The sequence below is a fragment of the Saccostrea echinata genome, unplaced genomic scaffold (assembly GCF_033153115.1).
Source record: "Saccostrea echinata isolate AGI-Se365-2 ecotype Australia unplaced genomic scaffold, CSIRO_AGI_Sech_v1 ptg000051l, whole genome shotgun sequence".
Classification (NCBI taxonomy): Eukaryota; Metazoa; Mollusca; class Bivalvia; order Ostreida; family Ostreidae; genus Saccostrea; species Saccostrea echinata.
Genome location: NW_026889800.1, coordinates 5,128,318 through 5,269,296, shown reverse-complemented (window position 1 = coordinate 5,269,296; position 140,979 = coordinate 5,128,318). Strand labels below are relative to the sequence as shown.

Below are 140,979 nucleotides of genomic sequence, written 5' to 3'. Positions count from 1 at the left end.
ATTGAAAATTTCGGTGCTATTTTTATGCTTCTTTGCAGATAAATCATTTTCAGAGAACTATAAAGGCCCCTTAATATACAAAGTATTATGCAGATCTTGACTTTGCATACTATGAGTCGCATTTTAAACTCAAAAGTAAGTCCATCAGAAAAAAGAGAACTTTAAGCAACAAGATTTTAGTATATCGTTTAGGGATGTCAAAATATTTATTTTCCTCTGTCGATTATTCGATTGCATAATTCGAACGAAAGTCGAATATTCGGAACATTTTCTGAAAATAAAATTTTATTTCAAACTTCCCTGAATAACTAACTCAAAACCCTTTTTTACCTACATTTATACAGAGAATTTCATCAAAAGCCTATGTTGCACACAGACGTTTACAGGCACCTGGATAAAGTGTTTATATGAAATATATTTAGACCGATAATTTCTCCTTCATAAATCGGTCTGTTCAGTCAATTTTTAGACTTATTTTTAAACTCAAATGTAAGTCCATCAAAAAACAAAAAACAAAACTTAAAACAACACGATTTTTCGTACAACATAACATTTAAAAGCATAAAATTGATTTTTGTAGCATAATAGCGTTTGTTTGTTTGTTTGTTGTTTAACGTCCCTCTCGAGAATTTTTCACTCATATGGAGAAGCCACCACTTGTCGGTGGAGAGCTGCAATTTTGACCTATGCTCGGCACTGAGGACCATTGAGCAGTGCGGGATCGTTTTCGTGCCAGCACCTACTGCGACACGGGACCTCGGTTTATATGGTCTCATTCAAAGGACCTTTCTCCACGTCCCACTGTGGGATTCGAGCCCGCGATTTAAGAATCAACTCATTACTCCGCGACTCTAGAGCAGACGCTCTTACCACTGCGCCACGCGGGCGACAAAAAAAAAAAAATAGCGTTCACAATTTAATGACCAAAAAGCGAAAGAAATGCACCAGAAGCAGAAGGGAAGACAGGTCTTGGATAAGAGATGGGTATCCTCAATATTATAGAAAGAATGGCAATTTCTATTTTTTGCTTTGGAAAACCCTATGAGAAACTATCGAAATAAAATGTTCATTGTCATAAATCAATTTAATAAAAATAATACTACAGTAATTTATGTGCCAAAAATAAATCATATTTCATATTCAAATGTTTTTAATAATCCCAACAATTAAAATGAATTTGAATTACCATACCTATACTGGATTCCTAAACTTCATTAAAATTCGCTCCCTGATCGGAAGGTCGTGTGCTTGAATAATGGTCGCGACTGACCTAAGTCGATAAAAAAAAAAATAGGTAGCAACTGTTCCTTCGCCAAGCGCTCAGCAAATTAAAGTGAAAGTTGCGGATCTTTCGGATGAAACCTTAAAAACCGAGGCCCCATGTCACGGTAGGCGTTGGCACGATAAAGAACCCTCACTGCTCAATGGCCTTGACTGCCGAGTAAAGGTCTACATTTGAAGCCCTTCACCGGTATATGGTGAGGTCTCTATATGAGTGAAAAATTCTCGAACGGGACAAACAATTTATCATTAAAATTCTTTCAAAGACGCATAACGGGTTCCAGTAAATGTTCTCCAAAACCTCTTTATTTACTCCTCACTAAAATACTACACCAGTAAAGGAAAAACATCAGGAGTACTGCATGTACAACAATATATTTGAGAAGTGGTGTAAATCAGACGTTTACTTATATCCTCCAAGGAACTTTTAAAAATTTTGAAATCAAATTTTTTTTACCAAAAAACGTACAAATTTTCAACCTTTATACAAACATTCCCCACGATTAATTAAAGCCCAGGCTTTTTGACATCATACATAGACAGCTGATTTTTCAATGAAAATGGAACTCGTAAATATACTTACATTGTCATTGGTCATTTGCAAAATTATTTTGTTACAAAGCATTCTGATTGTACGCACAAGTACTCTGAAGTTGATATTATAAAGATGCTTGAGTTTCTGATTGACAATATCTATGTAGTTTTTGGAGATCAGGTCTTCCAACATTTTTTTTGGAAATTCCCATGGGTACCAATTGCGCCCCCTTATTAGCAGACCTATTTCTGTATTTATATGAAGGAGAATTTATGCAAAAACTTCTACATGAGAAGAAGAAAACATTTGCTGTGGCCTTCAACTCGACATTTCGTTATATCGACGACGTATTATGAATTAACAATAGTTACTTTCATTCATATGTCGACTCGATACATCCCAGTGAGCTTGAAATAAAAGATACCACAGATTCTGACACATCTGTTTCATATGTAAGAAAAAGACGTTAATGGTAACCTAACAACAAAGCTTTATGATAAACATGATGACTTCAACTTTTCAATCGTCAACTTCCCTTACTTATGTAGCAATATACCCCTATCACCTGCATATGGGGTTTATTTCTCTCAGTTGATTCGATACGCAAGAGATGTTCTACGTATGGACAATTTCTAAAACGAGGCAGACTATTGATAAACAAGTTGATGAAACGGGGATATCAACAGTCTCGTTTGAAGTCATCATTTCGCAAGTTTTATGGTCGATACAATGACCTTGTCAGCAAATACAACCTATCATTAAGTCAAATAATGACTGATGTTTTTTTTTTATATACTACAGTAATTGTTAGGCCATTACTTATACACTGAACTGTCTACGAATTTTTCCGGTTTTTTCCCCTGATCATGACAAAGAGCACACGGCGGGTGTGCCTGGTTGGCAGAGGTTGCTCACTCCTCGATGGCACCTGATCCCACCTCTAAATTTTGAAGTCCGTGTTTGCTCTGCTCCAAATTTGCATCGTCTTATTGGACTTTCGAGATTGAATACTGTTCGTTATCTTCATATTTCATACACCTTTTCTATCATCAACTTTCCTTATTCCATCAACTACACATTGTATTTATATTTTCCACTTAATTCACATAAGAGCATGTTCTACATAATGATCAATATCTACTTTTATATCAAGGCAGGCTACTGCCAAAAATTTGACGAGTTCAAGTTACAGTATATCTACAATTTCGTTTAAAGTCAATTTAAAGTCTTCGATTATAACATCGATTTTGTTTGCAGATACAACCTTTCATTGGGTTGAAAGTAGACCGACAACCTTTTACAAATTTATATGTCATTGTTTTAATACTGTTTACGGTTTACGCTGTTTACCTGATCAAACAATGGGCATAAAGTTGGTGTTATAGTCGCAGGGATTGCTTTGTTCTCCATGGTCCTCCCATCACTGGAATATTTTAGGGTCCTTATTATATTATTCACCAAATTGTGAGCTCCTCACATTTTCATTTAGGGTAACCCTTATAACAATTGACTATAGTTAATTTATAGTAAAAGTATAGTACTATAGTTATCATCCGAGGGGAAGACTGACTGTAAGGAAGCCTCACAATGCAATACTGTATTTCATAAACTTCATTACACAATATTAGCGATAGCAGGCCTTGTGACTAAACAAAAGATTCCACTTCTCAATGTTCAAATTTGTGCTTTCTTTATAATCCAACCTTATATTTCTAAGAAAAAAATAACAGCCTATTGTTAGCATTTAATCAGGTAGCCTTGAGAAAGATCGGGTCATACTTGTGTTAAATAAGACCTATAACTGCTATATCAGCGAGGAATTCTGTGAAATGTTTATTTTTACCTTTCCTGTCAATGAGTGTTTTGTATACATTGACATTTTATAAACTACCTAGGGGGCTATGATATTACTTCCATCTGTCCAACTGTCTGACATTCTTATTAGCTTTCGTAACTATTTGTATGTCCAATTATTGGTTTCTAGACCTTTTTAATTAAAAATTCAATTATTGGATTGACATGTGTTTAGGAAAAAGTTTATTGTAGAATAGATTCAATTAATTCTGAGTAGAACTGGACTTGAAAGTGAAAGTAAATTAATTTAAACATAATTCTGGCAGTAAATGATAATGAATTTCTTTTTTTACTTTAGAAGAATAAATCTCGAATTTAAAAATAATAATAATGAATAAAAATTGTTCAAAAAGGGTTCCGGGAGGGGGGGGGGGGATTAAGTGGGTGTAGGAATCAGTCTAATATGACAAAAGCCCGGCCTCGATCGTTACAACAAAAACACCATTTTATAGGATGGGACCATTTCAAAATACATGTAATAGAGTATATTGATATATATGATTATAATTGTTGCTTTGCTGTTGAATTATGTGATTCAATGTAATAAGTTAATACAGGTAATTTGATTTTTTTTATCCAAATATTGTATGATAGAAACGTGTATGATAAAAAATAATTATTGATTTATCATTCCCAGTTAGACAGATTATTATACAAGTTTTATGTATGAAAAGCATTTAAAATTATTTTTTATTGAATTTCTTTGGAAAGAATGAATAAATGTATTGCTTGTGTACTGAAAACCCTTGAATGCAAGGGTTCTCAAAAATTCTACTGATTTTGCTGTGGGCTTTGTCGTATAAATCTTCATGTTTCTTGCACATCTCGTTTTGCCCTTGATTAGTTTTTACAAAGATATAAAAAGAAAATAGTTAAAATCGCTTCAAACAGGAAAATTCTCGATCAAATCGAATTACAGGGCATAAGATTTAAATAAGTCCCTACTCTCTCGAACGTATACATGTGTATGGTTGCAAACATCCATGATTCTATGATAAAAATGTGCATGATAACAGGTGATTTTTTCTTTATTTTAATAATGTACTGTGTAGCTTTAGTGTTTATATATGTGTAAGAATTGTATATGTTCTTTTTTCTGTCTAGTGAATCAGAGCTTTATATATCGTAGTTTGTGCCATCCTCACAATGTCAAGGTATTTTGGAAAGATACCTCCAAACATTGAAAAGGTACATCCAAAATTCACATTTCTGAGTAACAGCATTATTGCAACCACTACTGAAATAACGACCACTATTGAAAAAATTATTTCAATACTAGTTGAAAGTGCATTTCAAAACCAAACACATGTTGTAACCACTATTGAAATAACGTTCACTAATGAAAAAATTATTTCAATAGTGGTTGAGAGTGCATTTCAAAACTAAACACATGTTGTAACAACTATTGAAATAACGTTCACTATTGAAATAATTGTTTCAATAGTGGTTGAAAATGCATTTCACAACTGACCACAGGTTGCAATCACTATGAAATAACGTTCACTTTTGAAACAATGATATCAAAGGAGGTTTTAAATGCTTTTCAAAACTTAAACCAGGTTGCAACCACTATTGAAATAATGTTCACATTTGAAATAAAGATTTCAATAGTGATTGAAATAATGATTTCAATAGTGATTGAAATAATGAGTTTATTTCAATAGTGGTCGCATGTATGAAACCGCTATTTAATAATATCCGCTACTGAAATAATTATTTAATAAGTGATCCTTATTTCAATAGTGGTTGCAATAATACTACCGATATTGAAATAATATCTACTATTGACATTGATTTTTCAAAGCGGTTTTATACGTGTAACCACTAATTATTCTGCTTATTCTACTGGTATTAAAATTACATTAGGTCAATGATCAAATTTTTGAGATATGTAGTTTGGAATAATTTTCGTTCATATTTTTGAAATCCTTTAATCCATGCCATTCAATTATTTGAAATGATACATGAGCTTTAACACACATAATGTTAGCAGAATGATGTTTAAAAACACATAAAATCTTTACTTTGTGAATAATATTGCAAGAAAAAAATGTGACAAAAATGAAAAATTTTCAAATTAAGTCCGAATTTCCTCTGCATCACCATATATTTACTTATGTTCTTGCATATTTTCTTTAAGTAATAAAATATTAATTTTTTTAAAATTGATATTGAGTTATAACATGGTTATTTTGTCCATTTAAAACAATTTTTGATTTTACTTATTGTACTTTATAGCATTCCGTTTTTGTCATTTAAAACCCTGAGTAAACGTCATCCTTAAAATGTAATTAAATTACAATTACTTTTACCTTTACAATTACCAGTACCATTACTTTAAATAAGAAAAGTAATTAATTAAATTACAATTACTTTGTTAAAGTAATGAATTACAAAACACATTACATTTTATACAAAAAATAACACAAATTTTATGACCACACAATTTATTTGTAAATTAACTTTGTCAAATTGTGGTATTTGGTATTTTGGATCCAATTTTTTCGACAAAGTCCATGTACATTTAGTTACGGAAGCGTATTAGTGCCATTTTGACACTTTTTATTTTTTAATTTCTACACTTTAATCTGTAAGATTTACACTTTAATGTGTAAAATTTACACTTTAATCTGTAAATTTTACAGATTAATCTGTAAAATTTACACTTTAATCTGTAAATTTTACAGATTAAAGTGTAAAATTTACACATTAATCTGTAAAATTTACACATTAATCTGTAAAATTTACACTTTAATGTGTAAAATTAACACTTTAATGTGTAAAATTTACACATTAATGTGTAAAATTTACACATTAATGTGTAAATTTTACACTTTAATCTGTAAAATTTACACTTTAATCTGTAAATTTTACACTTTAATCTGTAAATTTTACACTTTAATTTAAAAAAACGTGTACTGTAATCTGTAATAATCGAACGGTCGTTTCATTGTGTTATACCTATGACATTTGAAAAATAGTATAAAACTGGGATGTTCACAAGTGTTTGCATTAAAGTTTATACATGTATATATGATAAGTAAGAATGGGCGATGTGCTCATGGGCCTAGTAATTTTCCCCAGCAAAATATCGGGAATCTGCTTTCAATCCAGTATATTTCTTTAGTACTATAGTAAAGAGCGACGAACAGTAAAAAATACATATCTCAAATATTTCTGTCTTCTCAATTACAGTTCAGATTGATATACATGTACAGGGTGTTTCAGAAAACATGCAACCATTTTGATTGATTAAATCTTACTGGTGTTTCAACCAAAACCATGCACCAACATATCAAATTAATAGTCACAATATCAAGATTTATTCTTATGAAAATAAAGTTGATATGGCAAATAGATAATGAATCACAAAAGAAAAAAGAAACTTGTAAAATTTCACTTTGTTACAAAAAATGTTCTAAATGGCGTCATTTTTGCTGAATGAATAAATCTATCCGATGCAAGAAAGTTCTCATTAATTGCAGAGAGTCTCATGGTAATGAATCAGGTCTCATTTTTCGAACCATTTTGAGTTCATTTGTTTTTTGTTTTTTTTTTTTTTTTTTGTTTTGTTTTTTTTTTTTTGTTGGGGGGGGGGGGGGGGTATTGACCTTTAAATATCCCCACAGATAAAAATCAAGGGGTGTTAAGTCAGGTGTGGAGACTGATTTGAAAGAGTTGAATGGTCCTCCAACAACAAGTCCAAGGTTTGAGATTCAAAACATATTTCAGCATCTGATCTTCACTTGACTTGCTCAATTTGTTCCCAAACTCAGTTATTTTACAAAAGGATTTCATGTGAGTCTCTAGAACAATGCCTCTTTTGCAACATTCTAAATGTTTTCATGTGTGCTAATTGTCTTTTTCTTCAATTTTTTCCTTAAAATTTCTTAGATCATGCATTAACTCTTCCATTAGCTGCAAAATTTTACAGATTTTATTATACAACTTCCACTTTATATTATTATTAGTAAGTTCTTAGCATTCTGTAAACCTTATTTTCATTGTCCTAATCGCAGGAACTGGTGACATGCTCTGATAAAGCAGTATCGGAATTCCTGATGATTGTTTTTTTTTTATTAAATTCCATATTAAGAATGAGATTATCAGGGTTTTTTTCAATGATGTCAAATATGACGTCATAATTAATTCAAATGGTAATTTTTTCAAAATTTTTGTTATTAAAAAAAAAACTTTGGCCTTTTCAGCATAATTTTATATAAAACTTTCATATGTTTCTTTTTGCATATAAATAAAGTGAGGAAAGTAAATGGTTGCATGTTTTCTGAAACACCCTGTACAAGTTTATGAGTCTATGATCATGACGTAAAATATAACAGTTAAAATTACGGTCATTTTAGAGCGTAACAATAAGGAAACATCATTGAATCAAAGGATATTAATTTCTATCTGTTCCAAAATTAATATAAACTCATATACTTTAATTATTTATCCATGTTTATACTTTAATAATTAATATTTTAATTGTTTATTTAAAAATTCGCAATTCAATAAGTAATTTAATTGTTGCCCGTAATACATGTAGAATGTAATTTAATTAATGCTATCAATAATTGAACTGCTGAGCGCATCAAATGAATTTGTGTATAATGATATCAATATCATATTTATTGAGAAGATATAAATGTATTTGATTTGCTCTTCACATCCACTAAATTCATAATTCTCTAAAATATTCTATTAAAGTTTCATATTAGTCATACATTAATATGAATGAAGTTGCAAAATTGATCATGTAAATTAAACAGAAAAAAAGTTTAAATTTTACAGATTAAAGTGTACATTTTACACATTAAAGTGTAAGATTTACAGATTAAAGTGTAAATTTTACAGATTAAAGTGTAAATTTTACACATTAAAGTGTAAATTTTACAGATTAATGTGTAAATTTTACACTTTAATCTGTAAAATTTACAGATTAAAGTGTAAAAATAACAGATTAAAGTGTAAATTTTACAGATTAAAGTGTAAAATTTACAGATTAAAGTGTAAAATTTACAGATTAAAGTGTAAAATTTACAGATTAAAGTGTAAAATTTACAGATTAAAGTGTAAATTTTACACATTAAAGTGTGGAAAATGAAAAATAAAAAAGTGTCCAAGTGGCACTAATACGCTTCCGTATTTAGTTTAACAATCCACAGTTGACAAAGTAAGCGGGTCAGATCACTTTCAATGTTGTTTTGTTAGGACTCTGATGTAAGAGCTTTTCTTTTTTAAATAGAAAATTTAGATTTTGTATTATATATATATTTTTTTTACAATTTAAAATTAACTGATAATGCTGTAATTGTTTAACAGTTATGTTTTTGATATTTAAATAAATTTGCACTAGTAATTACTGACATACCGGTAATCAATAAAGATATAATTCAACACAATTTAGAGTTGTAATTACCGGTGCATACAGCTGTAGATATAGGTAAATTGGTTAATCGTGAAGTTAAAGATGACTCTTAATCTACCAGAAATGGATTGGCAATATTTGGCCTTAAAGTTTCCCTTTGTGATCTTCTAGTAGATCATACTGATCTATTGTCTTGCTTACTGAGTCCATTTCACCAGAATAATTTTTGTGAAAAAGAACAATCAAATCGAAAAATATATATTTTCTATGTCACTAAAAAATGGCCATAGCTGGGTAGTTAGAGTATCTTTTGAGGCTATCTTTCAACCTATTGATTGAGTTATGTCTAAGACACGATGTAGTTACGATATCGACAGGTTACTTTTTTATAATTTGCTAAAATATTTCTTAACAGCCTTCCCCGCAGTCTCGCATTTTAACGCATATACCATTTCCTATTTCTAACGCAAAATCACGTATATACAGTTTCCCCGCAATCACGCATTTTTCACGCACTTTCAAAAGTACATTTTATCTTCAATTTAATGTCAATTCTCTTCTATTTTATACTTGCTAGAATCTCATAAAATAAGAAAAGCTATAATCCAATTAAAATATTACGTCTTACGTCTTAATTATTAACGCTAAACTTTAGAGAAACTGGTACCGTGCTATAATGTTCTTGCGGAGAAAAGGTATTGTCATATTTCTATGACGTGAACATTAAGTGTATGTTTCGTCACAGTTCAGTAAGTTGTAAAGAGTTAATACTGTGTGTATATTAGAATACTTTCTGTTTTACAGGAATCCATGATTTTTTTATTGTCAATATCGTATCGATATTGAATGATAATTATGCATTGGATTATGGTCATTACCTTTAACATGTGAGTTACTTGAATACTATCACTTTATGAAGTTTTTCCTATAGTGTCGATATCATCGGTATCGCTTCGACATCGAATTATGTTTGATCAACCCTGGTTAGTGCTGTCCTTGCCATTGTGCATGTGTGTCCATGGTTAAATACTTTACATTTACGAAGATTCTACTTGCCATCGATATCGTCGATATCGACGATATCATATTGATATCGAATCATTTTCGTCATCACTTTTTTGGCTGTGTTTCTTTATGCAATACTGTGCGTATGTACATTCTGATTATGAAGTTTGCCCTATTGTCGATATCGACGATATCGTATCGATATCGAATCATGATTGGTAAAAACAGAATGTTTTTACAACTTTCACCCTAACCGTAAACCTTGCTCTAACCCTTACCCCTGACAATTACAACACCTAACCCTTTGGTGGTCATCCTTTTTTATTTACATATTCATGCCAATAACGAATTAGTATCACATCGCATGTGGCCTTGTTTAATTGTATTATACCTCAATTTGAAAATAAATTGTACAAATCAGGATCAATATCGATACGATATTATAATGACATTACATAGCACTAAGTCTTATATGTGGTATCCAGTATTTCCAATTTCATAGTACTGATCAGGATCAATATCGATACGATATCGACATAATATTGTCGATATCGACTTCGAATTAGTTCTTGGACATGCATGTGATGATTTCTTTTTTTTTAAATCTGGCTCTCTTCAATTGATTTTATAACTGTCAGGAAGTTTTCTATTAAAACGGTTTTTAGCATGAAATATGAAGATAACGAACAGTATTCAATCTCGAAAGTCCAATGAAACGATACAAATTTGGAGCAGAGCAAACACGGTCCTCAGAATTTAGAGGTGGGATCAGGTGCCATGAAGGAGTGAGCATCCCCTCCCAACCGGTCACACCCGCCGGGTGCTCCTTGTCATGATCGGGGGGGGGGGGGGGGAAAGGAAAAATCCGTAGACAGTTCAGTGTATAAGTAATGGCCTAACAATTAGTATGAAAAACATCAGTCATTATTTGACTTAATGGTTGTATTTGCTGACAAGGTCATTGTATCGACCATAAAACTTGCGAAATGATGACTTTAAACAAGACTGTTGATATTCTTGTTTCATCAACTTGTTTGTCAAAAGTTTGCCTCGTTTTAGTAATTGTTCATACGTTAAGCATGCTCTTGTGTATCGAATCAACTGAGAGACATAAACCCCATATGCAAGTGATAAGGTATATTGCTACATAAGTAAGGGAAGTTGGCGATTGAAAAGTTGAAGTCATCACGTTTATCATAAAGCTTTGTTATTAGGTTACCATTAACGTCTTTTCTAGTAAAATAGCTAAATATGAAACAGATGTGTCAGACTCTGTGGTATCTTTTATTTCAAGCTCACTGGGATATATCGAGTCGACATATGAATGAAAGTAACTATTGTTAATTCATAATACGTCGTCGATATATCAGTCACTATTTAATAACATTTTTAAAAAAAATTGTTGAGATAAGATTTAAATTTCAAGTAGGTAATATTATCAATTTTTAAAAAAAAAAAAATTATCAGTGACCTTGATTTGTTTCAGATTAAATAATAAAAAGGAGATTTAAATGCAAAAATTTATGTTGAAATGTAATTGAAACGTTATGGATATTACTGACATTTTTTAAAGGACTTATCGCATGTTTCTAAATTATTTGAAACTAAAAGCGTATTACGTTCCTTATGACCACAATTTATAAATTCTGTGTTTTTACTGTGGATAAATCGCGGTAATTAACCAATTATTGACTCAAATGAAAACCCTTGAATTAAAAATCTAAGTTAATTAGATAGCGATCACGTGACCCTGTGACGTCAAAGGCGACAATGGCTGATCAGCTCTTCATTAATCTTACTAAAATATACGCGATACAACCTGAATTTTCTGCGTTGTGGACGACCAAATCACTTATTTTATCGATATGAAATAGAATATTCAACCTTATATGTTAGAATTGTCAGCAAGAAAAAATCTGAAAAATCTGTTAACATTGTAAAAATACCAGCGACGATAGCGAGGGAGACGCAGCGAAGACGAAGAAACTCGCCATAACAATGCAATTTGATTTGTCATCTTATCACATGTATTAACTTATTTGATTCACATATTAAACATTATATAACTTTGTTATTCTTTGTTCTGTATATTATATTAATTTATGCAAGTCTTCATACGTTTTTTTAAAGTATGGTGATCTTGAAAAATAAATTCCCTATCACGAAACATTGCCGTAATTAGAGCTACAGGTTCTAAATGTTTTGAATAAAAAACGAAAATATCTTAAAAGCCTTGTACCTTAGAACTAATTAATGTGTCTATAGTAATTGAAAAGCATATAAGGAATTAATTTTTTCAGCATTTTTCGTAATTTAGCTGCATTTGCCATCGATAGCTCCGTTAATAGTGTTCATATTCTCATCTCTCTATCACCGAATTGTCGCCTATGACGTCAGAGCAGTATTTCGCCGAAATCCGACTGAAATATGCATATTGCTGTATTTGAATTTCAACTCTCAATATCTCTTAAAATATGCTTTCAACAACGTTTATTGTATTCAGTATTTTAATAAATAAGGTTATAGATAATATTTTTCATAAAATTACGATTTTTGTAAGATCATGCGATAAGTCCTTTAAGCAATACATTACATTATAATAACTTGTAATTGACAATGGGTCCATTACACATTACATCCCATAACTTTGAATAAAAATAATGATTACGATGCATTATCATTACACATTACCATTACCCCAGATCTGGCAGGTATTCCATAATATTTAAACTGTAATAAGTAGCTTTCATAGTTCTAAATTGCCTGCAAAATTTTTAGGTGCACTGAAAAATTATAAGAATCCATGGTGTGAATTTGTTCAGAAATAAATAAATGAATGTGGATTAACGTATGAAATGCTTGAAATTAAATATTAAAAAAAATCTTTGTTAAAATGTAAAAGGTGAAGAAAACGAACAGTGATCAATAATAAATCCAGTAAACAAAACCAATCATGAACAGGCATAAAACACGGACCCCCTGGAAACACGAGAGATGGGATCAGATATCTAGTAACTAAGTAGGGTATCCACTTTTCTATAAGATCAGGTTAAGCAAGAATGGTATAGTGAAGTATAAATATCTCCTATATGTTTAAAGAGCTAGGGTCACTTTATGCATAAAATGGCCCTGTAGATACACCAATTTATTGACTAACAATTTATGTTCCTTTTCAAACATTAACATTAAGTAGAGACTAGGTTCTTTTATTTCCTATATAAAAGTTTTCTCTGAGAGTTCAGCTTTAAAAAACAGGCTTTGTGAAATTGCAATGTTCTTGAATTTTAAAGAAAACAGGTTTTTTGAGTACTTTCAGCGAAGAATCAAAATATGAGCGCACCCATCGATTCAAAAAATTATACATGCTTTGTAATCTTCAGAAGCAGTTCTATCAATATATAATTAGACATTTTAGATCAAAGGTTGCACTCTATACGAATTATTGAAGAAAAAAAAAGCTTCCAAGTTTGACAATTTTTTGTAGACATTTTTAGGATATAGGGAAAATGACGTCGTAATACGTTAAATAACCAGAAAATTTTCACCGATACACAGTTACCAAGGGTTTAAATGATATTCTATGTGTCAACTTAATTTAAGAAGTTTAATTTTTTTCAGAATTTTACAAAGCCAAAAAAGATCCTAGGTGAATTTTGTATATTGAATAAGTCACCTAAACTATCCTAGAAATAAACTAACAGTTAAAACATGTGGTTTAATATAGAAAATGTAAACTGAGTAATTGAAATGCAAAACCAACAACTTGATGAAACAAGGATATCAACAGCCTCAATTACTTCCATTCCTATGTCGACTCAATATATCCCAGTGATCTTGAAATGAAAGATACCACAGAGTCTGACACATCTGTTTTATATTTGCATATTTTACTGGAAAATGAACGGTAACCTAACTACAAAGCTTTATTATGAACGTGATGACTTCAATTTTACAATCGTCAACTTCCCTTAATCATGTAGCAATATACCTTCATCACCTGCATATGGAGTTTTTGTCTCCCAGTTGATTCGATACGCAAGAGCATGCTTTACGAATGAACAATTTCTAAAACAAGGTAAGTTATTGACAAACAAGTTGATGAAACAAGGATATTAACAGTATCGTTTGAAGTCATCATTTCGCAAGTTTTATGGTCGATACAATTATCTTGTCAGCAAATACAATCTATCATTAGGTTAAATGCTGACTGACATTTTTCATACTTATTGTTATGCCATTATTTACATACTGAATTGTCGACAGATTTTTCTGTATTTTCCGACATGACAAGGAGCACACGGTGGTTGTGACGGGTCGACAGGGATGCTCACTTCTCCAGGGCACCTGATCCCACCCCTGATGTTTATGGAGGTCTGTGAGTTTTAGATTTTTTTTCCTTTTTTCAGTTTCAATCTATGGCAAACAGTTGTAGTAGACATGCACTTTTGTAGATACCGTGTTGGTAAATATATGCTAACATACCGTAAAAAATGTCTCCTGTTTGTGTTATGAGTCTAAAATTTTAGATGCTTTTAATCATGTTAATATTCGCACAAGAGAATGATAGTGACAGGGTATTAACATATACACCTGTAGCTGACCCTCCACCTTTCCTCATTTTATCCCTCTTGTCTGATAGAATAACATTTAATCATGTATGTTTTCATTTCAATTATCTCATAGTTGCTTTTGAAAGATCTTTGGGCATAATTGTGACCAGAATACCAGCTACTGTAATGCAAAGTTGATATTGTTTCTTTCATTGGTTTGTTTGTTTGTTTGCTTTTTTAATGTCTCTCATGCATGGCAGAATTTGTGATTTTACAGTTACCATTAGTCAAAAAGAACCAAAATTTACAAAGGACTGGTCTTGATGTTTGGTATAAGGATGTTATACTTTCATGTATATCATGTCGTATTTATAACAAGAGGCCTTAAATCGTAGAATCTTCTAATTTATGAAGTAGTTATAATACCCGAGGACCATTAAATCGATGAGCGACTTTTATTCAAATCTTAAAATACGTATGATGAGATATTCTATCCAATCCTGGAGATTTGTTATACTTTAATTTGTTTATTGTCTCAGAAATTTCTATAGACTAATTCATTGAAATACAATTTAGATTCTAGCTTAGGTACATGTTCCTTTAAAAGGTTATGCGCGAGTTTAAAAAAGGCTGCACTAGTGTTCAACATATTAAAATGCTGTATCCAGTCATTGTAGGATGTTAAAGAACGTACCTTTGTCTTCTGTACTCTGGTTTGACATTTTTAAAATTAATTCTTAGTACATTTTTTGGATTACCGGTATTAGCATGTTATTCTAAATTTTTGAAGCATGCTGGGTTATTTTTTTTTTTTTTTTTTTTCATTTTATTAAAAAATTTGGAGTTTTGCATTATTTTTACTAAGTTTGAAGACGAAATCCTCTAACTACAGGGTCTTGGGAGTATTTAGTAAAAACTTTTGCACATTTCTTTCTTTTTGAATGTGATAAAGTAAAAGGCATTTCAGTGAATATGCATTTGATTTTCAACTGAACAGTCCACAAACACACACCTTCGATACGACCATCATATAGTTTAAATATATTAAGAGTTGCGTCTCTTTGAACACATCATATGAACATTTCAGTACTATCCTTCGAAAATCTCATGGTCTCGATGCCAAAACAACATTATATGTTTTAGGAAAAGTGAGTATGATTTATTCTAATGTTAATGCAATCACGCTTTATTATTGCTAATATCGTTAGCTTTCCGCTTTGAGAAGATGGAAACAATTTTCATAAATACACCGGAAATTGTGTCATAATTTGGCTATGAATCATTCCATCGGAAGATTTTTAAAATTTATCAGGTGATGCATGTTTATGTGAGGATGTATTTCCTAGTGCTGTAGTTTATAGTTTACCTATAAATGATTTGCTGGTTATTTACCAGGTAACCGCATGCTTACTTTATATACAATTTTATGAAGATCAAATGTGCAAGAAATAGACTTTAATGGTCTAATGGATTACTGAGATATTTTGTTTCAAGAATGAAGAGCAACTCTCTCTCTCTCTCTCTCTCTCTCTCTCTCTCTCTCATACATTTATCCAGCTTCACTTATTTGTCATTTGTATTGAAATCGGCATGTATTCATATTTTCATTTAATTTTCATGTAAATGAGACAAAACATCGTGTCAGGATATCGTTACCCTAAATAATTGCAAAATTGCTGTTGGACATGTGATAAAGAGACTTTTTCCCCAAACATATTTGTGACAGAGTAAAATTTGTAATTATTTTTATCAATTTTTTATGATGAATTAATTTATTTTTTCATTATTTATAAAATTATTTGCAACACATGAGTTTGTTGAATATGAATATATTCAGAGTACATTTAGTTACGTGTAGTTACTTTCTAAATAAGTATGTCACTCAGGTGGATATTTTTAACTTTTATACACTGTAGCTTTATTTAGAGGGAATACCCTTTCCTCGTATTCCATTGGTCAGTTATGGTCAATTGTAAAGACTTTGATCATGTGATAATTTTGGTGGGAATTTTTCTATTGTGTGTTATGTAGTTCCTGTGCTGAAGTCTTTGTTGAGAATGTCAGTCAGAATTATTGAAATTTTTATGCTTTGGAACTTATTCTCTTAAACTGGTCATTTGATTTGTATGTACCTATATGGTCTTTATATTTAATACATAAATATCTGTTTCTGTAATGGTAGAAATATTTAGATACCTACTATATTGAAATGGCTGATTATATTAAAAGTAAATATAAATGTAACATTTATTTTGAAAGAAAGACAGGATTTGTACTATAATTATAGATGTAGCACTCAGTGAACTGAAAAGCTGAAGTCAGTGTAATTTATTTTCACCTTTAGAGATAGTTCTCATGATCAGAGGATGTAAACTACAGTTATATTGATCTACGACTTTTACACCTAATGTGAGGTAAGCTTAATTTCTAGAGTATTATGTTTGAAATTTATATCATGATACATCATAATACTGATGAAACATACACGTAAATATTTTCTTTATATATTCATGTGAAATAAGGTTTTACATGATAGTATGCAGTGAAAATTATATCAGTATATTATCAGTATATTATAATATTTTGTTTGTTCATATAATGAGCAGATATAGATAATTTTGATAGACGCAAATATTTTTGAGTCTTGTATATTGAAGGGAATTAAGTTGTATTTTCATATCGACGATGTGCAGTGTCATTTTGTAAATTTTGAATTTACCGGGTGGCAGTAAATACAAAATTTACAACATGTCATGTTGTAAATTTTTTATTTACTGCCACCCGGTAAATTCAAAATTTACATGACAGCAGTCATAGCGTCTTTCGCTATTGCCAGTATAAATGTTTTGTCCGTATGTTTTGTTCTACAAGGGGCCTCAACAAGCTTCCACCAAAAAAAAAACTTCCTTTTCACTTGTATACTAAAGATTTAGTAATATTTCATTTTTTTGTCTTCATCTTAAGTCTTAAGACGTCATTTACTAAATGTAAATCAAATTGGACTGCTCTCTGGGGCGCCGTAACATCAAATGTCATTTCTCGTTTGATGTGTTTACCACTTTCCCATTTCAAATGCTTGGGAAACTGTCAAATTTTGAAATTTTCCAAATGACAATTTAATTGATATTGAATTTAAAATATATTAATTTTTAACCCCAACCTAGGGAAGAGTCTAATATGTATTGAATAAAACAAGTATCTGCCCATATTTTACTCTCTAGATAGAGTCTCGCATATTTGCTTTCATCCCTTTAGCTTCACTGCCCCCCCCCCCCACCGGGCCACCCACATCCCGAGGCTCACCCCGAATAAGGCTGTCACGAAGCGTTTTCATATGAATGAATGAAAGAAAATATTCTACTTAATTCACTATATGTATACGATAAGTAACATGAAAGATTTCAATTTGATGTCATCAGAAAAATTCGGCGAACTTTAGCTATATCATTTTCGGACCATCTTCTAAAGGAACTAATTTTAACAAAAGAAATGAAAGGTAGTATGCGTATAAGAGAATGTGTGCGATTCTATGTTTGAGAGTTGGGAGGGGATACCATCCTGGAACCCCCCTTTCAAAAATTGTTGGATCCGCCCCTGCGCTCCTACAAGATACTTCCTATTTTAAGAAAAAGTACCACCTATTTCAAATATTTATATTTACACTCAGTGTAATTTTCTTTATGAAATCCATTAGAAATCTACAACGTTCAAATCTATAACACGAAACCTTGTAACCCCGCGGTAGAATACACGGTAGGAACTGATATGCCTTTTTAATACTCTAGGAGCACCAAAATGTATATTGTTTTGACTCAATTTAATTAAAAAAAAAAAAAAACAACTACCCTGTAAAATTAATACAAACTGTAATAAATGAAATACAACTGTATATTTAAAATTAATTTGTCATTTTTTTTTTTTTTTTTTTTTTTTTGCAATGTTCATTTGCGTTATTTAACATTCCAACGTCACAAACGGCAAGCACACCAGTTCTGAAAGGCGCTAAATTGATAATAAAGATTAACGAAATAAACAACTATGAAGAGAGAAAATTAGAGAATGTAAATATAAGCAATGAATTTTTTTTTTTTTTTTTTTTTTTTTTTTTTTTTTTTTTTGGATGTCGTCGATCCTGTAACACACCGGCCGTGCCAACAAATTATCATATTATTCACGGTATTCAATTTGTCGGCACAGCGAGGTGTGTTATATTTCAATAAAAATGAAACTCGTAAATGTACTTACCTTGTCATTGGTCATTTGCAACATTATTTTGTTAAAAAACATTCTGATTGTACACACAAGTACTCTGAAGTTGACATTAAAAAGATGCTTGAGTTTCTGATTGACAATATCTATGTGGTTTTTGGCGACCAAGGTCTTCCAACAATCTATTGGAATTCCCATGGGTACCAATTGCGCCCCGTTATTAGCAGACATTTTTTTTGTATTCATATGAAGTAGAATTTGTCCAAAATCTTGTACGTGAAAAGAAGAAAACACTTGATGTGGCCTTCAACTCGACATTTAGATATATCGACGACGTATTGTCAATTAACAATGGCTATTTCCATTCTTATGTCGATACGATATATCCGGGTGAGCTTGAGATAAAAGATACCACAGATTCTGACACATCTGTTTCATATTTGGATTTTTTACTAGAAAAAGACGTTAATGGTAATCTAACAACCAAGCTTTATGATAAACGTGATGACTTTAACTTTTCAATCGTCAACTTCCCTTACTTATGCAGCAATATACCTTCATCACCTGCATACGGGGTATATATCGCTCAGTTGATTCGATACGCAAGAGCATGCTCTACGTATGTACAATTTCTAAAACGAGGTAAATTATTGACAAACAAGTTGATGAAACAAGAATATCAGTTGTCCCGTTTAAAGTCATCATTTCGTAAGTTCAATGACCTTGAAAACAATGGCCTTGTCAGCAAATACAATTTATCATTAAGTCAAATGCTGACTGACGTTTTTCATACTAATTGTTAGGCCATTATTTACACACTGAATTGTGGACGGATTTTTCCGTTATTTCCCGATCATGACAAGGAGCACCCGGCGGATGTGACCGATCGGCGGGAGATGCTCACTGCTCCACTCTTCCATGGCGCCTGATCCCACCTCTGATGTTTGGAGGTCCATGTTTGCTCTGCTTCTATTTTGTTTAATGGACTTTTGAGTTTGAATGCAGTTCGTTATCTCCATATATTTCATAGGACCGACGACATCCAAAAACAAGTTTCATCGGTAGGGGACTAATAAATATCAGATGCATCTTGTGTATAAAAATCTCAGATAGGAAAGTTTGTGTTCTTTGTTTCCCGAAGTGAAAGTATTTCATATTTGACAAAAGTCCATCATAATTAAGGCAATTCGGTAAAATGCTTTACTTTGACACCCCCTTAATTATGGCCTTCGTGCATATTTCGAATCAAATTCAGTGCTGATTTGATTTTTATTTCAAATAAGGAGCCAAATTCGGCTGAAACCATACCTTATCCGACAGAGCTTTCAATTAAGCATTGATTTCTTATTAGTCCCCTACCGGTGAAACCGGAGGGGACTATAGGTTTCCTCTGAGTCTGTCCGTCCGTCTGTCTGTCTGTCTAGCTGTCCCTCTGTCTGTCAGTCTGTCCCATTTGGTTTTTCGCACTTTTTTTCTAAACGCTGGCAGATATTGGACTGATTTTTGGAATGTGAGTGTATCTTGATGAGTTACAGATCAAGTTTGCATTTCGTTTAGCTTCAATGATTTTTAACGGAATTATGGCATTTTCAATTTTTTTACGGGAACCAGATTACACTTGCCGGTAGGGGACTAGTATTGCTAATGCAATACTCTCAGAATGTTTGTTAGTCTTGTGCATGGAATTTATTAATTTGGTAGATAGGCAAGCTTGTGCTCTGTGTTTTTGAAACAAAATGTGCTTTAAAATTCATGAAAATTTGCACAAACATCCAAAAATTTTGAAATTTCCATATTTTGTGATCTTCCTGTAATCTTTGTGTATCCATTACTTAAAATCAATACCATTTTGTATCAGAGATGACCACATGTTTTTAGTGAACTACTGCGTCTTTCTTAGAGACCAAAAGAGAGTCTTCGCCTATTTTGTCCTTTACTTCTGTGGTCAGCTTTATTATTTTATGAACAACTACTGTCGGTTAAAATTTTTAAAATAATTCACTTAATGTTCCTTTAATCATGACCCCTGGGACCTTAAATTTTATTTAGTTCAAACGAAAAATACCTTTTTGTCAGCGAAATCCCCCCTTTTTTCTCGAAATGTGCGTTTCGTTTACAACTTTCGTTTCTCTCCCCACCCTGGAAGGCCTCAGAAATTACGCCATACTGACGTGGTAGTCTTAGCCTATATATACCTGTGAATTCTGAGGCGCGCGCCAGTACCATTTTGTCTCCGAAAATGAACATAACAGGTAGGAATTGTTTTCATTCCATAATGGTATATAGCTTTAGTGTAAATGTCTAAAATCGTAGATTTTAATGTTCCTCTCTAATACTCGAAGGTATAGCGTTTATGTAGACATTTCTGAACATTACGTAGATTTTAATGTTCCTCTCTAATACTCGAAGGTATAGCGTTTATGTAGACATTTCTGAACATTACGTAGATTTATGTTCCTCTCTAATACTCGAAGGTATAGCGTTTATGTAGACATTTCTGAACATTACCAAATATTTTTTTTAAATGTATAAAATCAAAATTCTTCAGAATTTACAATGTATATATATTTGGCATTGTGGCGATGTCAATAAAGTATTACAAAGTACAAGATAAAATTACAATACGTGTCACAATGTCGATTGTTTTATAAGCTACTGTTTCAATCTGCATATTAATGAATACTTTTTTTTTTACAGTATAGAAAGTTTCAAGAACTGATCTAATCATTAATTTGAAATTCTTGGCAAGTACTGGGGAAAAATCTATAACACTGAAGGAATAAATTTAAAAAAAAAAAAAAAAAAAAAAAAAACGCCCAAACGATGACCAGCGTAAATTGTAAGGCCTTCGACAAATTCAGAAATGTCAATGTATTTTAAAAAATAGACAACGCTAACTTATACTGAACTTGCAATTAATTTTGATTTTCAATTATCCTAGGCTTATAAAATCTTAAATATATCAGTCGAATCAGTCACTGATGCATAATTTTATGTATCAGTCGAAAACGATATATATATATAAACAGCTTATAGAGACAAAAAGGTTACATTATCGATAACATACATGTATAGTGCATATAAGAATGCAGAAATAGGAGGAATGTGACTTGATCCAAGCTTTAGAAAGAAAAAAATGGAAAGGGGGGGGGTCCATACCACAAGTGCCTGTGATTTTGTGATCTTCCTGTAATCTTTGTGTATCCCATTACTTAAAATCAATACCATTTTGTATCAGAGATGACCACATGTTTTTAGTGAACTACTGCATCTTTCTTAGAGACCAAAGGAGAGTCTTCGCCTATTTTGTCCTTTACTTCTGTGGTCAGCTTTATTATTTTATGAACAACTACAGTCGTTAAAATTTTTAAAATAAATCAATTAATGTTCCTTTAATCATGACCTCTGGGATCTTAAATTTTATTTAGTTCAAACGAAAAATACAGTTTTGTCAGCGAAGCCCCCCCCCCCCCCCTTCAACCTTTTTTTTCCTCGAAATGTACTTTTCTTTTACAACTTTCGTTTCTCTCCCCACCAGGGGAGGCCTCAGAAATTACGTCATACTGACTTGATAGGCTTAGCCTATATATACCTGTGAATTCTGGGGCGCGCGCCAGTACCATTTGTCTCCGAAAATGAACAAGATACAAGATATTTTCTTTACCAATCAAGGGCCCCGAGAGGCATTTCCACATATAATTGCACAATTTAAACATAACATAATCCACAATATACATTGTTTTGTATATATATATATATATATATATATATATATATATATATATATATATATATATATATATATATATATATATATATATAAACAGTTATATAACATTGTTTTCAGTGTTAATAATCATAGACAATACCAGTGCCAAGTGTCCAAATTATTGTCATTGAACCCAAGACAATACAAATATGTTATGCTAGAACATGTTCATACATGTATTTATACATTTGTATGGGTTTTTTTCCCTTTAAAATTGTAATATATTTAAGGAAAAAAATACAAAAAAGCAAAATTGGAGAAAAGGCACGGATGTACATGATGACAGATGTATTTATACATTGGTTCTTTTATCATTTTCAGAAATAAATTTTCCAAGTAAGCATAAAATTTCTTTATTTTCATTATTCAAAACCCATACAAGTTTTTCAGCAGGTGTCAAAGAAGAGAAATTTGGGTTGATTTTTGAGATTGTTTCCATTAATTGCAACCTTTCATTCTTATATTTTGGACATATAAGCAAAAAATGCTGTTCATCTTCAACCTCCTGCATATTACATTGAGAACACTTTCTAGATTCAGGGGGGAAGTCCTGCATATCTTCCCCTTTCAATATTTAATTAATGTGCAGAAATGCGTAGTTTAGTTACAATTTTCCTCTGATCATAGTTATTGATAATGTTGAGATAGTGTTCTCTTCCAAAGTTGTTTTTAAAAGTGGAATAAGGTCTTAGTTTGCCATTATTTTGCTCTTTATTTTCTTTATACCATAGGTTTATAAAATACTGTCTTATAATACATGATGACTTCTTTTTAAATGAATAAATGCTTGGTTTTGATAAGTCAATATTTTTTAAATCAGATAACTGACCCAAAATTGTCTGGATGGATGGATGCAATCCATGATGGTTTATTGTGTAGAAAGAGGCTTTTTGAGACTGAATACGCTTCCTTGAGTAGGACAAAAGATGGATGTAATGTTTCAAGTCGAAACCAATAACTTAGCATAGCTTTAATAATTCTATAATACAGTGGAAATCTACCTAGCTCAGATAGAACTGCAAAGTTAGTTGACTTTCTATGCACACCAAGAATAGCCTTGCAGTATTTAATGTGCATTGTTTCACATTTTAATTTGTTTAATATTTTGTCCATTGTAATATCTTTGTTTTTAAATTTGGAAGCAAAGGGGTTAAAAGTCCCCCAAATTTCACAACCATACAGAAGAATTGGAGCAATGGTATGATCAAATAAATGAAGACTAATATTGACATTATGACAATTGGACATAATTTCTCTCTACAATTTTGAACATGCTTTCAAGGACTTTTTATAAAGTTCATTTTGTGCAAAGCTAAAAGAACCTGAGTTACAAAAGTAAATACCAAGATATTTGTATTGTTGAACACATTCAATCAGCTTATTTTGAAAAGAAAATTTTTCTGATATTTTTTTCCAGCTCTGTTAAAAATCACAATTTTTGTCTTGGATAAGTTAACACTAAGACACCAGTCATTACAATATTTTTTCCAATAAATCAAGTTTTGATTGCAATTTGAAGTGCTTGATAGGAAGATTAAATCATCAGCATACATTAAACAGTGAATTATGTGATCATTAAGAGTAACAGAATCTAAAGAGTTATCCATGTATTTGGGCAAATCATTTACAAATATTTTAAATAGATTTGGACTTAAGTTATCCCCTTGCTTAACACCTTGTGGGATTTGAAAAAAATCAGTGATTCGATGATGGATTTTTATACATGAAATACTTCTTTGGTACATTTCTTTGACAATATTGTAAAACTTCTGTCCAACTTCTATTTGAAGAAGTTTAATTCTAATCCCAGTATGTATAACAGTATCAAACATAACAGGTAGAAATTGTTTTCATTCCATAATGGCATATAGCTATAGTGTAAATGTTTAAAATCGTAGTTGATTTTAATGTTCCTCTCTAATACTCGAAGGTATAGCGTTTATGTGGACATTTCTGAACATTACCAAATATTTTCTTTAAAATGTATAAAATCAAAATTCTTCACAATTCACAATGTATATATATTTGGCATTGTGGTGATGTCAATAAAGTATTACAAAGTACAAGATAAAATTACAATACGTGTCACAATGTGTCGATTGTTTTATAAGCTACTGTTTCAACCTGCATATTAATAAATACTTATTATTTTTTTTACAATATATAAAATTTTAAGGACTGATCTAATCATTAATTTGAAATTCTCCGCAAGTACTGGGGAAAAATCTATAACACTGAAGGAATAAATTAAAAAAAAAAAAAAACTCCCAAATGATGAATAGCGTAAATTGTAAGGCTTTCGACAAATTCAGAAATGTCAATGTATTTTGAAAAATATTTACATTTGCTGTGTTTTTCTACTAAGTCAACTGTGAAATTGATTTGAAACCCATTTTTGTGTATACTCACGCATATATATATATATATATATATATAAATATATATATATATATATATATATATATATATATATATATATATATATATATATATATATATATATATATATATATAAAAACTTAAAAACATTCCTTAAATATAGACAACGGTAACTTATACTGAACTTGCAATTAATTTTTATTTTCTATTATCTTTGTAATATCTTAAATATATAAGATGGGCACGGATTCATGAACTTACACCACTTACATCTACGATAAAAGAAAAATCCCTGAATATTTAATGACACATTATAGTTTATTTCTCTTATGTAAGAACTTTTTGATAAACAATTAAAACACCGACGTCCTATTCTGCAAGATTCTGGAATTTCAGTTTTTCAGCTTTTCTGTACAAGTAACATTTAATTGTGTTATTGAATGTACAACTTTATTGCCGAGTTGTATTTTTGTGAATGTGTGGGTTTCTCTGTATGTCTGAATACATAGATCGAAACAAAAATCGAAAACCACTTATCAATTTTTTTTAAAAAAATATTGTAATTCTATGTATATTTTTATGTATATAGAAAAACGATTTTTTTTTAAAAAGTGTTAATTTCAGCGATATTCGATTTTTGTTTCAATTAATGTATTCAGATACATATAGAAATACACACAATACACAAAATAAATCATAAATCCTAAGACGAAAGTATCAGTTACAATGAACAGGGCTGATGTCATCACTTGATTAGTTGAAAGAGGATATTTAAAAATTTATGACAACAATAAAAAATTGTTGTATTTACTTTTTTAGTTTTGGTAGCAAATTTAACTCTTCGGAATGGGAAACCTGTGTTATCTTGAAGAATTGATAAATACAGGCTTATTAGTGAATAAACATGCTTGGAAGAGATTGTCTTTTTTGAATTAATGAAGCTCAAGGTCCTTAACAGTCACCTGAGTATAATGAAACCTTTTTAATTGTCATTTTAGGTGAATAATCAAGGGGAAATAACTTCTCTCAATGTAGAATATTTCCCTACATGTTCAAGAATGCCCTGCTCTAACACCAACACCTAGCCTTTTGTGGTTATGAATTTCACAAATCTGATTATACACCCTTGCTCATTACAACTTTATAACGATTTGCATCCTGGGTGCCCAGGAAGAGAGAAGATTTTTTTTAAAAGAATTAAGTATTTTCACTATATAATCAGTAGAGCACTGTCCTAACACCATAACCCCTATCGCAGGGGCCCCGTATCTCATAATTTAAATAGAGATACACTTGCTCATCATAACTATGCACTTTTTTGTCTATTAAATACTCGGGAGCAGAGGAGAAGATTTTCAAAGAATAAATACATTTTGACAATATGGCCAATAGAGCAAGAACCACTAACCCTGGGCCATTGGGGCCATGAATTTCATGTAAACGTTGATTTTAATAACAACGAAATCCGGGTTCATTTCAATAGTCTATTATTATTTCTTCAGAATATGCAGTAATGTTCTGTAAATAAAATATTTAACAAATAATTCACAGACAAACACACATACATAAACATAAAATAAAACACTGAATTTTCTAGCGAAGGGAAATAATTCCAATTTCATCATAACTTTATATCATCATAAAATATCATTTCATGCTTTATATTAAGCAAATTCATTATCATAAAATAATTTACTTTTCACTATAAACATTTCTATTCATATCCAGATGAAATTCTATTTCCAACACAAATAGACATAACAATATACACAGACATCACTAAACACAAATCTTACCAAATATATGGTATATGAACCTGACCTATTAATATGGTTTCTTCCTCAGTCAGCCATAAATTTAATAAATTATGCACAAATTAAGTTTGACTGATTAGTAGCAAAATATGTATTTAAAACTTCACTTAAATCTCATTCACATATAACTTTCACACATGCTCATAATTAATGATGTTAAAATATTAATAAACTGTCCTGTTTAGTAATTTATATTGCCCATAGTCCATTTAGGATAGATAGTCAAATTTTCAGGAATTCAGTCTAGAGTCAGTGAATACACTGCTCGCTCACAAAAGGAACTTTTTTGAATGTGTGTAAAAATACTACAATAGTGAGCTTCTCACAAGAGAAGTCAATCAAAAAACTTGGATTCATCCATGCAAGAATAGCAGGCTTGGGGTGAATTACATTGTAAAGTAATGTATTACATTACCATTACTTCAAGAACTTGGGCATTAAATTACCATTACTCTTATTTCTTAAAGTAATGTATTATATTACCATTACTTTAGTAAAGTAATGCATTACCATTACCATTACTTTTGGAGGTTTTCAAAAATAAAAACACAAAACTTTACAACTATTTTCATAAACATGCATCCCACCCCTTCAAATATAAACATGATGAATGATAATTCAATTTTGATTTTCAAGTCTTTGTATTTATTAAATTGTAAATAATTTACATATCTTTTTATTATTCATAGGAAGTTCAAATTGTTCAACTGCCAATAAGATAAATCATGTACAATATGCACTTTTGTTTAACACTTTTGGGACAATTTACTCCTTCCCCAAAAACTAAAACTAAACTTCATAAGACATTAAAGATTATTTGGATCTAGTAATTTAAATTATGACAATGCATTGAAAAACTTGTAAAAAGGTTGGACAATATGTACATTTTGCTCTGTTAAAAGTAGAATGCCTGTCTTCTACAATTCCTATGCCTTTTGGTGCAATGCCTTTTAGTGCAATGAATTTGTTATAGTCAGCTCAAGCCATATCAGTTCATTTAATGTTTCATAAACACAGAAGAAAGAGGGTATACTTCTCATAACAATACATTGTTTTGTAACTTTAGAGGCATTGTGTGTTTTGATGATCGACTGGATCTCTATTCAAAAGGTGGCAATTATCAGTTTACAATGTAAATTAATTAGTGTGCCTAATACCACAATTATTTTTTAAAGGATATTTAAAAAAAAACTCTTTGAAATATTCTTTGAAATTATATTTAATCTGAAATAAGTATGAAAATTTAAATGTGTGGTACACTTTCAACAGAATAAAAAGTGTACTTAAATAGATACAGAGAGTTTATTTAAACAGGTTAACTTTTTTCAGTCATTTCTATCATTTAACAAATATTTAAACAATAATTTCTTCGTCCATTTTTAATTTTTAGAAAAAAGGTATACAAAAAATAATGCTTTGTAATGCTATGTTATGTCAGCATACTCTGGATTTGAGAAAGTAATGCATTACATTACCATTACATATAATTCAATTCTTTTGGCATTACACATTACTAGCATTTCTTCGAGTTCAAGTAATGCATTGCAATGCATTACCAATTACATTTAGCATTACCTCAAGCCTGATGAATAGCATGCTTGAATTAATGAGAAACACTATGGAAAAGCCTCAGTGTAATAAATATATACAAGCACTAATATTAAAGTATGGAAATACATTATGGACAAAAATTAAAACAATAAGTCAATGCTGTATTTTTATTAGATAATATCTTTATTGATAAAAACACGCAGTCACATTCACAATTTAAGTAGAGGTGCCCTTGCTCATCATAACCATGTACTTAGTCCACTTAGTATACAGAGGGAGAGAAGTAAGTGCCTTTTCATTAAATGCTGAATTGAGCCCCACAGTAACAACAGAACCCCTGACCCAAGGGCCATGAATTTCACAATGCAGACAGAGGTATCCTTGTTCATCATAATGATGCTCTTATTTATTCTTCTAAGTATACAGGGGAAGAGGAAAAGATTTATTTAAAAGAATTGATGCATTTTCACTAAATGACGAGTTGAGCCCTGTACTAACACCAGAACTCATAACCCTGGGGTCATGAATTTTATAATTTAAGTAGAGGCACCTTTGCTCATCATAACCATACACTTAGTTTAATTACATGCATGTAATACTCAGGAGCAGAGAATAAGATTTTCAAAAAATTAAAGCATTTCACTATAAGATCAATAAAAGCCCCTGACCCTGGGACCATGAACTTCACAACTTTGGTAAAGGACTCATTCATTGCTTGTTATATTCATGCTAACAGATTGACTACTTGATGATCCAATTGTAAAGAAGAAAAATTTTGAAGATTGCATTATTTTTTTCTGGTTTTGGTCCCATTCATCAGGACCCAGGGGGAAGGGACCATGAAATGCACAGTTTTTGTTCCCTTTTACCCATAAATATATTGCTATGTACATGTACCAAAAATGGTTGGAATTGGTTCAGCTTTTGAGAGATGATCGAAGCTGAAATTGTTCAAATGTTAACGGATGCCTTATGACACCTGATGGTGAGCAAAACAGTTTGCAACAGGTCACCTGAGTGACTCTGGTGACCTAAAATGCTCCATTTCCAAATGCCTTTGCAACCATACTGACCAAAAGATGGGTAAGAAGTAAATTTAATGAGTTCAAATAACTATCAATAGTGGCGGATCCAGGATTCTTGAAAAGGAGGGTACATGTTAAGGGTCTGGGGGACATAATAAATACAATATCTAACAAGAAAATTGATTTCCGAGTCTTTATATGTATATTTTGGGGAAACAAATTAGGGGGATGGGGCTAAATCTGCCAGTGAACAAGCAGGATTATACCAATACTGTCAGAAGTTATACTAGTACTCGTACATTTCCAAATTATGCAACTTTAACTGGATTCAGGCAGTAGGGTTTCCACTTTCTGGAGGCCTTCCTGCACAAATAAAAAGTTATTCTATCCATTTAACACCTGCGTTTCTTCAGAAAAAATAAGTTTCTGCCACTGTCCATTTAGTTCTTGGATATAAAACTTGCCTTTGTTGATTTACTTTACTGATGGTCAAAGTCTTCCGATTGTATTCCCTTCTTTAGCCTTCCCATTTCAATCCATGATGAACAGATCTAGTAATATACTACAGCTACTAATAAATACTTCTACAGATATCCTGTTATTGTTTTACCTGAGACGTTATTTATGTCTCTGGTTTTCAGCAGTCTGAAAATGTAACAATCATTCTCCTCATCAGATCTAGTCTTGGCCTCCTCCTTTTCTGGTTGTTTTCCACACCTGACCCTCTTCCTCTCCCCCATTTTATGTCTCTTTGCCCAAAACAGATTCGGAAACACTTTTATCATGCTTTTTTTTTTCATATCTTTGGTCATGATTTGATCAACACACTAGGCAATATATAAAGCATTATTTCTATTTTCCTTTTTATTGTAAAGTCAGTCAAAATCTGACTTTAGAATTAAAATTCAGAATTTCAAAAATGAGAACTATGGAACTTCATGCAATACCCCATGGAAATTTACTTTTTCTCAAAACAAACAAATTACTAGTAATCTAGTATATATCTGTGTTTATTTTGATCACAATAAATGATTAAAACTTTTACCCGTACTGGTATTACTTTCTGTGTACATCTGCATGATAAATAAATGCACAAAATTATCAAAAAAAGGTAGACAAATCTGTGATCATTTTTTTAACTGAACTAACACATTTTGATAATTGTCTGTCATCAATCATACAAATTCAGTTCTTATCATTATACATATTTACTTGTACATGTATAAAACTTTAAACATTCAAGTTATGTAAATCATAAAAAAATAAACTATTATAACAGTAAAACCTATGTTTTGGCTTAAAACAATGACATCATAACTGTCATTAGAGATGTATTTTTTTCATCTCTATTAATAAAAACAAGTAATTATCTACTAGTATATCTATTAATAAAAACAAGCAATTTATATAATTCCAGGAAAAAACTATAAAATATATATATACATAATAATGCCCTTCATCAACATTGCTTAAATTTCAAGCAAGAATCAAATTAGTTTCCTTTGAACTTAGATGTGATTTGAAAGACGCATTTTAGAGGCATTTAATTACAGTGTATAAAGAAGCAGGTGGCCTTCTATGGCCTTTTCTGTAAATTTATTGTCCTCTACATAAATGTCTGCATCTACAGGGGCTCATGCACGTAACTTTTATAAACTAGAAATATGTCCATAGGACATGAGTGCCCCCAGCCAGGGTTCATTAATAATGCAGCATGAAAAATTATCTAAGTGTATGAAGTTTGATGAAAATATCTTGAATAGTTTCTTTAAAAGTGAGATTTATACACAATAAATAGTAAAGTCAAGAGTCATCTGGAGGGTCAAGGTAAAACAAATTTTAACACAGTTGATAAATTCTCACCAAATAAGTATCAGTGCATAAGCTTAAATAAAAATATCTTGAATAGTTTCTTTGAAACTGAGCTAAATGCAAATTTAAGAAAAGTGAGGTCAAATTCAAAGGGAAGGCCAAGGTCAAAAAAAATTTGATGCAGTTGAATAACACTCACCAAAGTTTATCAGCAAATGAAGTTTGATAAAAAATATATATCTTGAATTGTTTTTTTTTTTTTTTTAACTGAACTAGTTGCAAATTTAAGAAAAGTGAGGTAAAGGTCAAAGGGAAGGTCAAAGTCAAAACTTTTTTATGGTTGAATAGCTCTCACTAATATGTATCAACATATGAAGTATGATAATTTTCTTTGAAACTAAACTAAGCACAAATTTAAGAAAAGTGAAGTCATGGTCAATGTAAAGGTCAAGGTTAAAAAAATGTTCATGCAGTCGAAGAGCTCTAATCAATATGTATCAGCAAAGAAGGTTTCTTATAATATCCTGAATAGATTCTTTGAAACTAAGCTAAAAAAAGGAAAGGTCAAGGTCAAAAATGTTAATGCAGTTAAATAGCTCTCATCAATATGTATAATCAAATAATGTTTGATTAAAATATCTTAAATACTTTCTTTGAAATGCTAAATGCAAAGTATGACAGATAGAAGGACGGAAGAAGGACATGATAAACACTATATGTATATTCCCCAGTCATACTCATGGTTGGGCATAAAAAGTTTTTCTTCTCCTTCCTCTTTTTTTCTACATAGGTTTGAAAACAAGAGGTTCATAAGCCTTGATGGTCACCTGAGTATCACGAGTATATTGGGCTATGTTTAAACATAGTTTTTCTACATTTACTGTATACAAAAAGTACATTAGGCAATTAAAAAGTTGAGTTCTACAGAGAAAAACATAAATTCTGGAACTGAAAAAAAAATGTAAAGAAATCTAGTATTTGTACTTAAAGATTTATTAAGTTATTTTAATATTAATATTATTTATTATTATAATTAAGTGTATAAGAAGTTTTTACACAAAGGTCGTAGAACCTTTTTTTTTGTAAACAATATCTCATTTGCCTACAAGTAGATGATTCTTTCATCATATTCATAGTTTACAAAAGTATAATAACTAGTAGTTGGAACCAACAACTGTGATTTTTAAATTACCCAAAACAAACATGATCTATTAGAGAATAAAAAACAGATACAGAACAAAAACACGGAAGATTTTGACATGTGCTCATGAATTAAAACCAAAACAATTCCATTAACAAATATTCACTTGTATAAAGTTTAACACTAAGTATTCACATTAGTAATTTTTTACCTTTAAGATCCATTTCTAATAAAGTAAAAATCTTCTAATGGACTATCCCTGATGAACAGTGATGAACAGTGAAAACAGGGTTTTCTTCCCTTTTTTATAAATGAAAGAGAAGGAAGATGGATATTTCAAACAGCATGCAAGTGGTACAAATCTTATTTCATATAATATGCCCTCTTGTACAGAAGCCCATTTAGGACCTACCAAAAATATTTTTGATTTCCATATAACAAATTGTCAAATATGTAATAATGAATCTAAAAAGTTATATCAATTTTTTTTAATTTTTGAAAACAAATTTAATCTGTAATAAAAAAAATTGTTGAATATATTTGTTATAACGAATTAAAAAATTTGTTAAAACAAACTAAACTTGTTTTAACAAATTCTAAAATTTGTTATAATGAATTAAATTCGTTTAAAAAAATCAATTCATAACATCAAATTCATATGTATTTTTCTATAGGCACTAATTGTCGAATTTGATTAAATGGATTAAATTTGTTATAAAAATTTTTAGAATTGGTTTTTAATAATTTAATCTGTTATAATAAATTTTTGGTTTTGGTATAATGAATTTAAAAAAAATTGTTGTAAGAGATTTAATTATTACAAATTCAAAACAATTATTCTAATGAATTGAATTCATTAATTATTCGTTAATACATGTATTCAACAGTTCCTAATATCGAATTCAAACATATTTTTTGATAGGTCCTACATGGGCTTCCATACTCTTGAAACAGAAATAAAAGATTTTTCTTTAGAGATACTTGAAAGTGTTAGGTAATCCTGCATCGAGTTGGAATAATTTTTTTTTCAATTTAGGGAAAATTTCAAATTAATGGTGATTAATTTTTCTCAGTAATGACTACAACACTATCGAATGTCCGTTTATTTAAATACTGTAAAAAAGCCAGAAATTTTACCAACATTTATTCTTGCTATCATGTATGATTAAGCTTTATACATGATTGTCTTCATTACTCAATTAAGGATCTTTATTACCATGCACTCCTAATATTTGGGAATCTTGAATTCTTCCTTTGTCACTAGTTTTTATGTTGTAAAACTGATTTACAATCCCAATTTGGAGCAAACACTATTTTTCTCCAATACCTGAATATAACAGATGATGACAGCTTGATTTACATTTGTTAGCTACTGTACAAATGTAGGACTTTCTGCTCCCACTATATGTAACCTAAGCTCTTGGTGTTAAGACGAATGATTCTTCGTTTACAGTTTTCTTTCATTATCAATGATTTAATGTTAAGTTGAATCATTCACAGTTCTACCCTTATCATTTAATCATTCAAAGTTCTATCACCGTCACTGATTTCTACCATGCCTTCTAGTATATGTCTTTATAATGTACTCTGAATAACAATTTTTTTAGTGCATTCTAATTAATATCATCAGTGAAGCACTTTGATTTGCTCTTTTTAAGCTGATTATGCTCGGCATTATGATTTCTCTGCTGATTTTCTGATGATGGTGCTGAAATTTGATTTCACTGCTGTTCCTTATGCTGTGGTGGCTACAACACTGAGCTTACAACAGCGAGTGTTAATTTTTAACATTTTTTTAACTCCATTTGTTGGGAAACAGAGCTTCAGTTCTCACGTCATCCATACGAGCCCGCATTCCATGTGGCGCCACCTGTTGGGGTGTATGTATCTGATGGTGCCGTCTCTTGAACTCTGAAATTGTTTTTGAAAGATATTAATTTCTAGATTGCAATCCTTGTTCATGTAGCTTTCTCTGTTTTCATTTATCTTGATTTTAAAATGTTGTTTAAATCTTATCCAATGTTATATAAAACTTGACAATGTTGAGATGATGACCATATCAAAAGTTCCTGCTTTTGGCAAAGATTGATTGATTGTTGTTTAACTTCCCTCTCGAGAATTTTTCACTCATATGGAGATGCCACCACTTGCTGGTGGAGAGCTGCAAATGTTTGACCTATACTCGGCACTCAGGGCCATTGAGCAGTGAGGGATCTTTTTTGTACCAGCACCTACTGCGTTTATACAGTCTCATCCAAAAGACCGGTCTCCACGTCCCGCAGTAGGATTCGAACCCATAAGGATTAACTCCTTACTCCGTGACTCTAGAGCAAACGCTCTAACCATAACTGCGCCACACGGGCAACAGAACATTAGGAAGTAAGACCCTTGGATAAGGACACTCTTTGGGTGAAGTTTGAGTCAGATAGGACCAATGGGAGAAAAAAATGCCCAAGAAAAGAATGTTACAGAGCTCTGCTTTAACTTTGACAGACAAACCTAGAAACTTGGCACTTTGAAGTGAAAGTTGCAGGTCCTTCGGATGAGATCTTAAAAAACGAGGCCCCATATCACAGCAGGCTTTGGCACGATAAAGATCCCTCACTGCTCAATAAAGGTCTAAATTTGAAGCCCATATAATGACATCTCTATATGAGTGAAAATTCTCCAATGGGTCGTAAACCGACAATCAATCAATCTTGACCTTTGATCTAGAAAATTGGATCAAGGTCACTGCAAACCCTCCAACCACATGTACTCTAAAGGTGAAATTTCAGGCTAACTGGGCCAGGGAGAAATAAAATATGCTCTGGACAATGATTTTACACAAAGGTTTTCGGACCTTGATCTTTCATCTATAAAATTGGATTAAGGTCACTGAAAACCTAGTAAAAATCAATGTAAAAACATTCTCTGTTTTCATAATATTGTTATTCATAATTTTTCTCAGAGAATGACGATGACTTCATGGGGTGTCACAACAGCATCAAAACAGAAAATTTTAAAAGACGGCGCAGTTTGTATCCAGATAACTGTGGTTAATAAGCAAACACCATATATATTGTATGTGATTAATTGGAGATAAAGTGGATAAATTATTATTAATCAGGTTTACTAATTTTATTGTCACATTTCTCTTCACTGGGGACAAGCACCCGTACCCTTATGCAGGCCAGAATTTCCTCTGATATTCTTTACATCACAGAATGCAAATATAAGTAATAAACAATGATTATTCAGTGAACATGGCATTATGAATAGCAATAGCTCTGCTGGCACATTTTCTGGCATATGCCAGCAGAGCAATTGCTATTCATAACGCAATGTTCAGTGAACAACGTTGTTTATTTCTTAAATGTGTACATATGACAGGGTTCGACACTGTCGTTAGTCCATTAGTCTCAAACAAGTCTAATACATTTTCACCTGGACTAATAAAATCTGTGGCTAATTAGTCAGAACAGACCAATAAAAATCTCTAGAAAACAATTTAAATAAATTACTGGTGTCCAATTTTTAACAACTTTTACTGGAAAACCCTGCAAGTATTTTTAGCTTTCTAGCTTCTTGGCATGTAGTTAAGTAATTCCGAGTCATTTTACAATTGATTAATATGAAGTTCAACGTTTTAGCAATCATGATTTTGTATGACACAAAAAAACAAAGATGTCAGATGTTTTGGATGTAATGTAGAGAAAAAGAATGATCAGGAATATGATCATACTTCCTGATTGCGAGATTTCAATGAATCTGTGGAATAAAACACTTGACATAAATGCTTTGTTTTGTTTTTTTCAAAAAAGTGTTAAGTACATTTTAATGTTTTTTTAAAAATTAGTTGTTACAAAACATTGGGGGTTTTTTATGGACTCGATCATAATTCATATGCTGACTAGTAAAAGAAGCACTAGTCTGACTAAAGTCCTGCAAATGTTAGTTTCAAACCCTGTATAAAATATTATATCTAAGTTACAGGATGCTATCCTCATTTATTCAATACAATATCACATGGAAAGTTTGTTACAGGGTAATTAACCTCTTGCAAAAAAAGGTATGTCTACAATTCCTTAAAATTTTGAAATATAAACTAATTTACTAATGAAGCTGCCATCAGCTTGCATAAAATTTCATAATTTACCCATAAGCCAACATTCTGTCTGATTCCTCTAGAGACTTTTGGTTTTTCTCCACCTCTTCTTTAACTTCAAAGCTTTTAATATTCAGATCATCCATTCTGGAAGGAAAAGCCCAAAATAATTTAACATAGGGCTCTTTGAAATACATTGTGTTCCAATATTCTTCTACACTTCTTCTACACTTCTTCTGCACTTCTACAACTGCTCAGCCAAAATGTAATAAAATGTATAAAGAATTCCGGGTTCATATAGCCAAGGGTGATCTCCTGGAGGACAACCGCAATGTAACTAAACATTTTTAAAAAAAAAACTTTTTATATACACAGCGTAAAAATGAGATTTTTTTTTTTCATTTCACTATATATTCCATATAAACTTTACATATTTTTACACAACAGAGGTTGTCCTCCAGGAAAACACCCTTGGCTACATGAATCGTTTTTTTTTTTCTTTCTATATACGGTGTGTTATGGTATGTCATCGAAAGGATATCGTACAGTTAGTCTAATGCAAGTTGAAAGAAAAAAGTATCTACCTAATATGTGAATTTCCAATTTTGCAGAAGAAAACAGAAATTAAAAAAGCACTGTGTAAAACAACAAGAGGCCCATGGGCCACAACGCTCACCTGAGTCACTTTGGCCCTGCTGTTCTTATGAGATTTTCCCCCTGTAATACTTTGATTCCCTATTGTGGCCACACCCTACCCCCAGTGGCCATGATTTGAACAATTTAGAGTCTACACTACCACAGAAAGCTTTCACTTCAGTTTCACCTTTTCTGGCCCAGTGGTACTTGAGAAGAAGATTTAAAGATTTTTCCTATGTATTTCAATGTAAAATTTTGATTCCCTATTGTGGTCCCACCCTACCCCTAGGGGCATGAATTGAAGAATTTAAAATCTACAAAACCTCAGAAGCTTACTTGTGACTTTTACTTTTTCTGGCCCATGGTTATTGAGAAGAAGATTTTAAAAGATTTTTCTTATGTATTTCAAAATAAAACTTTGATTCCTTAATGTGGTCCCACCATAACCCCCAGGGCCAAGCTTTGAACTATTTAGAATCTACCCTACCACACTACCTCAGGAAACTTCCACATAAGTTTCAGTTTTTCTGGCCCAGTGGCTCTTGAGATTTTTAAAAGATTTTTCCTATTGATGTTAATGTAAAACTTTGATTCCCTATTATGGCCCCACCCTACCCCCAGGGGCATGAATTGAACAATTTAGAATCTACCCTATCTCAGGAGGTTTCCACATCAGTTTTACCTTTTTCTGGCCCAGTGGTTCTGATGAGAAAATTTTTATTGATTTTTTTCCAATACAGGTAACTCTTGATGGCTCGAACTTCGATCTCTCGAATTTCTTGATTGCTCAAAGTGAGTCTCCGGTTCCAAATTTTCCCCCTATATAACTAAGCAAATTTACTCTTGATTTCTTGAACTCTCAATCTCTCGAAACTCTTGATCCCTCGAAGTCAAAATGCATTCTCGCCATGCATATTCTATTGAAATTTACCCTCTATACCTCGAAGTGGCTATGTGTACACAAGCGTTACATAATTAACACCTTTACCTGGACATTTAAATGGCCCGAGGCAGAAGAGGGACGGGATGTTTATTCAGGTGTCACTTATACTGCAAGGTGATAAATGATTGATTATTAATCATATTTTGCCTGTCTGCTAGCTCTTACAATAATTAACATCAACTGTTTTACAATAATCTAGAGATGCAGTAAAAAGTAGAAATTGATTACAAGACGCGACACTAATTTTAAATCGGTATCAAAGTTAAATGAATAATAAAAATGCAGAAACTATGCATAGCAGCATCGATTTCAATATGACAACTATTGAAGAATAAATACTTACAGAACTGCATTCGATGATCATGTTTGGTATCAACATGTACAAATACTGTACGTGTACATAAATTGGCATTTTCAATATTTAGCACAATCACTGGGTGTGGAGGTGTTGGCTTAATCATGACTTAGCGCTACACATGTCTGTGCCGTGTATTGTATATATAAATAATTTCTTAGCAGTATTCATAAATTAGCGCATCATTGTCTGCGCCAAAGCCGCTAAAATATGAAGCCCGCTTTTTTAAGTATACATACAGTAGTCAATGCTACATACAATGCTATAAAATGTTGTTTTCATGTAACGAATGCGTAGTATGATGTTTGTACTACATAGAAAAAATAAATAAATATGACATGATGATATACATTTTTTGCTTTATTCAGTATAAGAAATATTCACCTATAAATACAAAGAAGTATCATTGTTTTATAAAAACCACCTGTGAAAGGTCAGCACAGCATGGAAATGAATAAAATCATTACATCCAGTAAGATTAATTTTAAACCCTGTCAACCAACACGGAAAATTCCAGACTCTTGAAAACTCAAACTCTTGATCTCTTAAAATTTTTCCTCAGTCCCGCGGACTTCGAGGTATCTCGAGTTACTTGTATATATTTCAATGTAAAACTTTGGTTCTCTATTGTGGCCCCATCCTATGCCCAGTGCACCGGGGGCCATGATTTGAGCAATTTAGAAACTAAGCTTTCACATAAGTTTCACCTTTTCTGGCCCAGAGGTTTTGGAAAAGAAGATTTTTTAATGACCCCATCATATTTTTGTCTTTTCTTGAGTATCTCCCCTTGGAAAGGGGCTTGGCCCTTCATTTTATCAATTTAAAATCCCCTTCACCCAAGGATGCTTTGTACTAACTTTGGTTACAATTGGCCCAGTGGTTCTTGAGGAGAAGTTGAAAATGTGAAAAGTTTATAAACGGACAGACAGATGAATAGGTAATCAGAAAATCTCCCTTGAGCTTTCAGCTAAGGTGAGCTAAAAAAAATGTATTCTGAACTAGAGCTGTACGATGTAATTATTTTAATTTTTTTAAATCAAGGAAAAATGGAAGTTTAAATCTACATACTTCTTTGAAAGTCTGGCTCCTAAACTGCTAGAGGACATACTGGACTGAACCCCACTTGCTCCTAAACCACTGTCTCTGAATGCTGGGTCTTGTGACATTGGGCGGGGACTCAGTGGCTTCCCTGACAATGCCTGCCACTGAACAGGGAGGGAAAACCCTTTGATATGTGTTCTCATTCCCTCCTTGGCTTGTTCAGCTAACGACAAACATTCTCTGTCCATCTGAGGATAGACAAGTTCTTCTTTACAGAAATCAACAGTTCAAGTTAATTTTCTAATTGTACCAGTCAATGCACCGAGTGAAAAATGATTTGTGTGTGTATATATATATTTTTTTTACATCCCTCAAAGTCAAATAAGATGAAAAAATGCAAATCAGTCTTTAAAGTAATGTGAAATAATGATTATTTATAGTGATACATGACTTGAATACTGTGTATAAATCTGTATCATTTTTACCTTGTCGATGCGATTACTGAGCTTCTCACGACAATCACTGACAGAGGCGATATTCTGCTCCACCTTCTTTGTTCTCTGAACATTCTTCAGCAGCAATCTAAAAGTGTTACATGTAGTAACATAAAAAAAATTATTAACATTATATGCATTGAAAAAGTCTAGTAAAGTTTTTATCTTAGTTGATCCTAATATTTCTTGAAGTTATTTCCCTTTGACCATAACTTACCCAATCTGTTTGCCAAATACACTGTACGTTCTGGAGAGATTCCTCAGGCAGTGGCCTTGTAGTAGGGAGACCAGCTGTACGCACAGGTCCTGTATCCGGATTCTGTAACAGGGTCAAAGTTCAGGTAATTACAGGTAATTAATTAGGTCAGAGTAAGCTAGGTATTCAAGTAACGCAACAGATCAAACTTATTTTTAATCTCAACAATCATTCATGTGTAGCAATATATTCATTATTGTACAAATTAATTATCCCTTATGAAGTCAACATGGTGAAACTAGGACCCAAGACCTGGGCCATGAGATGACCTGACCCGACCGAGGCTTTGTAGTGGCTGAGGTCATGTCAGGTCAGCAAGTGGGCCTGGCCAATTAGAGGATTTTTGGGTTATTCGTTTCCTCATAGGCCAATCAAATTCGAGTATTCTCAATAGAGTTATAATAATCCCCCCGTCTACATTACAGGTGTTTAAGGTGCTACCTGTCTGCCTCGTGGACGTATTCCTCCTCGGAACACAGTGTCTTCTGTTTTCTGTCTTTGGTGAAGGCTGTCGATATCTCCTCTATCTTCCTACACAGATGTTCAGCTTTCTGCGTGCTGGGAATGGTAAGTTGTATTCAAATTAAATTTTTTAACAAATAAAACTTGAGAATTATTCTCAACTAGTTTGAAACATTGTTTTCTTTCTAACATTCAAGGATTTTTTTTTTTATTTTAAACAATATAACAAACTGTCACTTTGTTTCACATCCTTTCTATAATTTCTCCAGCATTGAAAAGGTCTACATACTTCTTAAAATCAAACCAATACTAACTATTGTAGATGTTACCACATTGTTTTTTATTATTGACAAAGTTCTTGGATTTTTTTTTTTGATGCCTTTAATGGCTTCATTTATACTTCTACTGTGGTTCATGGTTTTTAACAGAATCAATTAGGCAACACTGATTCTGACAGTCTTTTTTTTTTCTTTGTTATTAATCGCAGTCATCCACAGTAAAATCAACATAATAATATATGACTCATCAAGATCAATCTTCATGAGTCATTTATGAGTCAAATTCTACAATGTACAGTACACGTCTATTTCATGATTCACCCGACAATGTATTAATTTGGTTCAGATGTCACATTTGAATAATTTGCTAGAATAATATCCGTGTGTTTCCAGTTATTTGAGGGGAATCATAGTAACTGTACTATAAATAGAATTCTTATAACTCTACTCATTTTTCAATATCTCTGAGTAAATCGATATATTTTGTCGATTCCCTGAGAATCACCATAAAAAGTTTCGCCTCAGGAAATAGGCTTATTCTTGGGGAACTGGAATCTTGCTGACTCCCTGTATACTATAACTGTCTCAAAAATCACTCATCTTAACTTGCAGACCAGGTTCTCCGAGCTCCTAACTTTGAATAAGTACAAACCAGTTTTCTTCCTCCATACAGCCTACACAGTGACTAATGGCTTCCTTCTCCTGCTCGTAGATCTTGTTCATCAGAACGTCCATGTACACCTTACATTCCTCTGATCGATTCTCAGCCTACAATTCAAAAACGGACAATATAATCAGAATTCTGCAAACAAATCAAAATCTGTTTTAAATCTGAATATGTTTTCACAATGGACGTAAATGAAATTTGAGAAATCTAGCAATAGTGAGATTCAGTTTTATGTTAAGATTATACAAGAATAGATATGGGTTACCCCATATCCAAGATATTCGACTTTTAATTTATTCGAATTTTCATTGTGCTCAGATGATTTCTAATAAAAAACAAGTATTTACTGACAAATTGATACTCAAGCTGTAGAAAGTCAACTATAAAAGTGCCATATATATCCTAAAGTGACATAATATTTAGGCTACTGAGTTTCAACATCTTTTGTTGAATAAAAATATGCATGTACTAGGAAACAAACTGCATGTACATATAACGTTACATGCATGAAGTGACTTTATCACAAAGTTGCACATGCCTAAAAAATAGATTTAATTTCACATAGAACATAGACTAAATATAATTAATAGTATAATTTAAAAAACTTATTTAATTAACACCTCACTCATTTTCAGGAATATTTAATCCAAACAGCATGTTACAGGCCTATAGCAACGTTTTCAAAGTGAAGGGGGGGGGGGGGGGGCTCCAAAAAAATCCTGCGGACTATGGGCCTGTGCTACATATGTACCATCTAAATTTCCAATTATAGAATCTTCTGTAAACAAGTCCAAGACGTTATGGATTATCAAAGATCAGCCCAATTTTTTAAATAGCAAAACTATAGATCTATCAAGTATAAATTTAATTTATTTTTTAATTTTGTGCTATTAAAGTACAATCACTCAAAGTAAAGGCAGATGTTAAAGATGGGACAACCTGTCACCTTTTAGAGTAATCAGTGAACTCGTCCAGAGACGGCCTTTGTTAAACGCAAAGGAAAGCGCGAGGTCGGTTGCGGCTGTGGAGCATCACTGAATATTCCTTCGTCATTGAATAGAATCCGACATTAGATTTTGAATATGCAGATGTTTTGAAGATAAACTTCATTTTTGTTTCTAGAAATGTTTTTATTTATAAAAATAGTATATTTCGTGTTTTTAAAGTGAGTAGATCGATGACCTCGCATCGTTTTAAACAGACAACTCAGCCCCTCTAGCCCAGTCTAGGGCTTGAGTAAAAAAAATTGCACTTGTTATGAAACTGGTGTATAGTTCTAAACTTCTTCATGTCTGTAGAAAATCTACATGTATATGATCTTAGCGTCACTAGCGAACGGTGCACACACCTGTGCTTGCAAGACCAAACAGCCTAGGTCTACACACGTGCGAAGATCCTTTCCGACGAGTTCGGAATATCACGTTGCTGTGCAGAGAAGTTACGATAGCAGCTGTTTAACCAAAATAACCATTCCGTTATTTAAAAAAAAGAGAGAAAAAAAAACACAGTTAATGATTAACATTCTCACTCAAAAGAAATATACGGCAATTAACGAACAATAATCATGACAGTAATATAATTGGTGAAAAGAGTTATCATTATCAATCGAAGTATGACCTATATATTTTCGTGAAAAAGACTGAGGAGGCAGCGAGCGTAGGAATATGAAAACTTTTTATTTGCTCCGGGGAAAAAGTGATTTTCTTAAAATCTTTTTACATTAATTTTGTTTACTTAAAGGTATTAAATATACATCATTATTCTTAACATTTGGTGTAATGTTGTATCTGCTGATCATGAATGGAACTATTTTCTTCGGAGCAATTGTGTGAAGAGTACCTGACTTTAGTAATATATCTTGAATAGATAATATGCACTGATCGAATATATTAAAAAGACCATTAAAGATTAACTACTAGAGATGTGATAAAACACACATGCCTTGTTCAAATTCTAACAAGATTCCCATGACCCACAATGCTCACTTACATCACTATGGATGGCCCTTCTGTTCTTTTTCATCAGATTTTTTCCCTAATGTATATTCCTATGTAAACTTTGATCACCTATTGTGGTCCCACCCTACCCCCTGGGGTCATTACCTAAAAAACTTCAATCTACATTACTGAGCAGGGGTTGAAATTTTCCTGGAAAGCCCACTAGCCTAGGGGTTACTGATTAGTAAAAAATTACTACCCCATACCTCAAACTAACCAGCCCAATAATTTTGCATACAAAATGAAAACAAAACAAGTTAAAGTTTCAAACGCTTTGGTGACAGAAACTCTCAGTCAAAAGAGACAATCAGTCTACATATAAATGAGAAAGTAAACTGACAATAATTTTTTTTTCTGTTCTGCTAGTCTGATGGACTATTGTTATATTTAAATTAGCTAGCCCGAGTCTTAAAATGACTAGCCCAGGATTATGTGAGGATGCTTCCATATCAATATGACTAATCATAGCTCTGCTGTTCTTGAAAAAAGATTTTTATAAAGATTTTTTCCTTATCTATTCCTTTGTAAAAATTTGATCTCCTATAGTTGCCTCGCTCTAACCCCAGGGGTCATGATTTGAAAAAAAATTGAATCTACACTGTGTAATAAAGCTTTAATAATTCACATAAGTTTCATCTTTTCTGGCCCAGTGGTTCTTGACAAGAAGATTTTTAAAAAAAAAAGTCACCATACATTGTATTTTCAAAAATTCTTCATTATCTCCCTTTAAAAGAGGGTGTAGCCCTGTGTTTTGAATAAACTTGAATTCCCTTTAGCCAAGGACGCTTTGTGGCAAGTTTGATTGAAATTGCCCCATTGGTTCTTGAGAAGAAGTCAAAAATGTCAAAAGTTTACAGACAGACAGTTGTACAGACGGATGCCATAAAAAATGTGATCAGAAAAACTCGAGCTTTCAGCTCAGGTGAGCTAATAAAAATGGTATTTGTCTTAGCTCCATTGCAGGGTCATCTCCCCCTCCTACACATGGCTAACTTTTCCTGACCCAATTTCTCTGCCAGGTCTTCTCCTCACCTTTTTCAGCACCTCTCTTGGATTAATATCTGACACTATGTTCTGTATCCTCTGGTATTTATCCCTAACAATGGCTGCCATTTCCTGATTCTCCCTTAGCAGAGGAAGAAGAACGTCCAGGTGTCCGATGAAGGAAGTGTATGTCGCGTAGTACATGTTCTGTCTCTTACTGTGTTCCTCAAGTAACCGCATCATGTCTGGAATCGCATTGTTAATGTGGCTGGTCAAACGGAATATGTAGTCTCTGATAAAATATTAAAAATCGAATTTATTTTTTTATCCATTGATTTGCAAGCTTGTATGCTTTTGCTTTTCCTCTTTTTAATCATTTATAATCTTCTTTTTTTTTTTGTTTAAGTAATAATTATTGTCCCTTTGATCCACCACTGTTGATCCCCACCCAATATTACTGCAAGTCTTTGTTTGGAGTATTTAACTTAAATACATGATATTTATTATTGTGAAAGATATATACTTCTTTTAGTACTTCATGCATTTAGGCAAGATAAAGCAATTAAGTATAAATTGCAACAATATTTCTGTTCCAAATCAAAAATGATCGAAATCTAGAAGTTGGGGGGAAGCCATCAATTCCGGATGGCCACTTCCGCCCTGGAAGTGCTCCTGGAATTGCGCCTCTGTTTTGTCATCAAAACTACATTGTGTTACAGTACAAAGGATATTGTTTTAGAATACTATTGGATAATGAACGTAAGTTTGTTTCTACTCAAATAATATTTCTGAATTAATGAAGCAAAAAATACACCAAAAGCTTATGGTATCTGAACAAATGGGGAATTCAATTTGTAGGTAGTTTACTGACATGTCACAAAAAACCGATAGCTGCCATTTGAGATTACATTTTTTTTCCCAACAGTTGGTTAGTTTTTAAAAAACACAAATAATGGCACTGAAAGAAATTAGATGATAAGACTATTATAACAAGTGGGCTTTTTACCATTGTTAGCGGAAGTGCATATCTCATTGAGATAAAGGCCCTTTCATCAGTCAAGGATTTCAAGAAAATAAAAACCTCCATTGTTATCAAAAAACATTTTTTTCAGAGGCAATTCTGTCTGTTTTATGAATAACCCTGTTACACATTGATAAGCACAAGATCCTTTTTGTCTCTGACCTAGACAGCTAACAAAGAAAACTCTCAATTACATCAACTGAGCACCAAAGGTCAATTATAAATCTGAGTAATATGCTTCAGACATGTACTGAGTAGTTTGTGAACTTAATTATCGACAACAATATTTAATTTTATCTGATGCAACAAAAATCACATAAAAGCATGTATACTATGATAACAATAATACAATCTTTTCTTTTTGCTAAAATTTTGTTGCTGATTAATATCGTGACAATCAGCTATTGGATTCAGTTGACTGTGCAATATGTCACATTGGTTTTATTTTCCCACAACAAACATGACAAATATAATTTCTTTTTCTAAACACGGCCAGGTTTTTTAGAACTCTGGGTCAGTTGGGTTACCTCAGCGATATTTCCGCCAGCTGCATGAGTTCTTGTTCCTGTATAGACAGAGTCACGTACTGTACAGTTAGGTGAGCAATGGCGCTCGTCTTGTGTGCCACGTAGGCATCCTTGTCGTAGGAAATAGGGTTACTGCTGAAGAATTGAGGAATGGGTGCTACAAAGAAAACAAACCATTCCTAATGCCAATAGTAATTCAAGCCTGAATGCAGAAAAAGTATGTCCTTAATAATTCAATTGATCAGACTATTTAAATATTTACACTGAATGCATAAAACTGTACACATGGAGAAATTGTAGTGTAATAATTACTTAACTACTGCATTATCTACAATATATAACTAAGCTCCAGACATAATAATTTACAAAAAATCTGACTGCAGCAATTCCTACATTTACACAGTCGTGTAATTATATCAGATAGTAAGTTTTCAATCCCCCAGCAGATGGCAAATGTACACACTTTTCTGAGTAGTGTCAAGTATATTCATATGTTAAATCATATTTCATATAATGTAAACAATGCATAAAATATGTCTGATCTATCTCTCTCCAAAATCAAAACACTTGTATTCATTTTCCATTGAAAAGGAATATTGTTATGCTAGAGAATAAATTAGTCAGAATATCTATTGATCATTACATTACACATTACATATCAAGTTCATTTAAATTCCAGAATTAATTCAAGTTTTTTTGTTTTTTTTTACTATTATTATATTAATTCTATTAAAGTGCCATGCATGCAGCTGCTGTTGATAAATGATTCACATCAAATATTAAACAAGCTTCAACCATTAGTTTTTACTACTAGGTATAAAATGACTTGGCCCTGACATGTCAAGTTCACATCTAACATATGCCTACATACAGGTGGGGTGTAGCCCCTTCATTTGCTGAACATTTGGCAGATGATACTTTGTTATGCTGTGTAAATCAACAGTTTATAAATATGACATTCACCATGAACAAGGTTGAAAGTACTGCAGATTATCTAGGAAAAAATTCAGTATTCACAAGATTTGCCAATTTTTGATTATAATATCAATATTTGTATCCCCAACCCTATAAAGAATGAGGCACATTTCCAATTTGCACCTACTGGCCAGTCATGCTTGTTTCATGTTGGTTTCAAACAAAAAAAAAATCTGGTTTGTTTGATAGGTCTATCAAACTTTACTCATAGGTTGTACAGGATAGCAATGACCACTTCCCCTGGTTATAGTTTTAGAGATCTGGGATAGGTTGAACAGGATATCAATGACCACTACCCCTGTTTATAGTTTTAGAGATCTGGGATAGGTTGGACAGGATATCAATGACCACTACCCCTGGTTATAGTTTTAGAGATCTGGGATAGGTTGGACAGGATAACAATGACCAATACCCCTGGTTATAGTTTTAGAGATCTGGGATAGGTTGGACAGGAAAACAATGACCAATACCCCTGGTTATAGTTTTAGAGATCTGGGATAGGTTGGACAGGATATCAATGACCACTTCCCCTGCTTATAGTTTTAGAGATCTGGGATAGGTTGGACAGGATAACAATGACCACTACCCCTGGTTATAGTTTTAGAGATCTGGGATAGGTTGGACAGGAAAACAATGACCACTACCCCTGGTTATAGTTTTAGAGATCTGGGATAGGTTGGACAGGAAAACAATGACCACTACCCCTGGTTATAGATTTAGAGATCTTGGATAGGTTGGACAGGATATCAATGACCACTTCCCCTGGTTATAGTTTTAGAGATCAGGGATAGGTTGGACAGGAAAACAATGACCACTACCCCTGGTTATAGTTTTAGAGATCTGGGATAGGTTGGACAGGAAAACAATGACCACTACCCCTGGTTATAGTTTTAGAGATCTGGGATAGGTTGGACAGGAAAACAATGACCACTGCCCCTGGTTATAGTTTAAGATATCTGGGATAGGTTGGACAGGATATCAATGACCACTACCCCTGGTTATAGTTTTAGAGATCTGGGATAGGTTGGACAGGAAAACAATGACCACTACCCTTGTTTAGTTTTAGGAATCTTGGATAGGTTGGACAGGATAACAATGACCATTACCCCTGGGTAGGTTTAGGGATCTCTGTTTCAAATCACAACATGTGAATCTACAAACATAATATGAACAGACAAACAGACATTTGAACAGGGGGATAAAAATAAACTCCCAAATGTGTACAATGCAGTGGTGAAAGGGGGGTATATAATTTTTTGAACCCTCTGATTAATAATCATGAACCTCATAACACAAGTTTGATGGTGTATATGCATGGTATTTTTTTCATATTAAAGATTTTCTGCTATTAACATTCAAATCCAAGATTCCAAAATTCTGGTTTTCTTTTTCTTGAATTTTTTTTCATCAAATTTTATAAAAATAAATCTTATTTATATAATGATGGGTTATGGAAGGGGGTACACTGTGAACTTTATTTATATTTGTGAGGTTCAATAATTGCATGCAATCAATGTTTTACTGCTTTGTCATGTTTTGATGGAACCTAATTTTGATGTGCGTAAGGGTGACCAATGAAATCTGAAAACATTTACCATCCAAAACAATGACCATAATTCCATTATTTTTTTTTTTTATTTTTTTTTTTTTTATTTTTTTATTATCATTATTATTATTTTTTTTTTTTTGATCATTTAAAAATCAATTCTCCTTTAAACATGTAACTAGTGGAATTGCAGACATGTTCCCCCTGTTTTTAATACTTTTTAATCTAACAGTAGGATTTTGAGAGTCAGCTTCAGCACATGTAGCCCATTGCCTCTGCTGTAGTAATGCTTTTGCTGTAACTCATATCAAGATATCCAAGTACACATGTACAGAAAACATTTGACCATGAAACCATGGAGTCATTAAAACACTCCTTATTCAGATGAAGTGTTAGATAACATTTATCTGATTACGACAGGGTGTAGGAGTTCTAAGGTACTTTTAAAAAAAAACACTTTAAAGAATCAGACATCGAAGCCACAGTAAATTTAGGCGGGAAACAAGTACACCCAGCAATAATTAATGACAACAGAAATTTCTTGAACATTGACAAAGTTCTAAATTTACTCAATGCTATATCTATATATATACATATAAATTGATTCTTTGACATTAGTATGTATGCATGTCCACCCTCTATATGAACTTATAAATAATACGATCCGGCCCACATAAAGATGGTATTTATAAACATGTGGAATGTTGAGAAACCTGTCAGATAGCTAACTCAATATTTATCTACATATTTGTCATAAAGTACTGCACTAGCATTCTCCAAAAAAAATTACTCATTTTAAAAGAATTACTGTAAACCAACTTTTATTCGCGACGACTTTATTTCGCGATTTACCGGGGATAAACTAGTTTGCGACGATTAATTTTCGCGATCAAGCCTTTTTTTGATCTGTTGTTAATAGAAAGAGAGACTTTAAGGACCAGTTCACGGCGAGAAATATGCGCGATGACGAGGCTCTCGCGAACCTCGCAAAAATTTCTCGCACACAAATAAAAGTTGGTTTACAGTATTCCATTCATATAATTTTCAAGAATTTTTTTCACAAAGTACAACAGTTTTTAAGAAGAGTTTTGAAAAGCTTATAGGTAGACTTTACCTATTCATCAGTCCTCAAAACAGATAAGCATATGCAAATGTTGTCTACATCTAAACAATATATATAATTATCCCTAATAAAATCATGATAATGGAATATGCCATGATTTGAACAAACAAGAGGCCCATGGGCCTTAACGGTTACCTGAGTATAATACAACAATTTCGAAGTTAAATACACTGATAGATGAAGCAATGTGCCCTAAAGCAAGAGAAGTAGGAAGATCAGGATCAACAAAATAATTAGTCTAGTATTCAGTATCAACTCATGAATTAAGTTCTAATCTGTCCCCCACTTAACACTATCACCATGCAGACTATTGACAAACTATTAGTGCTTCTGTACTATTTTTAAACCCATATTAAGACCTCTAGCACTGACCTCTCTTATGGTCTTTGAAGAACTTTTAATAAGATAAGTTATTTTTGTCTCATTTTTATTTATCTATTAATTACAGGTCTACCTGATTATTAAAACTAAGAAAGTACTTTTTCATTATACGATAAACATTCTTGCATAATTATCTTATTCTATTAACCTTTCAATTACATTATTTACAGTGATTAATTATCAAAGGTGAATGGAAAAGGGGAATAACTTCTCTCAGTAGAATACAAATTAATAGAGCCCTGCCCAGGACCAGAATGCTTAGACAAATGGTCCAGATGTTTAAAAATCTGGTAGAAATACACTTACTCATATCATTTAAACTTTTCCTCAGTTTGCTTCCGATATACCCAGAAGCAGAGAAGAATTTCACAGGTACAATGCATTTTCACTACAGATTCAACAAAGCCTTACCCTAACACAAGAACCCAAGACCAAGGGTCAAGAAATTTACAAATTTGGAAGAGTTACCCTCATCATCATAACTATGGACTTCAAAGAATTAACATTTTTCCTCTATATTATCAAACCCCCCCCCCCTCCTTATGCCAGAACCCCTGACCCTAGGACCACAAGATTTAAAAATTCTGTTCAAAGCTCCCATTTTCATCATAGCTAGGCAATTTATTTATCAACTCAACACTAAGGAGCAGACAGGATTAATTAATGATTAATTAATAGAATTAATGCTTTTTCACTATATAATCAATAGAGCCCCCCCCCCCTCCTCAAGAACCCCAAAAACTGAGGCCATATATTTAAAAATTTTGGAAGAGGCATCCTTGTCTATCATAATCATGCACTTAGTTTGTTTAAATAATCTCCAGTAGCAGAGAATAAGATTTTCAAAGAATCAATGCATTTTCACTATATAATCAATAGAGCCCCACCCTAACACCAGAACCCCTGACCCTGGGGCCATGAAATTCACAATTTTTGAAAAGGCATCCTTATGCATCATAACCATGCACTTAGTTTGTTTAAATAGTTTCCAGTAGCAGAGAAGAAGATTTTCAAAGAATCAATGCATTTTCACTATATAATCAATAGAGCCCCGCCCTAACACCAGAACCCCTGACCCTGGGGCCATGAATTTCACAATTTTGGAAGAGGCAATCTTTCTCATCATAACTATGTACTTAGTAACTTTATTTAATACCCAGGAGCAGAGAAGAAGATTTTCAAAGAATTAAAGCATTTTCACTATATAATCAATAGAGCCCCACCCTAACACCAGAACCCCTGACCCAGGGGCCATGGCTTTCACAATTCTGGAAGAGGCCCACCTCCTCATCATAACTATGTACTTAGTTTATCACCTTTGATAAGTACATAGGTATGATGAGCAAAAGTGCCTTTTCAAAATTGTGAAATTCATGGCCCCAGGGTCAGGGGTTCTGGTGTTAGGGCATGGCTCTATAGATTACTGTAGATTCCTTATTTTACGCGATTGATTATGTAGTGAAAAAGCATTAATTCATTGAAAATCTTCCTCTCTGCTTCTGGATATTTAATAAAGTAACTAAGTACATAGTTATAATGAGCAAGAGTGCCTCTTCCAAAATTGTGAAATTCATGGCCCCAGGGTCAGGGGTTCTGGTGTTGGGGCGGGGCTCTATCAACTATATAGTGAAAATGCATTATTTCTTTGAAAATCTTCTCCTCTGCTCCTGGGTATTAATCTATAGAGCCCCGCCCTAACACCAGAACCCCTGACCCTGGGGCCATGAATTTCACAATTTTGGAAGATGCAATCTTGCTCATCATAACTATGTACTTAGTTCTTTTAATTAATACCCAGGAGCAGAGAAGAAGATTTTCAAAGAATTAATGCTTTTTCACTATAATCTATAGAGCCCCGCCCTAACACCAGAACCCCTGACCCTGGGGCCATGAATTTCACAATTTTGGAAGAGGCACTCTTTCTCATCATTACTATGTACTTAGTTCTTTTATTTAATACCCAGGAGCAGAGAAAAAGATTTTCAAAGAATTAATGCATTTTCACAATATACTGTAGATTCCTAAATATACGCGAGGAATAAATTATCGCGTAATTACACGAGAAACACCACTCGCAAAATAAAATTACTCGCTTTTATTTTTATGGTGCTTTAATGTATGTTAAATCTCTAGATAAATCACACATTCGCGAATTATTGTTCTTGCGATTTGACGCGTTTGGACCATTTCGCGATATTAAGTACTCGCTTAAAATAAGGAATCTACAGTAATCTATAGAGCCATGCCCTAACACCAGAACCCCTGACCCTGGGGCCATGAATTTCACAATTTTGGAAGAGGCACTCTTGCTCATCATAACTATGTACTTAGTTCCTTTATTTAATACCCAGGAGCAGAGAAGAAGATTTTCAAAGAATTAATGCATTTTCACTATATAATCTATAGAGCCACGCCCTAACACCAGAACCCCTGACCCTGGGGCCATGAATTTCACAATTTTGGAAGAGGCACTCTTGCTCATCATAACTATGTACTTAGTTCCTTTATTTAATACCCAGGAGCAGAGAAGAAGATTTTCAAAGAATTAATGCATTTTCACTATATAATCTATAGAGCCACGCCCTAACACCAGAACCCCTGACCCTGTGGCCATGAATTTCACAATTTTGGAAGAGGCACTCTTGCTCATCATAACTATGTACTTAGTAACTTTATTTAATACCCAGGAGCAGAGAAGAAGATTTTCAAAGAAATAATGCACTTTCACTATATGATCTATATAGCCCCACCCTGGGGCCAGAACCCCTGACCCTGGGGCCATGAATTTCACAATTTTGGTAGAGGGCTCAATGCTTATTACAATGATGCCAACAGTTTGACTGCTTGATGTCCAGGAGTAAAGAAGAAGATTTTTAAAGATTGCATTATTTTTGGTGGTTTTAGCACCACCCCTCAGGCCCCAGGGGGGCAGGGACCATGAAATTCAAAATTTTTGTTCCCCTTCACCTATAGATGCTATATACCAAATTTGGTTGAAATTGGTTGAGCGGTTCTAGAGAAGAAGTTAAAAATGTTCAAAAGTTAACGCACGACGGACGACGCACGATGACGGACGAAAACAGATAGCAATAGGTCACCTGAGTGACTCAGGTGACCTAAAAATACTCTTCCCATAGAAGCTTGCATGCTTACCAGTTTTGTTTGAAACTGAACCCCTATACTGATGTCTTAACTATCTGTGTACCACAGTGACATGACTTAACGTAGGTCGCGGGTTTGCTGACGTCATTAAAACTGGGTTTCACAATGAAAAAGAAATTTCAGTACATCATTATCTAGCTATAACTTTTGTTGGAATTGGTATTTTATTGTTACAATATTATTTAAGGCACAACTTATCACAAATAATATAGGCTTTTTACGATTTGAATAGTCGATACAATATTTATATAAAACTTTTGTTGGAAATGGTAGTTTAGTTTAATATTGTTTATAGAACAAACTGAAGTTATCAGGTATAATGAAGGCTTATTACGATTCGAATCCAATACTGGAAGTATTAGAAAGCGTTTCATTATGCGTTATCAATCGCATTCCGCAGAGCTTGGAATTTTCGGCTTGTCAGAAAGGTCCGCGAAATTGCGATTGATTAGATATCACACAGTATATGGGCACAAGTTTCAACTGACCTCTTTTCCTTTGAACATATTTGAATTAACAGTTTGTTTAATTAATAAAGAAATCATTATATAAACAATCGCAAATACACCTATTACATTAAAAGTTTAACCTTTATTTTTAAAGAGGACATTTTAAAAAATATTTAAAGGTTTATCACAAATTAAAAACTGCTAAGGTACTATGATACATAAACTAATACATTTTTTGAGCGACACTGACCTCCTGTCAGTAAACACAGGCACTTGGGATATGGATTCCCCCTTTCCATTTTTTTCTCTTTATATCTGGGATCGAGTCACCTTTTTCCTATTTTTGTATTCTAATACCGACAATTTACCCTTAGGTCATAAAGATGCCCTTAGATGCGGGTGATTTAATCAAAATATTTATTAATCGGGGGCACATGAAAATTAAATGGAAACATGAAACGGAAGAAGAATGTGTACAAAATTATTTCATGTTTTCTTATGCTTTAGATAAATAATCATGCGAAGTTTAAGAAGTGAGTTAAACAACGAGAAAATCTCTCTTTCTATGTATCAGTCGAAACGATATATTTAAAAACAGCTTATAGAGACAAAGGGTTACATTATAGATAGCATATAGTACATGTTAGAATACAAAATTAGGAAAAAGGTGACTCGACCCAAGATTTAAAAAGAAAACAAGGGGCCCATGGGCCACAACGCTCACCTGAGTAACTTTGGCCCTGCTGTTTTTCACCTGATTTCCCCCTTGTAATACCTATTGTGGCCCCGCCCTACCCCAGGGGTCATGATTTGAACAATTTAGAATCTACACTACCCAAGGATGCTTCCACATAAGTTTCAGCTTTTCTGGCCCACTGGTTCTTGAGAAGAAGATTTTTAAAGATATTTTCTACATATTTCAATGTAAAACTTGGATTCCCTATTTTGGCCCCGCCCTACCCCTGGGGGTCATGGTTTTTACAATTTAGAATCTACACTACCCCAGGATGCTTCCACATAAGTTTCAGCTTTTCTGGCCCACTGGTTCTTGAGAAGAAGATTTTTAAAGATATTTTCTACATATTTCAATGTAAAACTTGGATTCCCTATTGTGGCCCCGCCCTACCCCTGGGGGTCATGGTTTTTACAATTTAGAATCTACACTACCCCAGGATGCTTCCACATAAGTTTCAGCTTTTCTGGCCCACTGGTTCTTGAGAAGAAGATTTTTAAAGATTTTTTCTACATTTTTCAATGTAAAACTTGGATTCCCTATTGTGGCCCCGCCCTACCCCCGGGGGTCATGATTTTAACAATTTAAAATCTACACTACCCCAGGATGCTTCCACATAAGTTTCAGCTTTTCTGGCCCACTGGTTCTTGAGAAGAAGATTTTTAAAGATATTTTCTACATATTTCAATGTAAAACTTGGATTCCCTATTGTGGCCCCGCCCTACCCCTGGGGGTCATGGTTTTTACAATTTAGAATCTACACTACCCAAGGATGCTTCCACATAAGTTTCAGCTTTTCTGGCCCAGTGGTTCTTGAGAAGAAAATTTTTAAAGATTTTTTCTACATATTTCAATGTAAAACTTGGATTCCCTATTGTGGCCCCGCCCTACCCCCGGGGGTCATGATTTTAACAATTTAGAATCTACACTACCCCAGGATGCTTCCACATAAGTTTCAGCTTTTCTGGCCCACTGGTTCTTGAGAAGAAGATTTTTAAAGATTTTTTCTACATTTTTCAATGTAAAACTTGGATTCCCTATTGTGGCCCCGCCCTACCCCCGGGGGTCATGATTTTAACAATTTAGAATCTACACTACCCAAGGATGCTTCCACATAAGTTTCAGCTTTTCTGGCCCACTGGTTCTTGAGAAGAAGATTTTTAAAGATTTTTTCTACATTTTTCAATGTAAAACTTGGATTCCCTATTGTGGCCCCGCCCTACCCCCGGGGGTCATGATTTTAACAATTTAAAATCTACACTACCCCAGGATGCTTCCACATAAGTTTCAGCTTTTCTGGCCCACTGGTACAATGCTGTTATATACAGATTTTATTCGCTTCTTTGCTTTCCATGTCCAACCAGTCGAATGTTATATACATTGAAAGTCTTTTGAAACCAAAAAAAAAATCTGCCTGTTAATTACATCAGATAAAATTCATTTTTAGATTCTCGTCCCATTTACCCCTCTAAAAATGTCTCTTTCTTTTGGTTTTTTCTTCTGTTCTTATATGTATAATCTTAAAATCAAGTTCAGATTTTTTTGAGTTATCCCCTGTCTGTATGTAAAAATAAATAAAAACACTTTTTTTTTAATATATACTGAAAATACAATGTATTTAGCCGGGACGATATTTGGCGGAAATTCATTCATTAAGAAGTTATCGTAGCTACATGTATGAGCACATTGCTGAATGTTCTAAATAAAAACATTTCATATGTATAATTGAATAAGAGCATAACCGTTTTCTGCCAGCACGCTGGAAAAAATACACAGCCAAATGTAGGATACTTATCTACGAAAAAGAAAAGAAAACAAACAGAAAAGATACGGTAAGAAAACAACACATAAAGAAAATACATTGAAAGAAGGAAACTAAAGGACTGATTGTCGTTTTACGTCCCCTGAGAATCCCACTGTTGGACATGGAGACCGGTCCTTCGGGTGAGACCGTATAAACAGAGGTCCCGTGTCGCAGTAGGTGCTGGCACGAAAAAGATCCCTCACTGCTCAATGGCCGTAAGTGCCGAGTATAGGACAAAATTTGCAACTCTCCACCGGCAAGTGGAAGCGTCTCTATATGAGTGAAATATTTTACAGTGGGACGTTAAACAACATACAAACAAACAAACAAACAAACATCCCTTGAGATAATTTTCACTAATATGAGACGTACAAAGAATATTAAAAGAGAAACATGTCTAATAATCATTTCATTGCTATTGAATTATGATACGATTTGTGGGTCATATGAAAGCATATAGACGTGAATTAAAAATATTTTAATTTGTTTTTCTGCTCTGTATACCGGATCGATATTCACGACATCAAGCGTGACGTCGCGATATTTTATGACGTAGTTCTTAAAAATGTTAAATTTTGCGGAATAAAAGCAATTGTCTACATATAAATTACGAGAAAACAAACCCGAAGACATATTAATTTTTTCACCTAGATTTATTTCAAATCAATTCTATTTTAAGACACTAAAGGTGGAACAATTTCGTCTGCACCATTTAAATGTTAATGATATTTTTTGAAAAAAAAATCTTGCCTGAAAACGAGCCGAAATCGACATTTTTCCTACATAATTCAATACAATAAAGTCGAAAATGTTACTACAACAATGGCATCTTTGGCATTTAATTATATAAAAACGATGCAGACGAATTTTATAAAATTTTCAGAGAATGTAAAACAAAGGTAGAGGAATCATATATCTAATTTTCATGGCATGTTTTCGGACATTTTTAAAAGGCCTGCAAACCCGCGACCTACGTTAAACAACAGACAAAACATTCTTCTCAGCCCTGCCAAAGATCAATTTGCCCCTGAGACAAAAAATCCCTTTTATAAAATCATTTTAGCAATTATTTTGATCTCAATTATATAGACTGATGAATACTGCCTCTTGGCTTGTTATTCTTCGCAACCAGTATAATTTGAAATATAGATTTATTAATCTAAATTTTAATTAGTGGATATTTTAACAAGTCTAGCAGGGTGTCAATACAAGTAAATTTGTTTGCCTACTGCAAAATGTTGCAACTTGACAGTCTTATTCATGGTTATTTCAAAATCTGATCAAAAGGGAAATTTCTCTTTTCTCTCTTTCTTTTTCTCTCTGTTTTACAGACTTGTATTTCAGGCAGTCTAAACCTCTGTTGGTTCGTTCTCCCTCTCTCTTTCCCTCCCCTCTCCCTCTCTCTCTGTATGTATATATTACAGACTAATGAATATTACAGGCAGACTAAGCCTCTGTTGATCTAGATTCTCTTTACCTCCCCCACTATCTCTCTCTCTCTTTTGCTCCCTCTCTCCTTCCCTCCCCTTTCTCTCTCTTCCCTCCCTCTCTCTCTCACTCTGTGATTTACAGACTTACTTATTTCAGGCAGACTAAGCCTCTGCTGATCTAGCCTGTCTCTCTCTCTGTATGTATTACAGACTTACATATTTCAGGCAGACTCAGTCTCTGTTGATCTAGCCTCTCTGTGTGTGGGGGGGTGGGAGGGGGGTGTTCCAGACTTACGTATTTTAGGCAGACTAAGCCTCTGTTGATCTAGCCTCTCTCTCTCTCTGTATGTATTACAGACTTACGTATTTCAGGCAGACTAAGCCTCTGTTGATCTAGCCTCTGTGTGTGTGTGTGTGTGAGAGGGTGTGTGTGTGTGTGTGTGTGTGTGTGTGTGTGTTACAGACTTACGTATTTCAGGCAGACTAAGTCTCTGTTGATCTAGCCTCTCTCTCTGGTACAGATACAGCTGACCGTGAAGGACATTCTTTGGCCAGTTCTGAATCTCAGCTGTCATGTCAATAACCTCACTAATCTCTCTGTTATGGTACAGAATCAGCTGTTCACTGGCCGCTATCTCTGTCTCCTTGGCGATCAGTTCCTGACACTTGGCAAACCTTTAAGATAAAGCTAAAAATTCTATTACGTTTGCCTAAACTGTTGCAATATTTTTAGAAATATACAAAAAAATGCTCAGGAACTGAACAATAATATCTATTAGTTGTAGTGAAACTTTCTATAGTGGTGTTAATTTCTATTAATTGATTGTGTCGAACTGTCCATTTAATTTTGTTGGTGGTACAGAAGTGTGTGTTCCTACCTATCAGTTTTATTGATGTACATTTTGTTGTTGGACCCTGAAGAACAATTGAATAGTTTGATGGTGATCATCTCTCTAAGTGACTGGACTGTCTCAAAAAACTTCTCAAAGGTCCATCTAAGTGTGGTGTTACTCTCCAACAAACCGGACATAATGGGGGTCACTATAGACTTCAGAAACCTGTAACACAATATCTACTTATAATACAGTACATTTACACAGTATGAAAATGAATGCACTACATGGGCGATCATTAATTGTTCCATAAAATCAGGTATGCCATTATCTTGATTACTTCGAATGATTGTGTATTTTTATTTCTCTCAGATTTTTTGTGTATTTTTACGTACGGAGACAGTAGACAGGTACGTGGTAGGTCTGTCTTCCATTCGATCTCTCCGTTCTCTGTCCTCTGTATCCCAGATATCACTCCCGGGGCTTTTTGTGTCGTTATCATATACCTGTTAACCAAAAGATTTATCACAACACTAGGATTGAAAGATTTATGGCCAGCATTATAGCCATACATTAAAAAAATGAAACTTTTAAACATACTATTTAACAGAACAATACCTTTATTATATCAGCATCAAATGAATTTGAAGTCATTAATAATTTTTTGTGTGCTGTGTACATGTAGCGAGTCTCCTAAATTGCCCCTCTTCAACCATTAACATTTTTTGCCCCCTCATACTCTCCAGTGAGTTTTGAGGTTGTGTACTTACATGGTCTCTGTATTCTTCCTTCCCCCATAGGGTTGGAATGGCAGGTGCCCTGTGGCAGTGTGGTAGATGGTCACCCCCAGACTCCACAGGTCTACCACTGCTCCAAAATCCTGACTTCTCTGTCGCCGCAACACAGCACGCTCATACATGTTGGGATCCTGTTCAGTACAGACAATAACTACATGTACATACCGGTAAGTATACAGCTTTATCAGGAAAGGCATTATATAATGGTTTATTTCCTATGTAGCTTGTAACACAAGCTTTGATCCATTACAAAGTCGGGTGTAAATTTCTGTATGCCCGACTTGAGCCAGGGGGTAAAAAATGTGACGTCACAATGCATAGTTTCTCTGTGATAAAAAGCAAATATTATGACGTCACGATGCATTGTATAGAACATAGTAAATCTTATCGATAGCTTGAAACACAGTTGATTGGACTTGTTTACGAAGAATTTCTTTGGGTACATAGGAAATAAATTCGTTATCCAGGTCCAGTCAAGGGTGTATGGGGATTTACCCCTGGTTGTATTCCATACACCCTTCGGCCGCAGGGTGTGTGGAATAAAACCTGGGGTAAATCCCCATACACCCTTGATTGAACCTGGATAACTAATAGTGTACCATGCAAGGGTTTGTGAAAATCACTGGCCATAACACTGTAATCCAGTTTCTTATATTCCATAACATTTCAGTTCTTCATTAAATTTATATCCTTCAAACTTGTCAAAATCAATTTCAAAATCTGCATTACACTACAACTGTATATCCAATATACTACTATTTAATTTTCTAATGTAAGATTTGTGGTCTCAAAATTTACTTCCATATCATATGAATAATTTGTACAATTCTTGGTGACATATTCCTGTGCCAGACAAATCATATAACATACTAGATATTCCTCTGTTCCATATATAGACGTAAATGTTTCCTCTTCTTCTAGCTTTCTGGCTGCTCCAAAGTCTGTCAGTTTGTAAATAGATCTAGGAAAAAAAATGTATTGCTGAAAACAATGTCAATGAGAAACATTTACTCCTAAAAATGTTGACAACTGATTTTAAACCATTATTGTCAAATCAAAGGTCTGCGTAGAGTCAATTGAAAGTAATGTGATAATTTTGATTTTTTTTTTTTACTTAATTAAGTGATGAAAGTGACAAAAGCATGCATTTCACATGCATGTTGGTAGATACAAATTTTTTAAATACTTCTTATTGACTTCCAAAGACAACATGGAAAACTTTGAATGCAAAGGTCAAATTTGCTAAATGGCAATCATTTTTACAGCTTAAGATTACAGGGCAACAGAGCTTTTTTCTGTCACAAGAAACATGTTTTTAACCCAACATATATTAAAATGAATGTACTCACTGAAATCACTTATTCTATGTAGGGGCTCAATATTCATTGTTTTCATGGTATGAAAAGACTAGTGAATTTATGTCCTCCACGAAGTGAAAAAATTTCAAAACAAGAGGCCCATGGGCAACAACACTCACCTGAGTTACTTTGGTCCAACTGTTCTTCAACAGATTTTCCAACTTGCAATGCCTGTTGGGGCCCCACTCTACCCCTGGGGCATGATTTGAACAATTTAGAATCTACACTATCCCAGGATGCTTCCATGTAAGTTTCAGCTTTTCTAGCCCAGTGGTTTTTGAGAAGAAGATTTTAAAAGATTTTTTTTCTATATATTTCAATGTAAAACTTGGATTCTCTATTGTGGCCCCACCCTACCCCTGGGGGTCATGATTTGAACAATTTAGAATCTACACTACCTTAGGATGCTTCCATTTAAGTTTGGTCTTTTCTGGCCCAGTGTCTTGAGAAGAAGATTTTTTAAGGACCCCACCCTATTTTTGTCTTTTCTTGATTATCTCCCCTTGTAAAGGGATAAGGTCCCTAATTTTAATAATTTAAACTCCCCTTCACCCAAGCATGCTTTTTACCAACTTTGGTTAAAATAAGCCCAGTAGTTCTTGAGAAGAAGTTGAAAATGTGAAAAGTTTACAGACGGAGGGAAGACTGACAACGAGTGATCAGAGAAGCTCACTTGAGCTTTCAGCTCAGGTGAGCTAAAAAAAAAACTACTTAGCATTTTTTTTATCAAATCCCCACAAGCAAATATATTTTTTCCTTAAGCCACAATTTTTTTTTTTTGCAAATCAGATTTTTTTACACATGGTACTAATTGTCCAGTCAAGATGAAAATACCAGTGCACATTCTTATATTAATAGTAATTATAAAGTGTACAAATTTTCAGATAAATCCATGCAGTAGTTTCTAAGGCCATATGTTAAAACAAAATCAAGTCTACAGACAGACAGACAGACATGCTAATATTAATTACCCCTCCCCCCCCCCCCCCAACTTCCATTTGTTTGGGGTATAACAATTTAAGAATTTACATGGGGCCTTGAACTTAACTGACAGTTTTTTAAGTAATGACACACCTATGCTCATAAGTAATATGAGATTTAAATTTTCCATCACTACAAAAAAATAGCTTGTTCAAGAATTTTGTGCAATCAGTCCGTGTGACATTTCCCAATTGACCTTAATTAAGGTTCATTACACATGTAAAGTTCTAAGTTAAACCTTAGCTCTGAAAGCTTCTACTTTACAATTAAAGATTATAATTGACACTTTATTAATGAGGAATGGACAGACAGGTAGTCTACGATAAATGGACATATGTGAACCCATCAAACTTTTATTGCTGACAATACAAAAAAAAGTTGATCTGCCTCATTTAAAATATAGAAAAATTTCTTCACATCTCATAGAGATGTCCTATATTTTAGTACATAATTGGTTTGTTCAGTGCAAGCTAATCAAAGCAATATGCTTTCTAACTTAATATGTATTGTAAAGCGGAAGTTGATCTTTAATGAAGGTCATCTACCGGTACAAGGTGGCACGGGATGTTCGGGTCATATCTAGGGATTTTTTTAAAATTTCCAGACTTAACAGGTATTTCAAGATTTTAACTATTACTTCATTGCACTTAAAAAACCAGTCTAAATGCACATCAAGTTACTTGGTTGTTTAAATGTTGAGTTGTGTTTATATTTTATAATTTGTATGCTGTTACGGTGCTCAATCAAATAAATTCAAGCATGCCCTCTAATTACCAGGTAACTGCCAATGATATTCAATTTTCATTGCTGATAAAAACGTGTGCACTTAACCACTTCAGAATTTAACAAATGAATGTACGTCATGCTTAAGGTTCAAAACTATATTGATCATATACTGTACATCAGAGTATGAATTAATATATAAAGATTGATAGCTTCAACATGTTGTACTTGAGTAAGCCTTATATGTTGGCTGCATGGAATTCAAATTAGTTTTCTTTATCCTTTAGAAAACAACAAATTTCAGATAAAAGAAAAATCAATACAGGTTTTTCAATGGCTTGATAGCTGGGGATTCCTACCAGGATGTAAACTGTTGATTATTGAAAGTTCACTAAGTACAGGCATATAGGGGCAACGGAGAACATGTAGAATTAGAAAATCTTTTGCTCATTGTATTGAAAGTATATGAACATCTTAAAAAAAAGTTGATAATATGACACCTTTAAAATAATAATTGTACTTTTGAGTAGGAAGTTTATTATCTAGTTAGTAGATTTGGCATTCCAATACCTCGATCATCAGGACTGTATAGGGAGGCCACTCCTGTACATTTTTGTGGTTTAATTCTATTCTAGCTGATAAAGATTCAACTGTACATTATAGTTATAAATAACATGCTTTGTGTAAAGACTATGGCTTTCACAAAGGTATTAGTTTTAGAAACCACATTATTTTGGGGGCTTGGAATACTTCAGACAATTTAGGTAGGTGTTCCTATTTTTATGTTTTTCTGAATAATTCGGTGAAAATTTGGAATGCCCCATGATTGTCTTGGGGATTAACAATCATGATATCAGCTATCAAGTGCTACACACCTCTTTTTCTTCACTGGGGGATATAATTTTTCATAAAAGACAAATTCTATGGCCACTTTATTTTCATGCAGAGTATAATATGCCTTTTCCAGAGAATATTTTGTGTTCATAATTCTAGGAATTTCAATGCTAATATTAAAGTTATCAATAATGCGTACATCAATATAGTGAAGGCATTTCTTTGAATGGTTTAAAAACTTGATACTGATTTCCCATTTCTACATGCAGATGCATCGATCACTGCACATTTATTCATACAATATTTATTTAACAAGCAAATACTGAATAGCTCACATTTTCACTAAACTGAAAGGAACATTTAAGGAATATTGCTACAAAAGTACATATTCCAACAGGCCCCCGCAAATTTTTAAAATAACTGCAGATACTTGATGCAGTGCATTAGCACTATATAAACCAGCTGTCACTTAATGAGCTGTAAGAAAAAATGAGGAGGAGTGTGGGACACTTCAAATGTGCAGTGTTTGAAACTCACTGTAAAATATTAGCTAGACATGCAGGGCTGACTGCTAGTAAAAGTTATCAGCTCTAGCTGCCAAAGATCCACTAGACAGAGAAAATAACAGACTTTTATAAATTTGGTTTTACCAATTATGCGACTGCATCAGACCAGGTTACCATAAATTCAATTCCAAATCTATAGACTGATGAATTCTGCCCCTTGGTTTGTTACACTTTGGTATCAAACTGTAACTAATTATCAAATACACTATGTGAATTTTAATAATCAAATAATTTAACACGTCCAGCCAAGCATTAAAACATGCGAATTTTTCCCCCCAAAGCAAAATTTGTGCTTCTTTCCTGGGAGTCAGGTGCTTAGTTATTTCAAACACTGAAATGTAATGAATGTCCTTAAAATAAGCAGATTCACAAAAATTGACTTTTATGTTTTATTATCTAGTATATGATGTACGAGGTTCATTCGAAAAAATACGTAGACAATGTCCCTCATTATCATATTATTTTTACAAGATTTAAGATCAACATTTTCATATGTAAACACATTTATTTTGTTGTGTGTAAAGTTTCATTCCATTTGATTTAATAGAACTCATGTTACTCAATTTTAAAAGCAACATGTCTAATTATCTTGTTCTTACAATAGACTGTTATCATTTTGACATCGGGATCGGTATACATAATATAGTTCATAATGACTACGCATATCAGGGTTATGAAGCATAAACAAATTTCAGTAAGTTTAAGTTCAATCTTTTTTTAGAAGCAATGACTAGATAAATTCATGAAATATTTTTGTCATGCAAGCTATGAAGTCAAGTACATGTGCACCGAAAGTTGACGATTACACACATAAGGTGCTTCAATAAACTAGCAAACCATCTGAAAAATCAATAAAAAATTATGGCATGCTAGTCTTACATCAAATATTTCCATTTCTATTTGTTTTCTCTGTGATAACTCTTTGAAAGTTAGGAGAGTTGATTTCTTGATCATTCTAACGGAATGCAAATTTCGCCAAGCGAAAGGTCAGGAGCTAAGAAGGCCTAATATGCATGTAATTCATGTGCGGCTATCTTTTTGTCTGACGCTAAGGAGGCCTAATATGCATGTAAATCTCGTGCGGCTGTCTTTGTGTTTGACGTCAGTGGACGGGGACTATTGAAATTGACATGTGAGGCCTCGTGTAATTTAAATCTATTAGTCTACATTTTTAAAATCTAAATTTACAATTTTATTTCAAAATGAAATGGAAATATAAGGAATCACTGTCTAGTTAGTAGAGTATGCCAGGGACATCAACGAAAGTTGGAAACGTGTGATAATTTATGCATAACGGGTTATGCAAATTATCCCACGTTTCCAACTATCGTTGATGCCCTGGCATACTCTACTAACTAGACAGTGATTCCTTAAACAGTACCAGATAATAATTTTAGTTTTTGACTCTTATGAAATTTAAGGCGTACATCCTTAAAAAAATGGAAGTTTTGATAAAAAAATGGAGAAACTTTTCAAAGAACTGTTGTGTGTTCCTTTTTGATTCTTTCACAGTTTTGTTTGTTGGTACAAGTTGTGAACCAGAAGTCTCTGACGAGACTGTAGCTCTACTGGTTGTACTTATAAATGAAGATAAAAGTAGCACTTGGACTTGAAACCTTGCTACAGCAATAAATAGAATAATGATCCTTGGTTTAGTCTCTTTTTGTGGCAAGATTTATTGCAATCAGACTAAAACTGTAGGAGGATTAGCCTTTAAAAAACAATTTTACAGAAATTTCGATTTAAGTAACCATGGCAACATCACTCAACAAAATCAAAATACAATAACGACAATTATGTATCTCAGTGTAGTCTACTTGTATGCCAAGTTATACTGAAATCAGACAAAAAGTGTAGGAGGAGTAGCGTTTCGAAAGTATTTCAAGAAAATTTCTATTTTTAGTAACCATCAAAATCCAAAACTGGTAGAGAGCATAATGTATCTTAGTGTAGTCTACTTGTGTGCCAAGTTTTACTAAAATCAGACCAAAACTGTAGGAGGAAAAGCATTTTGAAAGTAATTTCAAGGAAGTGTCTATTTTTAGTAACCATGGCAACACCGATCATCAAAATAAAAAAAAAACGTTATTATGAATTATGTGTCTTAGTGTAGTCTACTTGTGTGCCAAGTTATATAATGAAATGAGATAAAAACTGTAGGAGGAGTAGCGTTTTGAAAGTATTTCCAAGAAATCTCTATTTTTAGTAACCATGGCAACAGCGTTCATTGAAATCAAAAACCGATAAACAGAACTATGTATCTTAGTGTAGTCTACTTGTGTGCCAAGTCATATTGAAATCAGACCAAAACTGTAGGAGGAGTAGCATTTTGAAAAATTGTTTATAGATGGACAGACAGACTGACGGACGGATGACGGACACCTTACTATTGCATAAGCTCTTCTGGTCTCTGAACAGTAGAGCTAAAAAGTGGACTATGTTTTTCAATCAACAAAAACAAAAATAACTGACATACAATCAAACCTTTTTATCTCAAACTTCATGGGTTCAAGAAAAAAAAGATATCAAAAGATGTAAGATATCGAGGGTGAAATACTTTAAAAATATTGGACAGGTTTAGCTTTCAAAATTACTCTGACATATCCTCAGTATTCAAGATATCAGTTTTCAAGATACCTAAGATTAACTGTACATATAGACATTGGACATTGTACAGAACAAGAAAGTGGAGACATTAATACTAGAACTTTTTGCGGCCACTGTATATCTTTATGACCAGTACATGTCTTGTGTAAGTGAAACTGGGACAAAATATCAGAACTTGGTTAAGTGGATAATGAATTAAATATACTTGAATGGAAGAGATAAGATAAAAGAAGCAATGCTGCTAATTTAACTATTCCCTCACAATGAAGTAAGAGGGGATATAGTGACACACTTGAGTGTGTGTAAGTGGTTAGGTAAGCTCATGCATAACAAAAGTGATCATTTACATTAGGAATGGTACATATTTCCTAGCTGTATGCAAAGGCTTTGCACTTTTATTTCCTTATATTTTTTTCAAGTTACAGTCCACAGCCACAAATTATGAATCTATTAATAAACACTGTACTGACATACAAATGAATATTTGTGAGGTGATTATAAGAAACTTGAAATGCTTAATACATAAAAATTCTAAAGTACAAGATTTTACCATTGAAAGTTTTTAAAATTTTTAACAATTTCTTGGAGGCTCTGTACAGTAAAACTCGGTTATAACGAAGTCACTGGGACCTGAGAAATTACTTTTCTATATCCGTAATTCGTTACATACGTACGTATAAGGATTTCGTTAAATTTATATAGCTGGGGATCCAAGAAAACTTCGCTATATCTGTGAATTCACAATATCCGTGTTCGTACTAAACGAATTTTACTGTAGTGATATTTACCGTCCATTTTCATCAATCTTTCTCAAGATGTTTCCAGGTTTAATGTCTCTGTGAATTATCTCCTGCTGCCTCAAGTACTTCATCCCTGATGCTGTATCAATAAAAAACATACATATAAGTCATATTGCTTCTATATATGTACAATGTAAAAAAAACAGACTCATTTTGAAAGTAAGGTCCCTTTGTCTTTAAAATGAGGAGGATACATATATTGCTATTTCACACACTTCAGGTATAATACAATCATCGTCTTTGCTTGCCAATTCAGCCCAACTGGGTAACCCATCCACTCTGGATCCTACCTTTAGCTAGCCATGATGTTTGTATAAAATATTAGTTAAAAAAAGTAAAAAAAAAAAATAAATAAAGGGCCTTTAACTTGATAATATCAGCAGAATGGTCCAGATGCTGCATATAAACAGATTTGAATAATTTCAAATGCATATCAAATAAATAGTTAAACTTGGTCATCTCTAACTTGGCAGGAGTGTGATATCAGAGGGTTCGAGCTACAGTGCAGGGAACTAATTTTGTTACAGCATCGATGCTGATTTGAATGCTTCCTTTGCTTGCTGATTTGAATGCTTCCTTTGCTTGCTGATTTAATGCTAGTAATCCTTATCCTGATGCTGTTTTATAATTAGGTCAATGCTACCGGAAGCAGCATCATGCTACCGGAAGTAGATTATGAATTTCAGCATTGCCGTTTAAAGCAATAAAAGTGCCTTTTACAATTATTTGATCATAATATCTCACTATGTATCAATAATGTGAATACTTTAACCAAATGAATATTCTTTCTTTCTTTTTTAATTTATTACTGAATTAAAACTCATTGATTTTCTGATGCTAGTAGGATAATGCTGGTTTTATGTAGGTCAATGCTGGTTTTATCCTATGCTTGCTGATGCTGATCCTGGTAATCTGTTTTTTAAATGCTGATGCTGATGTTAGCTCGATCCTGATGCTACTAATGCTTATGCTGATGCTGGTTTATGTAACAAAATTAGTTCCCTGCACTGTATTTAAGTTCATTATTGTAATGTTGCATATTCTTTAATCTGAACAATATACACACTTCTGTGTTTTAGTTTGAAATTAGTGATTGGTTTCTCTTTAAATAAGTTTACACTTACGTGTATGTTCATCTCTTTATCTAATACTTAATTCACATTTGACAAATTTTTATCGTTTTCATGGTGTTCCTGATCTGATCTTAAAAATAAATAATTTGTCCTTGACTGGAATTAGAGAATATAAAACTTCTGACTCAGAAAATTTTGCCTCCCTCCTTAAGAATCAAAATTAATGGTCCTCCCTTAAGCCAACTATATAAATATATATATATATTAAGCACATTTTACAACAACTCTTACACTAACATAACTGCCCTAAGTGAAGAAAATCACAAAAAAATTCACTTTTTAAGGATACCCACTTCCGCCCAAACCCGGTTTGAACTCTCGACCTATGGAATCTGTCTTCTAGCAGTACAGGAACAACGCACTAGACCGCTTGGCCATCTAGGCAAGTCAAAAAACTTGCTCTCAATGCCGATGGAATTCTAATGGCGCCATCCTACAATACAGGGCCACTGAGAATGGAAGTAAGATACAGTTATTTGGATATATAGGATCTCCCATGATTTGTAGTTGGATATGATTTTTATCCAATGAGTTGTGTGTTTTTTATCCCCGAGCCTTGGCAAGGGGATAAAAACTCACAACGAGTTGGATAAAAGTCATATTCAACTACAAATCATGGGAGATTCTTTTTATCCCATGTTCAATACTTCACAACGAATGTTTTACACTGTTTTATACAGGACTCCACTTCATTTTACTTCATCACTCTAACGCAAAAACCATTGTGACGTCACCACTGCACTAAACTGTGGAATATGAAAAAATTATCCAATGAGTCATATCCACGGGATAAAGGGGTAAACATGGGATAAATTAGTTTTATTAGAGGATTGGTAACGATCCTCTTATATAGGTTTAGCGTGCTGTTCCTGTACTGCTAGGAGACAGATTCCAAAGGTCGTACATGTATGTTCCACCCCGGATTGGGGCAGAAGTGGGTACATCCTTATAAAGTGAATTTCTTTGTGCTTTCCATGTTAATATTTCTTCACTTAGGGCTATTTTTTTTTTTTACAGACAAGGAAAGTAATGTGCTGTCAAGCTGTTCCACACCCTTGTTTTCCAGCACTTTACAGCTCTTCTTTCACAATGAAGTAACAGAGTTGACCAAATACAAATGTTAATTAAGACATGGAGAACGGCTTACTACAATTCAGAGATTCCTACAGTCTCCACAAAGGTAAAATTTTAGTATTGTTACCTGCAACTTCTCCATTACATTTATTCCAATTGATACTAATCCAGAATCATGAGCTTTTGCATGCAAGTAGACCTAGAAACTTTATTACTTTTTAATTTTTTTTTTACCCTCAGGTGTTCCCCTTATACACCAGTCAAAAAATTGACCACCATACTTTATAAGCCAGCTAGTATGATACTTAGTAATTTGTGATAACATGATGATATCAAGAGTGAATGGAGTTTACATCTCGTGTTTTTTTATGTAGTAGCTCGAGTGGATGACAAATTTGAACTATTTCTTATTCTAACAAGCATACAGTGATACATCTACAGTTCATATGCATACATCTGGAAGTTATTTATGTAAAAACAAGTAAATATCGAAACCCTTCATTGCAACTTGAGAATCTGTGGTAATTAACAGTGCTCTCACACCAGGAATATCTATCTTCTAAAAAGACAACACATTGATGGAAAGTGATAACATTACCGATGTCGTACAGCACAATCAGGAACTCTTCTTCGGGGAGGCCATAAAAGTACTTGGGCTGATCTAACATGGAATACAGGCTGCTCCCATCGCAATACTCCATCGCCAAAACATAGTTGTTGGACGTAATCTGACAACAACAACATTATATAAGCATTATAAAACTGTTGTCACAAAATCATTATCTATAACAATTTAAACACCAGAAATTATCTACCAGTTTACATCATAAATTTCATGAATTTTTTTCACCTGCATTTCAAATGATGCAGAAACTAATAGGTCAAGACAGAATATTCTAAATTAAAAATGATAAGGATTATATGAATACATTTTTACTTAATATGTAAAACATACTATATGTATTTATCTTTTTTATTCTTGTGTTTGCTTCTAAATATGTGCATGGAAACCCAACTTTTTTAGTAATTTGTTTTGCACTATTGGGCTTCCATACAGTCATGTATATATATGCATCAAATGAAAAGAGTAGTTAGTGCTTAGATGATCTTCCTGAACATATTTCAGATAGGAAAAGAAGGAATTAAGAACCTTAAATTCTACTGGAATAATGTGGCCATGGGGAATTTATCTGAAAATATATATGCATCAAATGAAAAGAGTAGTTAGTGCTTAGATGATCTTCCTGATCATATTTCAGATAGGAAAAGAAGGAATTAAGAACCTTAAATTCTACTGGAATAATGTGGCCGTGGGGAATTTATCTGAAAATACAATTACCATGATCTACCAATCACACCTTCCTCAATCCTGAGACTTTTCCCTATTCTGCAAAAATTTAAATTTAGGACTTCCTTGATTTTAAAAAAAGAAATGTCACTGGTTTATCTAGTAGGTCACACATCCTGGTTCTGTTTCAGATTGTGTTCAGAAGTCTTTGTTGTTCATATTTCACATGTTAATGCATTTAATTTCTGGCATTTAATTCATAAAGCAACTCCAATTACTTTAATGATTCTGATACCCCCTGTATTAGGGAAAGTACTAAAGATGACCAATGACACAATAAAATTTGACAAACTTTTGAGACCACCTATATATCTTCCTGAGGACAATATCATTCTGTCAATAAGCTAGGATGTATCATTAATTTACAGTGTAGCACTTTTCATGTTTTTGTCTAACTTTTGACAGTTTGTGTTATATATTGGTCATCTTGAGTGCTTCATACAAGTAAATATGTAAACAAGGTATTTGTGTATTTCTTGGATGTTCTCTTTTATAGGTGTGCTATGTGAGTGTGTGTGTGTGGGGGGGGGGGGGGGGGGGGGGGGGGTCTTTTAGTAACACCTTTCGTAGTTTATGAAGTATCAGCTAGTGTTTAATTTAAAGTGTTGGTTTATTCCATTTGGTGGTAGCTGGGTACACATTAAAAGTTTATACAAAAGTATAACAATTAGGTTTAAAGCATATCTAGTTGTATTTGGACAAAAGTTAAATTTCTCAATAATTTATCTTGCATTAAGTTATTCTATACCTCGGCTGGACTAGACATACAATGCATATGGCCCTTAACTTTATTTATCTATACACAGTTGAACTTCGGTATCTCGAACACCAATATCTTAAATACAATGGATATGTGAAGTGATTTGGAAGTCCCAAACACATATATTCTCTTTAAGAATTTAACCCTTGATATCTCAAATCCTTGTACATCTCGAAGTTTCTCTCAGTCCTATCGAGTTCAAGATAACAAGGTTTGACTTCTCAATCTTTTTGACCCTTGATCTAATAAGAGTCCTTAAAATGTATCAGAGTCTCTTTAAATTGTTAACCTTCAATCTGTAAAGTGACCATGCAATTATACATGTATAGACAATATATAAATGGGTAGGTCTATACTGGCTCAGGATGATCTGAAGTTACATTTCACGAGCTCTGCAATCTATCTCTGCGACATATGGTGTAAGGCAACTCCAAGCATTTTTTAGGAATTTCTCAGTCAGACACATCATTGGAATTTAGATTAATTCCTGTTCATAATAGCAGTATTCATTCCCCACTTTAGATCCTTATAGAAAAACCTCAAATTTATCTTCCCTTTTAATCTGATGAGTACAGATATTTTGGCATATTTTTTGTATCAAGTTAGTGTACATGCACTTTCATAATAATTTAATCTACCAACACAAGGTTATACACTTGGATTGATATTTCACTTGATATAAGCTATATGCATTCATACATGTTTTTGTTAAATGGAGGAAAATGCACAACATAAGTTGGTACATTTTTTAAATATTTGATCTCAGATTAAGCTAGGTTGGCATATTCTTTTTAGAAATAGCTTATCTGATCCTTGCTTCCACTATACTGTTTTGAAAATAACTTCTTTTTTTGTTAGACCATTGCAATGTTGAAATCTAATCTTATTAAATTTTGTATCACTTAAATTAAAAAAAAAACAGCTGGACTGGGAATCGAACTTGGGACCCTGCATCACTAGTCGGATGCTCTACCTACTGAGCTATCCAGGCCGATATCCACAGCCCAAACCATTACATTCCTCCCCCCTTAAATTGTCTTGGCCTTTAAAGATACAATGCAAGTTCTTCTTTGCCCCTGGCAAGACTTTCACCTGCAAGTCCAGGGTTGGTCAACGGCACTAAATCTGTAACAAGCAAGGAGAAAATGTATGACAGGACCAGGAATTAAATCCCGGTTTGGTCCATAGCACTTTTCTCCTCTCCAATAATATTTGGTGCCGTGTCATGCCCTGGAAGTGACAGGTGAAAGACCTGCCAGGGAAGAGCCTGGATTGGTGTCTTCGGGGGCCAAAAACCTTTAAGGTGAGAGGAATAAGGCAGATGGGTTTGATATCCGGTGGCCAGATAGCTCAGATGGTAACTATAGAGCACCTGACTGGAGATTCAGCGGGCCCGTGTTCAAATCCTGATCTGGTCCATTGCATTTTTCTTCTCTCCTTTTATATTTAAATATTTACATTTCCAATAAATTTCCCCTATGATTCTTTACAAAATAGAATACAGTTCATTTTCTCATGAACTACTATGAATGGGCATGAATATCTCCATTGTTACGTCATAATACCTCACTTGACGTCAAAACTATAGTGCAAACTCTTTTGCTTTAAAAGTGACAGTTGAATGGCGTTATATGAGACATATCATCAAAAAAATAATGTAAATATAAGAAATGAATTTAATTTTTGAAAATTCATGAGGTACATGAACTACAACGCTTCACGCTGGCATGTTTATCATGAAGCGCTACCGCGTTCACGTCCTCATGAATCTTCAAAAATTAAATTCATTTCTTAAATATACTTTATAACTATGTTGGCATATTCTCTTCTGATGGTATACACAACTCTTTTTTTGTGGATATACATTTAGTGTTATATATCTATGTTGGCATATTCTCTTTTGATGGTACACATAAGTCTTGTTTTCATATCTTTATACATATTTCATGTATAATTATGTTGGCATATTCTCTTCTGATGGTACATTAGTCTTGTTTTTATATCTTTATACATATGTCATGTATAATTATGTTGGCATAGTCTTTTTTGAGGGTACAGGTCTAATTGCTGTTTTACCTCTCTTTGGATGTCATAAATGGAGATTACGTTCCGATGTTTTAGACGTTGGAGTAGCTCCAGTTCTCGATAGGGAACAGCAGCGTAGTGCTGGGAAACTCGGTCGTGGAACAGCTTCACAGCACATACCTCCCCTGTTGTCTGTAAAAAAAAAAAAGAAGAAAAATTATATATTAAAATGATTTAAAGATTCTGTGTCCTCCAGGAATAGAAGAATCTATTAACAAGGAAAAGAAGGGATGAATAGCAATGTATTAAATTAAAAAAAAAAAAACATTAAAAGTATATACAGTCAAACCTCGTTATCTCAAACTTGATGGGACCGAGAAAAAAACTTTGAGATATCCAAGGGTTCAAGATATCAAGTGTAAAATACTTAAGAAATACATTGTAAGGACTTCCCAGTCACTTCAACGTATCTGTGGTATTAAAGATATCCATTTTAGAGAAAATGATTTATTCTGTTTCTGTGAAAAACATTGCCCTTTGAAAAGCGATATAAAAAAGGTTCATCCAAGTAATGATTTACAAGAATAGCATTAACTTTTATTAAATTATGTACTAAGTCTTGAAATTTATTCTTTAAATTAGGTTTCTTAGGGATTCAATATGTATACAATAATGTTCAAATCCTGAAGAAAATTTTTAAAAAGCGATATCTTGTGTTCAAGGCGCTGAAATCAATCAATGTAGCATATCCATTTCAACAAGTTATCAAGTACATTTTCAATGAACAGTGAAAGTAGAACAATGGGTGTGCAGACCTTCCCTCATTTAATGCATTTGCCAACTTTCACATAGTGATCTTTGTATGGAAGGTTTAATGAGGACTTTTACTGACAAAAACATTTTAAGTGAGATGGAAATCAATATTAATCAATGACAAACATAAAACACTTTTTATAATGCCTTTTTCATTGCATTTAAAGGTCACATTATGCATGTGTTTGAATATGCATGCAATTGGTCTTTGTGTTGAAACTTCCTGTCTTTTTATCTCCTGCTGCCCAACAGAAGGATAAGAAATCTTTAATTACAACCCCTACAAGGAAACCTAGACTCATGCAAGTTTCTGTAACTTGTTTCACTGAAATTTTTAATGCTACTTTTGTGATGAAAATAGAGATATTTTTTTTATCAAAAATTCCTTAAATTAAGTAAACTTCCTTTTCTCTAAATAAGACATTACAGTTATGTATCTTACATGTAAAAATTACATAAAATAGTAACTTATTGTCAAGATCCAGCAATCCTTGCTAATTCAAAAAACACTTATGTCTACTTTACATTTTTTTATTTGTCTACATACTTGGTATCTTGTTAAATATTAAAATTATTTCTTTTCCTTCTATGCATGTATTTCTTCAACTGGAAAAATTCTGTGGTCAAAATTTATTGTGATTTCATTCCTCAAATGTAAACCTGATACCTTTCTGTCTTTGCATTTTCTGTTTTAATTGCATGTTGTTTAATTTAAATCATAAAGGAAATATAAACCAGACTATTATACGTGTACTTGGAATCCATTTATTGTAATTTTGACTGCAAAACCTAGAAATTCTGCAGAAGATGGAAACTACAGGCATTGTTATAAGATTGTAATATTATATTTACGTACTAGCTACAGGTACTTCTAGCAATTACTGGAATTCCATTATATGTCTCTATTTTATGAAGTATTTATGAATTTAAAGGTCTGCTAAATTAATTCTTACATTTCTTATAATCATAATATTACTAAAGTAGTGATTTATCAAGCTAGCAACTAAAGGTAGACTGTAAACTTTTCCATTGTCTATATATCTGTCAGTGTAATCATGTTGCTTAGTGAGAAATCAACAGATTAAGTATTCATTATACATTGATCATGTTGAACCTTACACTGTCATTTCTTTTTTATCAAGCATGTGAGGAATTGTGTATCTATCAAAAATTGAGTCAATAGTGATGTAAAAATTAACTTAATAAAAAAAAAAGGAATGAGTTGGAGGGCCATAATTAAGGGTTACACATCCTATGTGGTGCATGTCTTACAGTGCAAATATAAATAAATGTGTTGTAATTTAAACACCTGATCAGCTGACAGTCATCACATCATGTATTTATCACATGATCTGGGATCATGCATTTACTTAAAAAAAAAAAAAAAAAAAAAAAAAAAATCTGCATGTGTTTATAAATACATGTATGAGCAATAAGCTGTACAAAGGTGGGGTGACTGTAATATATGTGTGTATGTTTTTAAATGATCAATATCTCTATGTCTTTCTTTAGGACAAATATTTTGTTCATTGCATAGTTGTTATGCAAAAGACCTTTATAATCTTATTTCACAACCAAATATAAAATTTAAGTAATTTTTTAAAATATTTTAGTACTTTTTCTGTACATTGTATATATACATTTATATTTGTTCATTTCATTATAATGTTAAAAGAAATCACATTTATGATAACAGTAAGAGAATCAGATAATTTCCAAAGATGCAGATAAATTTACCAGATTTTTATAACCCTATAATACCTCTGATATTTTTATGTTATTTCCATACTTTTATGTAAATTAATTTGCCACTGAGAAGTTTTTCTGCTTGTAAGTCTTCAGTATTTGGTATGTCTTATAAATTTTAAATAAACAACTGGAATATTTGCCATTATTATACTTTCATGTTAAATACTAAAATCTGATTGGTTTAGACGCATTTAACAATCTGTAATGTTACCCTCAGTGTTAGCAACATACTTGACAATGGGTAACATTACGAAAATGTCACATGCATGTAAATCACGCACATAGGGTTCGCCTTAGAATTCTCAAAATGTCAGTCGTGTGTTTGAAAGAAGCTGAATAAACTTGATGTCAATCAAAACTCTTGTCCGATGTAGCTTAATTGAAAACAACAAATGACAGACAAAAAATGCTAGCAAGTGTAGAAATAACAAAACTTTAGATGATACAGGACTGTAAGTATCAAACAAACAAAAAAGAGGTTGGTAAGTCTTATTCAAAGCTTTCTTATTGAGAAAAAACAGAAGTGAGGAGTTTGAAAGCTTTCTATACACATCGCTTGACAATGGTTTTCCTTGGGGTGTCAATTTCAACTGTTACCCTCCAAAACAGGCATCATTTTTATAATACTGTAGAAGCACAAATTTTGTCAGGATAAAATTTCGTTGATTTGTCATCTAAAATGGTTTCGTGGGCATTTAATTTCGTTGTTTCTAAAGTAACCCTATGCAATATATATACATGTGAAAATTTCATGTGGGATTTAATTTCGTTGATAATTGTTAGCAATGAAATAAACGAAATTTAATCCCCAACGAATATTTGTGCTTTTACACTAGTTTCTGCATTTACTGTAGATCAACAAATTTCAGTGAAACCTTATTTAAAAAGATAATGATTTGGAATTTATATGCAGGACAAAATTATTTTCACATATTTCCTTTTTTTCCAAATAATCTTTATTATTTATTTAATACAAATAAATACAATAATGAAACTCTTGCATTTAGATGGTAAAAATACATCCTTTCAAGATCAAAATACTGTACATTGAAACACAAATTTTTATAAGGATATAAATTTCTTGGTTTTATGATATAATACTACTGAATACAGGGCAATTTTTGCCCTGTCTTATTTTGCCCTTTCACACTTTAGAATAATTTTACCCCATTTCAAATTTACCCTGTCACAGTTCTTTAATAAATTATACTGTATTCTTTGACTTTGCCCCATTTTAAATTCACCCACATATGAGTACATCGAAAGGGAAAAAAATAAATGGGGGGGGGGGGGGGTGAATTTCCCTGTATACAATATTTAATGGGAACTTTAAATTTCAAAATTAATATTTGGTACCAGTTCTAAACGTGTACATATGTATGTCCACAGATCATGAATGCCCCAACAAAAATAAATTTCTATCGTAAAAGAAATGTACCTTCCTCAAATTCTTCAAAAAATTTAATATGATATATTTTAATTACTTTCAATGATGCACAGTATAGCTTGCAACTTTTCAATGAAAACTTCAGGTTTTGAGGGTAAATAATTAAATAATTTCAGATATTCTTAGCTTCTACTCAAAAAAAAGTTGAACCAGCTACAACCTTTTGTGGAAAACTTTTGGTAAAAGTTCAAGTAATCAAGAGTATATACAGTGTAATTTAATTGCTAAGTTAAATAAGAGAAAGTATCTGGATGGTCACAAGAGACTCCCTTTGGGTAATAAAAATCTTTGAGAGTTTGAAGTTCAAGCCAATTAGCATACATGTTAATCTATTGTGATGATAAAGAGGAAGATTCAGACCTAAAATGAGGTAGGATTGCACCACATGTTTTATGCTTTGAGTTTGAGAAATGGATGTAGATGTTGCCTCAAATGATCACTGCAGTAATTAATACAAGAGGCCCAGGGGCCACATTGCTCACCTGAGCACTTTGGCTAAGCATTTGGATTTGTATGATTTGAACTAACTTGAATCTCCACTTCCTAAGGATGCATGACACATAATGGTTTTGCTGTTCTTAAGAAGAAGATTTTTATTGATATATCCCTTATATTCCTTTGTATAACTATGATTCCCTGTTACAGCCCCTCTAATCTCCTGGGGGTCATGATTTGAACAAATTTGAATCTACACTACCTAAGGATGCTTTAGTATTATTATGACCAATCATGGCTTTCCTGATTTTGATTTTTTTCCTATGTAAAATTTTGATCACACATTGTAGCCCCACCCTACACCCGAGGGTCATGAGTTGAACAAACTTGATTCTACACTACCTGAAGATACTTCCATATAAATATGACCAATCATGGCTTTGCTGTTCTTGAAAAAAAAATCTTTAAAGATTTTTTCCTATGTATCCAGGGGTTGAAATTTTCCTGGAAAACCCACTAGCCCAGGGGCTACTGATCAGTAAAAAATTACTAGCCCAAACCTCAAACTAACTAGCCCAAATTTTTTTATGCAAAATGAAAACATAACAAGTTAAAGTTTAAAATGCTGTGGTGACAGAAACAAATTAAGGTAGTCTGATCCTCAGGTTCTGAAAATCAGTCTTTTAGTAATTGAAAATGCTCACAAAAATGTTTCTGATTTCACATGGTAACATGAATTTATCCATGGTATTTCTTCAAAGTTCATCATTATAGTTAATCATATTATATAAGGAAGATTATCAAATCTCAAATATATTTTCAGGAAATGCGAATAAAAATATCAGCTATGCATTTTCTAATTGAATATTGATCAACGAATATAATTTAGGATAAAAAAATATAAGTACCCAGGCATTTGGAGAAAATTGCATCGTTTTTATGCTTATATAGTATTTTAGTTCTTCTCTTTACTTCAATTGTTATATAATACATAGTGGAAGAAGCTTGTGCTATCATTGTTAGACATCACATATCATGTCTAATTTCATATCATGCTAATAAGCAGTGGTATCTAATGCTAGACTAAAGAAAATTCGATTTCTATAAAAATGAAGTTATTTTTTTTTCTTTTATGGGGTACAAATGTCAACTTTTTACAAGACTGTTTCAAAGACTACAAAGAACCTTGCATCATGTTGGGATGCATAAAATGAAAATTGTTGCATGAAAAGATCTTAATTTCAAGCTTCATTTTGAGACTTTTTAAATAAAATAATAAATTTAAGAGTTATCCTTCCTGGCTGAGGATCGGATATCCTTAAGGACGTTCGATCCTGAGCTTTTGAGCAGATTTTGGTATGGAGCTTTATTTCTAAAATTCTGCATTATTTTTAAGTTCTAACATTAAATCTGGATTCTACAATGCAAATTATACTATATCCAATGAAAAAAACGCGATTAAATTCCATTCAAATAGGATTAAGCCAGGAACTATATTTTGTGGCGGAAGATTTTTTAGAAGAAAATGATCATTTTTTCCCTTTTGAAATATATACAGTACTGTTAAGTTTAGATTCCTATTTTTCCATGCTGGTTGCACACAGAGCTATTTTGTGCATTGAAATGTTTAATGCTGGTTCTAAAATATTAATTAAATCAGTTTTTGTGAATTCTATCATCATATTGTGACAAATATAGAAAATATATTCTGAAACTCCAGGAAAAAATTGAGCCAATTTTATCACAAAATTAACAGTTTTTTAGTAATATCTAAAAAATAACATCATAGAGACCTCCACTTTTGATTTTCTTTTCTGAATATATAAGATAACTCTGATCAATCTACTTAACTTCAGCAAAAGTTTAAGACTTTAAAATATTTTTCTTGCTAGTGCAGAAAGGTCAAATAATTGATTATGCGAAGCAATTTGAAAATTTTTCTTTGTCACAATTTTAATGTGTCTTTTTTAAGAGAGAATAATAGCATAGTTTGTCCTATGATTTATTTGGATAAAAAATATTGGATGGAAATCATCAAAGATGTTATTCTTGATTAAGACACAAATTCAGTGCAAAAAGGTCATTTTAAATGTACTGTAGCGCCAAAAGAAGCATATTGACCCCCATTTTTTGTTTTGGTTTTTAATTAAGCTATGTGTGTACAAGCTAAAAATATACTTTACAAAAAAAGTTTAAGACTTTAAATATCAGGATCCAACGTCGTTAAACTACAATGTAGTTCTCATTCAAAAGAAACCAGTCTACATAGAAAAGCAAAAGTAAACTGACGAGAATTTTTTTTTTCTGTTCTGCTAGTCCGACGGACTATTGTTACATTGTTAGTCTTAAAATGACTAGCCCCGAGCGTCGGGCTACCATATATTTCAATCCCTGGTATTCCTATATAAAATTTTGATTACCCATTGTAGCCCCACCCTACCATCGGGGGGGAGGGGGGGGGGCATGATTTGAACTAACTTGAATCTACACTACCCAAGGATGCTTCCATATAAATATGAACAATCATGGCTTTGCTGTTCTTGAGAAGTAGAATTTTAAAGATTTTTCCTATGTATTCCTATGTAAAACTTTTATCACCTATTGTGGCCCCACCCTACCCCTGGGGGTCATGATTTGAACAAATTTGAATTTACACTACCTGAGAATGCTTCCATGTAAATATGACCAATCATAGCTTTGCTGTTCATGAGAAAAAGATTTTTAAATTATGCCATTATTTTTCACAAATTCATAATTATTTCCCCTTGGAAGAAGGCCTGGACCTTCATTTGAACAAACTTGAATCCCCTTTACACAAGGATACTTTGTAGCAAGTCTGGTTGAAATTGACCCAGCAGTTCTTGAAAAAAAGATGAAAATGTGAAAAGTTTATGACAACAAGGACAATGCCAACAACGACAGACAACTAACAAATTTAAATCAGGAAAGCTCACTTGAGCCTTCAGCTCAGGTGAGCTAATTAAATGGCAAGTGCAACAAAAACACTATTTACATAAATTTTGCAAATAAATATTTTTCACGCTCATGGGTAGACTTTACTTGACTGGTCTCCAGATCCGCAAGATCCACACACTCATTGCACTATGACGTAAGATATACGTCACTCAACTGATAAGGGTTAGTCTTGTACATTTTTCGACTGGTTAGGGTAAGTCTTGCACCCACCTGAAAGATTAGGGTTAGTCCTTGCACAAGTTTCAGATTAATTAGGGTTAGTCTTGCATCTGTCGTGGAAATTAGGGTTAGTCCTTGCACATGGGTTAGTCTAGCATCTGCCCGGGAGATTTGGGTTATGGGTAAGTCCTCACATACAGTCCGAGAGATTAGGGTCAGTGTCTTGTTCTTTTAGATTAATTAAGAAATTAAGTTGCATCTGTATTTTTTGCAGATCTTAATTCAGCTTCAAGGATATCTCGCTGGTTTCTTACATGGAAAAAATAGCTTAGTACAAAAGAAATGGCACTAAGCATGTGCCACACACACTTCATTGGCAATTATTTTTTGTCTCCTTTTCACTGAATAAACAATATTTGTTTCTTTTTTCAGAGAAGAATGTTAAAAACTTTGTTTAAAAACGAAGTTTTTAACTAAACTTTTAACTGTGGAATTTGATTTTGGTGTCAAAAAGGCTTAAAACCTCATCCTTTTGTTTTTGATCTCTCACGCGATCTCATATATATTGAAGTTGCCTACAGTGACACAATATTTTAGCACGTTTTTTCTGGGGACCGGTAAAAGTAAAGTTGTTCCCATGCTCATAAATAACTTGAGCTAGAGTCAGTGGCTGCTTTAGCCTTTTGAAGAGTGAATTTTTGTTGATACAGCCTGGAAGCAATAATTGTCAATGTTCATTTAGTTGTCAAATAGAGCAAATGATGCCATTATACAATTCAGATTTAAAACTTTTTTTTATTTCATTAAAAAAATTTGGATTTCCTGCGATGAAGTGAAAGTAGAGATGAAAAAAAATTATCAAATGAATGGTGATTCCCTTTTTCAGTTAGATGAATGAAGTCAAACGTTTTCATCCAGGTTCTAGAATACTATCTCTCCCTTTTACTTGGCGGGGATATTGATACTTGTTGTAATCAATGTAATCACGGAGATATGTGCACCAGTCATTGTCAGAATACGTGCCTAAAATCTGTGTTAACAACAGTACGAAACAAGAGGCCCAGGGGCCACATCGCTCACCTGAGCACTATGGCTAGGAAAAGCAGAAATCACTTTAGTCTTGAAAGGTTGAAAAGTTTAAATATAAAAGTGGTTCAGAGGGAGGTGGGGGGGGGGGGGGGGTTGAATTAAACAAATTTGAATCTAAATTACCTGAGGATGCTTCCAATTAAATAAGACCAATCATGGCTTTGCTGTTCTTGAGAAGAAGATTTTTAAAGATTTTTCCTATATATTCCTATGTAAAACTTTGATCGCCCATTGCGGCCCCACCCGACCCCCAGAGGTCATGATTTGAACAAACTTGAATCTACACTATCTAAGGATGCTTCCATGTAAATACATGTATGACCAATAATGGCTTTGCTGTTCTTGAGAAGAAGATTTTTTAAAGATTTTCCCTATATATTCCTACAACAGGGTATTATTTTAACTCGGAATAATTATTTCATTCGGAATATAAAGAATTGAAAAAAATAAGCAACTAAGTCTCCTTACATGTACTTGTAGCTCAAAAGAAAAAAAAATGTTGCCTTAAGTCTCTGCATTTTGTGTCTAATACAGTATTGAGTAAAGATTTTGTTTATCTCTCTATCAATAATTTATTTTATTTCTTGTAATTATTTTTTCTTTTTATTTGTTTGTTTGTTTATTGTTGTGTTTGTTTATTTATTTGTGTAAACAAGGTTGCTTGTATTGGCAGGGGTTAGATGAAAATTTTATGGGGTTAGTTGGCGCATGCCTAAAGGGGTTAGTCGCCGCTCAGCGGCGACTAACCCCTTTGAGCATGCGCCAGTTGAGATAGGTAAAAATCCTATAGTTAATCCATATACAATGTGTATTCGGTCTGTATTGTTAATCAGTCCACGCGATGTACAAATTAAACGGTAATTAACATGGTAGAAGTATTTGTACTGTCATGCTGCGCTTAAAAATCCCAAGTATTCCGTTCTACAAGTATCCATGAATGAAGACTACACATGCCGATCTCCTAAAGAAATAACTCGCAGAGAACGAAAATACATACCAATGCATATTCATTACGATAACCGGAAACACTAACAAGTATTTTTACAGTCGTAACAACGATTAAATCCAACAAATAACCAGAGAAATGCGACGATGTCAACACTGCCAATGTATACACTGCAGACAACTCCTGTTCGACGTCACTTTTCGAAGTGCGACGTCACACGTACACTGTTTTCCCGAACTTTCTGCGTCAAAATGGCGAATAGGCATTGTATGTAATATAAGGTATTCTGTCATCGTAGTACAACACACAAACTTTATTCCTTTAGATTAAAGTTTTCCTTCACTTAGGTGATCAAATATCAGAAGAGGAGACGAAAGTGGGGAGTATTTAGTACAGAAAACAGGTTACAAAAATTTGAAGATCCATGATCCGCCCACATGTTTCACCTCAGCTAAGAGGTGCATATTTAGTGTGCAAATCTCGAGTTTCAAAGTCGATGTGACGTCACACTCACAACCATAAATATGTAGGCTTACATCTGTGCTGAACATTGCTTGTATTATTAGAAAGAAGATAAATACCATTTTGAAATTAATTTAAAGAAAAGAAAAATCAACAATAATTACATTTTAACCTTAAGAGAGGAGATCAGTTGATTTTGAAAGGGGAGGGGGTGGTGACAGATTCTGGGAATAAATGTTAAAAATAAGGGAGAAATAAATAATCTGACCGTTTTTGCCTCCTCCCAAACATACCTGAAATAAAGTTTTGTTTGAGAGGTTAATTTTCTTTTCTTAACTTAAAATTGATTATCTGTCCCTGGACATGTTCGAAATGAATACCCCCCCCCCCCTGCCCTGCTCCGTCAGAATCGAATGGTCGTCTACTTAGTCGCAAATTATTTTTAAAAATCATCCCTGAAAAAAAAGACATGAAATATCTCAATAATCAACAAAAAAAAAAAATTATATCATATTGGACATTATTTACATAGTCTTTCCATTTCCAAGCCTTTTACCCCACCCCCCTTTTCAATCATTTTCAATTCAGTGATGGTTTTTATTACACGGAAGCAATAATATCATAAAGCACATATGAACTATTTTGATTTTATTATTTATTTATTTATTTATTAAAATCAGTCCCGCCCTGAAGGAATTATCCAAAAAAAGAGTGTAGTGACTTCTGGCTAATGCCGCTAAGAAACAATTACCAATTCTTGCAGAACATTGGAAGGCTCGATTCAGTGTAATAAAAAAAATATGGCAGGGGCCGTGCCACCCCAACGCCCAATAATTTTGCCAGTATGTTTTATACTATAGAAAAATAGCTATTTGATGCTTGTGCCTCTATAAAAAAAAAAAGGCGTCTGATGGATTTTAAAAAAAAAATTGTGCTTGTCAAGGAATTTTGGTAGTCCCCCCCCCCCCCGAAATTGCTTCCTACGGGCCTGAAAATTAGGGATAGCCCAGATTAATTTATGGATGTACATACAAGTATATTACTGTATATGTTTAGATTACGGTTAAGCAGAAAAAAACAGAGTCTTTGTTCTAAATACACTTCAAAAAGCATAAGTAATTTATACATTGCAGGTGATTGAAAATTTTACCTACTACGGTTCAAATTTAAGTTAGGCCTAGGTGAAATATTAGAGTTTTCGCAGACAGACAACTAAATGTAATAGAATGAAACACAGACAGAACAAAAAATATACTGTATTTGGTATATATGCGACCGATTTTTGTAATCCTCTACCAAATTCTGTGTTTCGTGGTCATTTTAAAAAAATATATTTTTTTTTTTTACATTTAATCACCATACATGCAAAATTTATATCCTGTAATTTGTGTAAAATTTAATGACTCTCATTGAATTACATGTATAAAATATGAAATTAAAAAAAAATCGCTAATGCTTATGGAAGACCCCCCCCCCCCCATGTTCAATGTGTTGTATCTGTCAATCCATTGATGCGCTTGATTTTTTTTTTTTTTTTGGTTTAAATTGGAGCAATTATAACATTTCTTGCAAACATAAGATGTCTTCAAGCCAATAATATATTATTTCATTGTCAAATCCAGTAGAAGATTTGGGTTGTTGTGCATTTAGCTTATAGAATAATTTTATAATTGAACGATTTATGAGATGTTCAACACTTTTTTTTAAACTTGGTGGCAGGTGGGCAATATTAATATATAGGCATATACCGGTACATGGGCTACAGTTAATTTTCAGCTTTAACCATACATTTCTTTTTCAGGCACGATAGATAATACAAGAAGGTATATCTTTAAACTCAAATTGTTCGGATCATGCATGTTCTTTTCCGTTTTTAGCATGCTACGGAAAACGACAACGTGATTCAAAGTTCTATCATTTTATTACTAACCATTGAAATTGAAAATTTTTAACATAAAGATTTTATTTTTATTTCATCAACTGAGAATTTTCAGTAGTTCTTATGTATTGTTTGAATGGGAAGTTTAATGAACCACAAATTATGTTGAGTATTTATTATTTAGTACTAACGATCTTCAAGATTTCATAACATTTACGGGTTATCCTACTTAAGAAATATTAACGTGCAGAAAAAAAATATAATAGTTTACAGTGTATGCTACACACATGGTGTTTTTCTCGGTTAAGCACAAAACTTTGAACAGTTTAAAGAAAAAGCCACCTTTTCCCGACTTGCTGGATGGGGTGCGGGTGCCACTTTACCCTTTGGCCTTGGGATCTTCTGTATCGGCTTCTATAGATCGACATGTAGATGTTTACTTCTGGTACACATATCTCTTATTAATTTTTAACTTTATAATTGCGACTATTTAATTTCAAGAATTCTTAAAGAAGCTCTAAACACTGCATACTAAAGAGTTCTACTTGTTGGGTAGTTTTCACTCGGCACACCTCGGCCGATTCGTACCTCTGTGATGAAGGTGACGGAATCACCCGAGGTTTGCCGAATGGGGTAGTTTTATGCAGTTAGAGTGAGCTGCCCTTAGAAGTAAGATAGGTGTTAGTTTGTGTGAAAGCCCCCCCCCCCCCCCTTCCCCTTGGGAAAAAATTCCTGGATCTGCCCTTGCAAGTTGCAACAGATTTTTAACATAAAATGCCTATACAAAGGATTAGTAAAATTTTTTAATATCTGTATTTGATACTATTTTATACATGTAGATTAATCAAAATTTCGTAAATATGAAATATCTCTCTGTATGTGCCGTTACTTTTACGTGAAAGTGGGTTATTTGATGGTTGTGTTAAAGATCGTAGCAGGTCTCCTTTGCAGAACTGTTGTTTATTTCTATCACTGGTAAGTCGATGGTAGAGAGTTGATTGTAAGCCTAACTTAGCAGCCAGGTGATAGATATTACATGTAACTGTATTTAACGGAAAGCTTGTCAAGCCGCTAGATGTTAGATTTTGGATAAAATAAAATAAAAAAAAACCTTTGGTATAATGTACAATGTAATCCGAAGTGCTAATAATTAAGGAGAGCATCTTGGATTCAATACACTGATTCTTCATTTGTGACTATAATCTTTTAAAAAATGCGGCACTATTGACAAAAATTTATACTGCATTTTGTAAAGTGCGGACATCTGAATACATTATTTTTGTAGCTTGAAAAATATTTCATCTAAAACTCGATCACCAAAAATTATTTTTATCGATTAACAAGCTAGCCGCGAGTGTTCTTGTTGTTCATGATAAGTTCAAGTCCTGCAGTGAACATCTTTGTGTATATATATCAGGCACGTAGTATCGTTTTTGAACGTATGTGTGTGTGGTTTTTTTTTTTTTGGGGGGGGGGGTATGTTTGGAAAAGGAGGGCAGACCCCCCCCCCCCGAATACGACATGCCGGTTTATAAATAGAGACGAGGAAAATATTTTGTAGCTCTTTATCTTAATTCATTCCAAAAACTAATGTTTTATCAAAATTAGAATACATGTATACTTGTATTTCAGGAATTTGTTTTTCTCTTTATTGTCATCTGTATGAAAAGATGAAGATAACGAACAGTATTCAATCTGGAAAGTCCAATGAAAGTATACAAATTTGGAGCAGAGCAAACACGGACCTCAAAATTTAGAGGTGGGATCAGGTGCCAGTGGAGGAGTGAGCATCCCCTGCCAACCGGTCACACCCGCCGTGTGCTCCTTGAAATGATCGGGAAAAAAAAAAGAAAAACCCATAGACAGTTCAGTGTATAAATAATGGCCTAACAATTAGTATGAAAAACATCAGTCAGCATTTGACTCAATGATAAGTTGTACGTGCTGACAAGATCATTGTATCGACCGTAAAACTTGCGAAAAGATTACATCAAACGAGACTGTTGATATCCTTGTTTCATCAACTTGTTTGTCAATAGCTTGCCTCGTTTTAGAAATTGTTCATAGGTAGAGCATACTCTTGTGTATCGAGAGATGCAGATGATAAGGGTATATTTGCTACATAAGTAAGGAAGGTGAGGATTGAAAAGTTGAAGTCATCACGTTTATCATAAAGCTTTGTTGTTAGGTTACCATTAACGTCTTTTTCTAGTAAAATATCTAAATATGAAACAGATGTGTCAGACTCTGTGGTATCTTCACTGGGATATATCAAGTCAACATATGAATGAAAGTAATTGTTGTTAATTGATAATACGTTGTCGATATATCGAAATGTCGAGTTGAAGGCCACAGCAAGTGTTTTCTTCTTCTCGTGTAGAAGTTTTTGAATAAATTCCAACCTTCCTGTGAAACAGTACAAAAAATAAAGAAAAATTGTCTTCGCTTATATTACCTTCATAACCGTATACTTGTAGACCTCGGTGTTAATCCTTGCAGAACACACGTATTGAATGAGGATTTTTCTTATCTATAGCAGACAGCAGCAGCAGCACACGATTGTATCCGATGGAGTTAACATATTAAGGACACCCATTTCTTATTTTCAAAACAATGTACTAAATGAATTATTGTGACAGCAATTTTTTTCCCGGATGAAGACTTCAACAACCTGTCAGGAAGAACATTTGACCCTGATGAGTTGAAGAAACATATATATGTATGCAAAACCAAACGATCAATTGAAATATTTCTTCTCAATCTCTTAATTTAATAAAATCCAAAAAAAAAAAAAAAAAAAAAAAAAATCATGCAAGTCATGGATACGTATATATAGTCTCTGTGTATCTGCAAAAAGAAGTTAACTAGACTTTAAAATGCATTTCTTCCTGATAAATTATTTAATTATGTACAATGTAGATCATGTTTACAGAAATCTAAGGTGACGTGTATACATACATGTACTTCCGATCGATCTCAATATTAATACATGTAATTCCATCTACATTGTACACTGAAAACCAAAATGACTGCATGATAAGACTGAAGCTCTATAATGTTTATGCTAAGAAAGACATAAAGGAAGTTTGAAACACGTGCATCTTTTTTCAGTTTAACATTTACAGAATCACGCACATGTATTTTAATAAAAAGTTGGTAATGTCTCAATATGACTGTCTGTTCCACATGAGCGCATCCACCTCACTTTAACCTTCACTTGTTTTGTAAGAAAACAAAATCATTAAAACATTTCAATTCTATCATTTCTCAATCATTTTTCCTTCAGATTTCATACAGTACAATTCAACTTGAAACAATCCGGTATGACATGACTTTTTTGCATCCAAGGGAGTAGTCTTTATTTTCAGTGATCCATCCGAGTGTAATCTGAAGATCAAAAATGACAAGCTAGAGTCACTGTTTTTGCATTTCGGCAAGCTACAGAAAATGCCTAGTAGTGATAGTTAGCCACTTTTCCGTTGTTTCCACGTTTACTTTGAATTTTCTGCATTTTCAATGGCCGGAACAGACAAAATTGCTAACGCACCACTTGTTATTCTTGTTTGTGAATTGAACATTTACTTAATCGGTATTGTATATCTAATATACCATCTTTCCCAATACAGTGGAATTGACAAATGTCTTAGTGTCATGACAAAAAACTTTTGTGACCTTCTTGCCCGAAAACCATTTTCCCGACATGCACTGCGCATCGTTTCTTTCAAATATATGAAGTTGGTAATCACAAATTGTGGTCCGTGAGGTTGCAACAAAAGCAGTCTCCGAGTGAAAAATCAAATAATATACAGCGATTGACTATCATATTGCCTAGTATTCATCCAGTGCCTTGGTGTCCATACCCAGATTACCTAACTTCCGGTTGCCCCAGTTTTGTGGAAGAATCTTGAAATTGTCTTGTGGTGCTTATTAAATGCCATGGCTATCTAAAGTAAACAATTTTTATATTTGTTAATCTAATTGTAACTAATCTTCACTAATCTTCACTAGAAGAAAGAATGATGTATGAATTGTTTTATTTTTTTTATATATAAATTTCTCCAAAGCTACCCCCTACACACGCCATACTAGCTAACTGCTTAGACACGCTTTTCCAGGGTCAAACGTGGCATAGTTGTAATTTTTTCTGGGTTTTTAGTTAGCACAAACATAAAGAATACAAACACAAAGAAAAAAAAATAAAAATTTCTTCCTCCAAAAAGTATGAGCACAATTTTCATTATTTCTACAAATGGTCACGCTTCAGTAAACATCGTAGTTATTGATAAGTTAGGACATTAAATGTCTCATTTTTTACTTTGATAACATATCTCAAAAACATCATAAACAATTTAAGAAAATTAGCATTTTAATTTTATTTGTGCGTTAGCAATTTTGTCTAGTGTAGTGTTACCCCCTGTCCGTCCGTCATTTTCCAGATTTTTATGTCTATACTTGAAGATACTACTGGTATATAATGAGCTGATTTTTAGTATGTCTTAACTCTTCTGATATTGATGTCTTACAGATCAAGTATGAGTTTCGTGTTGACTGACCCATCTTTACGAAAATTATGGGCTTATGGCCCTTAGCAGGGACGTATATACTAGTATATACATGCCCCAGCCCTTGGACTTTGAAAATTCCTAACAAATCTCTGTTTTCTGGACCTTTTTTTATTGTGCTTGTACATAATGCGCTTTGGTTTGTCTCTTTCAGATCAACAATCGCAACTTCTCGGGCCTTTCCGAGAAGCGGAAATACATGTACATGTACTACCTCGAATGTGTTGAGTAGGCGTCCATGAAAATATAGAGACTTATCCATATATAATTATATATAGTCTGGAGCTTAACTTCTTTGAATTTTAAGATCTTACCTGTATATAAAACATACTACAGAAGGGACAATCAATTCTGTCTATCCAATACTTTAATAAATAGGAAGCGACCAGAGGCACCTGACGTAAATTATTTTTCTTTTAGTATAAAAAATTTAAAAAATATTATATAGACCCCCTACCTAATCTTTAGGAAATAGGATGCAACCACAGGCACCTGACGTTATTTATTTTTCTTTCAATAAAAAAATATACCCCCTACCTAATAATTAGGTAGGGGGTATATTTTTTCATTAAAAGAAAAATAACATCAAGTGGCAGCGACTCCATTTAGTATAAACAGGCACTTAGTATCGTTTTTGAAAGTTGGAGGGGGGGGGTTAACAACTTACCTAGCCAAATTTTATTCACCACCAATGAACATTTTCAACAGTTAAAGGTTATAACTTGCAAAAAAGTGGGGGCAGCCCCCCCCCCCCAGATACTACATGCCTGATAAATGCGTTGTACCTGCTGACTTTCGTCGACAGTCCAGACGTCGGGTAACATCGATTATTTTTAATTTGAGAAAATGTCGAGCAGTTATCCGTGTAAATGGTCGTCACATAAGGCTCTTCCATTAATTTCATCTTGCAGTAATTTAACCAATTTTAATTACACCAGGAAACACAGATCCGTTGTGGATTGGTAAAGAAATTTAGGTATCTGGAGAAATTAACTAAGGAAAGTGATAACCCCCCCCCCCCCCCCCCCCCGGCAATAGTTTTGTCGGCTCCTCATAAATGGTTCACTATAATTTTTTTAATTTAGTGATTTTTTCCCCCTGTAAACTAAAAGCATGGCAATCTAGATCTCCGTTGTATGAACATAAGGAGACCATAATCTTCTTTCTGGGTTTGACAATGAAATCAGATATGTATTGATGTCTTCTACAGCATGCGTGAGTTGTAGTTACATTATTTTTTTTAAATTTAAATGAAAAAGATAACTCGAGTTAAGCAACAGAACATTTAAAAAGAAAATACGTACATAAGTATATGCGAAAAATATAAAATTACGAAAAATACTCATCTAAATAAATATACATCACTGCACAATTATATAGAAAGGATATTTGCGTAAATGTGCGAAAACATTATCAATGAAACAGAACTTAATAGTAAATTTTATGTCTAAATTCAAAGATCGAAGATCGGGCGCATGTTTTTTGTCCTGTCTCCCCTTCATTCTTGCTGTCTACGAAAAAAATTAATACATGCACAGTATCTGAATGAACTTTGAACTGTAGTTTAGATGAATATGTATTGATCACAAACATAAACTTGCATCATCTCAACATTTGTGTTTTACGAGGTGTGTACGGCAAACAATAATATTAGGTTATCGCTATACATCTTGCAATAATCTTCATCTCCATTTCAGTGCATGGATTTATCAAAAAAAAAAAAAAAAAAAAAAAAAAAAAAAAAAAGTAAAAGAGGATTTAAAACATAATTCAAAGTTTTACATGTCACACTTTGTTCAGGAAGGAGGAATTTATCGTTGTTAATAAAAGAAAAACTAAAATATTTTGTGTGTGTGTGTGTGTTCATTTATTTATAATTTGCATAAAATATGATTGCAAGGTCTACTTCTTTCGCGATTGGCTGAGTGTGATTCGGAAACTTCCAGTACTGCCAAATACCAAATACGTGTATCCTGTGACCATCATCACCGGAGGAAAAACCTCCATTAGGGGAGAAAGAGATATTGAATATAAGGTACATTTAGAAAGTGCATATAGATTAAAACCCTTCGATGTAGTGACTTTTTTTTTCAGAGAGCCTTGTCTTGATTTTTTTTTATTGAAAAGCTGACCTCTACCCCATTTTTTGTTATTACATTGTGATCAAACCTGCCATTTTTTCCTGCCGGAAATGGGGTGGGAATAAAATCTAACCATTGCCCCGATTTAAGAATCGGGTTTCTGTGAAGCTGTTTAGTATTTCGTTTATAAATTGTTTCCTTGGTCTACACGGTTTGTCTGAAGTTTTAAGATTCAAGAAGAAAATTAAAAGAAATTAAATATTTCAACTGTGCTGTATGTGATTATTAAAATCGGGGTGGGGGTATCTGATTTGGATATCGATATAGACTCTCTAAGTAGTGGTCAACGTGAATCATCTGGTTGATTTTTTTTTAATATATCGATCTGTTATTTCACGGGTTTTACTTAATTACAAAATAATTTAGGATATGGCTATAATGGATATAATTTAGGGGCTGGCAATATTTTGTCGATTCAAATCAAAGTTGAGAGAGATAATCAAGCTTAATTTACTTTTTACTTCTCCTTGAAAAATCTGACAAACAAAAAAAAAAATAATCTGAGAAAATTGGGATTGGGGGTTGGGTTACATTCCTCCTTATTTGTCCCAGTGTATGCAAGACAGATTAGGAGACGACCATTTGATTCTGAAAGGGGGTGGGTGGAATTTTTTCCGAGTCCAATTTATTTTTTATAACGGTGAAGGACTATTTATTTTCATAGCATCAGTCAAAGACAAATTCTTTATTTTCTTGCCAGTCAAGAACGGATTATTTATTTCCAAGACCAACATTTTAAAGGACAGATTATTTATTACCCCCCTCCCCTCAGAATCAAATGGTCGTCCCCTTATTTGGTTCCAAAAGCCCCCCCCCCCCCCCCCGGTAGGATCAAAATGTATTGATAATTGACGATTAACGTTCTTTAAGCTTTCACTATAAATCATTTTTTTAAATGTTGATCTTTTATTTAAAATCAATCGAAAGATACAAAAAATTTAATTTTTTAACAGAATCTGTTCCTTGCATTATCATGCTCTTGTCATACTATATAGCTGCTCTTGACTGTGACGTCACATCGACTTGAAAACTCGAGATGTGCACACTAAATATGCACCTCTTAGCTGAGGTGAAACAAATGGGCGGATCATGGATCTTCAAATTTTTGTAACCTGTTTTCTGTACTAAATACTCCCCACTTTCGTCTCCTCTTCTGATATTTGATTACCTAAGTAAAGGAAAACTTTAATCTAAAGGAATAAAGTTTGTGTGTTGTACTACGATGACAGAATACCTTATATTACATACAATGCCTATTCGCCATTTTGACACAGAAAGTTCGGGAAAACAGTGTACGTGTGACGTCGCACTTCGAAAAGTGACGTCGAACAGGAGTTGTCTGCAGTGTATTGGCAGTGTTGACATCGTCGCATTTCTCTGGTTATTTGTTGGATTTAATCGTTGTTACGACTGTAAAAATACTTGTTAGTGTTTTCGGTTATCGTAATGAATATGCATTGGTATGTATTTTCGTTCTCTGCGAGTTATTTCTTTAGGATATCGGCATGTGTAATCTTCATCAATGGATACTTATAGAATGAAAGATACTTGAGATTTTAGCGCAGTGTGACAGTACAAATACTTCTACCATGTTAATTACCGTTTAATTTGTACATCGCGTGGACTGATTAACAATACAGACCGAATACACATTGTATATGGTTTTACTAGGCTACAGGATTTTTAACTAACTCAACTGGCGCATGCTCAAAGGGGTTAGTCGCCGCTGAGCGGCGACTAACCCCTTTAGGCATGCGCCAACTAACCCCATAAAATTTTCATCTAACCCCTGCCAATACAAGCAACCTTGTTTACACAAATAAATAAACAAACACAACAATAAACAAACAAACAAATAAATTAAAAAGAAAAAAACAATATTACAAGAAATAAGATAAATTATTTATAGAGAGATAAGCAAAATCTTTACCCCAATACTGTATTAGACACAAAATGCAGAGAATTAAGGCAACATTTTTTTTCTTCTGAGCTACAAGTACATGTAAGGAGACTTAGTTGCTTATTTTTTTCAATTCTTTATATTCCGAATGAAATAATTATTCCGAGTTAAAATAATACCCTGTTCTACGTAAAACTTTGATCACCCATTGCGGCTCCACCCGACCCCCAGGGGTCATGATTTGAACAAACTTGAATCTACACTACCTGAGGATGCTTCCATGTAAATATGACCAATCATGGCTTTGCTGTTCTTGAGAAGAAGATTTTTAAATATTTTTACTATATATTCCTATGTAAAACTTTGATCACCTATTGTGGCCCCACCCGACCCCCGGGGGTCATGATCTGAACAAAATTAAATGTACACTATCTGAGGATGCTTCCATGTAAATATGACCATTCATGGCTTTGCTGTTCTTGAGAAGAAGATTTTTAAAGATTTTTCCTATATATTCCTATGTAAAACTTTGATCGCCCATTGTGGCCCCACCCGACCCCCGGGGGTCATGATTTGAACAAACTTGAATCTACACTACCTGAGGATGCTTCCACATAAGTTTCATATTCTCAAGCACAGTGGTTCTTGAGAAGAAGATTTTTTAATGATGCCATTAATTTTTCACATATTCATAATTATCTCCCCCCTTGGAAGAAGGGGTGGCCCTTCATTTGAACAAAATTGAATCCCCTTTACCAAAGGATACTTTGTGGCAAGTTTGGTTGAAATTGGCCCAGTGGTTCTGGAGAAGAAGTCAAAAATGTGAAAAGTTTACAGACGGATGGACAGATGGACTACAGACAAAATGTGATCAGAAAAGCTCACTTGAGCCTTCGGCTCAGGTGAGCTAAAAAGCATTTGTATGCTCCCAGTTCATATCAATGAGATCTTTAAAATCCAAGATCCAACGAGATTTTATGACCAAGAGGCTTCAAAAATGGCTATCAAAGCAAGCAATCAACACCAGATTTGTAGAAAAGCAGTAGATTTTTGATGGTGTTGCTAAAATGCGGAATGGAAAACGGATCGGAAAGTGGAACGAAAAACGAAAAATATTTATTTCAAGCATATATAAATCAGACAGGAACCAGTATTCTTTACGTGTACATAAATTTGCACATTCGAAATTTAGCGCAATCGAGGGGTGTGGAGTTGTTGGCGTAATCATGAATTAGCACTACACATGTCCATGCCGTGTATTGTATTAGTAAATGATTTCTTAGCAGTATTCATGAATTAGCACATCGTTGTCTGCGCCAAAGCCGCTAAAATATGAAGCCCGCTTTTTTAAGTACACATACAGTAGTTTATGTCTCATTTTAAAAAATAACATAACAATGTAATTTATCCATGCCCCCCCCCCCCCCCAAGAACTACATACGGTGGTCAATGAAATACATACTAATTAGACACACAGCCCAAGTATCTATCTGATACTCATTCATCACTTGTCCAAATCTAATTTTTAAAACTTATTCACCAAAGACAAAACTCTCTTTTTTATCATTTATTATGAAACGGGCAATGGTGTTTTAAAACGTAAGGAAAGAATATAGGACATGCTTATTAAAACTACAGGCATGTGCAGATCTAGAGTTCAGACCCCCTGAAATTTGTTATTACGTGTACATTGTAAAGTAAATATTTATTAAGAAAAATGACCTCCCCCCCCCCCCCCCAAAAAATCACGGACCCCTGTGAAGTTGATGGGAAACGTACACATTATCCCACCCACCCGAAAAAATATCCAGAATCCGCGCTATCCACTGTCAGGCACTTGAAGCGAAGACAACGTAGGCTACATCTATGCATCATCCCCCCTCCCTACCAAATAATATATAAATTACAAGAGTGCATTTTCTGGAAAATGTGTGATTTCTCCATCATAGCAATTTTAATGTTATTCTGTGCATTCGGTCAGTGTTGTTTTCCAGTTTTACAATTTGGCCAAATATGGGAGATGGGGGTGGGTGGGGGATGCAGAGTTGTACGATATCATGGTTATTCACGCTTTAGTTGCCTGTGCATCGAAAATTATGCTGTGTTCACACATATAAATATCGAATACTGGCTATTCATGTTGATCAGAGTGGTCTTTTATAAAGTTAATTCACTCATATCTCACCACAACGTTTTATATATACCACTTGTATATATTTTATGTTTTCCGTACCCTATGCTTTGCTTTTGTACTGGAAACTTCATATGAGAATACCGGTATACATGAAGAGATCAACTCATTCTTGATAATCAAGGTTAAATATGAACAACATATATAATTTATATCGTTTTTGGTATAATTTGTATTTTTCAAGGGCTTTAAACTGATCTCATATTTTCCATTCCATTCCGCTTTCCGTTCCATTTTCCGTTCCGCGTTTTAGCAACACCCAATTTTTGACTAAAAGCGGTTGGCGGGAGAGGGAGAAAAAAGCGGTAGACTTCCATCTAAAGCAACAGAGTTAACATGTATGCAATGAGAGTCACATTTATTTGCTCTCTGCATGTTATATAATAGAGAGATACCACTAATGTATTATATATTTATGAATGAACACGTTATATAATCTGTTCTAAAACTGGTTTAAACATAGGTAATCAAAGATTATGAAGCTCACCGAGACGAATGTTATCTATAAGTAAAGCAAATTTCACATAATATTTTTTATTTCTAGATAGGGTACATCCCAAGATCAATATCCATGCAAGTTTGGTTTAAGTAGGACTTGTAGTTACTTGGAAATAGACCTGCTCAAAAAACTTTTAACCTGTTAAGTAATCAAATAATTGTGGTCAGTTCCAACATCTAAAGCAAGTCTGGACATTTCATCCTTAGATGCACCATCTATGCAAGTTTAATCATAACAGGCCATAATATTATATGGCTTCCCTAAAAAAATTACCCTGGTCACTCATCTGTAAAATGTAGGTCAGATTCAGAATCCAAAGCAAACCGGGAAGTTTCCATCCCTAGATACATCATTCATGCTAATTTGGTTAAAATATGGCTAAAATTAACTCATGTAGAAAATCTAGGTCAGATCCAGCATCTGAAGCAGGTTGGTTAGTGTACATCCCTAGATGCATCATACATGAAAGTTTGGTCCAGGTAGAGCTTACATATACTTGGGAACAGGAATGCTCCCAAATCTAAACCTGGTCTCACATGTGGAAATCTAGCTCAGATCCAGCATCCAAAGCAAGTGTGGTAGTGTCCACCCCTGGATGCATCATCCATGCAAGTTTGATCAAGGTAGGGCTTATAGTTACCTGGGAACTGACCTGCTACAAAAAGTTTAACCTGGTCACTCATTTGGAAAATCTAGGTCAGATCCAGCATCCAAAGCAAGTGTGGTAGTGTCCATCCCTTGATGCATCATACATGCAAGTTTGGTCCAGGTAGGACTTATAGTTACTTGGGAATGGACCTGCTCCAAAAACTTTAACCTGGTCACTCATCTGGAAAATCTAGGTCAGATCCAGCATCCGAAGCAAGTGTGGTAGTTTTCATCCCTAGATGCACCATACATGCAAGTTTGGTCCAGGTAGGGCTTAAAGTTACCTTGGAATGGGACTTGCTCCTAAAACTTTAACCGGGACGTCGATGCTAACGCCGACACTGATGCAGGGGGTATAGCATAAGCTCATCTCAACTTCGTCGAGGTGAGCTAAAAGTGATAAAACTTTAATGCCTAATATGATATTTTCTTTTTAGAAAATTTAAAATCTATAGATTAAAATATAACTTACTAAGTTTCTGGCTTTGTAGACCACTGCTGTTGCTCCACGACCGAGTACGTCCCCTGTATTCCAGCGATACGACTCTGAGCTCTGCCAGATATGTGCTGTGGTGGCCATCTACATCTGAGCAATGAAATTTATTAAACTATCTTTATTAACCATGTGGCAAATTTTAGAACATATTTTAATTTTCCTCTGAACAAACTTACGAATTTCATACACAAATACTGCAAACTAGAAATATGTCCATAGGACATGAATGCCTCATTCAGGATTCATAAGACATGCAACATAAAAATTTGTATTAGTGTATGAAGTTTGATGAAAATATCTAAGTTTCTTTAAAACTGAGTTTAATACACAAAAAATAGTAAAGTTAAAAGTCATTGTAAGGTCAGGGTAAAAAAATGGACAGAGTTGATAAATTCTCACGAAATAATGCACCAGTGCATAAACAAATTTGAGAAACATGAGGTCAAGGTCAAAAATGTTGAAGAAGTTGAGCAGCTCTCCTCAGTATCTATCAGCATATATGTTTGAAAAGAATATCTTGATTTGTTTCTTTGAAACTTAGATAAACAAAAATTTGAGGAAAGTGAGGTCAAGGTCAAATGAATGGCTAAGGTTAAAAAAAATGTTGATGCCATTGAATAGCTCTCATCAATATGTATAAGCATATAAAGTTTGAGGAAATCATCTTGAGTACTTTCTTTGACAATTAGCTATACATAAATTTAAAGTCACCATCAAAAGGAAAGGTTTTTAACAGTTTACATATTTTTAAATTTTAAGTCTGTTGGATGGGATGTTAAATGGTGCCCCGTGTCAAGGGTTTCAACCCCCTTGGCACATAAAAGATCGTTTTTCTGGTTTTTGAAAAAGAGTAAGCTCACTGGGGGCTGCCAAAGAAACCAAAAACCTTTCAAAAACAGGTCAAATAATCTTAATTTTCTGCCGAAATATGGATGAAATATTGCCAACTCGGCTTTAAACAATAAACAATCAATCAAAAGTCAAGGTCAAAAAATGTTAATGCAGTTGAATAGCTCTCACCAATATGGATGTATCGGCAAATAAGGTTTTATGAAAATATCTTGTTAGTTTATTTATCAATAAATTAAGTTTATTTTTATTAAACATGTTAAAACTCAATAAAAACAATTTTAGGATAAGTGAGGTCAAGGTCAATGGAAAGACCAAGGTCAAAAAATGATGATGCAGTTGAATAGTGCAGATTAACTTGTATAAGCAGAAAAGGTTTGTTAAAAATATCTTGAAAAGTTTCTTTGAAATTGGGGCAAACACAAATTTAAGAAGAGCTCAAGTTCAAATGAAAGGTCAAGGTAAAAAAAAATGATGTACCTGAATAGCTTTCATCAATATGTATCAGCATATGAAGTTTGATAACTATATCTTGAACAGGGTGTCATGATTTGAACAATTTGGAATTTACACTATCTGAGGATTCTTCCATACAACTTAAAGCTTTCTGGACCCGTGGTTCTTGAGAAGATTTTTTAATGACCCAACTCTACACTTGTTTTAGTCTTTTCATGATTATGTCCCTTTGGAAGGACTTGCTCTTCATTTTAAAAATTTAAAATTCCCTTTATGGGTGAATTAAAAAAAAATGACCAAACGCATATTTATCAACCCACACTAAAAATACATTCAATGAAAATAGATTTCTATGTCTCAGCATATGTCTTTAGATAGTGTCTAAATACCTGCCAAATATCTCGTTGATATCTCAATTAACAAAAAAGTTATGCCCAAAAATGATGCTAAAATTGTCAGGAGTGCAACACCTTTTTGTGACATTTTGAAATTTCAATATTTTTTGGAGATCTGTGAAATAAAAAAATAATGCTTCATGTTGAAAATAGACTTTCCTGATAATATTCAAAGTATTGAGCTTTAAATGTGGACTGTCATAACTTTTGTTTACTCAAGTTGTGGACATGGCTGATGTTTAAAAAAATGTTACACCATGTCAGGAGTGCAACAGAAACCAGAAGTCTCTGACGATACTGTAGCTCTACTGGTTGTATTTATAAAGGAAGATAAAAGCAGCACTTTGACTTGAAACATTGCAACAGCAATAAACAGAATAATGATCCTTGGTTCAGTCTCTTTTGTGGCAAGATCTATTATTATATCAGACTAAAACTGTAGGAGGAGTAGCCTTTTAAAACAATTTTACAGAAATTTTGATTTAAGGGGATGAAGGACACATGGTCACATGACTTTGTTAAACTACGTCACAGTCTCCATTCATATAAGTGCAAAACGTGTAAAGCATCAGTTCTTGTATAAATTTTTGACAATTTTTTTCTTTAATAACCATCTTATATTAAAAAAATAAAAAGTTTAACATTCTTGTAAACATTAACAAATTATGAAAAAAGATTGATCCACTCCTCTGTTTCTTTAAACTGCGCGTCCAACAAGTCGGTGACGTCATATACGATCTGCTAGTACAGCAAGATCATACTCAGTGAATACAAGGGCGGTATTATTATGTAAAAACAGGTCACAATCAGTATATGATGAAGTCTTTTGAGAAACTGGGAACACAAAAATTATTTTTGCATGGCTGATGACGGAAATCTATATAGGTATATCTTATTTTGCTTATTTAGCTTACGTGTGACGTCATAGTTGGTTTTTCCCGTACTCGAGAAATGTAAACATGACAAGTTTTTGTCCTGCTTATGTCTCTTTAACGATGTTCTGTGCAATATTGAGGTCAGCTTCACCATTCGAAATTTTTACAGTTAATCAATAATTTGAAGGACTTGCATTTCAACGTAAATTTAAGAATATTGAATGATAAGATTTTTTGTAAATTACGTTTTTTGTTGTTTAAGTTGTCTTAAAAAGTTCGTAATTTTCCCTATCCAGATGCAGTGTGATAGATGAAACTTGCCTTTTCAAATTTTAAACCCAATTCATACTCTGAAATATTTTAAAAGATACATGTTCACTTACATATTTTTTATATAATGCTTTAAAATTCCCATTATGGACAGAGTAATGAGCCCGGAAACATGGATAATTAAAACTCCACTTAGATACTGTAGGGCATAATATTTGTCAATCAATATCTCTAAAATAAGGTAAGAAACCTAATGATATAACTGCTTTAAGATATGTGGGACATACTTAATAAGAAATATACAAAATATAAAAAAAATTGAATGACAAGTATTTTTTCAGATAAAGGTCCTTCTTCCCCTTAAGTAACCATGGCAACATCATTCAACAAAATCAAAAAACAATAACACCAATTATGTATCTCTGTAGTCTACTTGTATGCCACATTATACTGAAATCAGACAAAAAGTGTAGGAGGAGTAGCGTTTTGAAAGTATTTCAAGAAAATTTCTACTTTTAGTAACCATGGCAACACCGTTCATTGAAATTCAAAACTGGTACAGAGAATTATGTATCTTAGTGTAGTCTAATTGTGTGCTAAGTTATACTAAAATTAGACCAAAACTGTAGGAGGAGTAGCATTTTGAAGGTATTTCAAGGAAATTTCTATTTTTAGTAACCATGGCAACACAGTTCATCGAAATCCGAAACTGGTACAGAGAATAATGTATCTTAGTGTAGTTTACTTGTGAGCTAAGTAATACTAAAATCAGACCAAAATTGTAGGGGTAGCATTTTGAAGGTATTTCAAGGAAATTTCTATTTTTAGTAACCATGGGAACAATGTACATCGAAATCAAAAAAATCAATATAAAGAATTATGTATCTTAGTGTAGTCCACTTGTTTGCCAAGTTATACTGAAATCAGACCAAAACTGTAAGAGGAGTAGCATTTTGAAAGTATTTCACAGAAATTTCTATTTTTAGTAACCATGGCAACACCGTTCATTGAAATCAAAAACCGATACACAGAATTATGTATCTTATTATAGTCTACTTGTGTGCCAAGTAATATTGAAATCAGATAAAAACTGTAGGAGGAGTAGTATTTTGAAAGTATTTCACAGAAATTTCTATTTTTAGTAACCATGGCAACACCGTTCATTGAAATCAAAAACCGATACACAGAATTATGTATCTTAGTGTAGTCTACTTGTGTGCCAAGTTATACTGAAATCAGACCAAAACTGTAGGAGGAGTAGCATTTTGAAAAATTGTTTACAGACTGACGGACAGACAGACAGACAGACAGACGGACGGATGACGGACACCTTACTATCGCATAAGCTCTTCTGGTCTCTGACCAGTAGAGCTAAAAATGTAGTGTTGCCAAAAAAACATCAATTGTAAAATTCTCATAGAAAATTAAGACAAAAAAGAATTTTGGAAGTGTAAAATAATAACTGACATACATTTTAAAACTTAAAAATGTTATATAAATCAAATGCAGCATTAATGAGAGTCAAGTATATGTGCATACCAAAAATGTCAGGAGTGCAACATTTGATGTTTTGCTCCCAAGCATGAAAAAACTATTATCATTATATGATTTTCTGATTTTTATTTTGGAAAATAAAGACACTAAGAACATTTTTACCAAATAGATTTATCAATTACAGGATCTGTCTGTGCTTCAGATCCATATTTCTATGGTCAGGAGTGCAACACATCTTTTTAAAGATTCAAGTTGTGTGAAGAAAAGACTTCTATTCATGCTTAGAAATATTCATTAATTAATAATGATCTTTTTGTATAATTTAATGCTAAATTATTGAAAGTTTTATTATTAAAATCCTTCCTTTTTCAATTTTATCAATTCAGATGTGTTTTTATTTTTTTTGTGATTTTTTTAATGAACGTTAAAAATAAACACACTAAAACATTGTCATAAAATTCAAGTAATTCCTCCTCAATTTCACTGAAACAACAGAACAAGTTCTTATGTAATTTTCACTTCACAATTCTACTTTAAAGGCCCCAATGCTTTTGGTCAGGAGTGCAACAAATATGTTAGAATTATAAATCATCCAATAAGAATAAAAATAAAGAAAAAATAATGAGTAGAATTTTTCTGGTGGGTTACTGTGTTTGTCTTCTAAAGGAAAATATGCTTTAAAATATATTTTATCTTCTAAATATACATTTAAGCTAGTTTTATTGGCATAAAATAGGGTATAATTCCAGATAAAATGTGAATTTTAAATACTTTCATCTGTTTAATTATGAAGTATTGGACTATAAGTACAATTTCATTACCACTTGATGTTGCCAACACTTTATGAATTTTTGTGTTCTGTGGTTTTAATTTTAAACTTTACTGCAGTCAGGAGTGCAACAAAACTGGTTCATAAGTACCGATGCTTTTTAACTATCTTTACTAAAAAATAAGTTGAAAAAAAATGCTTGATACTATTTGATGTTCAAAACACTATGTCTATCAACAAATTACAGAAATTTTACAGTCAATTCAGGGAATAGTTTTCATCATTTCACAAATATTTTAAATACAATTACACTTTGCAAATAATCATGTTTTAAGGTCTTCAAAATATGAAACACCTACTGTAAACAATGAAAAATATCAACATGACAAATTGATTTACAAAGTAAGAATGGGTTATTGTGTGTTATAATTTTTAAAACAATGTTAAATAAAATACATATCAGATGTCAGGAGTGCAACACAATAATGTAACATAGGGTCACTTCAAAATCTAGTATTTTTTGTAAGAGAACTCGTATATAACAATTCTTTTTTGGCCTAGATTTAAAGAATTGACTTGAACAGACAAAAAAGTGAACTTTGGGGAATTTTATTGCTTCATATTTTTTTCATATTAAAACTTTTCAAACCAGAATTGAAAAAATAATGTAAAATAACAATCAAAAAGCCAATTTTTTGTCACATGTACAAGAGAAGATACTCATTCAAGGTCTAGATTTAATCATTTATACCCCTTTTACCATTTTGAAGCATAAAAAACTATAATTTCTTGTGATTATGTATTTTAGAAAGTCTTTCAAGGTGTAATGATATTTTCTTTTTTCAAAAGAAATTTTACTAATAAAAATTCTGAAACTTTTTAATCCAATTGTCTATTCCATTGCCACTTCAGGATTTTAAACTAGAATGCATTTGCAATATGATGATATGAGTGAAAAATATGTTATAAGTACATGTACAGTGCAGGGAACTAATTTTGTTACATAAACCAGCATCAGCATAAGCATTAGTAGCATCAGGATCGAGCTAGCATCAGCATCAGCATTTAAAAAAACAGCATTACCAGGATCAGCATCAGCAAGCAAAGGATGAAACCAGCATTGACCTACATAAAATCAGCATTATCCTACTAGCATCAGAAAATCAATGAGTTTTAATTCAGTAAAAAATTAAAAAAAGAAGGAAAGAATATTGGTTAAAGTATTCACATTATTGATACATAGTGAGATATTATGATCAAATAATTGTAAAAGGCACTTTTATTGCTTTAAACGGCAATGCTGAAATTCATTATCTACTTCCGGTAGCATGATGCTACTTCCGGTAGCATTGACCTAATTATAAAACAGCATCAGGATAAGGATTACTAGCATTAAATCAGCAAGCAAAGGAAGTATTCAAATCAGCAAGCAAAGGAAGCATTCAAATCAGCATTGATTCTGTAACAAAATTAGTTCCCTGCACTGTAGTTGAATTTTGCCAAAAAAATTCAGTTTGGTGGTCTTTTTTTTTTAATTCACCCATATCCAGAGATGTTTTGAATAAACTTTGGTTACAATTGGCATAGTGGTTCTTAAGAAGAAGTTGAAAATGTGAAAAGTTTACATTAATTTTAAAGACAGATGAACGATGTCAGACAATGGGTGATAAGAAAAGTTTACTTGAGCTAAAAACTCCCCAATTGAAAAATAAATTTTGAATTTGGTGCAAAGAATATCAGAAGAAATTTTACTTTTTGCTGATTTGTTAAAATTTATAAGGAAAATATACTGTTACAGTACTATATTGTGCCTAAATGTGAACTCATTTTAAAGTGTAATAGGTAATTATCTTCAAAATATGATTGTGCATAACAAACGTCCACAAGTGGAGTAGCATCCCCCCCCCTCCTCAAACTCAAACTAGCCATCAGCTCCATGCACCTTGTTTTCCTTTGGCTTCAAATTATTGCCTAAAATTTCAATTTTAAGTAGCTATGCCCCTGGAATATCTATCAAATATCTATATGATGCATACAATGTGTTCTATCCATGTCTGTATTTGTCACTCTTGCTTTCAGCATCACCCCTATCTAGCAGACTGTGAAAGGGGAGCAGATTGCATAAGACTTTTTTTTGCCAGGTACAGCCTTTTATGGCCCAAATATGGGATCCTCCTTGAGATAGTAGATGGAAGATGGGTACTCTAGATCTACAATCCCAAACAAAATCACATGGTCTCTGAGGAGACTAGGTCCCTAGATGCATCAAGTATGCATGGCCCACCCTCGGTGGACATACCCTGATGCCAGCTAGGGGTTAAATAGATGGTCAGATGAGGATTACCCATTGTATGATACCCAAGGGTGATCTCGTCTTTTACTCATTACCCTTGGGCATATTGGCCGAAATATTGTCGTAATATATGCTAAGAACTACGCACGCTAACTCGCGATTCCCGTCTACATTTTACACCCATTTAATTCAATACTAAGGGCAATTTAACGGTAAAATCTTTGTTGAATGCAAAGAACAGTTCAATGGTGATTGACTGATAATTTTAATGCCAGTGTTAAATAGTTAATTACCCCTGATTCCAGCTCTTAACATATTAAAGCATCAACACACTTTAAAATATTCTTGGATATGAATAAATGTTCCTTAGATCTTTTCTTATGTTTTACGCATATAAAATTAAACATATATTATTAATGAAATACAATGTTTTAGTTGTAAAAACCCTTCGAAATTGGTGAAAAAAATAAGCATTTTTGTAGTTCTTTGACTGATAATTTTATTATTACCCCCCGTGAAACACAAAAAGCTTTGGTATGAATTTGTGATGACGGTCCATATCACCTGTAAAAAGGAATTTTTGTTTCATTTCACGGGGGGAGGAAAGATGTTTTAAAAATATTTTCTGTTTTCCGTTGTTTTCTATAGTGAAAAACACAAGTTTTGCCCAAATTATAGAGCTATCTCTCTTTGTTTTCCCAAAGAAGTAATGTTTTAGGAAAATTCATATAAATATCTATATAAAAATGAAAAATCATTCAAATGTGCTAACTTTTGAAAATTGACTTGGAGGTAGATGGGAGAACAGTACTATCGTTCGCAGTTCTTTGTTGAATATAGACAACCAATCAGAAAATTGGAACTCTTAAATTTTGAAAATACATTTATTATTATGCTTAATATCTTGAGGCTCATTAAAAGATGCAAATTTTGATTTAAAACGATTAAGGATAAATTTTTATTCACAAGAACTTAATTTTCGCACAATTACACGAGACAGTGTGTTTGGGAAAATTTCATTCTCGCATATAATAGTATTCCTTTAGATTATATAGCGCAATAACCACAATTCATGAAAATTTTGTCTTGTTAATAAAGAGTCAATCTTGCGAAAATAAGGTGTCGCAAAAATTTAATCCACAGACACAGTATATGGGAGTACCTTTCTCAAACTGTGAAATGCACCGGGTGAGTGGACTTATTTGTAAGTTGTCTTATGGAAAAGTTTTTGTCATTGTCGAGCATACATGTAACGTAAACTTAAATGTGTTGATTTGCCATTGCGACTCTATGGAGCAGCCAATCAAATGACCCCTGCATATTAATTACATATGACGATTTTTTCGGCAAGTTTGCTCACGGGTGATGAGTAAAAGATGAGATCACCCGTGGATATCCTATGATGAGGATCACCAGTCCAGTAAGGCAACTTGTCTACAAAAGGAAAACTTCCAACAACACTTGCACAGATGGACTTCGTTAACTGGATTGTGATCATTTAAGGGAGAAACCATGACAAAAAAACCAACCCTCCAAGTAGGAGGTTGAATTTTAGGCTAATCACCCAGCAGTTAAAAGATTGGCATATCAGAAACCAGATAAACAGCAAATCCAATCAATGCTGAGGTTGCTGTGTCCTTCTAAAATGAAATGACAGCTAAAAACAAGAGGCCCATGGGCCACATTGCTCACCTGAGCACTTTGGCTAGGAAAAAGCAGAAATCAGTTCAGTACGGGGATCGACATTAACGGTTGTCCGATTGCCTGGGACAAGTAAATTCTCAGTTCAGGCAAGTGAATCTTACGACGTACATGTGCGATCGGACAAGTGAATTTGTACATACTTACAAATAAAAACGTACATATTTATTTACTTTACATTAATTTATATAAAAAAAAACCCATTAGAATGAAGACTTGATTTCTGCCAGGTACTTGACTGACATTGTTTTTGCATTCGGAATTCCTTGTGAGCATTTCTGGATTATACCCTTCATTTGAAATCGGGTTCGTTATTCCGTTTTTTCCCTGGTAAATATGCTGTTTATACTTAGCAACTTCCTTCAGCGTTGTTTCACAGTTATCTCAGAAAATTACGATTCACAAAAGAATCCTACCGAAAATAATTTTTAAAATATGAATGTTATTAAAACGCAAGGTTATTGCTATTTGGCAGTGTGTGTTAACAGGTTAAATTTACAAGGACAGTGGTATACAATCATGTACAAACGCATCATAGAAATTTTTTTCAGGTACCTCACCTTGCCAAATTGACAGTAGTGTATTTGGTTAATTTTTTCTATAGTCATAATATTTACAGTAATAAAATAAATTTCTTCTGAAGTTCTTTCCTTATTTTGGGCAACCAAGTTTTGGGTTCGGACAAGTCAAAGTTTGAGATCATTTGCCCGAAGGGCAATTAAATCTGAAAGTTAATGTCTATCCCTGCAGTAATGAAAAGTTTAAATATAAAAGTGGTTCAGGGGGAGGGGTTTGATTTGAATGAACTTGAATCTACACCACCTAAGGATGCTTCTGATTTAATATGACTAACAATGGCTTTACTGTTCTTAAGAAGAGCATTGAATCATTATTTTTTGAAAGATGTAGTCTCATAACTGCAACGGTGTGTGCAAACAAATTGAGTAACGCACGTTAGCAAAATTATGAAAATTTGTTTGCTATGAGACTATATCTTTCAAAAAATAATGATTTAATGCTTATATTTACACTTTTTACTCCTTGCCATGACTGCAAATATGATTTTTATTTCAAAATCTCTGTATTATCCTTCGGGTAATTACAATTAATGGAAGAGCCATTGGAATAGCTTCTTTTAAAAGTGAGCGTGAATTTTGATTTTCGCTTGTGACCTCACACTTCCACAGCATTCAACGTTTGTGATGTCAAAATAAAATGGATACTTTAACCTTTTGACCCCCTAGTGTCCCAGTTATGGTGTTTTGAATGTCGTCACTTTCTATGTCTTATAAAGTCTGTAATTTAATTGTAATTTCATTGAAGAAAAAGTCAAAGTAATTGTAAGTTAATTAATTACTTTTTAAAGTTATTAACCCCCATCTCTGCTCTTCACACAATTGTATTGTTTATGGATTATTTGAGATCGATCACCGATTGTTATATCTTTACCGTTTACATTTAGAGCAATTGTACAATTTTCTGCTACACTGCAGGTATATTTTAATTAGTTTGACTAAATAAAGGCCCTCAGGGAACAAAAAGAAAGTACATCGTAAATACTGATAGTAAATACTGATATTTAAGGAATGAATTTAATAGCTATAACCTGAGTCGGGACAGTTTACGCTTTATAAACCGCAATTATATATGCATTACAATATACGCATACAAAAGAAAGAAAGAGTTGCATGATCATGATGATATTGGAGGCATTCTAACTTTATACATAATATATGGAAAAACTTCATTGCACTTTTAATAAACATGAGGCGGGAAACCAACGAAAAAACACTTGCATATTATCATTAACCTTGCAACTCGATGGTATACCTGCCTACCTGCCTGTTAAGCTAGTTGTTTTTGCATTTTTATATAAAAGCTTTCAGCACACTGCAGAGGTGAATCTGCACAGTTATATCAGAAAAAAATGTAAACATAAACAGTGGTGGCCTTAGTCGTCGCTCTAAAAATAGAAGACTTCGCGGTAGCCTTCCAATTCGTCACCCGCATAATTAGACCCGAAGACAGTTGTAACTACGTGATATTGATGTTTATAAAATGAAGAATGGTGAAGCAGAAGAATTATTAGACACTCAAACAATTCTATGTTATTGAGTATTTTCCTGAAAAATCCTGAAAATAAGTGTTTGTCCATGCGGACTTTATCCACGTTCATCTCTTACATTATATATACTCTTCAGAGAAGTGGACAGGCCTACATCCACTTTTTTTTTTGCTTGTTAAGAAATTTTTTTGGGTTAATTTTTTTTTATTTTTGACTGAGATGGACCGCCTCCCCTGGAAAAAATTCCTGGATCCGCGCCTGAAATATTATTCAAAGGACAAAATCCTCATCTAATAAAAAAAAATAAATTAATAAGCAACAGCAGAATCTTATTTGGAATTAAATGTTGAATCAACGAGATCAACGAGATCAGTGTGCATTAAATGGATTAAAGAAGTGTGAGGATTTCCGATTAACAAGGGCAAGGATGTGCCAGGGGGACCTGGCTTCAAAACAAAGGCCCGCGAAGTTGCGATCAGTTGTTACTAAAGACCATAAACTGAGAAAAGATTTCAGTAAAAATTTTCAAATTAATGTAAACTTTTGAAATAATTTTGATTAATCAAACAAAATTTTCAATGTGTGTTTACATGTTTGAATACACATACAGGTCTGCAAGTTTTTAAACACGTTATGTGAAATAAATATCTAGATACTCAAGTTAAATTTTAACTTAAGGGACCCGACTGGGGTTTTATTGTGTGAAAACTACTATAGAGAAACTCTTTAATTTTATAACATATGTTCCTTACATTGACCTCAGTATACATGCTAAGTTTAGTGAAAATTTATTTTTTAGGGACCATCTCAAAATACAGGTACATTTACTAGAGGATAATAAGAAAATACTATTTTTTCGCACTTCGGAGCAAATTATAAAATTGCTACTATAGACTTTTTGCTCATATAATATTATTCGAACTTCGGTTATTAAAATCGGCGCCAAAAACATTTCGACATCTATCTACCCATCATTTGAAAAATCGTTTAAAATATCAGTTATTTAAAAACCTAATTAGATTTTTTAACCTGAGATTTCCTAAATTTATTAATTTTTAAAAAAAAATTGTAAAAATAGCTGCTTTAAAAGAGTAAATGCGCTTTATTTTACTATGCTGCGCGAAGTGTTGCGCAATGAAAACCCCAATTGCAGCTGATCCTTGCCGCAGAGTACAGCATAACCAGGACAGGGAACCAGGCTCTGCAATAAGGTATTACTTTTTAAATAAAGTCAAACAGCTGTCATATACCCTAAAGGAATATATCCTGGTGTTATGTTAGCTTTTCGATCAATTAATATAAATTTAAGTGTTTTACTGTGGGCCTAATTTATAAAAATAAATCAATTTTCAATATCTATGTGTTGTCAATGATTTTGAGAATTATATACTGAAACGCAACTACAAATATTTGAATTTTTTATCTAATGATTTTCAAAAATGAATACACTAACGTAAAACTTGATTTGAAAACATCAGAGATAGTTAAAACACCCCCAACCCGGCCATTCAATTACAGCGTGCAAGTCTGCCATGCACAACAGTTGCAGCTTGATTTCTACGATGCAATAGGATAATCAATCTCGAGATCTGAGCGACAGAAATATTCTTTGCGATTTATTAATGCCTGTTTTTCAGATGATGAGGTCGAATTTTCTCTAGCCAAGCGCAGTGTAGTAACCCTTGGACTTCCGGTCCAAGGACAGTCATTCATGCTAATGATACGTAAGAGCCTGTTGAGGCGTGATGTAGGTCATATTTGCATCTACAACTCTCCATCACCTTTATTTTGAGATTTCCCAGCTAGAGCAATGGAAATGCATACTTAAGTCATTTTCAGGAAGCCTTGGCGTCGCTTACGGAAAGGAAAGGGGATTTTTTTTCGGAACATTGCTGCATTGCTTATGATGAACAGATACAAATCCTGAAAAACCCATATTATTGTCAAATGTTTTGTTAAACATGCAATTTTTGATTTCTGTTAAGCAGACTCAAACTTAACTTCCGGTAATTGTATGAAAATCATTCAACCGTTAAATTACCGATATTTACAAAGTTGAAGATGTCCTTACTTTTTAGATACAAAATTATATCCTATATGTAATATTTCCCCCTAAAATGTGATGTTGCGTTTCTTTTGCGTTTCAGTATAATTATCAGTTAATGAAACCATCTTCTTATCCGATCCCGATGCAATTAAAGAGAAAATAGTGCATCGCAATTTGCTAAAGTTATCACTCTCTGTTCTCTACTCCTTGACAAAAATACCCTTTTATGAATATGAAAAATAATTATTTAATGCTGATTTACTTGTGATGAATTGATTGAGCGAGGGTAGCGTGAAATAGGGGAAAAGAGGGGGGAGCAAGACAAAGAAAAAAGGAAAGAGGGCGAAAACAGGCCCGTAGAACGCGGGGGGGGGGGGGGCAGCCCCCTCCCCTCACTTTTTTCTGAGTACAGTAATATTTTGCTATAGTAATTTTTCCTTTAGATGCAGCCCCCCCCCCCCCACACACACACTTTTTGATGATGTAAGGTCGAGAACTGGCAAATTGCATAATTGGGACAGTAAATTACCTTTTTTTTTATTTTGCTTGTCAGATAATTTTGGGAAGTTGCCCCCACCCCACTCACACTTTTGGTCAGTTTAGGTTTGTTTGTTTGTTGTTGTTGTTGTTTTTTATTTATTCTCTTGTCAAAATTTTCTTTTGCTTGTTTTTTTGTTTGTTTTGTTTTTTTTTTCTTGTCGTAATTTTTTTACGGATGTTGCCCCCCTCCCCTCCACTTTTGAAACCATTGCTACTGGCATAGAAAGGAGGAGGAAAAAGAGTTTTCTCGTGGCTTTATATCAGATAATTATACAAACGATCCCATAGTAATTTGATTTTTAAACAATATTTATTTCCAGAAGGAAAGGGAATGGACAGCAGATAATAGATGCATACGTTTTTTGTACCTAAACGACCCTGTCCAGAAGCACGTTATATTTCTCGAAGGTTTTTAATTTGCTGCACACAATATTTTAGATGTGTGCCACGTTAAGATTGAATAAAAGCTTTTGATTTGAATTAATTATATAATACGCATAAAAAAAATTTTTTTCAAGGTTATTCAAGCTTTCCTTAAAATAGAATATGATTGGTTTTCCATTTTATAACAGTTAAAATAATCCTAGCATTGATAAAGAATAATATTTTGCATAACAAAAATTTAATTTCGTGAAACTTCATTTAACTACTATTGTATTTGTAGAAGGCCATATTATAAATGTATTTATATATATAATGTCGGTCAATTTTGTAAGAGTTTAGTATTTTTTTTAGAACGTATAATATACATGTATCTATACATCACAGGGACCAGTGACATACTTTGGGTACTACTAAACAGAGAACTCTAGATTTACGGGCTAGAGAACTCTAAAGAACCCTAGAGAACCCTAATGATTTTTAATTATTTATTGTTTGTAAATGAAATATTTATGTTTTAAATAACCAATATATCATACAAAAACAAAAGAAAATTTTAAAAAAGAATATTATACCAGGTGTTAAGCTTATTTTCAATGGAATACTAATGTATGAAGACTTCATCATACTTTGTGTTATTTTAATTATTTTTTCAAATAAGTTTACGCCAGAGTTAATGACAAAGAGTTCTATATAACTTAAAAAATAAAATTAAATAAAAAATAATGTGAAAAAGAATTGTAAAATTATGTGGTAAAATTATTATTTCATATTAAGGTATTCAATGTATAACGACCACATTTTGTACCTAATAAATGAATGGTCTGATATTTTTAATCAAGTTAGCATTTTGAAGGTGTTAACAAATAAAAGTACTCCACCAAAGGAAATTACAAAATATTTATTATTGTCCAATTAATTGCACCCTGAATTTTACATTGAAGTCTATGGACAGTGCATGTTTTATTTAGATATAGTAAAAAGTAATTTGAAATTCATACAAATCTCTTGGTGAAAATATGCAAAAACTATTTCTTTATCAAAAAATGAAATAAAATAAATCATCTACCACAGATATTTTGACAAAAATAAAATTTTCTTCTTTTCATCAAGGATAGATAACTCTAGAAAAATGTTTAAGGTGCAAAATGGTCGGCTTCTAATATGTTATCAGTCATGTGAATTTGGTTCATTTTACTTTCATTATTATCTAGCAATACATATTTAACTAGTTTAAAATGATTCAAAGTTGTTCAATATTCATTCATTATACATTGAATACCTTAACAACGTATTTGAAATTCAGTCGGGATCGGGATGACAAAAAATATTACACTAATCTATGTTGTTACGTTTTCATCTTTTTTCGAGGGAAAATATCCATAAAAAATTCATTTTATTGATTTTATAGATAGAATATGATTTAAAAAGTAAAAATAAACTCAATTATGCATAAAATTTATTTTAATTGACCAAATAAACCTTGAGTTCTCTAGGGTTCTCTGGAGTTCTCTAGGGTTCTCTGTTTAGTAGGACCGACATACTTTGCTTGATTTTAACGTTGATTGTTACAGATAGTTTTAAATTCTCTGAGTTCTAAAACTATTAAATGGAACATATGTATACAAAAAAGGATTCCTTTTTGTATAATATAGTGATTACGAAAAATCAAACATAGTATACGTTACCGGTCCCTGTGCTACAGTATACATGTAGGTATCAGGTTCGTTCGCCCCATCTACCTGTTCGCATGAGTCCGTTCGCGCACGGTCCATTCGCCATTATTCTTGTTCGCCCTATATCTCGTTCGCTATATATCTCGTTCGCCCTAATCTATATACAGTATATAGTAAATATTAACATTTGTTGTGATTAATTTTATTCAATATTTTACGACTTGGTGTTTATTTCTTCAAATTTGCTACAGTATTTTTTTATTTACCATAATCTTAATTAAACAATTCAAATTTGATATTAATGCTTTTTACATGCTTAATTGGTTTAATTATACTTAATAATGTCACTGTAATTTAGGGGATCATATCCGTGTTTTTTTTTTAACAATCTGCGATATGTTTTGAAAACAATTAAAGGACGGAGACATGTATATATCTCTTTCTCTGAACTTGTGTTTAATCCTGATGACCTTTGATACAAGCTAGGTAAGGACAAGATATAATATATATCTCTCCCTCTTCCTCTCGTATCATTATGTATGAATCGACAAAGTGTAAATTAGAATTTCAAACAATAAAAAAGGCATCACAACGAGAAAACTTCACCTCAACCAACCTTTGTTTTACAGAACACGCGTACGTACCACTTAACAACACGCAGAGATAAGAAATGAACAAATCCAAAAAAGGAATGAACATTTTCTTCCAAATTATATTTATTCCAAAATAACACAAAACTAAGGAACAATAATTCTAGTTCACATATGGGCATTCATTATGAACACGTGCAACTTCCGTTTTGCTGTCAAGAATGAATATATTCTATCTCAATCTTTCACAGTCTAAAGCGAGTCATTCTGATACATACTAGTACTCGATCCGTTCACTCACCGAATAACTCAAGTTACGAAAGAGACAGAATGTCCCGAGGCATTTCATTATATCTCCTAGAGCTGTTTTCACGTGGCAATTTTTTTTCTAAAAATAAAAATCAGATTTTCCAAAGTAGACCTACCGTTGCCCAGGAACAATCGGAACTCCTCGGATGTCTCGCGAACTTAGACTGGCCTTGCCTGTCTGATATACAGACAGGTGATCAGTAATGTAAAGAGCCCTCTGTTGGCTGCGCTCATTGGCTGAAATATAAACTCTCGCTGAGGTAGAATTTAAATATCTCGGGGAAACGATATGGGATGATTATCGGTACCTCGAGTTTTCATTGCCTACAAAAATTGCAGTGGCAAAAATAAATTGTGAAAGATATTCTACATTAAATTTTCTGGAGCCTTTACAAGGAAAGAATATTAAAAGTGCTTTCAACAATCTGTATTTGCATACTATACAAATATTCCCTTTTTCAGATTTTTGTTTCACAGGAGTGTGAAAAATTTCATATTACGTACAAGACATTTACTTCGCTGAATTATATCTAATTCTAAATTCTTAGGCGTAATGCTGCTTATATATCTAATTCTAAATTCTTAGGCGTAATGCTGCTTATAAATTGGGACATTAACAGATAGCAAGCTCCTACAGGCCCGTAGGAAGCAATTTCAGTTTGGGGGGGGGGGGGGGGGGGCACAGCCATACATTTTTCAGTTGACAGTTGAGGGGGCACTACCAAAAATTTCCTGACAAGCAAAAAAAAAGGTCATCAGACGTTTTTATTAGTATCTATGTTTACTATATTAATCTATATATCGGCAAAATTATTGGGGGCACGCCCCCCGTGCCCCCCCCCCCGGTTCCTACGGCCATGTCCTATATCGCATTACATGACCTACATGAATTGGATAAAATCGAACTGCAACAACTAGTTTTGTTTATTGACGTATTTAACGCATGAAACATAAATCCGTTTAACTGTTCAAAGCTGGCCCACTGAGTCAGCAGATTGCCTTATTGTGTGATTATTCCCCATGCTGTATCATAGAGCAGCGGCAATATATGGCGCATAGATCAAGCCAGGAATTCCTGGCTTACTTAAACAATAAAATGCTTTCTTTGGTTGTTAGTACGGGAATTAATGTCGCAGCTGTTGCAGAAAAAATACAAAACCCGCGTAAGCGGGTTATGTGAATTTTTTCTGCAACAGCTGCAACGTTAATTCCCGTACTAGCAAACAAAGAAAGACATTTTATTGTTTATATTTATATCTTTTAAAATAAACATTCAAAGTAAATTAAATATGTTAAATATTGTATTATTGATGTGTATGTCATTGTATGCATAATTGATGGAACAGCCGTTGCTTTAGAAATCTATGCAGGTGGCTTGCTTAGTGTTGTTTATGGACTGCTTAACGGCAATTTAAGGTTTTAATAAGAATTAAATGAAATAATATTCAGTGGATGTAAATATATGGCGGTAGGCACCGGGCAATGTCTGTGGTAGCCTGGTCCCTGTCCCTGTTATGCTTCGTATACTCCTCGACACTGCCTTGGCAAGGATGAGCCAGGGAACCAGGCTATTCCTGTGGTTTGACACTCGGAGCTCCTTTGGTACGTGGCTCGTGCCACGCATAGACTGGCTTGCCTGTCTGTTATGCGCGATATACAGAAGGTGACGAGTAATGTAAAGAGCCCTCTGTTGACCGCGCTCATTGGCTGATAAAAACTCTCGCATACGTAGAAATTAAATGTGTCGGGGAAACCAAAACAGATCACAGAGTGCAGAGATATCGGCCGTTATATCGTTACCTTAAATTAAAGCTGCATTGGAAAAAAATAAACCGTGAGGGATGTTTTGAAACAATCATAAAAGTATTGACACTAGTTATAATTTGCTTTTGATGCAATCAATCTAACACGGTCACAATACTTTCCACATACAATACTTCAGATTTTGTTTAACACAAGTGTTAACATTTCACCAGGGACCTATATACTATATACTTAGCATAGGCCTATAGGTCCCTGATTTCACTCACACATTTCGCTTCGCCTGGAGGTATTTTAATTAGCTTGCGAAGCTCCTATCACATTACATACCATACATAACTTGGATAAAAGAAAACTGCAACATTTGTTAATTGAAACTGTCACATTTTAAACATTCATCGGTTTAGGATGACTCACTGACTCAGCAGATAGCCGCGGCTTATCCATCCTCGCAAGCCAGGGGCCCTGAGTCAACACGTTGCCGTCCAACGGCAACGTGTTGACTCAGGACCCCTGGCTTGCGAGGATGCGGCTTATCAGTTTATTGTGATTATTTCCCATGCCAGGGCGTAGAGCAGCGGCGATAGATGGCGCATCAATCAAGCCAGGAATTCCTGGCTTAGATGGCGGTAGTCACCTGTCTCTTTCGAACGATAGAGACAGGCAATACCAGTCTAGTGCCACGCACACACTAGTTTTTAAAAAGTATGACAGTATAAGTATTGAAAACGGAATATGCTAAACGTAGAGATTTTCAAAAATTATCAACGTCTGCCAAGACTTTTATGATTTCTTTTTAAAACATCTACGGTTTATTTATAGGTGCTATCACCTATTCGTACGGAAGCCGGTTGGTGCCAGGTAGAAAAAATATTTTATCTGGCGGCCTCCAGATAAGTTTCTGGCAGCCGCCAGTTTTTTATGTGGCGGCCGCCAGATGAATGTCTTTTCAATTTATTTAATCTGAGTCGGGAGAGGGCAAACGAATACATGTTTTATTTTAAAGATGGCCTTACTATTGTTAATTATAGTTTACTATATTATCAAAGATTTAACTATAGTAAATCAAAGTATTTTTTATGGGTTTCAAATTGTTATATTTTATGTTTTTCAATTTATACATGCAATTTTTTTTTAATTTAAAATGGAACTACCGTGGTATTACTTGTATATTCACATATTATTTCCAAATTTTACATTATAATAATATTATATATTTTAAGCTTTGAAACTCAAAAACAGTTCTAGAGTAAAGATTCATAGTAAATCAAAGTATCAAAGTATTTATAATAATAGTTAACTATAGTAAATTTTTGTTAGGGGTAGCCCTCTAAAACGAACAGGAAAAAATTTCAGATAAATTATTTCACTGTCACTCATCGATCTTATAAAGGTAAATCAAATTGGAGTTATTTATGATAAGTAAAAACAAGGTCATCTATTTTTTCTCAGACCCCTAGCAACGTTTTTCAATCCAAAGTAGAGGAAACAAACTCCACTAAAATAACCAAAAAACAAAATGTGTTTGTGAAACACTGATGCCCCTGTATGTAACTTATGGCAAAGGTTAAACTTTCTCAAATGCAAATCTAATATGTTGGTACCCAAAGTAAGGTTTTTCCTCGAGGAATATACCTGTGAAATATGAAAGCCCTAGCAGCAACCATTGAATAGATATGGAAAAGGCTTAAAGTTTTTTCAAAAGTATGTCAAACATCAAGGTAAAGGTAAAATGATCAAAATTAATGGTGCCCAAGGAAAGGCCTTCTTCCAAGAAATACACAGGTGAAATATGAAAGCCGAAGCACCAATCGTTCAAAAGTTATGGCCAAGGTTAAAGTTTTTCAAAAGTAGGTCAAATTCCAACTTCAAGGTCAAAGGGTCAAAGTTGTTGGTATTCAAGGAAAGACCTTGTCATAAGGATTACAAATGTGAAGTATGAAAGCCCTAGCACCAGTCGTTCAAAAGTTATGGCCAAGGTTAAAGTTTTTCAAAAGTAGGTCAAACTCCCAGGTCAAGGTCAAAAGGTCAAAGTTGTTGATATCCAAAGAAAGCTCTTGTCACAAGGGTTACACATGTGAAGTATGAAAGCCCTAGCACCAATTGTTTAAAATTATGGCTAAGGTTAATGTTCGGTAAAATTTTGCAAAACTGGGTCAAACTCCAAGGTCAAGGTCAATAAGTCAAATATGGTGGTACCTAAAGAAAAGTCTTGTCACAAGGAATACACATGTGAAATATGAAAGCCATACCTTCAACCAATCAAAAGTTATGGGCAAGGTTAAAGTTTTTGCGGACAAACAGACAGAAAGACGGACGGACAGGGCAAAAACTATATACCCCCGAATCTTCGATACGGGCATAAAAAATGTAAACTGCCAAACTCGAAAATCCTATTTTGTGTGTGTGTGGGGGGGGGGGTCATTTTATATCTTCGCAACTTTTGTATTTCTCTTGGCTGCTTGCAAAGATTTTGTGAGCTCATGCATAGCTGATTTTATTTTATTTAAACAATAAAATGCTTTCTTTGGTTGTTAGTGTGGTAATTAACGTTGCAAATACATAACCCGTGTAAGGGAAGCTCTAAACAATGCGCAATGGTAAGTTTTTATTCCATTGTAGCTTTATGCAGTTAGAGTGGCACACCCTTAGATGTAAGATTGTATATGAAATCAACAGTGAATGATACAATCTGTATTAAAGTATTCATTGCATTATATAAGACCAGGGTAAAGTTTTCGACCAAACGATTTGCATGTATTTTCCCAAAGCAATTCAAAACAGAGTTTTCTGTTCTATGGTGACATTTCTGCCACCTCTTGTCAGGTGTTTATGTCAATTTGTCAGATGTTTATATTTACTTATAGAATATTATGTCGAAAAGTCAGAAAATTTTGTTGACTTGTCAGATCTTTGACTAGCGCTCGGCACTTTGAAGTGAAAGTTGCGGGTCTTTCGGATGAGTTCTTAAAAACGGAGGCCCCTGTCACGGTAGGCGTTGGCACGATAAATAACCCTCACTGCTCAATGGTCCTGAATGCCGAGTAAAGGTCTAAATTTGAAGCCCCTCACCGGTGTATGGTGACGTCTCTATATGAGTGCAAAATTCTCGAACGCGACGTAAAACAACATACAATCAATCATACGTATACATATAACATGCCGGAATTATGATACATGTATCTGTTATTATTTCTTGTTTCTGTTAAGGTTTAGAGATTGACCCTCTACCATTGCATATATTATAAATTTTAAAAAAGGCCCAAGGGTCTTAACGGTGGGTTTATCACAACCCTCAAAAGGATCCATGAAATAACAATTTATAAAATACGTAATGAAACAAATGAAACTGTTGCCCCAAAACAAATGGAACAGGAGGATCAGGGATCAGCAGAATAGTCATCCTGGTTACAATCAGCGATAACCCAATACGTATATAATTCTTTTATCGGATTTACCAATCAATTACATAATTAACAATGATTCAGAAATTTCCAAGCTAGTTATAGAGCCCGACCTAACTAACAGAACCCCTTAAAGGGGCCTTGAATTTCACAATCGTGGAAGAGGGACCTCTGGCACATCATAACCATATACAAGCACTTAGTTTGTCTGCCATTTACCTAGGAACAGAAGAAAAAGAATTCAAAGAATAATGTATGTTCACTATATGATCAGTAGAACCCCGTCCTAATTCTAGAATCCCTTACCTAAAAACCAGGAAATTCACAATTTTGAAAGATACACCTTTGCTCATTATAATTATGTTCTAAATTTGTTTGTCTCATACCCAGGAGCAGAAAAGCTTTTGGGTCACCTGAGTTACTCACGTGACCTATTGCTATCTGTTTTTGTCCGTCGCCGTCCCTCGTCCGTCCTGCGTTAACATTTGAAGTTGATGTATATTTATAAGAAATGCAAGGTGTGGAATTCAACTGAAAATATGGTGGAATACAAGACTGGATCCTTTCGTGATTAAGAAAATTACTCATATTAACTGCGTAAGTTCCGTTGTTGGCATATTGAAGTATAAAAATAAAACGCGTTGACTGATCAGTCTTTTTTCCCGTAAAACGATTTAAAAAGCCTATGATCTGCAATATCCATAATCGCCTTTATTCCGGTGTTGAAGAATCCAAATATGGACTGTCCTTTACTATATATACATATTAATAAATAAGATGGGGATAATTGACATTTAGATTGTATCTATAGTATTGTGCATCAACAATCTTTTTTCTTCAGAATTTAAATTAAAACTAGAGATGTCCCTTTCCATATTTTCGTGGCAAGACGTGTGACAGTTGATCGATAGTTTACTGACAACCAAACAAAAAAAAGGATTCATAAAGATTTATCGATGATCAACTGATTTTAAGTCAATACTAAAGTGAAAACCATTGTAAGATAGGTGAAATACTAGTTGAATATTCATACAAATGTAATACCTTGCAAGAACCATATTTGATTGGACTAAATCATTGAAAAGCAATCATCAGCACAAAATGAAAATTAGGTTGAGCACCTCCAATGATTAACTAGATGCTGTCATTAGACAGTAATGCCCAAACGTATGACGGTATGTGTTTGCCTCTAAATAATCCAACCTTCATATTTGGGAACAAGGGAAAACGCCACAATATTGTATATTTCTATGTGAATTTACAAAAAGTCTGTTTTTGTCCGTAATCACCTTCAGGGTGAAAATTGAAATTTCGAAACCTAAATGCATAAATACTGGATACGCCCAGCTTTATTCCTGTAAAACAAAGTAAGACATGTTCCTAGCTGAAACCAGAGTTTTGTTTTAAAATCCTTCTGACCCCTTTTCGGGCCAAAATTCTGGAACCATATTACATAACTACAGGACACGACCAATCACCTTCCCAAAGCTTAAGATGATTTGGCTTCTGCAAAAAATGTAAGTTTTGTTTGTTTGTTTGTTGTTTAACGTCCCTCTTGGGAATTTGTCATTCATATGGAGACGCCACCACTTGCCGGTGAAGGGCTACAAAATTTGAGCAGTGAGGGATCTTTTTCGCGCCCGCACCTACTGCAACACGGGACCTTGGTTTATACAGTCTCATCCGAAGGACCGGTCTCCACGTCACGCAGTGTGCTTCGAACCCGCGACGTAAGGATCAACTCCTTACTCAGCGACTCTAGAGCAGGAGCTCTAACCACTAAGCCACGCGAGCGACGCAAAAAATGACTTAAGGGAACCCGGTTTTGGTACAAAAACGTCCTTTTCCGATCCCCTAATCATCCCCTAAGGTTACACGTGACCTCGGTTTATACAGTCTCATCCGAAGGACCGGTCTCCACGTCACGCAGTGGGATTCGAACCCGCGACGAAAGGATCAACTTTTTACTCGGCGACTCTAGAACAGAAGCTCTAACCACTGCGTCACGCGAGCGACGCAAAAAATGACTTAAGGGAACCCAGTTTTGGAGAAAAACGTTCTTTTCCGATCCCCTTATCATCCCCTAAGGTTAAAATCTAAATTTCGAAACCTCATTTCAGATATACTGGACACCCTAATCATATTTCAAAATATGAATGGGCTACATGTATTGCCGTAGGAACCGGGAGGGGGGCACGGGGGGGGGCGTGCCCCCAATAATTTTGCCGATATATAGAATACTATAGAAAACATAGCTACTGCATGCTTGTGCCCCCTCAATAATAACGTCTGATGACCTTTTAGTTGATAGTGCCCCCCCCCCCCCCAACTGAAAATGTATGGTTGTGTCCCCTCAAAATGGAATTGCTTCCAACGGGCCTGACATGTACTAAGAAAAAAATTAAAAGGAGCTCAAGAACCAGGTGTTGTAGAATAATGACACTTTTTGACCCACAATAGGCCCAAGGTGAAAATGAAATTTTAAAACCTTACTGCTTATCTACAGGGCACATTCAATCAAGTTCCAAAATATAAGTAGGCTACTGTGAAAAATGTAATTGAAGTTCAAAGAACCTGGTTTTTGTAGGGAAAAAAGTTTTTCGACTCTCATTTGGCCCAAAGTATGAAATAAAAAAAAATCCAAAATCTTAGTGCACATCTCCAGGACACTGGCAATTACATTCCAAAAGATGAGTAGACTACTACCAAAAAAGTGTAAGAGGAGTTCAGGTAACAAAGTTTTTGTAGAAAAGCATCATTTTTTGCCCCACAATCATACTCAGGGTTAAAGTCAAAATTCCGAAACCTTACTATAAATCCATTGAACACTCTCTATCATATTAAAATATGAATGGGCTGCTATTAAAATGAGTTCTGGAAATCAGGTGTTTTGAAGAATTTTTTTGGGTCCCCATTTCAACCCCCCCTCCCCCCCCCCCCCGAGTGGTAAGGAATATTTTTAAATTCTTTCTGCGCATGTTCAAGGCACCATCATTTATATTCCAAAAGATGAATTGTCTCTTAAAATGTCAAATGTAAGATTAGTTTAAGGAAGAAGTGAGTGTGAAACGCGGGCGGACGGACCAGACTAACAACAATATACTAATACCTGAAAACAACAATACACTAGTACCTGATTTATTTTTTTTTTTTTTTTAGAAAGTGCGGGTATAATGAAACAGTACAAAAAATAACATAACTTGCCCCAATCTCTATTTCCATTTTCAATTCATTTTCCCTGAATGATTAAAGAAAAGAAAACCGAAAGTAGTGTCTAAACATATTATTTAATATTTCATTTTGGTCGCAGATTGTTCACAAATACCAGTGATAAAGAGCCTTTATATATTGATTTCTTACATTTTTTAATCAAAATTTTGTCATACAATATTAGTTTATACATAGGTAATCTCAGATTACATAATCACGATCTTTAAATTTCAAAACTAGTTGTGGCCTTATATGATTCGATACACAAGAGCATGCTTTACGTACGTTTCTAAAACAAAGCAAGCTTTTGACAAACAAATGGGTAAAAACAAGTCTATTTAAAGTCGACTAATCCCAAGGAACAGTGGTATGATTGCTGGAATTTAGATGTGGTGATTCCGATTTCGAGCCCAACATTTTCTATTTATGCCTTTTTGATTTTTTTTTCTATGTGTAACATTTCTACGTTTATTTTTATCATACCCGCACTTTCTAAAGAAAGTTTGAGTATATTAGAAATATATAATATATTGGAAATATTGTTGTTATTCTGGTCCGTCCGTCTGTCAGTCACACTAGCTTCTTCTTAAACTACTCTTACATTTCATATTTCCTTTTTAATTCCAGATTCAGAACTATTAACTACAAATCAATTAAACTCAATTTATTAATAATACAAGCAGCATTAACATTTCGTGGCACGCGTTTGTCACAATCTATTTATACATTATATCAATGAAAGTAAATCGGCGGAAAACAGGGAATCGCTACCTGCCTACCGGGATGACCTCCCTACTAACCTGGCGCGATAGCGCCCCCACAGGGAAATTAACTGTGGTGGGAACAGACCTCTTGGTACCAACAAGAGTGACTGCCACATACGAACAGGGAATTCAAGTTCTGACTCGGGTACTTACTCTATACTGTCTCCCCTGGTATAAAACAACTACCTGGGGATAATACCCCCAAGGGTAGACCCCCAAAGCCTGCCCTTGGTACCACAAGGATCAAGCTGGTCCCTCAGGTACCGCTGAGGTAACCCCCGAATCTTCCCCAGTACTGAGGATAGATTACCCAGAGTTTTGAGCCAGACATGGTAGAAATCCTCATTCGTGGTAATCCCCGAACTCCGCCGCCCCCGTCCCAGATTGTGACTTTTCTGACTTTACCCTAATCCCAAAAAATAAAAGAAAAATTATGCATTTGCAAACTATGATTGTAACACTTAAACTGTGTGTTACACACTGACAGTATACTAGTACGTATGAAACACGTCTGTCACAATCTATCTGGTCCGTCCGTCTGTCAGTCACACTAGCTTCTTCTTAAACTACTCTTACATTTCATATTTCCTTTTTAATTCCAGATTCAGAACTATTAACTACAAATCAATTAAACTCAATTTATTAATAATACAAGCAGCATTAACATTTCGTGGCACGCGTTTGTCACAATCTATTTATACATTATATCAATGAAAGTAAATCGGCGGAAAACAGGGAATCGCTACCTGCCTACCGGGATGACCTCCCTACTAACCTGGCGCGATAGCGCCCCCACAGGGAAATTAACTGTGGTGGGAACAGACCTCTTGGTACCAACAAGAGTGACTGCCACATACGAACAGGGAATTCAAGTTCTGACTCGGGTACTTACTCTATACTGTCTCCCCTGGTATAAAACAACTACCTGGGGATAATACCCCCAAGGGTAGACCCCCAAAGCCTGCCCTTGGTACCACAAGGATCAAGCTGGTCCCTCAGGTACCGCTGAGGTAACCCCCGAATCTTCCCCAGTACTGAGGATAGATTACCCAGAGTTTTGAGCCAGACATGGTAGAAATCCTCATTCGTGGTAATCCCCGAACTACGCCAAATGAGTTCACCCGCCACTCGCGTGTTGTGTGGTATATTAGCCTACAGCCTATTATGATTTCACCCACCGTCCTTCCATTAAACATATTAAGGTCGATAAATGCAAATACATACATATCTATATACATAAACACATAATATAGACTTCTTTGAAATTCATGCTATCAAGCTATTTCATCTGGGAATACCTTTACGTCCATCTGATTGCCCAAGAAGGATTCGAGACCACCTTGCAGACTATTAAGAAACACTGAATTTCCTAAATCATTTAAATGTGTGCCATCATATCTAAACAGCTGTTTTTGTGCAAAAGTAATTGTTGGATGTCTGATGACCCGGCCCCCTTCTGCTTTAAGAAATTGCTTAACTTTACGGTTTACATCTTTTCGCATAGCATCAACTTTGGATGCAGATTTGGCATTGTGCCAGTATAAGCGAGGTAACATATCAGACCAAATAACAGACATGTTTGGAGCCAATAACTTGCAACGAAGGAAGGAGCATGTGATATTTTGAATTAGTTCCCCTCCAGGCAATATGCCTAGGTCATTGGAACCCAGGTGTACCACCAAATAATTTGGTGGAGGGGTAGACTTCAGTTTATTCTCGAAAAAAGAGTCAAATTCTTTCCATCTCATTCCCCTGACACCAAACCACATTATGGAGATGTTCTTATCTTGAAGTGTAAGGTTTTTTCCTCCAGGTCTATTGGTGGCACTTCGGGCTGCCCAGTATACTATGGATGATCCCACCACCCATACTATTCTCCTATAACCTACAAAACTTGAAGTTTGTTAGCAAAGGAAAAAAAAATTAATTAATATTATAAATTATGTGAATCTAATGTATGAAGAGTATGCCCCCGACTTCAATCTGCCCCATTCTTTGATTATTTGGTCAGGTATGCCCCTCATTGCTGCCTCTGTTGCTGTCCCTATGCGAAATGAGTGTGACCTATAACGCCCATTCTTGATGTTGCAGAATTGTAAAGTTTTAGCTAACAGGGCAGAAAACTGGTAACGTGTTAAAGGCTTACCATCGAAATGCACCAGGAATTGATTAGCACTTGGTGAGCCTCGAGTTCGAACACCTAAAAAATTACTTATGGTAGAAACAGGACAAGCTGGTCCTCCTGTACTAAACAAAAACAAGGTGGCCTTGTTACCTAATTGGTCTGTTTTTGATTGTCTTATAGTCAGCTTTACCTGCTTGTGTCCATTAACTTGAATGATGTCAATGTCGTTTTGTTGCAAAGGTCTTGAGTCCTGCCCTCTCAGCAATTTACAGGCCAATTCGCCTACTCTTAAAAAACCAAAAAATGCTAAACAAAAAGCAGCCTTAAAAAGGTGAACTTCATAAATAGAAGAACAGACCTTCTCCAAAGCCTGGAGAAGTGATACAAGCATTTCTAGAGTTATAGGGGCTCGTGTATCTTGTTTTGGTGTCAGCCTTGCAGCCGCTTCTAACAACTTTGAAACAATGAAAGATTTGATAACGTCTGCAAGACCATGAATTTTGTACATATATGACAAGCCCGACATATATGTTTTAATAGATCCAGGGGATTTACCCTCCACTGACATATATGCTATATAATGAACTACATGATCTAAAGGAGCTGGCCGAGTAGTCGGAAAACCAAACAATTACCTGAAATGATTGAAACTTTGGAAAGCTGCCTTATATGTGTGCCAAGTATTCTCAGCCATAGAGGCCTTTAACAGTTTATTGGTTTCCAGTGTCAAATCTCCCAGATTTCTAGGGGCAATTGGATTGGTGCTGGGTCTGCTTGTGGAGCCAAAGCCCGAAAACGACGCCACTGGCAACGAGAAATAGAATCCGCAATTGCATTTGATTTGGTATCTATGTACTCTGCCTTAAACCTTATGTTAAAATGAAGGGTATTAAGCACAAGTTTCCTAACCAGTGTCATAACGTCTTCAGATTTAGAAGTTTGTTTGTTGACTATGTGTACAACTGCCTGATTGTCAATATGAAATAATATCTTTTTATTAGCCAACTGAGGACTCCACACTAATATGGCCGCTACTACAGGAAACAACTCGAGAAATGTCATGTCACGCAGCCTATCTGTTTTTGACCAATGCTGAGGCCATCTACCAAAAGCCCACTTATTATGAAAAAATATATAAAAATACCCCCAGCACTATCTGTAAATAACTGGAGAGTATCATTGGAGACCCAGAGTCTCTCAGGAAAGAGGGTCACTCCATTATAATGATTAAGATAATCAAGCCACATAACTAAGTCTAATTTCATAGAAGATGTTACTCTTAATTTGTGTTTTGCCTTCCTTACACCTATTGTGGCATCGATGAGTCTCCTAATAAAAGCTCTACCTGCTGCAACTACCTGACAGGCGAAATTCAATAACCCTATTATAGACTGCAAGTCTCGTAAAGTAATCTTTTTGGCCCTTAAGCTGTCTTGAATTCTAGTACGTAGCTCAGTCAATTTATCTTGTGGTAAACGCATAAGCATAGACACAGTATCAAATTCTATTCCTAAAAATGTCAAGCATGTTGTGGGCTCTACCGTCTTGTCATTGGCTATAGGGACCCAAAGTTCAGCACAGACCTGATGAAAGATATCGATATATATGTTTACAAATAGAGTCACCTGCTTTTCCTGCAAATAAAAAATCATCTAGGTAATGCATGAGGATTTGATTGTTTGATTTTTTACATATGAGCCAATGAATGCAAGAATTTACTAAACTGATTAAATAAAGCACAAGAAAGCTTGGAACCAAACGGCAAACATTTGTCAAAATAGTATTTTTCATTGCACTTGATACCTAAAAGGTCAAAGTCCCCTGGGTAAATAGGCAACAAGCGGAATGCACTCTTCAGGTCAGTTTTGGCCAGGAGGGCACCCTGTCCCAATTTCTGTATCATCAATACTGCTTCATCTATATTGCTATACTTCACTGTGCAAATGTCCGGGTCAATAAAATAATTAACTGAATCAAAGTCTGGGTAGGACAAGTGATGAATTAAACGGACATCCCCATCTTTCTTGGGCACGAGGCCTACTGGTGATACGCGAAGCGTGGGGAAAGGAATATCGTGAAAAGGACCAGCCATTCTACCCAAGGTGACTTCTTTAGCAAGCTTTTGCTCGACAACTTGAGGGGCGTCTCTGGCAGATTTAAGATTTTTTGCTTCCCTATAAGTTCTTGGGCCAGCATAGAGTAGCGGAAAACCAAATTTAAAACCATTTAACAGTTGAAGTTTTTCTGAATTGAAAGGATATAATTCTAATTCGTTACAAAGTTGGTTGTATTTAATGGGTGTGGCAGCAAGGTCATATAGAGTCATATCAGCATTATTTCTGACCGGATGGGCAGTTGATCTGGGGATGAGGTCCCCCAGTTCGCACATCTATGTCTAAACTTGCAGGGATTAAAGGAGCATGAGCCTCTATTAAAGGCAAAGCAGTTGCCGACCGACCTTGATGACTGTGGTTTATTAATGTTATAGCTTTGTTTGAATCCGGACCCACCACCCTGAGTAGTTGTTCCGAGATAAGTTGTTTGTGTCCGTGCACGAAAGGAACTACCCCCAACATTTCCTGAAAATATGTCCCTATGAGAAGTTTGTGAAGCAGATTGTTCGTACTGCCCCGGGGATATCAACATTACCCACAATTCGAAATCAACTTCCCCCCATGATGAAGTAGGATGCCTCTCTTTTTTTAAGCGGAATTGTTCGTCATACTTGGACCAACCCAAATGACCCTGTCTACTGGCAGCCAATCGAATACTGTGCATGTACTTAATCATTTCTTGGGCTTTCCCTGGAAACCTCTCGAGGTATATTGACATGTAAATAATAAATGCAGTTGTCCAAATGTGTATATTATTTATAGACTTCAAGTGTTGTTTTTCAACAACTAGTTGGCCATTTTTAATCACAAGCTCCCCTGTGATGTTAGGGTCAGTCCTAAGGTCATGGGCCGCTAAGATGTCAGGCTCTTTCTCTGCTCTCCTTCTAGCGCTGGGGGGCTTGATTTTATTTACTCAATGTATATAAAATTCATGGTCTCACGAATGTTTTGCCGGGAATAAGGATACAAGAGTTATCGCGCCTGCACTGGAATTAAAGGCATTTATCACAATATGGTGATAAATGCAATTAATGCTACAAAAACTCAAGTTCCCTGAACTTCTCATGCATTTTTTGCAGTAGCTCATTCATATTTTGGAATATGATTGAATTAGTCTTGTAGAAGTGCAATAAGGTTTTTGAAATACAATTTTCACCCTAGGGTGGACTGGACAAAAACTTTTTTCTCAAAAACCTGGTTCCCTGAACCCCTCTATCATCTTTTGGAGTAGACACTCATCCTCTGGAATATGATTGGTGGTGTCCTAAAGAAGTGCAACTAGGTTTTGGATTTTGATTTTTACCCCAAGGGTCAAAATGCATTGTGTTCTACAAATACCCGTTTCCCTGAGCATTTTTGCAGTAGACAACCGATCTTTAGGTCACCTGAGTTTTCTCAGGTGACATATTGCTATTCGTTTTCGTCCGTCGTCGTGCGTTAACATTTGAACATTTTCAGCTTCTTCTCTGAAACCACTCAACCAATTTCAACCAAATTTGGCATATAGCATTTATGGGTGAAGGGGGACAAAATTTGTGAATTTCATGGTCCCTGCCCCCCTGGGGCCTGAGGGGTGGGGCAAAAACCACTAAAATTAATGCAATCTTTAAAAATCTTCTTCTTTACTCCTGAACATCAAGCAGTCAAACTGTTGGCATGATTGTAATAAGCATTGAGCCCTCTACCAAAATTGTGAAATTCATGGCCCCAGGGTCAGGGGTTCTGGGGCTAGGGTGGGGCTAAATAGATCATATAGTAAAGTGCATTATTTCTTTGAAAATCTTCTCTGCTCCTGGGTATTGAATAAACTAAGTACATAGTTATGATGAACAAGTATTACAAGTATTACAAGATTTATTAGTCCAATTTGGGCCCCCGGAGGAGCAAAAAAGATTTACAAACATGAAACAAAGAATTAAGGAGGAAGATCCAAATGATAGAACAAACATGATCTTAAATATAATGAGCAGTGCTTGATTGTATAATCATTGATAAATGCATCTACAAGAGAAATATACGAGTATACATATTGTAATATAATAAATATAATAATAATATATAGTCAAGTAGCTGGAAAGATACATATATGCATATCAAAGAACAGAAGAGATGATATATTGCCATTCCTACATGTATATACATCCCCAAATATATTTAAATTTTTCAGTTAAAGCGACAGTACGGCTGCAAAATGTGTGCTTTTTCATCCAAATTTACCCAATATGTCACTAAGAAATAAGGTATAAAGTTGATGTAAGCAGTTTGAGAAACAGAAATATTCTCTACTCAAACAAAATTAACGTAATTAGAATCTGCCGGAAAATCAAGGGTCGTACGAACTGAAGCAATCTTAGATCTGTTTATTTGTACCACGTGAATTCTAAAACGGCACGTGCCTACACTGTAGAGTTTACAGTTATAATGAATATTAGGTGAAAGCAATTTTCAAAAACACAAATTATCATAACTTTCTGATAAAATAATCTAAAATAATAATCGTAAAGATTTTAGTCTGCATTCAGGCGAATTTAACAGAATTAAAAGTACAAATGTTTACGTTTTGTGTATTGGGGTCCGAGAAAGGGAAAACCAACTTATCATACGTTATCGCGGCAAACGTCAAACACAATATTTTTTCTGCACAGTTAAAAAAAATTAGCATTTCAAATGGAAAAATGAGAAATGATAACAAGTATCATCAAACCTGTCGAATAGAACCTTCGAGAGCCCTGCGTGAGTGTCGCCGAGTTCCCGTTTCTTCCTTATCCAGCGATTTTATTAATCCCCGAACTAAATTTTAGTCATGAAAGTTGCTTTTTCAAGTTCTATTTTCAGTTTCTTTTTCTTTTTGGTCGACTTGGTCAATGTAGCAGGCCTACCGGGATTCCCTCTCTAACCATGCTGTTTTGTTTATGAAAACTACGCATGCGTGCATAGCATGGAATGTGGAACCCCGAACACGTTGCGATGTATATATTTACGTCCCATAAATAACTACTAATTTTAATGAAATAATCCAAATTATTTAATTGTAAAAGTTGTAATTTTCTGAAAGTTTATACATTTATGAGTAGTAAAAAAATTCCAAATCTTGTCGGAAAATTTTATCTAGTCAGTTTTTTGATGAGATGCGCCGTACTGTCACTTTAAGGTAGATTATCAAGGAATCTAGCAAGAGATCTTAGGATCTCAGGGTCTTCATTATTCATGAGCCAAAGAAATTGATTATCATACGATAGGGACTGAAAATTTTTACATTTATTATTACAGATATTTTTGAGTTCAAGTCTTTGTACACTAAAATGAGGACATACAAGGAGAAAATGAATTTCATCCTGAATCTCCTTGTGATCACAAAGGGAACAAAATCGTTCATCTTTAGGTATTTTTTGATATCGTCCAATTTCAATTTTAAGCCTGTGAGCTGATATTCGTAACCTAGTTATGACTGATCTATGTTAATTGTTTGTTAAAATATCTAGATAGGGTTCAAAACAAAATTTAGTCTTTAGGCATGTGAAGGTAGATAATTTACCATCTTTATGCAAATTCCTGTCTTTTTTCCATGTAATTTTATAAAAGTTAAGTAATATTCTTTTCAAGTTTATTTTAAACCGTGGGAGTGCCTCTTCCAAAATTGTGAATTTCATGGCCCCAGGGTCAGGGGCTCTGGTGTTAGGGTGGGGCTCTATTGATTATATAGAGAAAATGCATTAAAACTTTGAAAATCTTCTTCTCTGCTCCTGCGTATCAAACAAACTAATTAAGTACATTGTGAAATTCATGGCCCCAGGGTCAGGGGTTCTGGGGCTAGGGTGGGGCTAAATAGATCATATAGTAAAGTGCATTATTTCTTTGAAAATCTTCTTCTCTGCTCCTGGGTATTGAATAAACTAAGTACATAGTTATGATGAACAAGAGTGCCTCTTCCAAAATTGTGAATTTCATGACCCCAGGGTCAGGGGCTCTGGTGTTAGGGTGGGGCTCTATTGATTATATAGAGAAAATGCATTAAAACTTTGAAAATCTTCTTCTCTGCTCCTGGGTATCAAACAAACTAATTAAGTACATAGATATAATGAGCAAGAGTGCCTCTTCCAAAATTGTGAATTTGATGGCCCGTGGGTCACGGGTTCTGGTGTTAGGGTGGGGCTCTATTGATTATATAGTGAAAATGCATTAAATCTTTGAAAATCTTCTTCTCTTCTCCTGGGTGTTAAACAAATTAATTAAGTACATAGTTATGATAAGCAAGAGTGCCTCTTCCAAAATTGTGAATTTCATGGCCCCAGGGTCAGGGGTTCTGGTGTTAGGGCGGGGCTTTATTGATTATATAGTGAAAATGCATTAATTCTTTTAAAGTCTTCTTCTCTGCTCCTGGGTATTAAATAAAGTAACTAAGTACATAGTTATGATAAGCAAGAGAGCCTCTTCCAAAATTGTGAATTTCATGGCCCCTGTGTCAGGGGTTCTGGTGAAAAGGGGGGGGGGGCTATTGATTATATAGTGAAAATGCATTATTTCTTTGAAAACCTCCTCTTCTGGTCATGGGTATTAAAGAAACTAACTAAGAACATAGTTATGATGAGCAAGAGTGCCTCTTCAGAAATTGTGAATTTCATGGCCCCTGGGTCAGGGGTTCTGGTGAAAAGGGGGGGTGGGGGGGCTCTATTGATTATATAGTGAAAATGCATTATTTCTTTGAAAATCTTCTCTTCTGCTCATGGGTATTAAAAAAAATAACCAAGAACATAGTTATGATGAGCAAGAGTGCCTCTTCCAAAATTGTGAATTTCATGGCCCCTGGATCAGGGGTTCTGGTGTTAGGGCGGGGCTCTATTGCTTATATAGTAAAAATGCATTAATTCTTTGAAAATCTTCTCTGCTCCTGGGTATTATTTAAACAAAGGAAGTGCATGGTTATGATAAGCAAGAATACCTCTTCCAAAATTGTGAAATTCATGGCCCCAGGGTCAGGGGTTCTGGTAAAAGGGGTGAGGGGGGCTCTACTGATTAAAAAGTGAAAATTCATAATTTCTTTCAAAATATTTTTTTCCTACTCCTGGTTATAAAGCAAAGAAACAAGTGTATAGTTATGATGAGCAAGGATGCTTTCACAAAATTTTTAAAACTTGTGGTCCTAGGGGTTCTGTTGTTTCTCTGAGGGGGGGGGGGGGGCTCTATTGATGATATAGTGAAATTGTGTGAATTCTTTGAAAATCTTCAACTAATTGCATAGTTATGATGATGAGGGTACCTCTTCCAAATTTGTAAATTTCATGACCCTGGGTCATGGGTTCTGGTGTTAGGGTAGGGCTGTGTAAAATAGTGAAAATGCATTATTTTTCTTTGAAAATCTTCTCTGCTCCTAGGCATATTGGAGGCAAACAGAGTAAAAGTTTTAATAAACAAGGATATTTTTACCAGAATTTTAAACATCAAAACCATTTGGTCAAGTGTTCTGGTCCTGGCCAGGGCTCTATTAATTTGTATTCTACTGAGTAAAGTTGTTCCCCTTTGCCATTCACCTTTGATAATTAATCACTGTAGATAATGTATTTGAAAGGTTAATAGAATAAGAGAATTATGCAAGAACATTAATTGTATAATACAAAAAGTACTTTCATAGTTTTAATGATCAGGTAGACTTGGAAATAATAGATGAAAAAAAAATGAAACAAAAATAACTTATCTTTTTAGATGTTAAATTCTTCAATTAGGCCAAGTGAGGCCAATGTAAGAGGTAATAATATGGGGTTAAAAATAGATATTTTGTTAAAAGTCTGCATGGTAATAATGATGAATGGGGGAAAGATAGATAGATACTAGACCAATTATTTTGTTGATCTTAATCGTACTATTTTTCTTGCTTTTGGACAACAAAGCTTCATTTATCAGTTTATGGATCCTCTAAATTATTGTACTCAGGTTACCGTTAAGGCCCTTGGGCCTCTTGTTTGTAATATGATTGTTGTGCGACTAGGTTTTGGAATTTTGATTTTTACCCTTGCGGTAAAATGCATTGTTTTTCTGCAAAAACTTGGTTTCCTGAACTCTGTTGTCGAAGTAGCCTATTCATATTTCACTTGTGATTAGGAGTGTCTTGTAAAGTGCAGTAAGGTTTTGGAACCTTTTCACCCTGTTGGAGGACTAAGGTGTCCAAAAACAATTCTTTCAACAAAAACATTGTTCAATTATTTTCTCTTACAGTTTTTACAGTTGCCAACTCATCTTTTGTATGGATTGTGATTGGTGATTTTCTGTACATGTGCAATAAGATTTCAGAATTTAAATTTTCACCGCAAAAAATAAATATACTAGTATTGTACCCAGGATAAATTTGAAAATTCCGAAACTTTATTGCACATTTACAGGACACCGCCTATCATTTCCCAGATTAATTGGTTACTGCTTAAAATGAAAGAAGTTTGAAGAAGAAGAAAGTGTTACAGACAAACGGACGGACCAGGATGGCAGCATAAAAACATGTCCGAATTTTCTATAGAAAGTGTGGGTATAAAAATTGGGTTTTGCTTAACTTGAAACTGGAAAACCGTGTTATGGCTTTATTATGATGAAAAGGAATTGGAAAATATAGTACATGTATTATGTATTTAACATGAAATCTAATTTCTTTTTAAAAAGGACAATATCTCCCTAAGATTGTCCTGAAGATATTTTTGTGGGTCTCGATTCACTCAAAACCTTCCCTACATTTAGAAACTTTGTAGAAACTACACAAAGAGTGCTGTTTATTCCATATTAGTAACGCTTATTCCGTACGAGTAAATGGAAAAAAATACTGCTTATTCCATATTAGTAACTTCATAAAGAATTCTGCTTAATACATATAAGTTCACCGCGTATTCTAGATATGTTAACCGCATGAAGAATGCCACTCGATCATTCTATGTATGCTAACTGGCATCTTCGCTAGCCAAGGGTTTCTGATACGCTACTCTCCTCATAAACTCTTGGCCTACGGTGCAGTCAGATGTCGGGATTTTTTTCTCGAGTTGTGATTGGAGTCGATTGATATAGTTCGACCAATCAGCAGGTTCTTATAAATGGCGATATCTGCGTTCGGGATATATCTTGACTCTTTTGTGGGGAATGAAAAACACAAGTAAACAACGAACCCTAAGATAGCATGACATTCTATAAATAGCTATGCTGTCATCTAATTTGAAGATGTGCAAATAATATGATCAGGAATCTTAGTTACAGATGTATACTTGCGCCCTAAATAACAAATAAAACATCGTTAAATATCTTCTTGTTAATAATTCTCTAAAACCTTTAATTTTTAAAATGGCTTCTTTTTTCTGTCGATAACACAATATATGCGTATGTGGGAAGACTCGAGATCACGTGACGTAAACAATCCCGACTTTTGACAGCACCATAGACAAAGGGTTTATGAGAAGAGTAGCGTATCAGAAACCCTTGGCTAGCGAAAATGGCTATATAACTGCATGAAGAATGCTTCTTATTCCGCATAAGTTAACCTCATGGAAATGTCACTTATTCTGAATAAGGTCACTACATAAAGAACAAGTGCACCGCAAAGCGGAGCATCCCCAAAATTACCACTGCCTTTATCAGAAACGCTTTTTTAGAAGAAAGCCGCTTAATGCCGCCGACTTTACAATAAGCACAGTCTTGGACAAATCCCCCCCCCCCCAATGCCGCTGACTCTACAAGAAGCACTGTGTTAGACAAATGCCATTCAATGCCGCAGACCTTATGAGAAGCAGTGTATTGTACAAACACCGCTCAGTGCTGCTGATTTTATCAGAAGCACTGTGTTGGACAGATGCCACTCAGTGCTGTTGACTTTTATATAAGCATTGTGTTGGACTATTTCCCTTCAATTTTGCTGGCTTACTTAAAAATTTCATGCCAAATGCTCTGTAGACATCTTACCCAAGATGTTCTAGAAGTCTGAAAATCTTTAAGTGAGATTTGAAGAGTTGCAGAATTCTTTTATTAATACAAAAAAGAAAGTACTGTCGCCATAATAGTTTCATCGTCGGAAATATTAGCCAGGGCAAGGAACAGCACTTCGCGAAGCGAGTCCAATAGTCTAAGGAGTAAGGAGGAAGAAAGTTGGAAGTTAAATCTGTATATTCTTCAGCCAAATTTTTGCGCAAAACGTTTCCAGAATAACTTGGCTACCAGCATTCCATGCTATAATGGCAAATACTTATTGTGAATATAAAGTTCTTGCAGAAAGCTTTAAAAAAAAAAGAAACAAGAGATGTTTGTGAAACACTTAATGCCCCCCCCCCCCCATGATTAGAATTTTCCTAAGTCCAAGGGACCTTAACTCAAAAATTGCTCGATCGTACCCAACCAGAACTTGACCTAAATATTCTTATGATAAATCTGTATGCCAAATTTCATTTCAATATGTGCAACCTCTACGAAGAAAATGAACGGAAACTGTTGGTGGACCGACAGACATACCGACAGAAACACCAACAGACCGACCGACCGACAGCAGCAAACCAAATGCCCTCCCTTCTTCGAAGCTGTTTGAAGAGACGCTGTGAACAAGTGTGAGCTGTGTAACGTTTTTGATGGTCCTAATGGATACAACGTAAAACATATTAAGGACTCTCTTTATATGAAAAAATGGGGGGGGGGGGGATCTGAGAAAATTATATCATATAGAGATATAAATAAAGAGTTTATTCATTTAATTTTCGACACAGAGTACCTTCTATTCACTTCCAGGAAAAATATTCAAAGACAATAAAGTGCGGATGAACTAAAATCACTGTTGCTTACCTAGACTGGAAAAATGCTTGCAAATAAAGTGTTCAATTAATTCAACTAGGCCAAATGAAATGCTTAGAATGCTTAAATTGATTACAAATTGAGTAATAAACTTTAGTTTTTAAGGTATTGTGGTGTTTTGCGATGATATGGGTCCTAGTTGGTACATGTGGATCCAAAACCCGGGAGATAACAAGAACCACGTCTGTCTACTTCAGAGTTTAATTTTTGGAACAACATAATTATTGACACATCGAACCCGACGGTAAATGCGCAATTACACTACATTGCTTCCCTCTTATGGAAGAAAATGTTACATTTTCAATAAACATATAAAAAAAAGAATACAAAACAAAAAGTTCATCTTAGTTTTCATATCTCTGTCGGCGTTTTACTGTGAGAGTTCTCCCACACCTTGTGACCTTTCGTTGGTCCAGTTCCTTGGGCGTTGGTTTCTGCGTGACAGGGACTGCTGCATTATCCTTCTTGGACGCCTTTCTTTCATTCTGTATCCCTGATTCTGTTGTTCAAACAATAATCGTTTTCTTGCCTATCCTCAACTTTATCTACACATTCTTTAGAAATTTCGTCAATTCGTCAAAGTTCATACAATATTGTAACTGGCGACGAACTTTGGCAATCCATCTTGGCAATGTATCAACTTGACATGACTCCAGGCAATCATGATGAAAAGTGGAGGAACCTTTCTTTGTTATTATATTATACAAAACTGGCCCCAATGTTTTGGAAACAACTGCTGGTCCTTTCAAGAGAGGCTGAAGTTTTGGACTCTTGCCTACTTTTTAGCGTCATCTTTGATGTAGAAGAGGTCTCCAATATTATACACTGTATGTCCTCTCATACAGCCTTAAGTCCTGCAATCTTTTCTTACTCTTAGCTGGACGAGCAAGATCCTGGCACTTTTTCATCGACATCCTTAGGCGTTCAACATTATCTGTTTCATCATGGTGCTCTGATGGGTGTAATCCAAAAATGACTACCTGTTCGAATTGACGTCATGACCCAGCATCAGGCGGCTAGATGTTAGTCCTGTTCTAGTATGTAACGTACTGTGATATGCCCCAGAAAGGATCGAGCGGGTGGTGAGTGTCCCAATCATCTTGTTTTAAGGTAACAAAACACAGTATCATTTGCAACAGGGTTCTGTTGAACTTTTTTACTTGTCTGTTGGAAGACGGATGATACGGAGTTGTTCCTGTCTTTGCCCACCCCATAAGTAAAACCAACTTTTTCATCAATTCACTGTCGAAATTTCGCCCCTGATCTGTATGTATTTCAAGAAGTACGCCAAACCAGCAATAAACTCTTTTACCAGTATCTCGGCTATGGACTCTGCAGTTTGATCAGGGAAGGAGTAACACTCCGTCCATTTGGTAAACTGGTCTACTTATACAAGAAAATACTTGTTCTCTTTTTCAGATATTGGAAAAGGCCCTAAGATGTCTACTTGCACCCTCTTTAGTGATGACCTTGCACAGTACTCTTGGAAAGCAGATCGGTTGGTTTTGTTTGTTTTTTTACTCACTGCACATTTCTCGCATGATCTCACATAGGTTTAACATATTCTGTCATGTTATACCAGTAAAAGCTCTGTCTAAGGCGCTGTATGGTATGTTTTATTCCTGGATGACCTGATAATGAAGAGCAATGAGCGATTTCCAATAGCTCTTTCTTCAGCACATCGGGGACAATAAGTAACTTTCTATTTCCTTCTAGAAATTTCCAGCAGTAAAACAAGCAATTATTTTCAAGAAGGAAATTGTCTTTTGTCTTTTGTCAACCAGTAATGCCTCAATGCAGGCGATTCCGAGAACAATTCTTCTGGCTTTTGTGGGTTCTATGCACCCCAAGGCATGTTGAAGTCCACTTTAATTACAAGGGGTATAACATCATCAAAATCTGTGGTAAATTTAGACCCTTCCTGGTGAACTTTCAAGCAATGCTTATTGCTTACATCCACCACAGGGCAAATCCGACAGACGTGATCCAACACTATAGCATTAACAACTTTGTTCTATCATGGGATACCTGGATAATGCATCAGCATTGCAATTATTTACACACTTCGATGCTGGAAGATGATGGATATAAAATTACTCAACTGCTCAAGCCAACGTGCGACCTGTCATTGCAGAGTTTCAAATCGGAAAAGCAATGTAATGGAGCCATGATCAGTTCAAACAATGAACTACCACCCAAGCAGATAATGTCTAAACTTCTGGGTGAAAGTAACAACAGCAAGCAGTTCCTTCCTTATAAACAATACTAGATTTGCGCAGGACCCAGACTCTTGCTTTTATAACTGATCACCTTCTCATTGCCATCTTGCAACTGTGAGAGAACAGCTCCTATGCAATAGTTAGAAGCATCTGTGTCTAGGACAAAAGTACCATTAGTCATTGGGTAAGCCAGTATTGGCGGACATGCCAGTTTGTCTTTCAGTGAAATAAATGCTTCTTGCTGATGAAATCCCCAATCAAATGTCTTTCCTCTCTTAGTGATCTGGTAGAGTGGTTCTGCAATCTTTGTCAGACCAAGAAAATCCGTAAATCCTTGACAGATCCAGGTATTGCCTATTCCTGGACTACACGTGTAAGCTCCGGATTAGCCTTCACTCCGTTTCTGCTGATTCTGTGTCCTAGAAAAATAACACTTTCCTGAAAGAAACAGCACTTGGATGGTTTAGCTTCAAATTACTTTCCCTGAATCTTTCCAAAACTTCTCTTAGGTGTGCTTTTTTTCCTCAACAACTGGCCACATTGACATCATCTAAATATATCAGAACCATGTCCCACTGAAGACCCTTCAGCACAAACGCCATAGCCCTTTGGAAAGTACCTAAGGCTCCACACAATCCATAAGACATGCGAGTGTATTTAAAAAGCCCATAGCTTTTGATGAATGTCATCTTCCTACCGTCTTCTGGATTAGCTTCAATTTGGTGGTTAATATGTTGTAGATCTATAGTTGAGAAAATAGTAGTTCCTGCCATGGTATCTAGACATTCCTCAAAGTTGGCAAGGGGTAAGAGTCATTCCGGTTTACGTCATTCAACTTCCTATAGTCGATACACCATCTGACGCCACCATCTTTTTTCTTCCCAGGAGATGCCCAGTCAGATCTGGAAGGGACCACTATTCCACTGTTAAAGAAGATATTGTAGGTGCTACTTTTCTTCGTTCTGGAATCCTAATGATGTGCACCGAACAGGCTGGCGAACAGGCGCTGCATTACCAGTAACAATCTGATGAGATATTGGAGAAAAGCATCCCACATCATTGGCATACTTAGCAAACACATCTTGATTTTCAACGAGTAAACTTGTAATTTCGCGAGACTCTCATTCTGTACGGCCCTTTATGGACTTTTCAACAAGCAATGCTAATTGATTTAGCATTTGGTCTATGCATTTTTGGTTTGGTGCCTTTTTGATGATGGGGTTCTTATCTTATACATCAATTACTATCTCAGCTTCAACTAACTTCCCCAAGAGTGTACCTGCAGCTAATCTGACCTCATGTGGTTCCATTCTTCATACACGAAGGATCCAGCATACCATCCACCTGTTTTTCAGGTCTGTCCACACAACCTGTGACTATTGTTTCACTCATGGGGGCAATCGTGGTTGAACTGACACTAATTCTTGCTATATGCACTTGATCTGAAGTATTTATATTTCCAAGTATACTGTACGCTCGCTCCGTGATCGGAAGGTCATGTGTTCTAATAACGGCCGCGACTGGCCTAAGTCGATAAAAAGTAGGTAGTAACTGTTCCTTCGCCAAGCGCGCGGCACTTTGAAGTGAAAGGTTCGAGTCCTTCTGATGAGAACTTAAAAACTTAGGCCCCGTGTCACGGCAGGCGTTGGCACGATAAAGTTCCCTTTCTGCTCAATAGCCCTGAGTGCCGAGTAAATGTCTAACTTTGAAGCCTGTAATGAGTTCTTTTGATTTTGTGTAAGTCTGGAAGAAAACGAAACACTGTAGAATCAATTAAACAAAAAAAATTATTGTACAGAACAAATAATTGAATAAACAAACAAAAATAGGGGAAAAAATAGCTCAAAAACTTATATACACCACACTCGCAAACGCACACACACAAAAATAAAAAAAAATGCAACGTAATACTTAAATAACTGACATGACACACAAACAATGAACTTAATACTGCGAGTCAGAAACAAATATCTAGACAAAACTTGTTTAACGAAA

The 140,979-nt window shown here is 34.0% G+C and overlaps 1 pseudogene; it reads right to left on the bottom strand.

The window, feature by feature from the left end:
- Nucleotides 1-34,127: 34,127 nt before the first annotated feature.
- LOC133203662 (serine/threonine-protein kinase TBK1-like) lies at nucleotides 34,128-97,965 on the bottom strand (annotated as a pseudogene).
- Between the last annotated feature and the right edge of the window lie 43,014 nt (nucleotides 97,966-140,979).